The sequence below is a fragment of the Caretta caretta genome, chromosome 18 (genome assembly GCF_965140235.1).
Source record: "Caretta caretta isolate rCarCar2 chromosome 18, rCarCar1.hap1, whole genome shotgun sequence".
NCBI classification, from domain to species: Eukaryota; Metazoa; Chordata; order Testudines; family Cheloniidae; genus Caretta; species Caretta caretta.
The window spans coordinates 15,304-158,404 of record NC_134223.1 but is presented as its reverse complement, the minus strand read 5'-3'; the positions used below and the strand labels follow the sequence as shown (position 1 = coordinate 158,404).

At 49.0% G+C, this 143,101-nt stretch overlaps 1 protein-coding gene and 2 long non-coding RNA genes across 24 annotated transcripts in view; 2 read left to right on the top strand and 1 right to left on the bottom strand.

Annotated features, from left to right (window-relative positions):
- Nucleotides 1-2,649: 2,649 nt before the first annotated feature.
- Nucleotides 2,650-15,166, bottom strand: LOC125624217 (uncharacterized). Its single transcript, XR_007353245.2, has 4 exons — nucleotides 15,110-15,166; nucleotides 12,010-12,152; nucleotides 3,834-3,947; nucleotides 2,650-3,135 (listed from the first exon to the last, which is right to left on the bottom strand). It is a non-coding gene; the product is annotated as an uncharacterized LOC125624217 (long non-coding RNA).
- Nucleotides 15,167-24,782: 9,616 nt separating this feature from the next.
- Nucleotides 24,783-105,519, top strand: HP1BP3 (heterochromatin protein 1 binding protein 3). Of its 22 annotated transcripts, none has more exons than XM_048824622.2 (16): nucleotides 24,937-25,229; nucleotides 26,337-26,415; nucleotides 35,769-35,875; nucleotides 36,462-36,541; nucleotides 44,976-45,174; nucleotides 45,665-45,746; nucleotides 66,760-66,907; nucleotides 70,277-70,436; nucleotides 73,851-73,994; nucleotides 75,038-75,118; nucleotides 89,528-89,682; nucleotides 90,370-90,460; nucleotides 91,274-91,433; nucleotides 99,705-99,816; nucleotides 102,154-102,288; nucleotides 104,324-105,519. In XM_048824622.2, the coding sequence occupies exons 5-16, from the start codon at nucleotides 45,079-45,081 to the stop codon at nucleotides 104,607-104,609; spliced, it is 1,650 nt and encodes a 549-aa protein (XP_048680579.1). In that variant the 5' UTR covers nucleotides 24,937-25,229; nucleotides 26,337-26,415; nucleotides 35,769-35,875; nucleotides 36,462-36,541; nucleotides 44,976-45,078; the 3' UTR covers nucleotides 104,610-105,519. The 22 variants fall into 22 exon arrangements, with proteins under 22 accessions (XP_048680591.1, XP_048680587.1, XP_048680594.1 ...); XM_048824621.2 differs by having other exon boundaries at nucleotides 45,662-45,746; XM_048824620.2 differs by having other exon boundaries at nucleotides 24,938-25,229; nucleotides 45,665-45,764.
- A 30,739-nt stretch (nucleotides 105,520-136,258) lies between these two features.
- The window catches only part of LOC142069553 (uncharacterized), an 8,576-nt gene continuing 1,733 nt past the window's right edge, over nucleotides 136,259-143,101 (top strand). Inside the window, exon 1 of the long non-coding RNA XR_012665435.1 lies at nucleotides 136,259-136,374. This is a non-coding gene — a long non-coding RNA (uncharacterized LOC142069553). The remainder of the gene's footprint in view (nucleotides 136,375-143,101) is intronic.

Below are 143,101 nucleotides of genomic sequence, written 5' to 3'. Positions count from 1 at the left end.
TAACTAGTATATAACTGAATGTTAAAAAGTACTACACTAACCTTGTCAAAGTGGGTGAGTATGTTTAGGGCTTTCTACAGAGGGAAATTGACTACTATTCCTTTGTGGACACTATTCCAGAATAAAGGTAGCAATTATTGTGGAATAAAGTGATTTTTATTCCGGAATAGAGTATCCCTACTGAGAGCTTTTCTGGAATAGTAATGGTGGAATAGTTTCTTCTGCAATAGCTATTACAGTCCATTTCTCCTGTAGACAAGCCTGGAGTGATACATTATTGTTTACTCTGTTTGCTTATTCCTTGCCTTGCAGATTTTAGCATTTGCAATGGGTCTCTGTAGTGTGTTGGCAGTTATCCCTCCCAGTCTGGCTCAGCGGGAGGCCACTCTGCTTCACTAGTCACAGCAATCAAAGTTAAGCAGCAAGAGAATTAGCAAATCAACAGTCTCTGGCCCTGGCCCTTGTGGCGGGGCAGAGTAATAAGCAGTTTAAAGGCTCTAGCTGGCCGGGCAGGACAGAGCAATAAGCAGTCTAATGGCTCTGGCCTTCTGGCATGGCAGAGCAATAAGCCATTTTAAGGCTCTGGCTCTCAGGTAAGGCAGAACAATAAGCAAACACAGGCCGTCCAGCCTAAGGTAGGGAGGTTGCCATCCCCTGGGGTGGGGCTGGCAGCAGCGGGTAGGGGGACCCAGGCCCAACCTGTTCCTCTGGTCCCTGTCCAGGGCCCTGACAGTAGCGGAGGGTTCCACCACTGGGTCAGTAGGGATCCCACCAAAACACACTGGCTCATGGTCTGACAGCAAAACCTGACTAAAGTCTGGTTCTTCTTAGAGTGCTTGCTCATGTTGCTTCCATTCTAGATGTGTGCATGCCCATTTGCACTGGTGTCAAAAGTTTTTGCCTGAGTGGTATCCATAGGACTGGCTCTGGTGCCCTTTGGAGTCCCATGTTCACACGCCAGTATATGAGGTGCTGCCAGCCCTACACCCTCTTAGTTTCTTTTTACCCATGACGGTTGGTCTGAGCACCTTCCTCTTGCTTTGCAACTGTGATAGCAGTTCTATTTGCCTACTGGCTATTTCTCTTTGTATATAGTTGATAGTGTTAGATGTTAGGTTAGAGTCCCAACAGGGACTTTGCCCTGGGTCAGGGCATGCCCCATTCCTCAAGCTTCAAACCCTGCTCAGCTTGTAGTAAGCCTATGCTGGTTAGTGACCCTCACAGCAGTTGCTCAGTGTCTGTGGGAGTTGCACGTGAAAGAAAAGTGAAGACACTGGAATAATTTCAGGCCAAGGACCCAGAAGGAAAGGGACATTCCCCTAAGAGCCCTTCTCATGCAGGGCCCTTCACACCTCCCATGGCGTCGGAGCTGTCCTGCTCCGACTCAGCCCCAAGCACGTCTGCATCGTTGTGGATTACCCCTCTTGCACCGAGCTCTTCTCGATGCCATTTCCCCCTCACTGGTGCCAGCAAAGTATCAGAATTGGGGTAGTCCCCCAATGTTGAGTAAAGAGGGGAAAAGAGTGGCTTGCAAAGGATCATGTTTGAGCCATCTGCCCACCCCGGAACATCAAGGGGAGGTCTCACCATCAAGACTGTTTAGCCCTCTTAGGCATCCACCTCTGACTGCATGGAGTGGTAGGGGACCCCGGCACCTAACAGTGCCTTCAGCATCCCAGGTCAGCCAGTCTGCTAGGCACCTTATGGCCCTACCACCTCTGCTTGTGCCACGGCCAACGGGAGAGACCATGAAGGCTCTCGCACCCAGTGGCAAGTCAGCCAGAGATCCGCCAGTAGTGGTGGAGCGTCGCGGGTCCCCGGGGGAGACACTTAGATCCATCCATTGCAGCCGCAGTCTCTGGCTAGGCGATCCAGGTCTCTGGCACCATGTTCATGGCCCCACCGTGGTCCCCAGGAGCTGATTCCTCTGGGGATTTGGGATGGGAATTTAGCCCCTCCCCATGTGAACAGCAGTCGCCGTGGATGCCAGATGCTACTGCGGAGCCCTCCACAAGTGCCTGGGCTCCCGATGATGCTAGTGCTGTACTCGCACTATTCATTTGCAGCTGCTTCAGAGAAATGACTGACAATGCTGGCACCAGGTTCAGACACTGGTGCGGGCTCCATAGTGGGGGCCGAGGAACAAGCACTGACACCACAGGGAACCTCCCCAGTAGGCGAGTCTGACCCAGTCCCTCCCACTGTGGTGCCTTCATTGTCCTAATCTCTGGATGAAGCTGGGGGGTCATCTCATTCTGCCCCTCCTGATGACTTTAGAGCACATCAGGATCTATTAAAGAGAGTGGCTGCTAACTTGGGCCTGCAGGCGGAGGAGCTTGCAGAGCCCAGGGACACATTATTTAATGTTTCGGCCAGAGCAGCCCTGGGTAAAGCGGCACTTTCAGTGCATGAGAGGGTCTTGAAAATAGCCAAGGTCCTTTGGCAAACCCCATCTTCCATACCGCCGACATCCAAAAGGGCAGAAAGGCAATATTTTGTCCCTACCAAGGGTTTTGAATATACACCTACCCTAATCTATACACCTACCCACCCGCCCTGGATCATTAGTAGTGTCCACAGCTAATGAAAGGAACAGGCAGAGTCAGGCAAGTGCCACGCCTAAAAATAAGGATGAAACGAAACAGGATCTGTTCAGAAGAAAAGTTTATTTGACAGCCAGTCTCCAACTGCAGGTGTCAAACCACCAGGCCCTCTTGCGCAGATATAATTTTAATTTGTGGGACTCCCTTAATAAATTTAAGGTCTCCTTCCCTCAGGACCTCGGTTCTGAGTTCGTGGCTAGCTAGGAGGAGGGCAAGGTGGTGTCAAGGGGCTCCCTCCAGATGGCTTGGGATGCAGCGGACATAGCAGCCAGGGTCATAGCCTCTGCGGTGGTCATGAGGTGCAGTTCATGGCTGCAGTCCTTGAAGTTCTCTCAAGAGATGCAACTGTCCATCCAGGACCTCCTGTTTGAGGAAAATGCTCTCTTCTCAGAGCAGACCGATGTAAGTTGCATGGACTAAAGGACAGATGGGCCATGCTACACTTGCTAGGCCTTTACACCCGGCAAGCTGCTAGGAAGCAGTTCTGGCTGCCCCTGCTGCCCAGGTCCTGGGGACTATCATGGCAGAGTGCCTATAGAAATAAGAATCAGGGCAGAGGTTTTAAACACCATCACGCTGCCTCCTCCCCCTCTCCATTTCAGTTGGGCCCTGCACGACATCAAGGGGGGCCTTGGCAGCCATTTTGAGGGTGTGCTCCAGGACAGCGCCCCAGTCAAACTGTTGGATCCATCCCCCCGTTTGTTCTCAAACCATTTATGTCCCTTCCTAGTTGTATCAAACCACTGGGTGCTGAACACTGTAGCACTGGGCAATACCCTGCAGTTCTCCAGCATCCCCCCCCTTTCCTGTCCTTCTTCAGGGACCCTTCTCTCGAGCAATTCCTCGTGCAGGAGGTGGGAACCCTCTTGCGCCGGGGGGGGGGGGGGGCGAGTGGTAGAGGAGGTCCCTCAAGACATGAGGGTTCTATTCTTGATATTTCCTAATCCCAAAGGCAAAAGGGGGCCTAAGAACCATTCTTGACCTGTGTCACCTCAACAAATATCTTAAGAAACTGAAATTTTGCATGGTGTCTCTAGCCACCATCATTCTCTATTTAGATCCAGGACACTGGTACATCACCCTCGACTTTCATATTTCCATTTTCCAGAGCACAGACGTTGTCTCCGCTTTGTGGTGGGCCAGCACCATTTCCAATTCATGGTGTTACCCTTTGGCTTCTCATCTGCCCCGAGAGTATTCACAAACTGCATGGCACCTGTGGCCACTTACCTGAGGCATTGAGGTGTACAGATTTATCCATATCTTGATGCCTGGCTCATCAGAGGAAGGTCTTAAGCCCAGGTGCAAAGCAGCCTCAATCTGGTGCACTCCACCTGTCATAATCTGCGTTATTAATAAATGAAAATAAATCAACTCTGACCCCTGGGCAGCATATAGAGTTCATAGGAGTAATACTCTACTCTACGCAGGCCAGAGTCTTTCTCCCAAAGGCCCATTTCCAATCTATGTCCTACCTGATCTCTCACGTGAGGGCCTACCCTCTTACTACCAACTGCATGTGCCTCAAGTTATTAGGCCACATAGCAGCTTGTACTCATGTGGTACAGCACATACGGCTTCATCTCAGATCCCTGCAAACATGCCTGACATCGGTCTACATCCCCAACAGACATGATCTGGACCGGGTAGTCACGGTATCAGATCACATCCGGTCATCCCTGGAGTGGTGGTCGGAATGATGGGAGTTCCCTTCGCAGCCTCGTCCCCATCAGTGAATCTGGTCTCCATCTCTTTGGATCTGGGTTCTGGAGCTCGACAATCTCAGCACGTAGGGTCTCTGGTCACAAGATGATCGCGCTCGCCACATAAATGTCAGAGACTTCAGAGCAATGTGCTTGGCATGCCAGGCATTCCTGCCTCACCTGAGAGGCAAGGTGGTCCAAATCCTGATGGACCATACTGCCGCAATATTTTATATCAGCAAGCAAGGTGGATCCCACTTGTCAGCCCTTTGCCAATAAGCTCTTTGGTTGTGGGACTTTTGTGTGTAGCATGCCATTCATCTCGTAGCCTTGCACCTTCCAAGGGCTAGGACTGTGTTAGCAGATTGCCTCAGAAGGACCTTCTCATCTTGCCACAAGTGGTTGCTCCATCCAGAAGTAGTCAGCATGATCTTCCAGAGGGGTGGGACTCCACAGGTGGACTTATTTGCATCCAGGCAAAACAGGAAGTGCCATGTTTTCTGCTCGATTCACAGGATTGATGGAGGCTCCCTGTTCGATACCTTCTTGTTCCAATGGTCAGGAGCTCTGCTGTAGGCCTTTATGCCAGTACCATTAATTCACAGTGTCCTCATGAAGATCAAGCAGGACAAGGCGAAGGTGATCCTGATAGCTCCGGCTTGGCCTCGCCAGCACTGGTTTGGCGTGCTGCTGGAGCTCTCAGTAGTGGCTCCACTACAGCTAATGCTCTGGCCAGACTTGCCTTCCCAGAACCACGGCCAGCTACTGAACCTGAATCTAGCAGGTCTGCACCTGATGGCTTGGTTGCTGAATGGTTGAATGTGGAAGAGCAGGCATGCTCGGCCTGCGTTCAACAGATCCTGATGGTTAGCAGAAAGCCCTCCACCAGGGTGACCTACCTAGCCAGGTGGAAGTTGTTCGCATGTTGGACCTCGGACCAAAATCTTCAGCCCAAACAGGCCTCATTCCAGTTGATTACTGCATTACCTTTCAGAGTAACAGCCGTGTTAGTCTGCATTCGCAAAAAGAAAACGAGTACTTGTGGCACCTTAGAGACTAACCAATTTATTTGAGCATAAGCTTTCGTGAGCTACAGCTCACTTCATCAGATGAAGTGAGCTGTAGCTCACGAAAGCTTATGCTCAAATAAATTGGTTAGTCTCTAAGGTGCCACAAGTACTGCATTACCTTCTGCACCTCAAGCTTCAGGGCCTGTCTCTTTTGACAAACTACGCTTGGCAGCTATTTCAGCCTTCCACCCTTCAGTTCAGGGCAGATCAGTCTTTGCTCATAACATGACAGTCTGGTTTCTAAAAGGTCTGGAGCGGCTCTATCCTCAAGTCCTTGACCCTGTCCCACCTTGCAACCTGAACCTCATGCTGTCCAGGCTCACAGGTCCCCTCTTTGAGCCGTTAGCTTCTTGCTCCCTTCTGCTGCTCTCGTGGAAGGTCTCCTTTCTGGTGGCGATAACATTAGTGCATAGGATCTCTGAAATTAGAGCACTAACCTTGGAGCCGCCCTACACAGTGTTCTATGTGGACAAGATTCAACAGCGGCCACATCTGGCTTTTCTGCCCAAGGTAGTTTTGCAGTTTCACGCTAACCAGGACATATTCTTACCGGTCTTCTTTCCAAAACCCCATTAAGTCAGACTAGGAGCATAGACTATACTCTCTGGATGTCAGGAGAGTGCTAGCCTTTTTATATTGAAAGGACTAAGCCGTACCATAAGTAGATGCAGTTCTTTGTCGTGGTGGTGGACAGAATGAATGGCCTTCCTGTGCCTGCTCAGAGAATCCGTGGATCACCACCAGCATCAGGTTTTGCTATGAACAGGCAAAGGTGCCACCACCGGTGATTGTAATTGCCCATTCAACCAAAGCGCAAGCCTCGTCAGCAGCCTTCCTGGCCCAGGTGCCAATTCAAGATATCTGCAGGGCTTCTACCTGGTCATTCATCCATCCATATGTTCATATCCATTACGTGATCACCATGCAGGCCCCGGACGATGCTGGCTTCGGTAAAGCAATATTGCAAACCGCACAACCGTGAACTCTGAGCCCATCTCCAGGGATACTGCTTGTGAGTCACCTAGAATGGAATCAACATGAACGAGCACTTGAAGAATAAAAAATGTGTTGCTCATGTCCATTCCCTTACCCCTTCTCCTACCCCTCGGTGGGATTTACCAGCAAGAAGGAACTTAGAGGACATAGGGCCGGTTGCACCTCATATATTGGCATGTGAGCACAGAGGTCCCGAGGGTGCCAGAGCTGGCTCTATGGCTAAAAAAATTCCAGTAACAGTGAACATGGGCGCGCACACAGCTAGAATGGAATGGACATCTCAAAGAACAATAGTTACAAAAGGTAGGTAAGTGTTTTTGTTTTCCCCTGAGCTACTTCCTACCACAGTCTGGTTGGGCTTGGTAGTCAAAGATTCCTCTATCTCGCAGGGGTACTCAGAAGCCAGCAATCCTAACAGCTCCTCAGGATACTTGTCCGATGGCAGTCCCAGCAGCTCCTCAGGGTCCTCCTCCAGGGGAAGGGATTGACGTCACTCAGTCCCTGGGCCAGAGGCCAGTGGCAAGGCAGAGGTGACTGACTCCTCTGGCTCTGCCCCACATGAGCTAGAGGCCCCGCCTCTTATACTTCCTGTCCTGCCTCTCAGCTTACGGCATGAGGGGTGGGCTTGGCCTGACTATGCCCCCCAAAGGGCAGAGAGTGGTCCCTCTCTGGCTCAGAGGGAGGTCATTCCACCTCACTAGTCTCACTGCCATCACAATGAATTCATGAGGTTCCACTAGACTGAGTTTAAGCCAGCCACACCATTGGCTTGGATGGTGGTAGCATGTGTATTTTCAACAGTGTGTTCTTATGGAGTGGGAGGTTGAAGGACAAACTGCTGAATTACAGTTGTGTTATCTTACTTGGCAGAGTTTCACCTTTCAGAGATGGCTTCCTTGTTTACCTTTGTTGGCACCATCACATGCTGGCAATAATGCACTCTACAGGCTGTCACGCTGCCCAGACTCCCAGTGAGACAATCCAAGCTAATTCCAATAGAGGTAGCCCTAGGGCAGCCACCTCCGGACTAGATGTGTAGCAAAACCTCCCAGGCATGATTATTCAGGGAAGAGGAAGGAAAAAGTGTGACAGCCCTGCTATCCCTGTGTTAAACAATTGAAGATACCCAGTGTCAGCCTCCCAACTGCCATCCTGTCATTATGTGAAACACTCCCCTTGGTTTGGTCCTCTGTGTTCATGCTTCTCAGCACTGCTTCCTACTCATACAAAGCAGCAGCAATTGTGCACGAGGCACAGAGTTTTCAACTCCTCCTGTCCTCCGTCATCTGTGATTGATACCAGTCATGTCCAGATCAAATTGTGATATCACAAAGAGTTATGAGGGCAAGCTCAGAGCAAATCACTTATGCAGTAGTTCGTCATTGGGAGCTGCTGAAATCTCCCTTCAAACTATGCACCTGCTGAACTCTTGTGCTGTCTCGGCTGATCCCTGGTATACCTCCTAATCCACAAATAATAAACTCTTCCCATTATGCTTTTCCTCTGTAGATCTCAAAGCACTCTGCAAAGGGGGATCTGCTTTCTTCCTCTTTCTGCCCAAGCTCCCAAAGGAAGAGCTTCTGCCAGATCATATCCTTTTGCAAGGACTGTTAAAGGCATCTTTCTTGGGGGAAGATTTCCATGCAGATTTCCATCACAAGATCCTTCTTCTGCTCCCAGACTGATCCTACCTTTAAGAAATCCTACTGAATCTCAGGTTTCAGAGTAGCAGCCGGATTAGTCTGTATCTGCAAAAAGAACAGGAGGACTTGTGGCACCTTAGAGACTAACCAATTTATTTGAGCATAAGCTTTCGTGAGCTACAGCTCACTTAATCGGATGCATTCAGTGGAAAATACAGTGGGGAGATTTATATACACACAGAACATGAAACAATGGGTGTTACCATACACACTGTAAGGAGCCAACCCCGCCGCCAACTGTTCCAGTGGGAAGGTCACCGAAATCAACCATAAAGGTTAGGGCAGTTCTGGGTATTCCACATCAAATTCTTTCCTGCACCTTGGCCTATAGGCTTCCAGCTGACAGCCTGGTTGTCAGGAACAGACCAAGTCTTGGAGGTAAAAATTGAAAGTTAGCTGACCACAAAGATCATCCTTTTTGTTTTCACACACCACTCAGAGAGCAGGGCTGGGGATTTTATTCTGGTACTTCCTAGTCGACAAACGAACATGGGGCTTTCATCTAAACCTAGACCTTTGCATCCTCAACATGCAGATCTGCTGCAGAAAGTTCTGGATGGAAGCCACACCATCCAAATCCATCCTTGAGGCTACCTCATGGGAAATCTTGCCTCTGTGGACCTGAAGAATGTGTATGATCATGTCCCCATCCTCCCAGCCCACTAGCAACAGCTGCACTTTGCTCGGGCCAACTTACACTTCTTCTACCTCTGCTAAGGCCTACCCTTATTCTCCTCATAGCTAATTTACATCAGCAGGGTATTTACATTAACCTCTCGCTGATTCAAGCCTCTTCAGCCAAGCCTAGATCCACTCTAGGGACAATAGCCTATTGGACTGTTGGTTCTACATCAACTGAGAGAAGCCATTTCCTTTCCTCCCAGATTGTTATACATTTAGGCATGAGGATGAGGATAGAATCTCGTCAGCCTGGTCCTTCCTCTTAGCGGACAGAAACTAGTGTCTTCCAAGATCACATTCTCTTCCATAACTTGGTCAGACACATTCTGAAGCTGCTGAGTTGCTTTGCAGCCTGTCTGGACCTGGACTCACGGGCTGGTTTTCACTTGCACATCTTACACCACCTTCTGCTTCAGAGGTAGTACTCTGCGCTCCATGGAGGATCTCCTTCCTATCTCTATTGTGGCAGTACTTCCCCCTCCACAATGATGTAGGCCTGAGCATCTCTCGACCATATTAGCATGATCACAGTTGCTACACTGGTAGGTTGGGGCCATGTTTGAGTGGGTTGCCCTCCCACTCTCTTTGTCACCAAACTTGAATGTCAGCGCTCCGGAGCTCCTCTGGGTGCTTCTTCCAGTGATGGTCCCTATCTGTATTCCACCTGTGGGTGTACACCATGCACCAAAGGCCAGAATTTTTTAGTACGTGTGATGGGGTCCCCAGGATGCAACCTGTACTGAGGGATTGCTGAGCTCGCCAAACCCACCAACCTTGGCTGCCTTTCATGCTATGATGCTAATGTCAAGCTACAAGCCTCTGACAGGCATAGCACTTACACAGCCATCCACAGACACACCCAACTCTGTTACTGAATGAGCTCTGAGCCACTCATGAACCAACATTAGAGAGGGTCCAGCCAATACCCCCAGAACCTCCGTCTTGCACCCCAGAACTGTACCATCTTGCACTGGTCAGAAGCCTGGCCAGTGTAAGCTCATTTCCTAGTTCACCACTTCTTCATAGGAAAGTGGACATGCAACAGCCTTTGTAACCTGAGCTGAGATTTCCCAAGCACTTTAGACAAACTCACTGGTAAGGATATAACATTAAAATAAGTTTATTAACAACAGAAAGATTGATTTTAAGTGATTATAAGTGGTAAGCCTAAAGGTCAGAGATAAGAAGATGATAAAAAAAAATAAAAAGTAAACACGCATTCTCAATTCTAAACTATTAGTCTAAGCAAGAGTTGAATTGACCGATGGTACAAGCAAGTTACAGTTCCTCAATACACAGACTGGATCTTTTGCCCGCCTGGGACCAAACTCCATCAGTTCAAAGCCCTTTTCTTCCAGGCCTGCTTCTGGAGGTGAGGGGGAAGAGAGGCCAAGTGATGATGTCACTGCCTCTTGTTTTATACCTTCTTCCAGCTGCTTGAAAGATCCTTGCTGTGATGTGGGGGTCAATCAGTCCCCACTGATCAGTCTCCATTACATATGTGCCTTCTTTGAGAAGTCTCTGGGATAGTGGATTGTGTGTTGATGAGCCATTAACGATCATCTGGCCAGTGATGGCTACTCCTTTATTGTAACAGAACGTCTGATTGTGGGTGATCCCAACCTCAGAACATAGTTTTGTAACACATAAAGCAATACTTCATATATAATGATAGTACATACAATCCAACAGGATGTTACTGTTCAACACATCAAGACTTTTTAAATGATACTTCACAAGGCACACTTTGCACAAAACATACCATAATCATATGACAGTGGTGAATATGGGGATTCAAGGATGCTACTTTGAGGTACATAGTGTCACAGTAAGCAGTGTCCTTTGGTCCGCACTTTCATAGTTGATCTCCTCATGCTCTCAACCAAAGGTATAAAGGGCAGTGTGGACCAATGCCTCTCCAGTTCCTTCTCTTCCCCATGTGGCCTGAGTCAGAATCCTGTGTCCACTTAGATCTCCCTCTACTTTAATACGTGTAAATATAATTTGTAAAATTTTTTACTACTTTCAGTAATTTAGACTGTGGGTTTTTTTTAATATTAATATAGCTAGATTAGTTTGCCTCACCCCAGAGAGCTTCCCCCTGTGGAGAGGTACTAGTCCAAGAGTCCCTGGGTTCAAGAACTGTCTCCTACCCCAGTTCCCTCTCCGTCAGTAACAAACACCAGCGCCGCCTTTATTGCCTTGGGGAGGCTCACATCACCACCAAGTGCAGTATATGCCACTCCTTTCCTCCCCGAACTCATGAGGGACAAGAACTCTGCCTGTAGAAGCACCTCATGGAGCAGGCTATGAGGCCCCATTCAGTTCCAGGCCAAGGAGACCCCCCTGTACAGCAGTTTCAGACTGCAAGCAGCGCCTCTCCAAGCATGAGCTCTAGAACAGAGGGTAAGACACTTAAGCCTACAAAACCCTCTCACAAGAGTAGGGGATATGATCATAGGCATATGGACATGTCCCTGTCCAGATCTGCCTCTAAGAAAAGGGATCTTTCCCCACCTCAGTCCAAGTTGGGTGAGTCCTTGCACATGGGTCCAAAAGAGTTAGGTCCACACAAACCTTCCATTCAAGAAGTCAAAGCACGAAGGAAGAAGGATCTGATGGTACCAATTCAGGCTCCATTCCACAAGCCAAAAGACTGGCACTTGCAGTTCCCATATGGGAGCTCCATTCTGAACCACCAGTTGATGGTTGTTACATACTCCTTGTGGAATCCTCTGCATACTATACCATCAGACACCCTGGATCCACCAGTCTCCACCAGTAACTCCTCAGTAACTCAGGAAGGACCAAACGCTTTACCCTGCCAGAGGATATTTTCACTCTGTATTATCCACAGTCTCCTCTTTTGCCAGGCCTGGCTCTCCTTAGAGACATCCTTACACCCAAAGAAACCACCTTGAGAGGAAGAGAATGCTCTCCTACTGCATCGACAACTGAGAACATCCTCACACTGGTACTGACAGCGCTGCCACTAGAGCAGGAACCTATTATTTCATGGAGAGAATCAGATGATCCAGACGTACTTACCCCTTGAGGGAAACAAGCCCAGACAGAACCACAGGAGGCAGTGGAACTGTCCACCTCCTTCAGAATATGGTTACCCAGTGGACCATTGGTACCCTATGTCTTGGGGCCCTCTCCCACCAGCCAATCCTTCTTACTGGGCCCCATCAGATTGTACAGCAGACATCCCAGATCCGTACAAGAAGCACCTCTCCCAGTCAATACCAACCAGATTCATTGGCGTTTGAGGAGGAAGTAGTTGACCTTGACACAGTTCCACTGGTTCTGACAGCTGTATCATCCTCTTCACCAGATGAGGTGGTTGCTCCATCATCCCCCTCCCCAGCCGATGACCACAAGCAGTACCAGGAGCTATTACAGAAGGCAGCAACCGAGTGTCAGTTACAGAACACACAACACGGTTTATTGGACATCCTCCAGCCCTCTGGCTCTTCTAGGGTAGCTCTTATAGTCAATCATTTTGGAACCTGCCAGATCTGTGTGGTATACCCCCTGCCTTTTGTGCCCCTCCCTCAAAGAGAACTGAAAAACTATATTTTGTGCCAGCTAAAGGGACAGAGTTTTTGGGGCTGGTTTTGTTCATTTGGGGCCGGTTTTGTTCAATATCTTCATAAATGATCTGGAGGATGGTGTGGTTTGCACTCTCAGCAAATTTGCGGATGATACTAAACTGGGAGGAGTGGTAGATATGCTGGAGGGCAGGGACAGGATACAGAGGGACCTAGACAAATTGGAGGATTGGGCCAAAAGAAATCTGATGAGGTTCAATAAGGATAAGTGCAGGGTCCTGCACTTAGGACGGAAGAACCCAATGCACCGCCACAGACTAGGGACCGAATGGCTAGGCAGCAGTTCTGCGGAAAAGGACCTAGGGGTGACAGTGGACGAGAAGCTGGATATGAGTCAGCAGTGTGCCCTTGTTGCCAAGAAGGCCAATGGCATTTTGGGATGTATAAGTAGGGGCATAGCGAGCAGATCGAGGGACGTGATCGTCCCCCTCTATTTGACATTGGTGAGGCCTCATCTGGAGTACTGTGTCCAGTTTTGGGCCCCACACTTCAAGAAGGATGTGGATAAATTGGAAAGAGTCCAGCGAAGGGCAACAAAAATGATTAGGGGTCTGGAACACATGACCTATGAGGAGAGGCTGAGGGAGCTGGGATTGTTTAGCCTGCAGAAGAGAAGAATGAGGGGGGATTTGATAGCTGCTTTCAACTACCTGAGAGGTGGTTCCAGAGAGGATGGTCCTAGACTATTCTCAGTGGTAGAAGAGGACAGGACAAGGAGTAATGGTCTCAAGTTGCAGTGGGGGAGGTTTAGGTTGGATATTAGGAAAAACTTTTTCACTAGGAGGGTGGTGAAACACTGGAATGCGCTGCCTAGGGAGGTGGTGGAATCTCCTTCCTTAGAAGTTTTTAAGGTCAGGCTTGACAAAGCCCTGGCTGGGATGATTTAATTGGGGATTGGTCCTGCTTTTGAGCAGGGGGTTGGACTAGATGACCTCGTGAGGTCCCTTCCAACCCTGATATTCTATGATTCTATGAGTTTTTATTCACTCATCCATTGCCCAATTCTTGAGTGGTGCAAGCAGTTTCAGAAAGGTCCAGGACACAGCATCTTAAGACTACTCCCACAGACATGGGTGCTAGACACCTCAACCTTTCGGGGAGGAAAATATTTTCATTGGCTAGTCTCCAATTCAGACTTGCTAACTACCGGACACTGTTAGCAAAATAAGATTCCCTGAATTTTTCTAAATTTTTACACTTTAAAGACAAACTTCCTCAGGAAGACAGGGCCCAGTTCCAACTCCTCATTGATGAAGGCAGGATGGTGGCCAAGACATCACTCCAAGAAACAGTAGAGACAGTGGAGCCTTCACCACGCTGGTAATCATGAGGCATGAGTCATGGTTGCAATCTTCTGGACCACCCTGGAGAACCCTGAATACCATCAAGGACCTTCTCTTTGATGAGTCTAACCTTTTTCAAGAAAAGACCGATGAGTCTCTACGCTCCCTTAAAGACTCTAGGACAGCCTTCTTCCCCCTGGACATTTACACCCCTGCCCTGAAGAGGAGACATCATAAGCAAATCTATAGACCCAGGCCTCCCACTCAGGCATTCTATCATCAGCACCCTGTGAACCCCAACCGCCTCTGCAAAAGCCTAAGGGTTCAAAAACCCAGATATGTGACTTCTTCTACCTCTCAGATCAATGTCTGGCCTCACCCACGGTCCGAGGCATCCTTCTGATGGTATGCTTGAGGACTGCATACCGATATTGATGCCATACCTTACTGCCCCCCCAAAAACCCTTTGGTGGCTGCCTTACTCACTTTGCCATAACTGGAGGACAGTAACAACAGACAAGTGAGTACTAGACATCATGCACCAAGGCTACACCATTGAATTTCTTACCTCCCTGCCCCAAACCCCCTTCCCAGGCCCTTTCCAGTGACCAATCTCACACAAAGATTCTTCATCTAGAGATAAGTTCTCTACTCCAGAAAGGAGCCAGAGAACTGATGTCCCCTCAGCACTAAGGGAAAGGGTTCTACTCCCCATATTTCTTAGTCCCCAAAAAATCCTGTGTATGGAGAACAAGTCTCGACCAAAGCCAACTAAACGTATTTACCCAAAAATTAAAATTCCACATGGTCACGTTGGCACTAAAAATTCCCTTTCTGGAAAAGTGCATATGGTTCTCAGCTCTCAATAGGAAAGACACTTTCATCTACAATCACCCATCCCACAGAAATTTCCTAATTGGGCAAGACCACTTCCAATTCAGAGCCCTTCCATTCAGACTAGCTATGGCACCTTGGGTCATCACAAAAGTCCTTTCAGTGGTGGTAGCTTGATGAGAAGAAACAGCTTTATTGTCTTTCTATATCTTGATAACTAGCAGATCCAGCAGGGAAGTCCAACTGGCAACTCAATTCCTAGTCTGTCTTCTGTCTTCCCTGGGAATTTGTCTTAACCACAAAAAGTCCACTTGGACTACCATGAGGTCCATAGATTTCATAGGAGTGACTTTGGACTCAACCACAGCAAGAATCTATCTTCCCACTGACAGATTCCACACCGTGGACAATCTGATAAAACGGGTCAACCTCAGACATGAGACTACAGTCAGGAGCTGTCTTTTCCTCCTTGTTTGCATGGCCTCATGCACCCATGTCTCACCATTCTCCAGGTTTCAGCTCCACTGCCTACAAACCTGGCTTCAGTCCATCTACTCACCAAACAAAAAGATACCATTGATACCAAAGTAACAATTCCAGCACAGGGTATGGTTTCTCTCACCTGGTGGACAAATCTGGAGAAAGTTTTGTGGGAGTTCTTTTCCTCACACCTACACCTGAGAAGACAAAAATCACAGGTGCATCTTTCTTAGGGTGAGGAGCCCATATGTAGCACAAGTATACGTAGCAGGGTAGCCCTGGTAGCACAGGTAGTAGGGGCAGGGCTCAGCGGTGCTAAATACATATCCACCAGTTTCGGGGGGATTGTACTTGGTACTGCCACTGGTACTGCCTATGCTACTGTGACTACACTGCTATTTATACTAGCCCTAGCTCCATGAGCGGTATGGACACACATGAGTAGAGGAATCACATCCTTGCTTGTAGTGTAGACATAACAGTCTAATGTTCCATTGGCTACTGAGTGTCTAACAAATGAAATTCAAGGTCTTACTGTTAGTATTAGAAGCCTGAAATGAAGATCCAATCTACTCAAGGGACAAACATCCCATTATGGTGGTAGAGATTGGCAGGGTTGGAGCATCTGATGGTTCTACCATGTAATCTCAAAGGACACGAGCCCATGACGCAATTTAATCTAATCTATCATTTATAAAATTGGCATCAGTTTTGTATTTAAACACTAAACAAAATTATGACAACATGTGGGAGTCCAGAATAGGGGGTACTTTTTCTCTGTTCCCCAGATTATGGGCATATGTAAATTATATGCTCAGGGAGAGTGAGAAACTGTGACACAGAGGCACAGATGCACAAGGATGTTTAAAGAAAAGGAGTACTTGTGGCACCTTAGAGACTAACCAATTTATTTGAGCATAAGCTGTAGCTCACGAAAGCTTATGCTCAAATAAATTGGTTAGTCTCTAAAGTGCCACAAGTACTCCTTTTCTTTTTGCGAATACAGACTAACACGGCTGTTACTCTGAAACCTGTCAAGGATGTTTAGGCACTTAATTCCCATTGATTTCTATGGAATTTAGGAGTCTTAAATACTGAGAGCCACTAGAGGACCTGGGCGTCCGCCTGGTCCTGACTTCCGTCCCTCCCTTTCTTCCCAATGCCGCCTTGTTACCCGTCCTCTCCACCCTGGGGAAACCCATCTCTGTCATCAGCTCTCTCCCGTTGGGCTGCGAAGACCCCACCCTCCGTCACGTCCTCTCGTTCCACCGGCAAGTGCAGCTTCAACTGTCACCGCCGGCGTGTGACGGAGAGGCGCTTGAGGGGTCCTTCCTGGTCCCCTACCAGGGGGCCCATTACCGGGTGCATTATTCAACGGGGAGGCCTGGTGCTACCTCTGCCGGGTGATGGGGCACGTCTGGTGGAACCGCACCTTGGCCCAGCAAGGAGGGGCACCTGGGACCCCCGAGCCCCGGCGGGGCACCGGCCCTGTCATCACCGGCGCCCCTAGCTGCCCAGCTCCCGAAGCCACCCCTCCTCCTTCCCAGTCTACCACTGCTCCCGCTTGGGCCCAAGGGGCACCTCCCCCACTATGCCCAGATGAGCGGGAGAGCCACACCCCCGCTGCTTGCAATCTGGCGGGGCCTGTGGAGGAGGGTGCGGCAGGGACACCGCCGGACATGGGAGAGGGCCCGCCCCAGGGGGAATCCTCCCTCCCTCATGCTGCCCCACCGTTGCCCCCCGTGAGTCCCTGAGCCATCGCCTCTGCCCCCTGACACGATCCCTGCTAGACAGCCCCCGGATGATGCCATGGAGGGCTGGGCCCTAGTCCAGGGGAAGCGAGGCAAGCGGAAGGCTCGAGCTCCGCTCCTCGCATCTGATGCGGAGGCCCCCTAGAAGACCAGGAAGGGGGGCACCTATGCCGAGCCTTCCGCTTTGCCCACGGGTGTATTCCATCCACCAGTGCCGGCTGGGGAAGACGTGGCAGCACCAGAAGACAGTATCTCCCCTCCACGGGAGTCCCTCCCCTCCGAGGCCCCCGAGGGAGCCCCTTCTGCCCTGGTACCATCTGAAGCCTCTATAAGCTCCGAGGCGACTGTCACGTTCGGTGCCAGCAGGGAGAACCCAAGGATGGCAGAAAATCATCTCCCCTCCATATACGAGGAGATCGAGGCCCTGGGTCTGACCCTGGTCACCCAGGGGTAGGACAACCCTTTGCCAGTGGGCCTCGATCTGGGCGACCTCACTCCAGCCCCCCTTTTCCCATGCTCCCTCCCCCTAACCGTTGCTTCCGCTCCCACCTCCGAGGAGCCCCTGGACTCAACCCGGCCCCAGAAGGCACCCCGCTGATGACCACCGAGCCTGTTCAGGCGACAGCCTGTGCCACGCGGCCAGGACCCGAGCCACAAGGGGCACCCCTCGTTGGTGTGGAGCAATCGACTTCCTTCCCGGGTGGGGACCCTATAGAAGATAGTCCAACTCCTGATGCTGTGGCTGCCAAACCCACCATAGAGCCTGCGCCCGGCATTGCTGAGAGCCCCCTCTCCACCGCCTCAACCCTTGAGCCTGATCAGGAGGTGCTACCATCCAGCTGCTTGGCTCCCTAAGCCCAGAATCTCGCCCCTGCCCCTGCCCCTGATTCCAGCCCTCCCCTTGTTACTGACCCTGTCCCTATCCCATCCACCTCCTGCAATATTATTGCCGCCCCTGGGGCTGTCTCCTTCCCTTTTCCAGCAGATGACCTCCCAGGGAGCGGCATTTGTGTTTCCCTGTCCCGACCCACTAGGGGCTCCTATTGTCCCTCCGCCGCCCCCTATTGCCCCAGGATTCGAGGTGGGCCTAGTGGTGCCAGCCCATCAGGCGCCCCGTCGGGGGTCTGCACCCTGTCTGCCCTTCTCGGTGGGCCACGGGGCTGTACCAAGAGCCCCATCAGGGAATAACCAGGAGACCGTCACCCCACCCCCCCCATGCGCTGTGAGAGGAGTTGTGGGAGTTTTTAGAAGACGTCCGTGGCTCCCGCAACAAGGTACAGCTTGCTCTCCAGCGATGGAGGCACTTTCATCAAATCCTCCGAGCTGCGAGGGCCCCCATGGGGAAGGGTAAAAGGACCGGGAAGCAGGCCGCCACGGCCTACCAGCGGGTCCGCCTCTTCCGTGACTCCTTACTCACCTACAGGGTAGATCATGGACTGTTGCGCGGCCCGTCGGGAGCCGCGAGCGTCCCTGCCGGCGAGAATCCACCCCAGTCCTCCTCATGGCACCTCTTACAATCGCAACATTGAACACCCAGGGCTGTAGGATGGGTCTCCGCAGGTCCCAGGTGCTCTCCTTCCTTCGGGATGGGGGGTATTCTGTGGTTTTCCTGCAGGAGACCCATACAGATCCGACTGCCGAAGACAGCTGGCGGCTGGATTAGGGGTACAGGGTCTACTTTAGCCATCTCACAGTTCGTACGGCTGGAGTGGCGACCCTGTTCTCCCCCGACCTACAGCCCGAGGTGCTGGGGGCCGCCAACGCTGTGCCGGGCCGCCTGCTGCACCTCCGGGTCTGTATGGAAGGACTCGTGGTCAACCTCATTAACGTCTATGCCCCGACATCAAGCCCAGAGCGGCTGCCATTCTATCAGCAGGCATCTGCCTTCCTCAGCACCTTAGATCCTCATGAGTGCCTGGTCCTGGGAGGGGACTTTAACATCACCCTCGAGGAGTGGGACCGCTCGGGGACCAAGCTGAGCCCGGCCGCAGCAGACGTCCTCTGGGAGATAGTCGAACACCACTCCCTGGTGGACGTCTGGTGTGACCACCACCCGGATGACATTTCCATGTTCACCTTTGTCCGGGTGGAGGACCATCAGTCGTGCCACTCCCAGTTGGACCGTATTTATTTATCACGCTTCCATCTTTCACGAGCCCACTCCTCCAGCATCCGGCCGGCCCCATTTTCTGACCATCATTTAGCCACCGTGACGGCCTCCCTCTGCACGGAAAGGCCGGGGCCGGCCTATTGGCATTTCAACAACAGCTTGTTGGAGGAGAAGGGCTTCATGACGTCCTTCTGGGAGGTCTGGCTGGCCTGGCGAGGGCAGCGGCGTGCCTTTCCCTCGGTGCGGCAGTGGTGGGACCTGGGGAAGGTGCGCGCCCGGCTCTTCTGCCGTGACTACACCCAGGGCGCCAACAGCAGTTGCGATAGAGCAGTTGGAACGGGAGGTCTTAGAGCTGGAGAGGCGTCCAGCCGCCAGCCCCGAGGATCCGCCCCTCTGCGGAGCGTGCTGGGAGAAGTGGGAGGAGCTCCGAGCCCTCGAGGATCATCGGGCCTGGGGTGACTTTGTTTGATCCTGCATCCGTCTCCTTCGATCCTGCATCCGTCACTTCTTCTAAGCCCTGGAGAAAAGGAGGGGGGCCAAGAAACACGTCACCTGCCTTCTGGCAGAAAACGGCACCCCCCTCACGGATCCGGTGGAGATGTGCGGGAGGGCGAGAGCCTTCTACGCAAGCCTTTTCTCCCCAGATCCGACCGATCCTAACGCTTGCAGAGTGCTCTGGGAGGAGCTCCCTACAGTCAGCGTGGGCAACCGAGACCGGCTAGAGCTGCCTCTCACTCTGGCCGAGTTCTCGGAAGCCCTCCGTTGCATGCCCACCAATAAATCTCCGGGTACGGATGGGCTGACCGTGGAGTTCTACCGTGTGTTCTGGGACGTCCTCGGTCCAGACCTAGTCACCGTCTGGGCCGAGTCTTTGCAGAGCGGGGTCCTCCCTCTTTCGTGCAGATGAGCCGTGCTTGCCTTATTGCCGAAGAAGGGGGACCTCTGCAATTTACGAAATTGGCGTCCTGTCTCACTCCTCAGCATGGACTACCAAGTCGTGGCAAAAGCAATCTCGCTGCGGCTAGGGTCTGTGTTGGCGGACGTGGTCCACCCAGACCAGACCTACACCGTCTCGGGCCGCAGAATCTTTGACAACCTATATCTGGTCTGGGACCTTTTGGAACTCGGGTGTAGGGATGGTCTGTCATTTGCCCTCCTGTCTTTGGATCAGGAGAAGGCATTCAACAGGGTGGATCACGGGTATCTCCTGAACACTCTGCAAGCGTTTGGCTTCGGACCCCAGTTTGTGGGTTTTCTCCGGGCGCTGTACGCCTCCGCAGAGTGTCTGGTCATGCTCAACTGGACCCTGACCGAACCAGTCAGCTTCAGGCGAGGAGTACGGCGGTGTGCCCCCTCTTGGGCCAGCTGTACACTCTGGCGATCGAGCCCTTCCTCTGTCTCCTCCGAAGGAGGTTGACAGGGTTGGTGCTGCGGGAGCTGGAGCTGCGGCTGGTCCTGTCGGCGTACGCTGATGACGTGCTCCTCGTGGTCCAGGACCCAGGCGACTTGGCGCGGGTGGAGGCTTGCCAGGCCATCAATTCAGCAGCCTCCTCCCCCTGGGTCAACTGGGTCAAGAGCTCTGACCTGGTGGTCGGGGACGGCTGGCAGGCGAGCTCCCTCCCACCCGCGCTTCAGGCAATCCGGTGGAAGCGCGGGTCCACTGCTCTATCTCAGCGTTTACCTTTCTGCCACGCATCCCTCTCCGCCGGAGAACTGGCAAAATTTAGAATGCGGGGTGATAGAGTAGCTCCGGAAATGGACAGGACTACTCCGGTGCCTCTCCCTTCAAGGGAAAGCGCTGGTGCTTAATCAACTAGTCCTGTCCATGCTCTGGTACCGGCTCAACACCCTGGTCCCGGCCCCGGGTTTCCTGGCCAACCTCCGGACATTGATTCTGAAGTTCTTTTGGTCAGGACTGCACTGGGTCCTTGCAGGGGTTCTCCATCTACCCCTGGAGGAGGGAGGGCAGGGCCTGAAATGTCTGCACACTCAGATCCATGTCTTCCGCCTCCAGGCTCTGCAGAGGCTCCTTTATGGGTGCAGGTAGTCCGGCGTGGAGCATTCTGGCACACGCCTTCTTGCGCCACTTCCGAGGGCTCCGATACGACTGGCAGCTTCTTTATCTCCATCCGAGAGGTGTTCCGCGAGACCTCTCCGGGCTGCCGGTCTTCTGCCAAGACCTCCTCCGGACCTGGAAACTGTTTTCAAGGACCAGGTCCGGGGCAGCCACCGAGGGGACAGATCTCCTCGCAGAGCCCCTGCTACACAACCCCCAGCTCCACATGCAGGTGGCGGAGTCCCGCTCGGTGCGCCAGAGGTTGGTCCTGGCAGAAGTCACAAGAGTCAGAGACCTCCTGGACTACGACTGGGGAGACTGGCTGGATCCCCTGACGCTCGCTCAGCGCATGGGGTTCTCCAGACCTCGTACTCCCCGGCACGTACTTCAAGAGGTGAAGGCAGCTTTGCCATCCGCTGCTCGGGTTTATCTCGACCGGGTCCTGCACGAGGGCGCGCCCCGCCCACCCTCTACCGCAGGCATGCCGGATCTTTTAATTGGACCCCTGCCCCGTGGACCCAACTGACCCCCTCAGCCCTTCACCGTGAGCTGGCTGCACGAGATGCAGCCGGTCTGCTTCCAAACCGCCCCAAGGAAACATCTATACACGTTCGTGCTCCACACCCTTCACACCCTCACCCTCGTGTCCTGCCCCGATACAAAATGGCGGGACCTCCTGCCACCTTTGGAGGGTGAGGAGCCCCGGTGGGCCAGCCTATATTCCACCTTGGTCCTGCCGCGGATATCAGTTGACGGCTCCTTCACGTAGCCGTGAGCATGGGCGTATTCTTGGCACGGTTCACCTCCATCCCAGACACCTGCCCCTTTTGCGGCGTGAGGGAAATCCTGGCACACATATATCTGGAGTGTGCCAGGCTGCAGCCCCTATTCCGGCTCCTCACCAATATTTTATTACGTTTTTGGTTGCACTTTTCCCCTCACCTTCTTATTTATACACTCCCTATCCGTGGCTCCACAAAGTCACGGGATCTCCTGGTCAACCTCCTCCTGGCCCTAGCTAAAATGGCCAGCTATAAAACCAGAGTGAGGAGGTTGGCCGATGGAGTCTCCTGTGACTATGGGGCCTATTTCAGATCCTCGGTCCATTCACGTATCTGGGCAAAGTCCCTCTGGGCAACATCCACTGATGCCTTTGAGGAGCAGTGGGCGCTGTCTGGGGTTCTCTGCTCGGTGTCCCCGTTCGGTTCCCTTCGTTTGACCCTTTGACCGCACTCCTGTCCCTGTTATTTCATTAGTTGTCCCCCGGATTTATTTGGTATCCAGGTCCTGTGGATCCCCCTCTTAGGCTGGGGGGGCGAATCCTTTAGCAGTGGATGGGTTTTGCCCGCCCACTTCCTGTATCCCAATAGGATTACTCTCCTATAGACATCTGGCCTGACCCTGTCACATTACTTATTCTTAAGACATTAGGGCTCTCAATCAGTTCCCTGCAGGTCCATCTTCCAGCAATCAGCACCTTTCATTTGCGGACCATACTAACTTCACTCATCCCACAATGGCTAGATTCCTGAAGGGACTTATTCAAACTCTTCCACCAATGGTAAAACAAACACCACAATGGGACCTCAACCTTATTCTTTTGGTTCTCACCAAACGTACCTTCAAATCATTAGCCACCTGTTCTACGTCCCATCTCTTGATGAAAGTTGCCTTCCTAGCAGCCATAACATCAGCCAGGAGGGTGAGAGAGCTGGGAGCACTCATGGCAGAGCCGCCATATGCCATCTTTCATAAAGAGAAGGTCTCTCTTTGCCCCTCTCTCCCCCTTGGAAATTCATCCCTAAAGTAACTTTGGAGATTCAAATGAGTTAACCCATCCACTTACTGGTATTTTTTCCAAAACCGCATGCCTTTGATGAGGAGAGAGGGCTCCATTCTCTAGACGTTTACAGAGAACAAAAGCAATTAGAAAAACACAACCTTTTTATTTCCATAGCAGAGTGATCAAGGGGTCAAGCTCTATTTGTGTAGAGACTCTCTAAGTGGATCTCAAGTTGCATCATCCTTTGTTACCAACTAGCTCATATTCCCCCCCTCCCCAATGGGGTGAGATCCCATTCCACCAGCTCTCTGCAGCATCTCTGCAAGATGCACCTTTTCTAGGCATGTCATAAATGTAAAGGGAAGGGTAAACCCCTTTAAAATCCCTCCTGGCCAGAGGAAAAATCCTCTCACCTGTAAAAGGTTAAGAAGCTAAAGGTAACCTTGCTGGCACCTGACCAAAATGACCAATGAGGAGAAAAGATACTTTCAAAAGCTGGGAGGAGGGAGAGAAACAAAGGGTCTGTGTCTGTGGGTATGCTGCTTTGCCGGGGATAGAACAGGAATGGAGTCTTAGAACTTTTAGTAAGTAATCTAGCTAGGTATGCGTTAGATTATGATTTCTTTAAATGGCTGAGAAAAGAATTGTGCTGAATAGAATGACTATTTCTGTCTGTGTGTCTTTTTTGTAACTTAAGGTTTTGCCTAGAGGGATTCTCTATGTTTTGAATCTAATTACCCTGTAAGGTACCTACCATCCTGATTTTACAGGGGTGATTCCTTTACTCCCATTTACTTCTATTTCTATTAAAAGTCTTCCTGTAAGAAAACTGAATGCTTTTTCATTGTTCTCAGATCCAAGGGTTTGGGTCTGTGGTCACCTATGCAAATTGGTGAGGATTTTTACCAAACCTTTCCCAGGAAGTGGGGTGCAAGGGTTGGGAGGATTTTGGGGGGGAAAGACGTGTCCAAACTATGTTTCCCAGTAAACCCAGTTAGAGTTTGGTGGTGGCAGTGGTTATTCCAAGGACAAAAGATAAAATTAATTTGTACCTTGGGGAAGTTTTAACCTAAGCTCGTAAAAGTAAGCTTAGGAGGTTTTCATGCAAGTCCCCACATCTGTACCCTAGAGTTCAGAGTGGGGGAGGAACCTTGACAAGGCACATGTAGGATGGTGATCTGGAGCTCCATATATACCACAAGACATTATGTATTGGTCCAGACTTCTACTGCAGATGCAGCTGTGGGGAAAGCAGTACTATAACAAGCCATACTGTGACACTATTTTTTTAGTAGTTTACATTTACCACAGTACTATACTTGCCTTTTTTGGTCTCTGCTGCTGCTTGATTGCTTACTTCCAGTTCCAAATTAGGTGTGTGGTTGACTGATCAGTTTGTAACTCTGAGGTGCTAATGTACACACTATTAGTGGCTATTCTCATTTCTTTGCCTCAGCATAGAAGTTACATGTGTTTCCTCTATCAGCTGGACTTAATTCTTCCTCCTCATGGCTTTCAGTTTATGTCACCTGTGATATGGGGGGGGGAAAGAAATGTTACCCCCACTTTCTAAAGCGGTAAATTAGAGGTGTTTCAAGCCTAGTAAATGCCCAATCAGTGCATGTTACACTACTTAGCTATTTGTCCCAGTTTTTGGGCTGGGAGAGTCATTCAGCATGAATCTGGAATTGCTCCACTCCACTCTAGATTGACACAGAGGTGAGAACAAGGTCCTGCAATGTGCCTTACAGCAGTTTATGACCAGTGTGCTGCTCTGGAGCCTGCTCGCTTTTCTGCCTGGTTTCAGGGCAACTGATCCCTCCCCCCCCGCCCCGTTCTGCCCCTTAAACTCTCTCTGCAAGTTGGACAGGGCCGTTTCCAGGCCACCAAGCACAGGGCTGCTGTGATGCGGGTAAGCATGGGCCTGGCTGTCATTCGACTCCAAAGTTAACCCGAGGTACTTGCTGAGCCTCGCCTCCTGCCTCTTCCCGCGCTGTGGGAGGCTGGGGCCTCTCCGCCTCGTTCCTTGGGCTCGGCTGCCCCCGCCCGAGCAGCAGCCGAGGGCTGCCTCGGTCACTGTCTCTTTAAAAACGGCTGCAAGGAGCGCGTGCTACAGGAGGTGTGTCCCCTCTCGGGAGCGCGCGCGGGCGACGGCTGGGCAGGATTGCGCAGCTCGTGAGCGCGGCCGAAGTGTCAGGCCCCGCCAGCAGCACTGAGGTAACTGAGGCAGGGGGCGCGGCCGGCCGGCCGCCTTCCGGCCGCCACTGGGGACCCCCCCGCCCCGCACCTTCGCCTTACCCCGCGCGCTCCCGCTTCTGTTTTGTAGTGGGGGGCTGCACTGCGCTCTGATTCCCGCCTAGTTCTGCGCCTGCGCCTGGCGCGGGAGCGCTGATTGGCCCTCAACTCGGGGCCCTCCTGACTGAAGGGCCGTGCTGGCGTTCGAGAGGTGTTCGGGGGCTGCGATTGGCTGCGAGGCGGCTGTGTCCGCCCCCCTCCCCTGTCTTCCCCGGTTTCTCCGCCGCCGCCATTAGAGGGGCTGCTTTGTGTCTCTTGAGTCTGCCGGTGAGTAACCCCCCCTCCCTGCGGAGGGGTAGGGTCCCGGGGTGGAGCCGAGGAAGGCCGCTGTTGGTGGAAGGGCTGCACGACCCCTCACCGACTGCGTGGGGGGGAGGGGCGGGGCAGGTAGCGGCCCCGATTCCTCGCGCCGCTGGCCCCGATTCCTCGCGCCGCTGGCCCCGTGTCCGGAGTGGCTAGGCGGGCGGCCAGGCTAGGCGGGACCGAGGACAGGAGGGGGTGGACCTGGAGCTGAGCAGGCTCCATCTTCAGACGGCGTAGGGCGTCCTGGCTCGGGCAGCAGCGTTCAGCTGTCACCGGGGGCGCCCGGCCTTCCGCACCCCGGGGGCGCCGGGCATTGGAGGAGGGTGTGGATAGCGACTGGAGCGCCCTGCTCCCGCCCGAGCTGCGCGGGGCCATCCGAGACCGCACCAAGTAACACGCTTTACAGTAGAGTAGCCTGCAGTGCCCGCTAGAGCTGTGGCAGCGGTGAGAAGATGTGGTAGTCTTTTGGCTTGGCATGGCATGGAGGGCCGTTGCTACCTACATATCCAGCAGTGCTGAGGGATTTGATGTGGCTCTAAGGCTGGGCTGGACTGAGAGGGGCAGCCATGCACTCGGAAAATGAGAGAGCCCCATTCCGCTCCTCGGGATAAACTCCCTTATCGAGCAGCATTATTTCTGGTCTTGTCTTGGTTCAGTCACACCCAGAGACAAGCACAAAAGCAGCAGAGTTGAGTGAAACGAGATGTAGAGTGGAGGTTCAACTGAATGCCACCGACACTGCCGTTTGTAACCCCTCACTATCTCATCAGTAGCATTTACGTGTTGGGAGGCATAAAAGACTGAACCTTATGGTATCCAGTATTTGAGAGCTGTTTGAGAGGAAGTGATACATGACACCACTTGCTTGATAGCAGTTTTGTTGATGCTAGACACTAAAAATCATGGACTCAGTAAAGACACTGGATTTATGGCTCACTACAACAAACTGTAACCTACCAGCCCTCCTTTGTCCTGCAATTACAGAGATGTTAACTGCCCACTTCACCTTGAGCAGCCTCTCGAAACATGTATCAACTCGTTAAACTGAATGCTATTCCACTTTCTCTTTAGCTGACTCTCTGAGTACCTTTCCCAGACCTGAAGAAGAGTTCTGTGTAAGCTTGAAAGCTTGTGTCCCTCACTAGTAGAGGTTGGTCCAATAATATTTCATCCACTTTGTCTCTCTAAGACTGATGCTATCCGATGTTGCTGACAGATCTAACAAAATCAGCAATGACTCCGTGAAAGTGTAATCGCTTGGGGTAGCACAACCACCAGAAATATCAGTAGCTTCTCTGTCATAAGTCCTGAATAGAACTGATGAGGGCTTAGGAAGTTTCTTAACACCAGCTGCTTTAACACCATTTTCACCACAATCTTTTCCAATAAAAGGAGGTTTTAAATCAGATGGTAGGTGTCTTGATTGCCACTGTAGAGATGGTTTCTTGAGCAGTGGCCCAAATCTGCACCTGGGTGGCAGGGGTCATCTAGTGCATTGTGTTTCCAAAAGAAAAGCCTTCATCCATGTCAGAATGTGTTTAGAGACTGTTAGGAGCTATGATTCAAATCCTAGAATACAAGGCACCATTTGTCTGTGTTTTGGGAAAAAAGCTTTTCTTTGGTGAGGTTTCAAAATCTAAGCCTTTATCTTCTCTCCTCTCCCACCTAAAATGTAGTGGATGGAGGCTGTAAATTCTATAGCCAGAAAAAACTGGACTGTTCCAAAGTGGAAGCATTCTGGATTTATTAGCCTGTCCACCCCTCTGGACTGTGTTCCTGGATGAAATCTTGTGTATGCTATTGTAGAAAAGAGAACAGAATAGTGAACGCATTCTTAGCTAGTGCAAATGGGCATAGCTCCATTTAAATTAACAGAGCAATTCCAGTTTACATCAGCTGGGAATCTATTGACTGTTCTTGGCCTTCTCCACAGCTGCAGCTTGGGAACACCAAACTCTGTCACAGTTGACCCTGCTCAGAACAAATTTTCTATGTGATAACTGCCCATTGGCGACAAATCTATAAATCATGGAGACCAGCTTATCGTATAGTGAGGGAGGTGATGTTTAGATAAATGTGATGCTTGTGGTTGGGTATTATCTCTGCTCTGTGACTCTCAGCTCACCTATATCAGCATTTCACGTGCAAGTTTGTGTATTCAGGCATCTGACTGAGCTGCTAAAATTCGCTCCAGGTTAACAAGCATGTGAGTTATCGGTCATAGCAGACTTCTTAAACATACTCAATTTGTGACACTCTAGGTAGGCATCTAGTGTTTCAGTTATTTTTACTAAAAATAACTATTTTCATCATTGTTTTCCCAACAAAAAAAATCTGTTGGCAAGCAGATATATTTACTGTATGGAAAAAGATACTTAAATATTGATGATTTATATATAGGGCCCTACCAATTTCCTGGCCACGAAAAAAACGTCATGGACCATGAAATCTGGTCTTTTGTGTGTTTTTTACCCTATACAATGCAGGTGTCATGAAGGAGACTAGCGTTTCTCAAATTGGGGGTCTTCAGAGCGGGGTGGCTAGGGAGTGACGGCTGAGCTCTGTGGGCAGCAGCACAGAAGTAAGGGTGGCACTACCATATCATGCCATCCTTACTTCCTCAGCTGCCCAGCTCTGAAGGCAGCGCCACTGCCAGCAGCAGTGAAGAACTAAGGGTAGCAGTACTGCAACCCCCCCACAATAACTTTGCGACACCCCCCAACCCTCCCCAACTCCTTTTTGAGTCAGGACCCCTAGGATTACAACACATGAAATTTCGGCTTTAAATAGCTGAAATCATGAAATTTACAATTTTAAAAATCCTATAACTGTGAAATTCACCAAAATGGACTGTGAATTTGGTAGCAATTGGATAGCACCATAGTGATACTGTTATTCCCTAACATCTAGGGTTTAACAATCTCTTGCTCCCCAAGTTTTCCCTGTGTATGCAGGGAACCATGACTCTGAGTTGCAGTTGGGTATTGTCATCACAGCACCTATCTGATCTGTTTAACTTCAGATGTTACTCACTAATGAACTGTAAAGGGAGATCCATTCATAGAATCATAGAATATCAGGGTTGGAAGGGACCCCTGAAGGTCATCTAGTCCAACCCCCTGCTCGAAGCAGGACCAATTCCCAGTTAAATCATCCCAGCCAGGGCTTTGTCAAGCCCGACCTTAAAAACCTCTAAGGAAGGAGATTCTACCACCTCCCTAGGTAACGCATTCCAGTGTTTCACCACCCTCTTAGTGAAAAAGTTTTTCCTAATATCCAACCTAAACCTCCCCCACTGCAACTTGAGACCATTACTCCTCGTTCTGTCATCTGCTACCATTGAGAACAGTCTAGAGCCATCCTCTTTGGAACCCCCTTTCAGGTAGTTGAAAGCAGCTATCAAATCCCCCCCTCATTCTTCTCTTCTGCAGGCTAAACAATCCCAGCTCCCTCAGCCTCTCCTCATAAGTCATGTGTTCTAGACCCCTAATCATTTTTGTTGCCCTTCGCTGGACTCTCTCCAACTTATCCACATCCTTCTTGTAGTGTGGGGCCCAAAACTGGACACAGTACTCCAGATGAGGCCTCACCAATGTTGAATAGAGGGGAACGATCACGTCCCTCGATCTGCTCGCTATGCCCCTACTTATACATCCCAAAATGCCATTGGCCTTCTTGGCAACAAGGGCACACTGCTGACTCATATCCAGCTTCTCGTCCACTGTCACCCCTAGGTCCTTTTCCGCAGAACTGCTGCCTAGCCATTCGGTCCCTAGTCTGTAGCGGTGCATTGGATTCTTCCATCCTAAGTGCAGGACCCTGCACTTATCCTTATTGAACCTCATCAGATTTCTTTTGGCCCAATCCTCCAATTTGTCTAGGTCCTTCTGTATCCTATCCCTCCCCTCCAGCGTATCTACCACTCCTCCCAGTTTAGTATCATCCGCAAATTTGCTGAGAGTGCAATCCACACCATCCTCCAGATCATTTATGAAGATATTGAACAAAACCGGCCCCAGGACCGACCCTTGGGGCACTCCACTTGATACCGGCTGCCAACTAGACATGGAGCCATTGATCACTAGCCATTGAGCCCGACAATCTAGCCAGCTTTCTACCCACCTTATAGTGCATTCATCCAGCCCATACTTCCTTAACTTGCTGACAAGAATACTGTGGGAGACCGTGTCAAAAGCTTTGCTAAAGTCAAGAAACAATACATCCACTGCATTCCCTTCATCCACAGAACCAGTAATCTCGTCATAAAAGGCGATTAGATTAGTCAGGCATGACCTTCCCTTGGTGAATCCATGCTGGCTGTTCCTGATCACTTTCCTCTCATGCAAGTGCTTCAGGATAGAAGGTGGGTAGAAAGCTGGCTAGATTGTCGGGCTCAACGGGTAGTGATCAATGGCTCCATGTCTAGTTGGCAGCCGGTATCAAGTGGAGTGCCCCAAGGGTCGGTCCTGGGGCCGGTTTTGTTCAATATCTTCATAAATGATCTGGAGGATGGTGTGGATTGCACTCTCAGCAAATTTGCGGATGATACTAAACTGGGAGGAGTGGTAGATATGCTGGAGGGGAGGGATAGGATACAGAAGGACCTAGACAAATTGGAGGATTGGGCCAAAAGAAATCTGATGAGGTTCAATAAGGATAAGTGCAGGGTCCTGCACTTAGGACGGAAGAACCCAATGCACCGCTACAGACTAGGGACCGAATGGCTAGGCAGCAGTTCTGCGGAAAAGGACCTAGGGGTGACAGTGGACGAGAAGCTGGATATGAGTCAGCAGTGTGCCCTTGTTGCCAAGAAGGCCAATGGCATTTTGGGATGTATAAGTAGGGGCATAGCGAGCAGATCGAGGGACGTGATCGTTCCCCTCTATTCAACATTGGTGAGGCCTCATCTGGAGTACTGTGTCCAGTTTTGGGCCCCACACTTCAAGAAGGATGTGGATAAATGGGAGAGAGTCCAGCAAAGGGCAACAAAAATGATTAGGGGTCTGGAACACATGAGTTATGAGGAGAGGCTGAGGGAGCTGGGATTGTTTAGCCTGCAGAAGAGAAGAATGAGGGGGGATTTGATAGCTGCTTTCAACTACCTGAAAGGGGGTTCCAAAGAGGATGGCTCTAGACTGTTCTCAATGGTATCAGATGACAGAACGAGGAGTAATGGTCTCAAGCTGCAGTGGGGGAGGTTTAGATTGGATATTAGGAAAAACTTTTTCACTAAGAGGGTGGTGAAACACTGGAATGCGTTACCTAGGGAGGTGGTAGAATCTCCTTCCTTAAAAAGAAAAGGAGTACTTGTGGCACCTTAGAGACTAACCAATTTATTTGAGCATGAGCTTTCGTGAGCCACAGCTTCCTTAGAGGTTTTTAAGGTCAGGCTTGACAAAGCCCTGGCTGGGATGATTTAACTGGGAATTGGTCCTGCTTTGAGCAGGGGGTTGGACTAGATGACCTTCTGGGGTCCCTTCCAACCCTTATATTCTATGATTCTATGATTGATTCCTTGAGGACCTGCTCCATGATTTTTCCAGGGACTGAGGTGAGGCTGACTGGCCTGTAGTTCCCAGGATCCTCCTTCTTCCCTTTTTTAAAGATTGGCACTACATTAGCCTTTTTCCAGTCATCCGGGACTTCCCCAGAACATTCAGTTCTCTTCTACCAGAAGGATGGCTATTACAAGATATGGTCCAAGGGTATTGGTGAATAAAGTGGAAGGTCTCAGTAAATCAAGAATGCATAAGACATAAAACTCTTTTCCAACCGCACATTCTGTCTTTCCATGGAAAGAACCCAGTGAGAGTACACTGTAAATGTATACTCTGGCTTTTACAGTTTCTTGTAATTATTCTTAACAGTTATTCCTAAGTATAAAGAAAAAGAGTACTTGTGGCACCTTAGAGACTAACCGATGAAGTGAGCTGTAGCTCACGAAAGCTTATTCTCAAATAAATTGGTTAGTCTCTAAGGTGCCACAATTACTCCTTTTCTTTTTGCGAATACAGACTAACACGGCTGCTACTCTGATTCTTAAGTATGTAACCACTGACTGCAACTCAGGAAAATGCACAGTTAGTTTGTTTTGTTTTTTTTCCCACAATTTAGACAAAGGTGGGAGCTGCTTCAGTCTTTAGGGTGTCATTTTTTTCACATTTTCCTTTTTGATTAAAACTATAACATTTGGGTCTGTTGCTGATGTCTTTTATTGTCTGTTTACAAGTGACCTAAGATGTCCTCTTATAACCTTTTGAGAGAGAGAATATAAGTAAAAAAGAGTTTCTTTACATAAAAAATGAGCGGTTAGCGGATTATGTCCAGAACACACACTTTTTTAATATTAAAAAAACCCTCTAAAAATGTTATGCAGTTAGCATGAATTTAAACAGTCATATTTATCACTTGTAAACCTCTCTCCCTGATGCATAATATTAGTGATATAAACCTCCCTTCAAGTGTCAGGTTAGCGGTATATCAAAATTTTGAGTGACATCTGAATTTCAGTATCCATATTTTGCCCATAACTTCTCTAAGTGTTTTCCATAATGAATTTTCTGTTATAATAGCTTTAAGCTTCCAACCCAAACCTACAGTAAACTTCAAGTTGACACGCTGACTTTTGAACTTGGGATATTGTGCCCTCCAAAAGTCTTCTGCAGTAGCAGAAATGAGGAATCTAGGCTGTGAACCATAGCTAAAACTGTTTGAAAACAGTTTCCTAACAGGTTTCAGAGTAACAGCCGTGTTAGTCTGCATTCGCAAAAAGAAAAGGAGTACTTGTGGCACCTTAGAGACTAACCAATTTATTTGAGCATAAGCTTTCGTGAGCTACAGCTCGCTTCATCGGATGCATACTAACATGGGTTGTAGGTATCATGGTTTTGTGCTCCAATGCAGAGGACAAAAAATAACAATGCTGTTGTTTTTAAACAGCCATGCACGCAGAAACTTCTGCTCTATGCTAATCTTTTAGAGTTCTAGCACAGTTCCTCAGCATGGTTATAATATTACCTGTAACAGAACTGTATATAATGTACTGTATAAGCATGTTTGGAAATTATTTTAGTCATTGGCATTCCCTAGCATGGAAAGGGCCAAAAAGGTTAAATGCTGCAGTACCTGGCTCTGGTCATCAAATTAGAAATAATGGGTAACACCAGTTAGGTTCTGACGAGTTATCTTCTCGTCCTATAGAAGTGATCTGTAGAGCCCCACAAATCTGCGGATATCGACTTTGTATTCATGGAGATCTGTACCACAGATGCAGATATCTGTGGACCATGTTTGTGGATCAGATGTGGATACAAAATTTGTATCCATGCAGGGCTCTGTTGCTGAGCTGCTTCTATAGACTTCAGAAGATTAGAGGGTGAACGGAAAGAGAGAGACTGGAGTTTATGGTGGTTGGGGGGGGGAGTTAACACTGAGAGAGCTATCTTGGACTCAGTGATCCAGGGAGGTCCTTTCTAGTCCTATGTTCTTATGATGTAAAAGCTTAGTAGAGACAAGGCGTGGATAGTTTTTTAGCTTCATAAAGCTAGTTGAGGTTATCTGTGCCTTGTCTCCACTGTGACCTTACATTGAGAGAGCTTCCATGAGTTATTGATCTCCATGTCCACAAACAGCTTTTTTGCAGGAAGATGTGTAATCACAAATGTAGCATTTAACCTTTATGTCCTGATTTTAGTTATTACTGCTGTTAATGCTATTGGGAGTCAGATGTCCAATTCTGTAGTATTTTTGTATCCTCCTTCAAGTGCTTGCTCATGTCAATTCCATTCTAGGTGTGTGCGTGCGCTCAAGTGTGGCCGTCGGAGATTTTTGCCTGAGCAGTACCCGTAGGGCCAGCTGTGGCGCCCTCTGGAGTGCCGAGCTCATGCCGTGGTATGTCAGGCACCACTGGCCCTACGCCCTCTCAGTTCCTTCTTACTGACCACGGTGGTCAGTTGGAGCACCCCTCTTGCTTGGCAAGAGCTAGTGGTTGTCTATCATTTTGAACTTTGGGCCTTAAGGCTGTTGTATATAGTTCACTTTGTTGGCCTTAAGTAGTTAGGGTTCCAGTGGGATTTTGCCCCAGGAGGGGCATGCCCCGGTTTCCCGGGTTCAAGCCCTGCTCAGACTGCAGCAGGCCTATGCCTGTGAGTGACCCCCACAGCTGCTGCCTTAAGTGCCTAGGGGAGTCACGCATTCAGGAGCAGTGCCAGATCTGCAAAAACTTTTGGCCCTGCACCCAGAAGGAACAGGACATCCACCTCAGGGCTCTCCTGATAGAGTCCACCCTCCGGCTTCCAAGCTGTCCAAGCAGGTCACACCAAGTGCTTCAGCCTCCATGCATAGCACACTACCAGCAGCCAAATCCTGGCCCCATTCGCCATCGCTGGTGTTGAAAAAGAAAGCCAGGAAGCGCTCCCCGTCATCGAGCAAGAAGGCCCAGGCATCATCTACCAAGAGACCCGGGCCTGCCCACCAGACTGCCCTGGAGCCACGTGATTGTGCCACCCTGCCTGGGGCACCCAGCACCCTGAAAGGTCCACCACTGACTCTTGGGAGCAGTTTGGGACCTGCATGCCTGCCTACACCTTTTTCAGCCCAGGTTCCCACGGTGCAGAGAGAACACAGGTCTCCACCAGCTCCCATGATGACCCTGGCTAAGGCTCCCTAAGAGGGTAAGCCTGCCGTTAAGACCCTTCAGGGAAGAGGGGACCAACGTCAGTCGCCAGATAGAAGGCATCTGTCTTCTCTGCCACGTCAGGAATCATGGAGCAGGTCCCAATCACGTCGCCTAGGCAAGCTTCCAGATTCCCATGGTGCTACTCTCCGCTCCCCTTACTATTCCCAGCACCGCTTGCTGAATCAACGGTCGTCCTCTAGGCGTCGGTGCCAATCACCAGCATGGTGGGAACATTTCCCATTCCAGTATCGGTCCCCCCAGCACCGGCACCACTCTCCACGCTACAGTTACCATTCAGTTATGCCTGAGCAGCGGTCACCGGTAGCTATGACCAGCAAACAAACTCAGGCGTTGACAGCTCCTCCCTGGTCGCCAGATGGTGGCTCCTCTGGTATGGAGGTCCAGTTCAGCCCGTCGCCACGGTCTCGTCAACCTGGCTGGGCACCGGAGCCCGCTCCTTCATCGGCAGCACCACAATGGGCAGCATGGCCAATGGCAAGCACAGTGGCTGTATTGGAGCGTGTGGGGTGTACCGATCGTGGCGATGCCTCCTTCATAGCACTCCTTGGTGGCCGTGATGGGGCAGCAGCCCTACCGGCACCGGACCCGGTACTGGAAGTCTGTTCTGAAGTTGGGGCAGAGGAACCTGTGCCCACCCCAAGGCCTCTTTCTCCGACGGTGATCAAGACCCCAGCATCCCCACCGGTCTTCCTTGTTGTGCCCAGATGAGGTGGTCGCGGGACCTAGAGCTAGCCCAGTGGATGATTTTCAGTAGCAGCAAGCCCTTCTCCGGTGTGGCCAAGAACTGGGGCTTGAGGTACAAGAGGTGGTAGAGCAGGAGGACACCCTCTTCAATGTTCTCTTGGCTTCTACGCCCACCCACGTCACCCTGCCTGTGCGTGAGGGGGTCCTCAAGATATTCAAGGCTTTGTGGCAGATCCCCATCTCCATCTCATCCACCTCGAAACAGACAGAGAAAAAATACTTTGTGCTGGCCAAAGATTTCAAATACTTCTATACCCACCCATCCCTGGCTTGGTAGTTGTATCTGTGGCCGACGAAAAGGACAAGTGGGTCCCCACCTCCTCGAGTCCCAAAAATAATTTATTCTACCGCCAGCCTATCATTTTGTGTGGCGAATCATCAGGCCCTGCTGACGATTTTAATCTGTGGGACGGTCTCAAAAAGTTTCAGGAATCCCTCCCTCAGGAATTGGCCCAAGAGTTTGGCACGCTGGTGGAGGAGGGCATGGCAGCGGCCAGGTGCTCCCTGCAAATGGCATGGGAAGCGGCAGATTTGGCGACATTGGTAGTGGTCATGCAACATAGTTCTTGGCTCCAGAGTTCAGGCCTCTCTCAGGAGATGCAGGCCGCTATCTAGGACCTCCCCTTTGATGGACTTGGTCTGGTTTTGGATCAAATGAACACCAGGCTGCACAGGTTGAAGGACACCAGAGCTACCCTTTGCTCGTTGGGTATGCACACGCCTCAATCATCCAGGAAGCTCTTCAGACCTCTGCAACCGCCAAGATACTGGCAGCCTCGTCTCTCCCTATGAGGAGAAGGGACGCTAGTTTTGGTCATCGTTGCCCTTCGTCTTCCTGGTCGCCAGCCCAGCCTGGGGCAGCCAAACACCCAGGGGCTGGTGGTGCCTGATATACCGTGGCATGAGTGTGGCACTCCAGAGGGCACCTCAGCTGGCCCTCCGGGTGCCACACACATGGGCACCCACACACTTAGAATGGAATGGACATGAGCAACACATCTTGAAGAACAACACTTACGAAAGGCAGGTAACTTTTTTTTTTTTCCTTCTTTCTCTTTCAGAATCTATACAACACATCCATCCACTCCTCCAAAAAAAGCCTGTGATGTTGTATAACTTAGGGATTAGTACTTAAAAAAATTTACTGGGACTGGAAGAATTTATATAGGTAAGACCAAAGAATTTCTAGCCTGGCAGGTTGTGAGTTATTAGATCTTCAATATTGGACCTGTTTCAGAGTAGCAGCTGTGTTAGTCTGTATCCGCAAAAAGAAAAGGAGGACTTGGCACCTTTTCCTCCTTTTCCTATTGGACCATTATTCTTTTTTAATTGAAACAGGAACTGCTTATGATGTGTGCAGTAACATGGGCTTGAATAGCCTGTAACAGATTTCTGGGAGGGGGGACCTCCAAGGGAGTTACAGATACAGTCTAAGAAATCAGGAGCTACTTAACTAGAAAGTCTCCTTAACTAGGACACCTCCCAGGAAACCTGTGCCATTCACTATCCTTATGCTTTAAAGTCTGTTGCTTAGTTGGGACAAAAGTTGCTTTATGGAGATGACTGTGGTGGAGGCGCCCATGATGAAGTGGTGCTTAACCAGCTGTTAAAACTAACTCAGAATTTCACTCCTATTTAATATAGAAACTACCAAATAAAGACTTGAAAGAACACACAAAGATAAAACACAGTGAATAAACTTGCGTTCTTCCTCTTTATTTAGTAAGGTATTTTAGTCTCCTAATTTTTTTTAGGCTGACTTGAATGGCTTTATTCTACTGGACCAACTTCCTTATCAGGACAACAGGCTGTGCACCAGGTTCTCCAATTAAAGGTGAGCTGCAAAACAAAAATGAAAGTGGAGTGAAGATCAGTAATGAGTACTGTGCCTCCCAGAACCTAGTTAGGAAGGCCTGTTCAGCAAAGAAGTGACTTTTAACTGTTCCCTTTATGGAATTTTATTATTATTATTTTTTTTTATACTAAAGGTATCACAGGATGCAGCATTCTGTGATGTGGCAGATATCCTGGGTTGCAGTCAGAAGTTGCATTTTGTGACTCTTCAGTGAACCAGGCAATGCCTAGAGGATTTCAGAGGGGCAGTCGTCTGTAGAAAACTAGTTAAAACTTCTTTCTGTGCTAGTTTCAAATTACTTCGTGGGTAGCATGTAGCATATTTCTGGGCTTAATTCAAATTTTCGCTTTTGCTTTGCTGCTCATCTTGTTTGGAACTCTTGAGAGATTTAAGATAGCTAACATTCAATAACCAAATATTGGGAAATGATTTTAGTAAAATTAGGTGACATCCATGGCTTGAAATCAATTCATTATGATTATCTTGCTTTTTAATGCTTCAGTTCTGATCATAAGCGCGGACTTCCTCCCTACCCGGGAGGTGCTCAACCCCACCTCTTCCCCAATCTCTTTCCTCTCTCTCCCTCCCTCCCTCCCAGCATCACCTTCATGCTGCAGAACAGCTGATCATTGTGGGAGGGAGGGGGATGAGTTGATCATCAGGGCCACTGGCTGGCAAGAGGTGCTGCGGGTGAGGGGGAGAGCTTTGCTGCAGGGGGGTGCTAAGCACCCGCTAATTTTTTTCCATGGGTGCTCCAGCGCCTATGGTTCTGATATTTTTAAACAGGCGATACCTCTTGAACTGCTTTTTAGAGATTGGTATTCTTTATATCCTCTAAAGCAGGGCTTCTAATCTTCAGATGTTATAAAACACTAGTGTCTTGCTTTATTGGTTTGAGTCCCAGAACCACTATGAAGATAGAGTGAAAGATATACTGATTAGTGAAGACTTCTACAGTCACTGGTATTGTATGTTACATGATTGTAAGTAGATGTGCCTTTCTTGGCAGGAAAAGACTGAATGCCAAGCCCCCCCACCCCACCCTGCAGATTTTTTTTTTCTGTTGCACATTTGTTTGCAGTATAACTTAGCCTGTGTGCTTAAAACTGCTTTTTAAAGTATTTCTTTATGGTATCAAGAGATCTCTAAGCCTGCATTGTTGCTAGCACAACCCTGAAAAGAATTAACTTGTGCTGTAGAATCTGCTGAGGGAAGGTAAATGATACTTAACTCATCCATGTTGCCCTATTCAGTTGTTATTTGGACTCTTGTCTGAGGCAAACTGCTACCCAGGGCAGTTGCAATTGCACATATACACTAACAGTACTTTTACTGGTAGCAAGGATTCTGTTATCCCTGTTTGAGACTGGTTATCCTTTTACACTCCTTACCTTATTATTTTTTCATGCCTTTCTTTTCTCTTCCTCTGCCTCCCTGCAAAATCCACAAGGGCCTGATTCACAGCAGCTATCCTCAGTGGAACTTTGTTTATGGATGTTAAGGGTGGCCCTGGCTGTGGGTTTGAATAGTTTTGGGTGTAGAGGGGAAGCAAGGTGGCTCTAGACAGATTGGCTGGCTGACTAGAAATAAGACTAATGGCAAAGTGGTTGTGATTGTCTTGCCCAAAATTGTCTTCAGAATTGTCTTGCCCAAAAAATTATGTACAATAACTGAGCTTTCTCCCTTCCTTGCCGCTTCTATCTGTCATCTTGCTCACCTTTATTGGCTATCAGTTTGGAGTCACTGCTTGGAACTGAAAGTCTCTTACGTGATTGATCAGTCCTTAAAGTCCTCTAATAATGCGTGCTACGTTTTCACCAGTGAAAGGTACTGTTAAACCTGGTTTGGTGAGCTTCTCATTAGGGTTTATGTAAGAAGAGCATCCTCCACATACGTTTACCCCCTCCTTTCTTTTCTAGCAGAGATGAAAATGTTTTAGTAAGGGGAGACTGGAGATATGGAGAGACTTTACTTAAGGACAGTGAAAAGACTTGCAAACATCTTAGGTTCAAGAGGAATGGAATAAGGGGGCATGATAGATACGTAAAATAAATGGAATAGAAGTAAATTGAGTACTGTTCTACACTTATAAAACAAGCGGATATCAATGACATTGAAAGGCAAGATGTTTTTAAGATATACAAAGAGATTTTTATACAATGCATAATTAACCTGTGGAACTTCGGATTCGAAACAGCTATAGGTTTATGGATGAGAACATCCACAACTAAGATACATTTTTTTATTTTTATATGTATATAAAACACACATGCGCACAGGATACAAACCCTCATGTTGCATTCAGGACATAAGCAGACAACTAACTGACAGAAGTTAGACAGGAACGTCTCTGTAGGTAAAGTTTTCCACAACTTCACTGTGGCTTCTTGCACCTTTCGCTGAACGATCTGGTACTGATCACTCTGAGAGAGGATACTGGACTACATGGGCCACTGGGCTGAGCCATGTGTCATCTCTTATGGATAACCTAAGTGAATAGTAGTTCTGTGTGTGTAAAATTATATGTATTTCCAATGCAATTTTTAGAAATCTATCTTTTAATATCTGTTCTGTTGAATCATACTGGTATGCCTAGGAGGGATCTTAGATTTTCCTGGTAGTTAATTAGACTAACAAAAATTACCTTGTAACCATTTTGAATGGTGACCTGTGTTTCTTGTCCTAACCTACATCACTGGTTTGTTCTATTCGACGTTGGTGAGGCCTCATCTGGAGTACTGTGTCCAGTTTTGGGCCCCACACTACAGGAAGGATGCGGAGAAATTGGAAAGAGTCCAGCGGAGGGCAACAAAAATGATTAGGGGACTGGAGCACATGACTTATGAGGAGAGGCTGAGGGAACTGGGATTGTTTAGTCTGCGGAAGAGAAGAATAAGGGGGGATTTGATAGCTGCTTTCAACTACCTGAAAGGGGGTTCCAAAGAGGATGGATCTAGACTGTTCTCACTGGTAGCAGATGACAGAACGAGGAGTAATGGTCTCAAGTTGCAGTGGGGGAGGTTTAGGTTGGATATTAGGAAAAACTTTTTCACTAGGAGGGTGGTGAAACACTGGAATGCGTTACCTAGGGAGGTGGTGGAATCTCCTTCCTTAGATATTTTTAAGGTCAGGCTTGACAAAGCCCTGGCTGGGATGATGTAATTGGGGATTGGTCCTGCTTTGAGCAGGGGGTTGGACTAGATGACCTCCTGAAGTCCCTTCCAACCCTGATATTCTATGAATATTAGGGTGGAGACAGCAAAGAAACAATCTACCGCCTTAACTAAAGCCTCAGTCCCCAGAAAAATCATGGAGCATGTCCTCAAGGAATCAATTCTGAAGCACTTAGACGAGAGGAAAGTGATCAGGAACAGTCAGCATGGATTCACCAAGGGCAAGTCATGCCTGACTAATCTAATTGTCTTCTATGATGAGATAACTGGCTCTGTGGATGAAGGGAAAGCAGTGGACATGTTGTTCCTCGACTTTAGCAAAGCTTTTGACACAGTCTCCCACAGTATTCTTGTCAGCAAGTTAAAGAAGTATGGGCTGGATGGATGCACTACAAGGTGGGTAGAAAGTTGGCTGGATTGTCCGGCTCAACAGGTAGTGATCAATGGCTCCATGTCTAGTTGGCAGCTGGTATCAAGTGGAGTGCCCCAAGGGTCGGTCCTGGGGCCGGTTTTGTTCAATATCTTCATTAATGATCTGGAGGATGGTGTGGATTGCACCCTCAGCAGGTTTGTGGATGACACTAAACTGGGAGGAGTGGTAGATACGCTGGAGGGTAGGGCTAGGATACGGAGGGACCTAGACAAATTGGAGGATTGGGCTAAAAGAAATCTGATGAGGTTCAACAAGGATAAATGAGTCGTCCTGCACTTTTAGGATGGAAGAATCCAATGCACCGCTACAGACTAGGGACCAAATGGCTAGGCAGCAGTTCTGCAGAAAAGGACCTAGGGGTGACAGTGGATGAGAAGCTGGATATGAGTCAACAGTGTGCCCTTGTTGCCAAGAAGGCCAGTGGCATTTTGGGATGTATAAGTAGGGGCATTGCCAGCAGATCGAGGGACGTGATCGTTCACCTATATTTGACATCGGTGAGGCCTCATCTGGAGTACTGTATCCAGTTTTGGGCCCCACACTACAAGAAGGTTGTGGAGAAATTGGAGAGAATCCAGCAAAGGGCAACAAAAATGATTAGGGGACTGGAGCACATGACTTATGAGGAGAGGCTGAGGGAACTGGGATTGTTTAGTCTACGGAAGAGAAGAATGAGAGGGGATTTGATAGCTGCTTTTAACTACCTGAAAGGTGGATCCAAAGAGGATGGATCTAGACTATTCTCAGTGATAGCAGATGACAGGAAAAGGAATAATGGTCTCAAGTTGCAATGGGGGAGGTTTAGGTTGGATATTAGGAAAAACTTTTTCACTAGGAGGGTGGTGAAACACTGGAATGCGTTACCTAGGGAGGTGGTGGAATCTCCTTCCTTAGTTTTTAAGGTCAGGCTTGACAAAGCCCTGGCCGGGATGATTTAGTTGGGATTGGTCCTGCTTTTGAGCAGGGGGTTGGACTAGATGGCCTCCAGAGGTCCCTTCCAACTCTGTTATTCTGTGATCTGGATTCTTTGATCTTCCTGTTGAGTAATGAATGGTAGCCAAAAGAATGTAGAAATTCTTTGATAGTTTATAGTAATTGGATTAATAATTGAAAGACTCTGAAATAGATTCCAAAATTTCATTAGGTGTTTGTCTCTCTCTCCACATTTGATGGGGTCTCCCATCCCAGATAGAAATTAAATTTAAAGTGCTGGACGTTGGGCAAATGGCTAAGAGATGTTTTGAAATTCCAGGAGAAGAGTGGAATGACACAGAAAAGTTCATTTTCCCCCTCATGTTTGTTTGGTGTTTTGGAATGCAGCACTTTATGAACTTAGTTTTTTACCACTGGGGGGTTTACAAACCTAGTCTACCTCATTCACTTTCATTAATGTACAGACCACAGCACCTTTAAATGATACTTCACTCTTTTTTAAAAAAAAATTGTCCTAAAGAGCATCAAATGAGGTTTACATTGTAGAGGAAGTGGATAAATTGTATTTAACCATCATAAACACCTGCCTTTTGCAGGCTGCCTGCTAAAGAAATGTCTCAGGGTATGTCTCCTGTTGAAATGCTGCCTGCTTGGTTCATCTGGGAATAGTTCCAGTTCTCTTACTGCCTCCCTTTGGTTGACCTAAGGTTGAACTCGAGATACTCTTAGCCTTGCTCAGCCCTAAATCAGCATTACACCCCTTGTATCAGGGCTGAATTTGGTCCACTAAATTCTAAAGGGAAGGTCATTTCTTGTTAATCTTGAACCTAGTTGACTGTATTCCATTTTCAGGAATCATTTCCTAATATTACATGTTCCTCTCACGTCCTCCCTCCCCCCCAACTGCCACCAGTTTTGTCTGTATGAATGTTGCTCATATTGCTTTGTGTATCTGTTACTCCTGAGGGAATACTGCGTATGCGTAGAATTCATGTACCCCATAGATTTCTTTGCTTCCCTGCAGAAAAATGACTTTGACAGGGAAGCTGCAAGAGTCATGTACTACTCCCTAGCAGTGCAGGTACATCATTTCAGGCAGCTGGCAGAGTAAATCACTGCGGGGCTGGGGACACTCCTGCCAGTGACTCCTACCCTCCTGCCTGGGCTGAGGCAGCAGAGGACAGGACTTCCTTTTCCCTGCAAGGAGTGGCTGGGGCTGTGTCAGACCCTCCCCCAGCTGCAGGAAGCTCAGCATCCTCCCCTACTTACTGCCCCCATCACTCCTCAGCTGTGGGTGGAGGGATCACTGTACGGGGAGCTGTCCCCCCCCCCCCCCCCCCCCCATCCACTCAACCCATGTGCATCCAGACCTCCCATACCTAGACACCTCTGCCAAGCCTCAACCAGTACATCCAAACCCTCTAGGCCTCCCCATACCTGAATCCCAACCCACTGAACCTCAACCCTGCCTCTGGACCCCCATCCCTGCACCCCCACTGAGATCCCTGCACTCAAACTCCCACCCTGAGCCCCCACGTCTAGACTCTCCATGCCACTGACCCCCAACTGACTGCACCCAGATCTCTCTGCTGAGCCCCAACCAGCTTCACCTGGAAGCCCCTGCAGAGTCCCATTACCGCTGCACCTGGAAACCTCCCCCCCCCCCCCACACACACACACAATGAACCTCTGTGCATCCAGATCCCACCTGCATCTAGACCACTGAGCTGCCTGCACCCAGATTTTCCCACGCAGAATCCTCTCACCTCATACCTGGATCCCTCCAGACTGAGCCCCTCCACACTTGGATCCTGCCTGGTTGAGCCTGCCTGTCCCACACCTGGCAGAGAGGGGCAGGGCCCCAGGGTGTTTCTGGGGCAGGCCCAGGCCTTGTGTTGTGTCAAGGTCGGGTGCAACCTCACCGCTGAGTCTGTGTCCTGGGTGTGGGAGGGCTGCAGAGTGATCTCGCATCTTCGTGCAGCCAGTGGCCTGTGCTCCCAACTGCCATGCTGGAGCCTCTGCATTTATTTATTGACAAATAAAACTTCCAGAATTTTTAATTTTTTGGTACAGAATACCCTCAGAAGTAACCTGTGTTTGTGTTGAAGACCCAGGTTGAGTTGCTTGGGAATGTGATGGAGGCAGAACTCTGCTCTAGTGAAAGAGAGAATCCTTTTAATTGTCTAGGACAGGAGGGCAAACTACAGCCCACGGGCCGGATCCGGCCCATCTGGGCTTTCAGTCTGGCCCGCAGGATTGCTAGCCCTATGGCACAGTGGGGCTAAGGCAGGCTCCCTGCCTGGCCTGGCCCTGTGCCGCTCCCGGAAGCAGCCAGCACTATGTCCCTGCGGGGGACGGGGGGGGCAGAGGTCTCCATGTGCTGCCTTTGCCTGCAGGCACCACCCTCCGCAGCTCCCATTGACTGGGAACAGGGAACTGCAGTCAATGGGAACTTCGGGGGTAGTACTTACAGGCAAGGGCAGCGCGTGGCAGAGCCACCTGCCCCACTCCATCCCCAGGAGCCACTGCTGGACATGCTGGCCGCTTCTGGGAGCAGCGAGGGGCCACTGCAGGCACACTCCAACCCCCTCCCCCAGCCCTACATTCATGGCCCTGCATACAATTTCCCCCACCCAGATGTGGCCCTCGGGCCAAAAAGTTTTCCCACCCCTGGTCTATGATATTCATTGTTGATTGCATTATGCGGCCTTGAGTGGTAATGAGAAGTTAGTAGAAAAGGGTGAGAGCATAGTCGGGGTGGTACAAAACTCTTGGGCGGGGGAAGTGTCTTTTAAGCAGTTACTGCACCTAGCCTTTTATCCTCTACTCAGGATGTGGAGAAACCTACTTGCTAGCATAAATAGAAAATGGGCAAAGTGCGGCTAGGCTATTTCTCTGGACGTGAAGGGAGGACAGAGGCCTAAGTGTTACTGCTCCTTTAACAGTATATGAGGAAAGTGGAAGTGAGGTTCAGCCCTGGTTTTGTTGATTGTTGGTTTGAGTATTCTTAAAGGAGATGGTGGGGAAGGGAAGGGAATGGAGAATTTAAAACAATTCCCTCTTTTAGTAGTGGGAGGGGAATGAGGCTATCCATAGTACAGAGGGAGAATGGGATCCTGTGATGGAGGGGAATTGATAGTGAATGTGAGATATGAAATGAAGGAGATAATGAGTAAATATAAATCTGGAAAAGATGAAGGGTGTGGGAGAGACTATGGTCACTGGCTCTTAAACTTGAGCTTGGACAGATATTCATTACACTTGAACGTTAGAGGGAATGCTGCTGCCAAGTATTAATTTATAGTGGGTGATAGCCACCAATAAATCAGTGTATATTATCTTCCTAGTAAATTGAGTTGTTTGAAAGCCTGTTTTATTCCTTCTAAATGTTAAGGAGTGTGGCTGAGGAAGGGTATAGCTTGGGTCACTGGTATATTTTTTCCTGTCTAATAGACTTCATTCTTGGGTTAGTAGGTAGGTGGGTAATTTTTTCAAGTCCTGCTCTAGCCCAAGTGAATGGCATCCCTGTTACCTTGAAGCTTTACCTTTTGCCAACTGGTGCTTTAGGCATAGTGTATTGTGGGGATTCTATTTTAGAATGTTTCTTGTTCCTTTGTGGTCTCCTTTTTCCCTTAGAACGTGCATTAACATAACAGACTGCTGCTATGGCTTCCGCCTTTGTCCTAGCTTTGTAGAATAGTTTGTGTGTGTTGATGTTGTGGTATCTTTATTGAACATGAAGTATATACTGTCAGTCATGTTGATATAAACTGTAATTTATTTTTTTTATTTTATTTTTTTAAAATCTTTAGTTTAATAGAAGTGGCTGTTTTTTGTTTTTTGTTAATCATACCAGATCTTTTCTGTACTTTAGGTTGACTCCTCACTGCACTGTGAAAGCCATTAGGAAAAATCTTTGTGGTTAAAACCTGGGGCTCCACAGTGTTACCTGCACTTGGGGCTAGAAATTAATTTAAATGGCGACTGATCTGTCTGAAGCTGAACCCTTACATCATAAGGCGCTTCCATTGTTAACGGGAGCTCAGCTGACCCACACGGACAAGTTAAGTGAGGTAGGGTCTGACCCATTCTCCAAGCTCGCCCTTGGATCAGTCCTTGACTTCCAGCCCTGCTGAGGGTTACTTTATACTCTTCCTCCTCTGCTTGTAGGAAACTTGGTTGAGAGCCTGATTAAAATCCTGTAGGCATGCTCCTCCCCTCCCCTCCTCTCTCCTCCCCTGATTTCCCTGAGATGTGTCCAGTTTGCCAGAATCCTCAAATGCTCTCCTCATTTAACTGAATTGGAATGAAAAGATTCTCTCTAGTAAATTGTAAACTGGAATAAAAAATGTGAAACTATTTTGTCTCCTAATGTGCTTCAGAGAAGCTGGTTTGGGTTTTACCTGTAAGTTTAGAAAGCTGATTGCATCAGATCTTGCCTGTAAAATTTTTCCACACACTTCTTCCAGTAGCTTCTAATACTCTGCTTTAGACCCATTTCAGGAACTTTCTTAGGCTCTTTCTCATATATGCTTGACTTTCTTATTCTGTTTCTTAAAGAAGGTTGAAGACGACACCATGCCGATCCGTCGTGCTGTGAATTCTTCTGCTCGGGAAACTCCTCCCAAAAGCAAACCTGCTGAAGGTGAGGAGGCCAAGCCAGGTAAAATGAAATGATAATTGTATGCTGAGTTACCAGTGTGTACACCAACACAGACTTCAGTTCTGTAACTCCTACATAGATATTAGTACCAAGTTTAGAGCAGTCACTAACAAAGAACTCCTATTCATTTGCCTTTTTTTTTTTTTTTTTGTAGTTTAAAAGTTTTATGTCTTGCAGCTATCATTTGCAATCTGAAACCATACCTCACTTACTTACATGCACCAGTACGAAACCACTGTGACAAAGTTCCTGCTCCACCTTGGTGGGTCTTGCGCTTATTGGTGGATTTGTTCTCCTTGGAGCTTCATGACAGCCCTCAGATTTGCAGTTTTTCTGAACCCACCGTCTAGGTCGACGACTCCTGTGTCTAACCAGGAGGTGGGAGGATTTGGGGGGAACCCGGGCCCGCCCTCTACTCCAGGTTCCAGCCCAGGGCCCTGTGGAATGCAGCTGTCTAGAATGCCTCCTGGAACAGTTCTGCAACAGCTACAACTCCCTGGGCTACTTCCCCATGGCCTCCTCCCAACACCTGCTTTGTCCTCACCATAGGACCTTCCTCCTGGTGTCTGATAATGCTTGTACACCTCAGTCCTCCAACAGGACTCCCCGTTCTCACTCTCAGCTCCTCACACATACGCCACAAACTGAAGTGAGCTCTTTTTTTAAAACCCAGGTGCCCTGATTAGCCTGCCTTAATTGATTCTAGCAGCTTCTTGATTGGCTGCAGGTGTTCTAATCAGCCTGTCTTAATTGTCTCCAGAAGGTTCCTGATTGTTCTGGAACCTTCCCTGCTCCCTTACCCAGGGAAAAGGGACCTAGTTAGCCTGGGGCTAATATATCTGCCTTCTGTTACTCTCCTGGCCTGAGCTTTTCTTACTTTTTGCCCCGTCTCAGCTTCCCACCCAGACCGGGCCAGACGCTTTTCCTTCGTTTTGTTTTTTTTTGCTGTTTTTCTGCTGCTGTTCGAGTGCTGGGGCTAGCTGCCAGCCCCCCCACGCCTGCCCTCGGACGCTGCTACTGCTCCAGCTGAAACCCCCGGAGGGGTGGGGGGAGGACTGCTGACCCGCTCCCTGGAGGAGGATAGTGGAATCCCCCAGACCCAGCCGTTTGCTGTTTTTGTGGACCCGTAATTGGCCGACAGGTTATTTTTTTCTTCTTATCCGCTTGGCATTTCTCGAGTGTTCCACAAAACCCGGGAGAGAAGACAGTCGACAGAGAGAGTGCCCAGGGAAGCTGCGAACCATCGTGGAGGGGGCCGTAAGACTGGGTAACTTTTGAACTGTACTCTCGTTTGGGGGGAGTTTGTGTCTTAACTGCATTTGTAGGGGCGCAGGGTGGTGGCACGGAGCTGCCCCCTGATCCATCATTGCCCCCCCCCCCCCCCCCCAACACTACTACAACCGTCATGGCCCCCCCGCCGTCCGTCCCTGATGGCAACTTGCCATATGCTTCTGGATTCAGCTGCTTCCCTGATCTCACCGTCCGGACCAGAAATGACAGCCAACCAAACGAGACTCTTTAGACAAATGCGCGTGGGTCCACGTCCCCCTCCCCCCCCCACCCCGAACTGTCCACCCCACAGTTTGCCCCTACTACCTGACCCCAACTCCTGTTTCCTCCCCCTGTCCAGTCTGACCCATTTGCCCCCCACCCCACCCCCCCGCCTGCAGCCCAACAGGGGGAAGTGGTTAATCTGCTTCCCCCTCCCCCTCCCCCTCTTCCTTCTGATGTCGTCCTGTCTCTCCCTGCTCACGATGGCGGGGAATGAGAGGGGTGAGGTCCCTCTAACAACCTCAGCTGCCCCTCCCCCACCTACCCCCCTGCCCAACCCCCAAGCTTCCCCCCCCCCCCAACCACTGCTGCCAAAACACCTGCCACCGCCCCCGCTGGAGCATTGGCAGCAGGAGGCACCGGGGTGACTACTGCCGCTGATATGCCCACTGCCCCCCCAGATTCTAGGAAAGCCCCCCCCCCCAGTTAGCCAGAAAGGCCAGGGTGTGAAGAAGGGAAAGGGCCCCCGCTACAACCACCAGGCCCTCCATGGCAGGGGCTGCCCCCACCACTGTGGCCTCGTCATCGACTATGGCGTCCCTCCCCGCTGTTCCCTCCACCAGCTCTGCGAGCGTCCCTCCCCTGGCCCCCAGGGCATATGCCTGGGTGGTGGCAGCCCCGCCCCCCACCTGCCACCTCATCATCTCGCCCACCCACCGCCTCCGCTACCATCAATACCGGCCGGGGCCCCTTTCCCACCATGACCAGGAAGCACAGCGTCCGTTGCCTCCTGTGCCCGCCTTGCCCCATGTGGAGACATACGTGCAGGTGTTGGTGAGGGTGGTAGGACCCACGGCTATTGTGGCGGCCTCCAAAATGTACGGGAAGGTCCTCTTTTTCTTAGCATCTGAGGCTGCCACCCAGGAGGCGGTAGAGAAGGGCCTGGGTGTGGGGGGAGTGTTCGTCCCCCTGGAGCCGCTAGAGGACTTGGGTGTCCGCCTAGTCCTGACCTCCGTCCCTCCTTTTCTACCCAGTGCAGCCCTGTTACCTGCTCTCTCCACCCTGGGGAAACCCGTCTCTGTCATCAGCCCTCTCCCATTGGGCTGCAAGGACCCCACCCTCCGTCACGTCCTCTCATTCTGCCGGCAAGTGCAGCTTCTACCGCCACCGGTGGCGCATGACGGGGAGAGGCACTCGAGGGGTCTTTTCTAGTCCCCTACCAGGGAGCCCGCTATCGGGTCTACTACTCCACGGGAGAGGCCCAGTGCTACCTCTGCCGATCAGTGGGGCATGTCCGAAGAGACTGCCCCTTGGCCCGGCGGGGAGGGGCACCCGAGACCCGGCAGGACATCGGCTCCATCGTTGCCAACGCCCCTGGCCGCCCAGCACCTGAAACCACCTTTCCTCCTGCTCGATCCACTGCTGCTCCCGCCCAGGCCCAAGAGACACCTCTCCTACAATGCCCAGACAACAGCAAGGGCGGGGTTCCCTCGCTCAACAATCCGGCAGAGCCTATGGAGGAGGGTGCAGCAAAGATATTACTGGGCATAAGAGAGGGCCTGCCCCAAGGAGAACCCCCCCCCCATGCTGCCTCACCATTACCCCCCTCCCCGAGTCCCTGAATCATTGCCTCTGCCCCGCCCCCGACACAACCCCTGCTAAACAGCCTCCAGACGATGCTATGGAGGGCTGGACCCTAGTCCAGGGGAAGCGAGGCAAGCGGAAGGTTTGAGCTCCACTGCACCCATCCGATGCGGAGGCCCCCCAGAAGACCAGGAAGGGAGGCACTGATACTGAGCCTTCCGCTATGCCGAGTGAGATCCATCCACCAGTGTCTGGGGGTGGGGGACAGGACAAAATAGCATTGGAAGGTAGGATCTCCCCTCCATGGGAGACCCTCCCCTCCGAGACCCCTGAGGAAGCCCCTTCTGCCCGAATATCACCCGAACCCCCCACGAACCCCAAAGCGACCATCATAGTGGGTGCCAGAGGGGAGCCCCCCGGGATGGCAGAAGATGACCTCTTCTCCATGTATGAGGAGATCGAGGCCCTAGGCTTGACCCCAGTCACCCAGGGAAAGGATCGCCTTCTGCCAGCTGGCCTTGATCTGGACAACCTCACCCCAGTCCCCCTTTGCCCATGCTCCCTCTCCCTAACCACCTTCCCAGGTGGGCACCCTACAGAAGGTAATCCACCACCTGTTGCTGTGGCTGCCAAATCCACCATGGAGCCTGCGCCTAGCATCACTGGGAGCCCCCTCCCCACCCCCTTAACCCTCAAATCTGTTCGGGAGGCGCCACCTCTTAGCTGCTTGCCTCCCGAAGCCCAGAGCCTCGCCTCTGCCCCCACCCCCACCCCTGTCCCTGCCCAATCCACCTCCTCTTGCAATGCTATTGCCGCCCTTGGGGTTATTTCTTTCCCTTTTTTTGCGGATCCCCCCCAAGGGGCAGCCTTTGCATTTTCCTGCCGCAACCCATTAGGAGCTGCAATTTTTCCTCCGCCGTCTCCTTCTACCCCAAGGCTTGAGATGGACCTAATAACTTTAGCCTGTCAGACACCCTGTCGGTGGTCTGCACCCTGCCTGCCCGCCTCAGTGGACCACGAGGCTGCACCAAGAGCCCCACCAGGGAATAACCAGGATATCGCACCCCCTCCCCCCCCCCCATGAGCTGCAAAAAGCGTTAAGGGAGTTTTTAGAAGACATCCGTGGCTCCCGCAACAGGGTACAGCTAGCTCTCCAGCTATGGGGGGACTTTGATCAAATCCTCCAGGCCACAAGGGCCCTTATAAAGGAGGGTAGAGGGAAAGGAAGGCACGGTGCCGCTGTCTACGGGTGGGCCACAACTTCCGTGATGATTTACTCACTTACGGGATGGGTCACGGATTGTTGCGCGACCCGCCGGGGGGCCGCAAACACCCCCGCCAACAAGGAACCCCCACCCCCCAGCCCTCCGCATGACGCCTCTCATTATTGCAACTTTGAACACAAGGGGCTGTAGGATGGCTCTCCGCAGGTCCCAGGTGCTCTCTTACCTTCAGGAAGGGGGTACTCGGTGGTTTTCCAGCAGGAGACCCATACGGATCCGACCGCCGAGGACAGCTGGCAGCTGGAGCGGGCGGATGGGGTCTACTTTAGCCACTTCACGATTCGACAAGCTGGAGTGGTGACCCTGTTCTCCCCCAACCTATGGCCCGAGATGCTAGGGGTCACTGAGGCTGTGCCAGGCCACCTGCTGCATTTCCGAGTCCGTATGGAGGGGCTCGTGGTCAACCTCATTAACATCTATGCCCCGACAATGAGCCGAAGCGGCCGTAATTCTATCAGCGGGTGTCTGACTTCCTCAGCACCCTAGATTCTCACGAGTGCCTAGTCCTGGGAGGGGACTTTAACACCACCCTCAAGGAGCAGGACCGCTCAGGGGCCGAGCTGAGCCCGGCCGCCACGAACGTTCTCCGAGAAATAGTCGAACATCACTCCCTAGTGGACGTCTGGCGTGACCACCACCCAGATGACACTTCCACGTTCACCTTTGTCCGGGTGGAGGCCCATCGGTCACACCACTCTCGGTTGGACCATATTTATTTATCCCGTTTCCGTCTTTCACAAGCCCACTCCTCCAACATTCGGCCGGACCCATTTTCCGACCATCATCTAGCCACCATAACAGCCTCCCTCCGTGCAGAGAGGCCGGGGCTGGCCTATTGGCATTTTAACAGCCTGTTGAAGGATGAGGACTTCGTGATGTCCTTCCGGGAGTTTTGGCTGGCCTGGCGAGAGCAGCAACGTGCCTTTCCCTCGGCGCGGCGATGGTGGGATCTAGGGAAGGTGCGCGCCAAGCTCTTCTGCCGTGACTACACCCAGGGCACCAGCCGATGGAGAAATGCAGCGATAGAGCAGTTGGAACGGGAGGTCTTAGAGATGGCGAGGCGTCTGGCCGCTAGCCCCGAGGACCCGTTCCTCTGCGGAGCGTGCCGGGAGAAGCGGGAGGAGCTCCGGGCCCTCGAGGACCATCGCGCCCAAGGTGCCTTTGTTCAATCTCGCATCCACCTCCTTTGGGAGATAGATTGCGGCTCCCGTTTCTTCTACGCCCTGGAGAAAACGAGGGGGGGCCAAGAAACACGTCACCTGCCTTCTAGCAGAAGAAGGCACCCCCCTCACGGATCCGGTGGAGATGGGTGGGAGGGCCCGTGACTTCTACACAAGCCTTTTCTCCCCGGATCCGACCGATCCTGGAGCTTGCAGGGTGCTCTGGGAGGAACTCTCCACGGTCAGCGTGGGAGACCGAGATCGACTAGAGCTGCCTCTCACCCTGGCCGAGTTCTCGGAAGCCCTCTGTCACATGCCCACCAATAAATCTCTGGGCATGGACAGGCTGACCGTGGAGTTGTACTGCGCGTTCTGGGACATCCTTGGCCCAGACCTAGCCACTGTCTGGGCCGAGTCTTTGCAGGGCGGGGTCCTCCCTCTTTCGTGCAGGCGAGCGGTTGCTGACGAAGGGGGACCTCCGTGATTTACGAAATTGGCTTCCCATCTTAGCACGGACTACAAAATTGTAGCGAAAGCAATCTCGCTGTGGCTAGGGTCCGTGATCCACCCACACCAGACCTATACTATCCTAGGCCGCAGCATTTTTGACAACCTATTTCTAGTCAGAGACCTTTTGGAACTCGGGCGTAGAGACTGTCTGTCTGTCTTTCGCCCTCCTGTCTCTTGATCAGGAGAAGGCTTTCGATAGAGTGGACCATGGGTACCTCCTGGGCACTCTGCAGGCGTTTGGATTCGGACCTCAGTTTGTGAGTTTTCTCCGAGTGCTGTACGCTTCCGCGGAGTGTCTGGTTAGGCTCAACTGGACCCTGACCGAACCGGTCAGATTCGGGTGAGGAGTACGGCAGGGGTGCCCCCTCTCGGGCCAGCTGTACGCTATGGCAATCGAGCTCTTCCTCTGTCTCCTCCGAAAGAGGTTGACAGGGTTGGTGCTGCGGGAGCCGGAGCTGCGGCTGGTCCTGTCGGCGTACGCCAATGATGTGCTCCTCGTGGTCCAGGACCCGGGCGACTTGGCACGGGTGGAGGCTTGCCAGGCCATCTATTCGGCAGCCTCCTCCACCCAAGTCAATGGGGCCAAGAGCTCTGGCTTGGCGGTGCGGGACTGGCGGCGGGTGAGCTCCCTCCCACCTGCGCTTCAGACCATCCGGTGGAGCGTGGGTCCACTGCTCTACCTAGGCGTTTACCTTTCTGCCACACACCCTTCTCCGCCGGAGAAGTGGCAAAATTTAGAATGCGGGGTGATAGAGCGGCTCCGGAAATGGACGAGGCTACTCCGATGTCTCTCCCTCCGAGGGAGAGCACTGGTGCTTAATCAGCTAGTCCTGTCCATCCTCTGCTACTGGCTCAACACCCTGGTCCCGGCCCCAGGTTTCCTGACCAACCTCCGGTCATCGATTCTGGCGTTCTTTTGGTCAGGAATGCACTGGGCCCCTGCAGGGGTTCTCCATCTACCCCTGGAGGAGGGAGGGCAGGGCCTGAAATGTCTGCACACTCAGGTCCATGTCTTCCGCCTCCAGGCCCTGCAGAGGCTCCTTTATAGTGCTCCACGTCGAACTACGGGCATACTAGCGCCCGCCTTCCTGTGCCGCTTCCAAGGACTCCGATACGACCGGCAGCTCTTCTATCTCTGTCCAAGAGGTTTTCCGTGAGACCTCTCTGGGCTGCCAGTCTTCTACCAGGACCTCCTCCAGACCTGGAAAATGTTTTCAACGACCAGGTCCGTGGCGGCCACTGTGGGAGCAGATCTCCTCGCGGAGCCCCTGCTACACAACCCCCAGCTTCGTCTGCGGGTGGTGGAGTCCCGCTCAGTGCGCCAGAGTTTGGTCCTGGCGGAAGTCACGAGAGTCAGAGACCTCCTGGACTATGACCGGGGAGACTGGCTGGATCCCCTGACGCTCACTCGGCGCATGGGGCTCTCCAGGCCTCGTACCCTCCGGCGCGTACTTCAGGAGGTGAAGGCCACCTTGACGCCCGCTGCTCAGGCTTATCTCACCCGAGCCCTGCATGAGGGCGCACCCTGCCCACCCTCTACCCCAGGCCCTTTAAATTGGGCCTCTACCCCGCAGATCCCAACAAATCCCTCACCCTCTCACTGCGAGCCGGCTGCATGAACTGCAGCCGGTCAGCTTCCAAATCGCGCCACGGAAACATCTATACACGCTCACGCTTCACACCCTTCACGCCCACACCCTGGTGTCGTGCCCGGATACAAAGTGGTGGGACCTCCTGCCACCTTTGGAGGGTGAGCAGCCCCGCTGGGCCAGCATGTATTCCACCTTGGTCCCGAGGCCCGTCGGGGACATTAGTTGGCGGCTCCTTCATGGAGCTGTGAACACGGCCGTGTTTTTGACGCGGTTCACCCCTATCCCGGATACTTGCCCTTTTTGTAACGTGAGGGAAACCCTGGCACGCGTATGTTTAGATTGTGCCAGGCTGCAGCCCCTTTTCCGGCTCCTCACGAATATTTTATTATACTTTTGGCTACACTTTTCTCCTCACATTTTTATCTACACACTTCCCATCCGTGGCCCCACAAAGTCGCGGGATCTCCTGGTTAACCTCCTCCTAGCCCTAGCTAAAACAGCCATCTATAAAACCAGAGAGGGGAGGCTGGCCAATGAAGCGGCCTGCGACTGTAGGGCCGTTTTCCGATCCTCAGTACATTCTCGTATCCGGGAGGAGTTCCTCTGGGCGGCCTCCACCAACTCCCTTGACGCCTTTGAGGAGCAGTGGGCGCTGTCTGAGGTTCTCTGCTCGGTGACCCCGTCCGGTTCCCTCCGTCTGACCGTTTCATTGAGGGGAAGAGCGAGAGGCCCCAGCCGTTGCTGCTGTGGATACCATCATTACTGTCACCTAGGAGGGGTCCTATCACACGTGGGTGTACGTCTGCCCACCCCGCAGCCGTGCCCATCTTGTCGGGCACTCTCAGAAGAGGAATAATCGGTGACACTGGGTGTGGCACTAGGTAACTCGAGGGGGTGGAAGACCATGAGTGTTGAGGAAGCCCCCCCCCCCCCCTCTAGGCCACCAGGTAACTCAGGAGGGTGGAAGCGAGTGTCGAGGAAGCCCCCCGCTCTGGGCCCAGGCTAGCCTGAACACTTCTCCCTCCTGAAGGCTGCTGTGTTATACCTTGCGTTTGCTTTTGTTTTGTTGCATAGTTTTGCTTTATCCTTTTTGGTGATCTTTGTAAGTGTTACACAAATAAAATTTTTTTCTGCTTCAAAAAAAAAAAAATTACTCTCCTATAGCCATGTGGTCTGACCCTGTCACATATCTCTTCCTCATCACCCTCCCCCCCACCACCACTCAACACTGCGGGGTTGGGCAACTTGGCAGTGTACTCGTGACAAGCCATCTGCATTGCCATGGTGGCTTCCAGCCCGGTGGTGTATGGTGAATTGGAAAAGTTGTAGGGACAGGAACCATCTGGTCACCCTTGCGTTCTTCTCTTTATTTCGCTGCATCCACTGGAGGGGTGCATGTTCGGTCACAAGGGTAAACCGTTGTCCCAGAAGGTAATAATGTAGTGTTTCCATGGCCCATTTCACATCTAGGCACTCTCTTTCAACCACGGCATACTTCTGCTCTCTCAGGATTTCCTGCTGCAGTAGAGGATTGGGTGTTCTTCATCTCCGACCAGCTGCAATAGGACAGCTTCCAATCCTACTTCAGATGCCTCTGTTTGTAAAATGAATTCTTTGTTGAAGTCTGGGGCTATAAGCATGGGGTTACTGCAGAGGGCTGTCTGTAAATCCATTAATGCTTTCTCTGTGGCATCTGTCCACTTCACCATGTCTGGACCCCGGGCTTTTATCAGGTCCGTCAGGGGACTCGCTCTGGTAGCAAAATCGGGAATAAATCGTCGGTAGTACACCACTACACCTAGGAATGCCCAGACTTGCTTTTTCCAATTTGGCCGGGGCCAATTTTGGATAGCCTCTAGTTTGTTTAGTTGGGGCTTGACCATGCCCCTTCCTCCAATGTAGCTAAGGTATTTAGCCTCGGCTAGCCCTATAGGACACTTGGCTGGGTTGGCTGTGAGGCCAGCCTGTCTTAGCGTGTCCAGAACCGCTTCCACTTTTCCTAAGTGGGTATCCCAGTCGGGGGTGTGAATAATCACATCATCCAGGTATGCCACTGCATAACTGGTATGGGGCCGTAGGAGCTTGTCCATAAGACGCTGGAAGGTGGCAGGTGCCCATGCAGTCCAAAAGGAAGAACAGTATATTGAAACAGACCCTCTGGTGTAGAGAATGCAGTCTGTTCTTTCGCATCTTTGGCAAGGGGAATCTGCCAGTATCCCTTTGTTAAATCAAGGGTGGTCAAAAATCAGGCATTGCCGAGGCGGTCAACTAACTCATCGATATGGGGTATGCATCAAATTTGGATCTCATTCAGCCGGCGAAAGTCATTACAAAACCTAGGCGTACCATCGAGTTTGGGCACCAACACAGTCGGGCTTGATCGCGGACTATGGGACTCTTCGATGACTCCCAGTTCCAACATCCTTTTTACCTCTGCCTTGATCACCTCCCTTTTTTTTTTTCTTTTTCCTTCCTTCCAAAAGCCCTCCTCCTTCCGCTGCGCTGTGGACACCAGATCCCACTTCCAACACCAGTTGTGACAAAGTTCTTGCTCTACCTTGGTGGGTCTTGCACTTATTGGTGGATTTGCTCGCCTTGGAGCTTCATAGCAGCCCTCAGATTGGCCATTTTTCTGAACCCACAGTCCAGGTCGACGACTCCTGTGTCTGACCAGGAGTTGGGAGGATTTGGGGGGAACCCGGGCTCGCCCTCTACTCCAGGTTCCAGCTCAGGGCCCTGTGGAATGCAGCTGTCTAGAGTGCCTCCTGGAACAGCTCTGTGACAGTTACAACTCCCTGGGCTACTTCCCCATGGCCTCCTCCCAACAACTTCTTTATCCTCACTATGGGACCTTCCTCCTGGTGTCTGATAATGCTTGTACACTTCAGTCCTCCAACAGTCCGCATTCTCACTCTCCGCTCCTAGTGCCTCTTGCTCCCAGCTCCTCACACGCACACCACAAACTGAAATGAGCTCCTTTTTAAAACCCAGGTGCCCTGATAAGCCTGCCTTAATAGATTTTGACACTGTCTCCCACAGTATTCTTGCCAGCAAGTTAAAGAAGTATGGGCTGGATGAATGGACTATAAGGTGGATAGAAAGCTGGCTAGATTATCGGGCTCAATGGGTAGTGATCAATGGCTCCATGTCTAGCTGGCAGCCGGTATCAAGAGGAGTGCCCCAAGGGTCAGTCCTGGGGCCGGTTTTGCTCAATATCTTCATAAATGATCTGGAGGATTGGTGTGGATTGCACCCTCAGCAAGTTTGCAGATGACACTAAACTGGGAGGAGAGGTAGATACGCTGGAGGGTAGGGATAGGATACAGAGGGACCTAGACAAATTGGAGGATTGGGCCAAAAAAAATCTGATGAGGTTCAACAAGGTCAAGTGCAGAGTCCTGCACTTAGGACGGAAGAATCCAATGCACTGCTACAGACTAGAGACCGAATGGCTCGGCAGCAGTTCTGCAGAAAAGGACCTGGGGTTACAGTGGACGAGAAGCTGGATATGAGTCAACAGTGTGCCCTTGTTGCCAAGAAGGCCAATGGCATTTTGGGATGTATAAGTAGGGGCATTGCCAGCAGATCGAGGGACGTGATCGTTCCCCTCTATTCAACACTGGTGAGGCCTCATCTGGAGTACTGTGTCCAGTTTTGGGCCCCATACTACAAGAACGATGTGGAAAAATTGGAAAGAGTCCAGCGGAGGGCAACAAAAATGATTAGGGAACTGGAACATATGACTTATGAGGAGAGGCTGAGGGAACTGGGGATGTTTAGTCTACGGAAGAGAAGAATGAGGGGGGATTTGATAGCTGCTTTCAACTACCTGAAAGGGGGTTCCAAAGAGGATGGCTCTAGACTGTTCTTAGTGGTAGCAGATGACAGAACAAGGAGTAATGGTCTCAAGTTGCAGTGTGGGAGATTTAGGTTGGATATTAAGAAAAAGTTTTTCACTAGGAGGGTGGTGAAACACTGGAATGCGTTACCTAGGGAGGTGGTGGAATCTCCTTCCTTAGAAGTTTTTAAGGTCAGGCTTGACAAAGCCCTGACTGGGATGATTTAATTGGGGATCGGTCCTGCTTTGAGCAGGGGGTTGGACTAGATGACCTTCTGGGGTCCCTTCCAACCCTGATATTCTATGATTCTAGCAGCTTCTTGATTGGCTGCAGGTGTTCTAATCAGCCTGTCTTAATTGTCTCCAGAAGGTTCCTGATTGTTCTGGAACCATCCCTGTTACCTTACCCAGGGAAAAGGGACCTACTGACCCTGGGGCTAATATATCTGCCTTCTATTACTCTCCTATAGCCATCTGGCTCAACCCTGTCACACCACATACAAACTAAATGTGTTTTATAATTAGTATAGACTTGTGGCTTTACTGCATTGAATGAACGTATAACCAATAAGCATGATCTGTTATGATTGCCTGTTGGTTGTTCAGGGTGAAAGTAGAGATATGTGGCTTTCATTGGTGAAAGGAAGGCATTTTGAGATTGAGAAGGGGAACTGATGAACTGTGTGTAGACAGGGTGCTGAATGACTTAACTGGACATTCTTCTTCGAGTAGTGTCCCTATGGGTGCTCCACTTCAGGTGTCTGTGTGCCCCTGCACCTCTAATCGGAGATTTTTGGCAGCAGTGTCCTGTTGATCCCGTGCGTGTGCTCTCCCTCCCTCGTGGTCTCCCTAAAAGTACTCAGGCAAGTGTTTTTATTTTGTTTTATTTTATTTTATTCCTTTGGTTTAAAAAGAAAAGAGAAAATTCCTCCCTATAGAGAAAACACTTCAGTCTGCAGGGGACTCTGGTGGGTGTTGACCCCGAAGCCTTCACTTCAAAAGGGGTCAAGTGGTGAAGAGGAGAAGAGAGAGAAGTCACCAGCAGACTCCCCCTGGAAAGGCTTCTCCGAGCAACTAGCCAGCCTGAGGGGTGTTCCCCAGTGCGGCCACCTCGTAGGACAATACCAGCAGACGAACCTCCTGCTGTGAGCTCTGCCCTGGTCTGAGCTCTGCTCTCCCACTGACAAGGGACTTCTGTAAGCTTTGTGCTGCTCTGAGCTCTACTCTGGGCAACTACTGCACTGGTTACCATACCATCTCTAAAAGAGCAACACAGAAGCCCTGAGGCAAGGGTACCGTCCCCTAAGGAGAGGGGACAGTTACCGTACCATCCCTAAAAGAGCAGCATAGAGAAACCCTTTGGTACCAGATGCAACAAAACTCCCATCTAGGAAGTGTTTTGCACCTTCCCAACCATTGATACCGACTACAGACACTCCTCTGGAGTTCCGGATGAGCCCATGGTAACACAGGTACTCTGATACTCTGGAGACCTGTGGCCTCAGTACCCAGGGAGAGACAATTACCATGCCGTCTCTAAAAAAGTGGCACCAACAAACTTTTTGTACTGGGCAAAACTCTCATTTAGGGAGTGCTCTGCCCAACTATCAATACTGACAATGTACCACGGACCCTTCTCTGTGGTACCAAATGAACCCATGGTACTGCGTGAGCTCTGGTACCCTGGAGACCTGATGATTGGGGAAGAACCACAATCCCCATTACTTGGTACCAGGATCCCACTATCTAGCACATCCCGGCACCCAGAATCGCTCTTAGAACTGGGCTGTATACTGCCAATACCCTGGTCAGCGGCACCCTTAACCACTGACTAATCTGACACTGGCCAGGAGGAGGTCATTCCCTGGCCCCTCAAAGTGGCCCACCACCACACTACAAGGGTCATCCCCAATTCCATCACGCCCATGCCTGCCTTCCTGCCTCTCCCTCCCAAGGCCATATTGTAACTCTTCAGGCATATACACACATGGTGCGACCGTCTCCGGTGTCCCTCAGGGAGAGTCCACCTGATGGTTTGCTACAGCCTGGCACCTGAGCCAGGGCAGGAGAGAGCTTTTTCAGAACAGGAAGGAAGGGGGGAACCCACACCTGAAGAGGTAGCTTCCTCTTCAGCACACTTCTCCTCATCTCTCCCAGATGAGACTGTGCTGTCCACCCTTCATCACTAGGTGAAGATTTAAGAACTTTCTGGATCTTACCAAGAAGGTGGCAGACGAGCTGCAGATTCCCTTACAGGAGGTGGCAGATACACATCACAAGTTGGTGGAAATTCTGCACACTACCTTCTCATCTAGAACTGTCCTCCCATTAATGAGCTGATTCTAGATCCTACCAAAATCATCTGGCAGAGCCAGCCTCCATCGCACCAACCAGCAACAGAGTGTAAATAAAAACAACCCTACATCTCTATCCAAAGAGGCAGACTTAGTTTTCAACATCTGCAACCCAACTGCATCATAGTGGATGTGGTTAATGCATGAAGCAAGCAACATAATGCCAAGTCAACTCCATATGATCAGGTTTCACAAGATGGCGTGTTCATCAACAACATTACTGTTTAGAGTCATAAATTACCAAACTGTCATGGCCAAAACAATTTTGTTAATCTTGGGTAACCTAGGATGTTTCTGAAACATTACTGGAAACACAAAAAGAACAGGTTTTAGAGTAGCAGCCGTGTTAGTCTGTATTCGCAAAAAGAAAAGGAGTACTTGTGGCACCTTAGAGACTAACCAATTTATTTGAGCATAAGCTTTCGTGAGCTACAGCTCACTTCATCGGATCCAGTGAGCTCACGAAAGCTTATGCTCAAATAAATTGGTGAGTCTCTAAGGTGCCACAATTACTCCTTTTCTTTTTACAAACAGAATAGATTCAAAAAAAGAAAAGGAGTACTTGTGGCACCTTAGAGACTAACCAATTTATTTGAGCATGAGCTTTCGTGAGCTACAGTTCACTTCATCGGATGCATACCGTGGAAACTGCAGCAGACTTTATATATACACAGAGAATATGAAACAATACCTCCTCCCACCCCACTGTCCTGCTGGTAATAGCTTATCTGAATAGATTCAGACCATTCTTAGAGAAGGTCAGTTGATAGCCAGACTGGTCCTAGAGACACCACTGGATGTAGCTGTTACAGCTGCCCGCCCAGTCTCCATGACAGTGGTACTGAGGTGGGTTGTGGGGTTTTTTTTGTTTTGTTTTTTGTTCGCTACACCTCTCTAGATTGCCCAAAGAGCTACAGACTTCCAATATGAAGGGCCAAACTCTTTGCGGAGAAGACAGATTTTCTCTCCACATCCTGAAGGATTCTCAGACTGCACTACGCTCCTTAGGAATCTACACTGTGAACAGAAGAGAAGATATACCTCTCAACCACACCACAGATCACAATCTTCTCAATATTCACCATCTCTGTGCTGTTATGAGCCACAGTGTAAGAGGCTCAGGGCTCAAAAATGAGAACAGTCTGCACCCCAGTCCATGATTTCTCAAACTGCCTCTTATAAGCACTTTGAGGAGCTGGTCAGGGGCCTGAACAATGATACCTTACAGCATCAGCTGCCATCTATATACCTGTCATGCCACTCAGAAGTCACCTTACCTTACTTCACAGTAGATAGGACCAGCTCTAGAGCAAAGAGATTAAGTTCGGGGCTAGAAATCACAGGGTGCCTACTTCCATATCTCAATACAACCATCGTACAGGAGATTTCCTACTGCTTACCTTTGGGGCAGGATCATTATAGGTACAGACTGCTCCACACAGGGTAGTCTCCAAGGTTCACTTCATTGTAGTGGCATACTGACCCTGGTACAGTGACTGGACTTTATCAGCATCAACCTGATGCAGTACAAGCGAGAACGCTCCTCTCACTAGCCACTTTCACCACCCTGGGACCCATGTCTCCCTAATATGCTGTGGAGCTCACCTACACAACAGCAAGGTTCAAGACAAATGGCCTTCCACAGAAATGACTTTCCATATCACTCTTTTGGGGCTCGGGACTGTCAGGAGTGCCTGTGCACAAACTCTGCCTTTCATCATAAAACAACACACAAAGGTTATGATGGACTTAATGTGACCTGTATGTTTTGTATAAACTGCCAAGGAGCTGCCAGATATCCCTCCCTTTGCAAGACAGCATTTAAACTTTGGAACTGATACACCCCTCACAATGTGCTCCTCTCAGCTGTCTGTCTATGAGGGATACAGAAGGGGATAACCAACAGTCTCAGTTGGAATTTTCTCATGACAATGAGTGTATATTGAATTCACAGGTGCTGCAAGATATAGCCACCCTTCGGGGAAACATTCACTGACAGTTGCCCTCGTCTTCCCAGCGGACAGGGCCCACTTGTATGTCTTTCCCCAGTTTCCTACCCTATCGAAGATTCTGTTGAAAATGCAACGAGTTATTGTGATTGCCCCTCTTGACTATGACAAGTCTGGCTCCCTTACCTGACACAGATGGCAATATGCCCTCCTGTTCCTCTGACGTCAGCCTGTTCCTCACCCGGTCTCTGAAAACAATGGGCTGACCCTTCACCCCAACCCATGGGTCCTCCACCTCCAGGCTTGGATCTTTCTTTGTTCCAAGGCTTAGAAGCAGAATGCTCTGATAAGCTGAAACACATGTTGCAATACAACCACAAGTTGACCACTCCACATAGCCATCTACAAAACGGAAACGACTCCAAGTTTGTACCATTCCAAATGGACAGACCCAACCTCCTCTTTCCTCCCTCTTATTTTGCACTACATTTTAAACTCTCACTCAGCTCCCTTAAGGTACGTCTCAAGGTGAAAATGGCTTCCCACTTGGAGTTTGCTCAACCACTAATGCGTAGACTCTTTAAGGGCATTGGGACTCTCTTCCCCCATGTGACACCACCCTCTCCAGCCTGGGACTTTAATCTACTTCTCAGGGCTTGGATTAGACCTCCCTCCGAGTCCAGGGCAACTTGTTCTCTCTTTATACCTGTCCATGATGACAGCATTTCTAATTGCCATCACCTCAGCTAGGCACATACGAGAAATAGTCGCCCTGATGGCACACCCATCATTCACAGCCTTTGTCTTTTCAAAAATAAATAAAATAAAAAAAAACTCTAAGGCCATATCCCAAGTTTCTCCCTACTTTTTCTGCATTTTCCATGTGAATCAACAGATCCATCTCCCTGTTTTTTCCCAAAACCACATTTGTGACAACTGGGAGACAATTGTGCATATGCTAGATATTAGAAGGACATTAGCATTCTACTTGGACAGGACTAAGGACTTAAGGAAATCCCCTAAATTCTTCCTTTCATCCGCTGAAAGATCCAAAAGCTCTGTGATATCTCGTCAAAGACTATCCAAATGGGTCTCTAGTTGCATTAATCACTTAGCAAGGATGCAACTTGCTTCCATCCATACGCACTCCATGAGATCAGTTCCTACCTCAATCACATTCCATAGGGATACCCCTTTCTCCCCAATCTATAGAGCAATGATTGGGGCCTCTGTCCATACTTTCGCAGAACATTATGCAATCACTGAAGATTTGGCCGCTGACACCATCTTCAACTCCACAGTACTCTCTGTAGTAAAAGACTCCGCTCTGAAGTCCCAGGCTCCAGTGGTGGGTACTGCTCCAGAGTCACCTAAAGTGGAGCACCCATAGGGACACTACTCGAAGAAGAAGAAGAGGAGTTACTCACCTTGTGCAGTAACTATGGTTCTTCGAGATGTGTGTCCCTGTGGGTGCTCCACAACCCGCCTTCCTCCCCTCTACTTTGGAGTTCTCTATAGGGCTCTGTGGTAGAGAAGGAAGTGAGGGGGGTTCGCCTGTGCAGTGCTAAATAGCCTCAAGGCAGACCACGAAGGAGGGAGAGCACATGTGCGGGCTCAGCGGGACACTGCTACCAAAAATTTCCGATGAGAGATGCATGGGCACACAGACACCTAAAGTGGAGCACCCATAGGGACACACATCTTGAAGAACCATCGTTACTGCACAAGGTGAGTAACTTCCTCTTTGTCTGCTTTTTTCTGTTGATGGTCTGTGCAGTTTAGCAAGGTGTAACACGTTGTACTCTGGGGACCCACGTCACTCCCGGACCACGGCATCCTCTTCAGGGCACGGCCCTCCAGCTGTGCCCCAACTCCGTTGTCTCCCTGCCTCTGGGGGGAACCAGCAGTCCTTCGCCTAGCCTCTCATTGCAATGGCGAACTGCAGCCCCTAGTCCAGCCTCTCGCTCAGGGACAAACTGCAGTCCTTTGGCTGACCACCTCCTTCAGCAGCCAGTGGGGCAAAAGAGGGGGTGGGGGCAAGGCCTGCCCACTACTCTGGCCCCCAATGCAGGGACCCTATAGCTGGCAGCCGCTCACTGCCTCTCCTTCCCCTCTGTCGCTACCTGCTTTACCTGGGCCACTTCCCCATAGTCCCAGCACCTACTTGGCCCCTGTATCAAGGCCTCCGTCTGGGAGCCAGCCAGGCTGGAGCTGCGCTTACACCCCTGACCCTGCCCAGCACTGCTCTGTCTCAGGCACTTCTCTCTCTGCAGGCAGCCAGCCCTTCTCCCTCAGTCTCCAGGGAGAGACTAAGTTACTCTCTGCCCTGCAGCCCTTCTTATAGGGCCCAGCCTGGCCCTGATTAGCTGCTTCTAAGCCTTCCTCTGGTTGGCTGGGTTCTGCACAGCCACTCAAGGGCTGCTATTAACCCTTGGTTAGCCAGTGAGGGGCAGCTGCCCCATCACACAACCTCTTTGTAAGATTGATTTACGTTGCATCTCTGATCATACCACCTCTGCTGAATTTCTTGGCAATGTTATTCTTGGATATCATATTCAATTAATCCCACTGATTCCTTTTACCCTCTTTCTTATGGCAGAAAGGAAATTAAAGCAAAAATAGTTGTTAATGCAGCATTAGAATTGATATTTTTAATTCACAAAATTTAAAAGAAAAATATGCCCAGCAGAAAGTCACTTGAGCACACTTCTTAAAGGGAGAGGGAAGATGGCTTTCCATAGCACATAGAGTAACTAGAGTAGGTTAGGGGCTTTCCATCAACGAATGGACAGTTGAAATAATGGATTAATTTCACCCTCAGCAAATTCGCAGATGCCACTAAACTGGGGGAGAGTTAGATATGCTGGAGAGTAGGGATAGGGTCCAGAGTGACCTAGACAAGTTGGAGGATTGGGCCAAAAGAAATCTGATGAGGTTCAACAAGGACAAGTGTAGAGTTCTGTACTTCAGAAGGAAGAATCCCATGCACCGCTACAGGCTGGGAACCGGCTGGCTAAGCAGCAGTTCTGCAGAAAAGGACCTGGGGATTACAGTGGACGAGAAGCTGGATATGAGTCAACAGTGTGCCCTTGTTGCCAAGAAGGCCAATGGCATTTTGGGATGTATTAGTGGGAGCATTGCCAGCAGATGGAGGAAAGTGATTATTCGCCTTTGTTCAGCACTAGTGAGGCCACACCTGGAGTATTGTGTCCAGTTTTGGTCCCCCCCACTACAGAAGGGATGTGGACAAATTGGAGAGAGTCCAGCAGAGGGCAATGAAAATAATTAGGGGTCTGGGGCACATGACTTACAAGGAGAAGCTGAGGGAACTGGGGTTATTTAGTCTGCAGAAGAGAAGAGTGAGGGGGGATTTGATAGCAGCTTTCAATTACCTGAAGAGGGGTACCAAAGAGGATGGAGCTAGGCTGATCTCAGTGGTGGCAGATGACAGAACAAGAAGCAATGGTCTCAAGTTGCAGTGGGAGAGGTCTAGGTTGGATATTAGGAAACACTATTTCACTAGGAGGGTGGTGAAGCACTGGAATGGGTTACCTAGGGAGGTGGTGGAATCTCCATCCTTAGAGGTTTTTAAGGCCCGTCTTAACAAAGCCTTGGCTGATATGGTTTAGTTGGTGTTGGTCCTGCTTTGAGCAGGGGGTTGGACTAGATGACCTCCTGAGGTCTCTTCCAACCCTAATATTCTATATTTAGCTTATGACCCCCCCGATACTCTTTCCGCAGTTCTCTTTGCTGGGCAGTCATTTCCCATTTTGTTTGTGTGCAACTGATTTGTTCCTTCCTAAATGGAGTACTTTGCATATGTCCTTATTGAATTTTATCTTATTTACTTCAGATCATTTCTCCAGTTTGTTCAGATCATTTTGAATTTTAATCCTATCTTCCAAAGCACTTGCAACCCCTCCCAGTTTGGTATTGTGTGCAAACTTTATAAGTGTACTCTCTAAGCCATTATCTAAATCGTTGATGAAGATATTGAGCAGAACCGGACCCAGAACTGATCCCTGCAGGACCCCATTTGTTATACCCTTCCAGCATGACTGTGAACCACTAATAACTACTCTTTGGGAAAGGTTTTCCAACCAGTTTTTCACTCACCTTATAGTAGCTCTATCTAGGTTGCATTTTCCTAGTTTGTTTATGAGAAGGTCATGCAAGATAATATCAAAAGCTTTACTAAAGTCAAGATATCATTAATTTGGAGTTTTATTTGATGGGTTGTCTAGCCTATAAGGCATGCACTCAACTGTTTGCGTTCATTTTCTTAGAATGTTGGTTTCTGACATTGGTTTTCATCCCTATGTGTTAGACAAAGGCAGTTGCCAACACTTCTGTAAACTCTCGGGCCCTGTCTAGAATCATGCATGACTAGTTTAAAAATAAAAAGAAAAGGAGTACTTGTGGCACCTTAGAGACTAACCAATTTATTTGAGCATGAGCTTTCGTGAGCTACAGCTCACTTCATCGGATGCATACCGTGGAAACTGCAGCAGACTTTTCTTTTTGCGAATACAGACTAACACGGCTGTTACTCTGAAACCTAGTTTAAAAATGTTAACATGTTACCTAAATGTTCAGTGCCACTGTTTAGTATAAACAAAGATTGATGTTTTTAAAACATTAGTTGGTCATGATCAGACCTATTCTTGAAAACAAAAGAACTGATGGGTACATTTATATTGATTTCAAGTTTTCCAAAAACTTGTTTTGATGTATCTAAATGTTGTCAAATTTTAACTGACAGTGTCTCTTCAGTATTAAAAGGTGTGCAAGAATGCCAGAGATCATCTCAGTCTAGGCAAAAACTTTTCCACTTCATCTAGTGTTAGCACTGAACAGAAATGATAGTGGCTTCTTCTGTGGCATCTCACTTGAGTGACCACAATGATAGTAAACTTCCATAGTCTAGGAAAAGGAGATGTGCAGGGGGGTTGAAATGAGAAAATTGACTTAATCCAGTTTGAGAATTTTATGTAATGTCTGTTTTGAAGTTTACTCTGGCATTTGACTGCTAATCACGACATACTGAAGAGCTTTAAAAACTTAATAGAACTATTTTTAAAGTTTAATTTAAATGGATAATTTGAGTTTTTCACAGAGATTATCTGGGGAAACGGCTGCTTTTGGGTGTGTTTATAAACTCTCCCTGTGCCTTTTTTTAAAGAATGGAGTTTTGTTTTGGATACAGACTTTTGTATTTCCAATTTTTTCATTAGACGCGGAAGTCAGCTCTGAGGAATCTGCTTCTACTGGAGAGGAGCAAGAAAATGAAACTCCACCTGCTACATCCAGTGAGACAGAGCAGCCAAAAGAACCAGAGAGTGAGAAGGGAGAAGCAAAGTCTTCTGAAGAAACCAAAAAGGAGTAAGACCTATCCTTTCTGAATGCCTGGAATTGGGGTGGGATTGCAGGGGAAGTTAGGAAAAATTCTTCTAAAGGATCTTAGTGACAAAAGACTAAAATTTTCTTGAAAACTAAGGATGGGAGCCAAAATGTCACTGCTGTTTTTGAAGTAAATTAATACAAAATTGAGTATTTTGTTTTGGGGTGGAACACATTCCTTGGGTTCATCCAGTAGCAGATTACATTTCCCAGAAAATTATTTGTGTGGAATTTTTTTCCCCTGCAAACCAGATTTGCCGGAAAATACATGTTTTCTGCAAAACGGTTTGCTAGTCTGAATATATTGAACATATTGTCCATCTTTTTGTTTTCCATTAGTACAGGGAGAGGGATATACTTATGTCACTTGACTGCCGACCTGAAATGACAGGTTTCAGAGTAACAGCCGTGTTAGTCTGTATTCGCAAAAAGAAAAGGAGTACTTGTGGCACCTTAGAGACTAACCAATTTATTTGAGCATGAGCTTTCGTGAGCTACAGCTCACTTCATCAGATGCATACCGTGGAAACTGCAGCAGACTTTATATATACACAGAGAATATGAAACAATACCTCCTCCCACCCCACTGTCCTGCTGGTAATAGCTTATCTAAAGTGATCATCAGGTGGGCCATTTCCAGCACAAATCCAGGTTTTCTCACCCTCCACCCCCCCACACAAATTCACTCTCCTGCTGGTGCTAGCCCATCCAAAGTGACAACTCTTTACATAATCAAGTCGGGCTATTTCCTGCACAAATCCAGGTTTTCTCACATCCCCCCCCACCCCCAAATACACACAAACTCACTCTCCTGCTGGTAATAGCTCATCTAAACTGACAACTCTCCAAGTTTAAATCCAAGTTAAACCAGAACATCTGGGGGTGGGGGGGGTAGGAAAAAACAAGAGGAAACAGGCTACCTTGCATAATGACTTAGCCACTCCCAGTCTCTATTTAAGCCTAAATTAATAGTATCCAATTTGCAAATGAATTCCAATTCAGCAGTTTCTCGCTGGAGTCTGGATTTGAAGTTTTTTTGTTTTAAGATAGCGACCTTCATGTCTGTGATTGCGTGACCAGAGAGATTGAAGTGTTCTCCGACTGGTTTATGAATGTTATAATTCTTGACATCTGATTTGTGTCCATTTATTCTTTTACGTAGAGACTGTCCAGTTTGACCAATGTACATGGCCTGTTTCCTCTTGTTTTTTCCTACCCCCCCCCCCCCCGATGTTCTGGTTTAACTTGGATTTAAACTTGGAGAGTGGTCAGTTTAGATGAGCTATTACCAGCAGGAGAGTGAGTTTGTGTGTATTTGGGGGTGGGGGGGATGTGAGAAAACCTGGATTTGTGCAGGAAATAGCCCGACTTGATTATGTAAAGAGTTGTCACTTTGGATGGGCTAGCACCAGCAGGAGAGTGAATTTGTGTGGGGGGGTGGAGGGTGAGAAAACCTGGATTTGTGCTGGAAATGGCCCACCTGATGATCACTTTAGATAAGCTATTACCAGCAGGACAGTGGGGTGGGAGGAGGTATTGTTTCATATTCTCTGTGTATATATAAAGTCTGCTGCAGTTTCCACGGTATGCATCTGATGAAGTGAGCTGTAGCTCACGAAAGCTCATGCTCAAATAAATTGGTTGACCTGAAATGAGCAATTCATCTTTGAGGTGGTTCTGCATATTCCTGTTTGTGGGATGTACGTACACACAAACTCCTGTCCGTACCCAGAGAATCTACAGCTAGTTGTGAAAAGGAAAGCACTGAAGAGGATGGGAACTGTGTGTACTCTCGGGGCACAGAATGCTTACTTGTGGTCCCAACAGGCACTGCTTTTCTAGAAGATTCCAAAGCTCAGCTGGGCTGTGGGCAAATCCCACAAATGTAAATAAGTAGGAGTAATATTCAGGCAACCTGTCTTTCGTGTCCTAATCACAGAGATTCTGTGTAAGGGGCTCCACTGTTAGCACCTTGTTCTATTACTGAATTCCCAGGATGTGAATTAAGTGTTTTGTTCTACTTGATGCTGTTTCCCAAGAAGAGAAGCCTTGAGGTTGCTCCAAACTGGTGTCCCACCCCCACTTGTGGTTGCAAATAATTCTTCCTGTTCTACCACTTTCCAATGAACTGAAATAAATCCTTGCTGCAATTCAAAATCAGTTTTGCTAGACTGCTAAGTTAGTGATTTAAATGTGCTATACGGTAATATTCCTGTAACCTTCTTATGACAGTTACTTTGCCTCTTCCCTGGTAAGGCAGAGCCCTTACAGAAGTTTAACTGAACAACCCATATGCCATGTTAGTATACTGTAAGGGTGTTATCCAGAGTGCAAAGCTTTCTGCATTGTCTTTTTGACTAACTCTGACTGTCCATCACGGGGGGCTAGGTATAGACTAGGAGCCCTATGACAGTGTAGGTATAGTACTATACTCTGCTGGCAAAGTGCTCCCAGTGTGGACACAGTTTATTCTAATAAAACTGTACTTTTGCTGACATAGTTCATTCTAGGTATCGTGTCTCTTCTCTCTCTCTCTCTCTCTCTCTCTCTCTCACAATCTCCCACTCCAAAAGCTAACCAAGCATCACTGGCAGAAGTGCAGGTTTGCCAATATAACTATCTACATTAGGGACTTTTGCTGGTACAACTGTGTTGGTCACACGTCACACCCCTGCTGACATAGCTATGTCCGCAAAGGTTTGTAGGGTAGACCTGGCCTGGATATGGGTCTCCATTCTGTCTTGGAACCCTGTGTTGTCCAAAGGAGAGTTAAAGTTGTGGTATACTGTGTGAATCCTTTTGGCTGAAGGGACAAGGGCAGATCTCTAGTTCCTTGTGTCCTTGTTGGTCTTGAACACGTCTGTTAGTTATGTAGTAAATGAATTGGTCTTTTGAGGGGTTTTGGATTTATCCTCTGGCACTGAACTACCACAGTCTATGCTTCAAAATTATATTACTTTAAATATAAAGTCCTCAGTGCTGTATCCACTTAGCCTCCTCCTATATTTTTTTAAAAAGCCCTTCCTTTTCAAGACAACCTTTTGAGATTTTTGTTTTGGTTTGTATTTTTTTGGGGGGGGGAGGGAGGGTTGAGTTTTGCCTCTTTGCTCCATGGGCTGCCTTGGTGCAATATCTGTTGTCTTTGTAGTGATAAACACCCATTTTTTCATGATTTGTGTGTATAAAAACAAACATCTTCTGTATTTTCCACAGTATGCATCCGATGAAGGGAGCTGTAGCTCACGAAAGCTTATGCTCAAATAAATTGATTAGTCTCTAGGGTGCCACAAGTACTCCTTTTCTTTTTGTTGTCTTACTGTCACTGTTTTTTTTTTCCCCTCTCCCCTAAAGTGAGAAGGATCAGTCTAAAGAAAAGGAGAAGAAAGTGAAAAAGACCATTCCCTCATGGGCAACCCTTTCTGCTAGCCAACTAGCTAGAGCACAGAAGCAAACACAGATGGCTGCTTCCTCACGCCCAAAGATGGATGCTATCTTAACTGAGGCCATCAAGGCAAGTGGAAGACTTCATTCCCTTTGTTTGTAGGTCAGATATAAAATATATTATGAATCTGAGGATTCTTAGGCTTCACAGTGGTATCCTCAGTTTCTTTTCTTGGGACTAATATATATTTAATTCTGACTGTGGGTAAGCAAAATCACTTTCAGCATGTGTTAAGGCATGGAGAAGTCGGTCCTCAGATACTACAAGGAGTATGTTATAAGTGCATAGATAAGGCAAGAGATCGTGTATCTGTATTAACATAACCGTGCTGCTGCGATGGTGGGGCAGGGAAAAATAATCCTAATAGGAGGTCCAGAAATCCTGCCGTGGTGATGTGCCCTTGTGTTCAGGTCAGCTTTCTGTATAGACATGAATAATACTGTACTTTTAAAAGAAACTTCCTTTTGTAGTATAGTCGTGCAATTAGCTATAATACATTGTATACTGTTGGACTTCGGTGACAGAAATTCCATGTGGTCAGATGTCGGGGGTGGGTGTGTGTGTGTGTCTGTGCGCATGTTCGTTCTCTCTCTCTCTTCTTCTCCCCCCCCGCCCCCATCCCAGCTCTGCGGAGATAGCAGAATTTGATTGAGCTGCCCATTAAATCCACAGACTCGGTTTTCAGCAAAGGAACTTGGTCAGGTTTATTGCCGATGAACGGTGCTAATGCCCTGGCTCAATGGTACACTAACACATGTGCTCGTGACAATGTACTGGCTCAGTGAATGGCTGGACTTTCCATTCTCCCCTTGGCCAGACAAAGACACTCCCTCTGAGATACATCTTTATACACAGATACAAACAAGTTCCTTGTTGCCCCCGTGATGTGACTAGTTACTGCCCTCTGACATGCCTAGATACCACCCTGTAATGTAGCTAACCACCACCAATTACCGTGTACCTGTTGGTTCAGTCAGAACATCTCTATCCATCATGCTGTTATACTGACCTTATCTTCAAGATGGGTTAGCATATTCCTGTTATCTTTTGAGGAATGTGTTGGTGTCGAGGTGTTCTGGTACCACCCTTCTGGAATGTGTTTGCATGCATGGCCTGTGCCTAGCACCACTTAGGAATGTGTGTTTCTGCAATATCAGCCCTGTTCTTGCCAATATCCACCTGACTTTGCTTTATATCCGCAAAGCTTTGACCACTATTTAGCTCAGGCCTCATACTAGGTCTCTGATACGAGGGCTTATGTTTCAGGTCCTCTTCCTACTACATTCTTGACTCCTGGCACTTGAATTTTATTTCTCAGTCAGTGATGTAACTGAGGGGGGCTCTTGACAAACTTTTCTCTGTCTAGATTTTGTACCTCTTCGTGCTTAACACATTAGAAACTGTTGCATTGACTTTGGTTGACTGCTGACATCAGTTAACCAGTCTGCTGTGCTTCTGCTTCTAGCTGTGTTCTTCCGGATTTATTTTGATTGGCACAGCAGTTTGCTATGTGTCTCTTTCAAAGCTTTTTCAAAGCTCAAAATGGATTGAAATACTGCAAATTAAGTCCAAAAATGGCAGTGGTCTTAAGTCTACTGCATCCCCACTTCTGGCTGTGGCCCAAGATGCTTTTTGTAGCAGTAACAGTGCCACCTTCCCCTTAGAACTCACTCAATGCACACTCCCTTCACAGGGAGTCTGGGCTCCACCAGCCTTGGTTGCAAAAGACTCTACCTCTCCCGCCACTGCAGTCTTCCGAAGTTTCGTCCAAATCCATTGGAGGAAGAGAGAAGAAATGCTCTAAACTCTAGGTTGCTATAAATCCTAGATTGCTGGCTGTTATTTAGAAGAGGCAGGTAATGGTGTAGATTCTAAGGCTCATAACTCTGCTCTGTGTGGGTTAAATTCATTCCGTGCTACATGGCTATACATGTGGGCAGTCAGCCTAAATCTATCTAGACCTGCAAATTGACTTTATACCCAGAGTTTCATCAAGTTAAACCCTTGGAACTACCGATTAATTGATTTTAAAATAAGATTTATTTTTTTTTTAAGTAATTGATTTAGGATAACAACTGGGCTACAAAACAAGCAGAATTATAGTATTGTTATAATCTTAAGAGCTCTTATACTTAAGAATATTTTAAAGTAACACTTGGTATCCTAAACATGAATCTCTGAAAGAAGCAACTTTAAAATATGAATTTGTAGCTTAGTTTCTGTTTTTAGCCTGCTAGTTTCACTCTCAAAATTCAAGGCAAAAAATTGGGAGTGGAAATTTGGCAATTACCGTATATACTTGTTCATAAGCCGAAATTGTTTTAGTAAAAAAGGGAAGCACCAGAGAAGGGAGTTGGCTTATCAACGGGTATAGAGAGGGAGAGATGGGACGCAGCCCCTCTCCCCAACAGAGGGAGCAAGGAGAGGCAGCAGAGCCAGAATGGAAAAGGCGGGGCCAGAGTCTCTCCGCTGCTCTTCCCCCCAGCCTCCGAAGCAGCCGTAGCTCCGGGGCTGGCAGGCTGCAGCCATGTTGCTCGGCCCCACCCTGCAGAGCAGGCTGCGGCCACACCGCCCGGCCCAGCCTGCTGGAACATGCTGTGGCCGTGCCACCCGGTCTGGCCTGCCAGAGCAGGCTGCGACCGCGCTGCCCAGCCATTCAGAGCAGCTCCAGCCAGGCCAGATGCATCCTCCCCAGATAAGATGGGATGGGATGGGGAGAGTGTGGGGGTCCCGGGCTAGGAGTGGAGTCATGTGGGGGGTGGTCACGGGTTACTCCCCTGACCCCCAGCTTCTCTTCCGCCCCCCTCCCCCGCCCCCCGAAAAAAATGTCCCCACTAGTTACTGTCCCGACCTGTCAGGGTAAGCAGCTGGCGCGCCAGGACGCTTTGTTTACGTAGGTTTGCCTCTGTCTGCCGACTCTCAAGGTAAACAAACCATCTTGACCCACCAGCAGCTTATCCTGATGGCCGGGGAGCCAAAGTTTGCTGATCCTGAATTATAGGGTCGGCTTATGAATGGGTCATAAAAATTTTCTATTTTTACTTATCCATCTGGGGGGGAGGGGGTCGGCTTATAAACGAACCAGCTTATGATCAAGTATATGTATGGTACTTCAGTAACCAATGATTAACTCGGTCTGACGTTGGTGGAACATATTAACAGTTGTGCAGTTGTTGCTTTGCTGTAAGGAGTGATTATCTCTGTTACAACATAAATTGCTACTTTGTAACACAGGACAGGAGAGTGTTCCACCTGTTTACCACACTATTTTCATGTTTGCTGTTCAGTCAATCTGTAAGGGTAGAAAGATATGGTATCGTTAGTGCTATTCTTTGCTTCTGAAACCAATGTGGGACCAAGGCTAGCCCTGGCATGTTGGGCCACTGTGCTGTCATATATGCAACAGTTAATCTCTACCCCTCTGGTCCCATAGAGAGGTAGGTCTATTGCTCTTGGTTTGCTAACTTGTTGGTTCTGTTTCAGGCATGCTTTCAAAAGAGTGGTGCATCCGTGGTTGCCATACGTAAATACATTATACACAAGTACCCTTCCCTGGAACTTGAGAGGAGAGGCTATCTTCTAAAGCAAGCACTGAAAAGGGAACTGGAGAGGGGAGTCATCAGACAGGTAAGAGCCACTCTGACCAGCACTGCAGAGGTGGGTGAAAATACCCATATTAACCTAATAGTGAGGCACTCAATAGTCATGTCATTTGGGTGATCATCTTCTCCCTCTTGAAGGTTACTATACCTTTGTCTCTGCTTCTTTGATCATTGACAGGATGTCAGCATTGTTCTAGGAACCACATACTTTGTAAGTTTCTGTGCAAGACACAAGTGTTTGTATTTTGATGGTGAACTGTGGTTTATGGCATTGCAACAACTCATGTCTTCACCGTATGTTTAGCTACCTCACCTTTTTGCATCAGCATGTCTAATTTAAAAGTATGTTTTGTCCTGGCAACATCAGATTTCCAGCATCACAGAATCATCTGCTCAAGGCAAACAGATTATGCCAGTGGCTCTCAAACTTTTTTACTGGTGACCCCTTTCACACAGCAAGCCTCTGACTGCGACTCCCCACCCCTTATAAGTTAAAAACACCTTTAAATATATTTAACACCGTTATAAATGCTGGCAGCAAAATGGGGTTTGGGGTGAAGGTTGACAGCTCGTGACTCCCACATGTAATAACCTCGCGACCCCCTGAGGGGTCCCAATCCCCCATTTGAGAACCCCTGGATTATGCTATTATAATTGCCTTTTGTTACCAACTAGCTCCTTAATCTTACAGAAAGGTCAGTCCTTCTTGTTTAAAATCACCATAGCTCTCTGTGGCTAAGATAGAGGGCTCCAATCTAAGACCATGTCTACACTGCGCTTTCATCGGTAAAACTTTTGTCTGGGGGGGGAATCCCTGACTGACAAAAGTTTTACTGATGAAAAGCGCCGGTGTGGACAGACACTCTCCTACCGACAAAGCTACCACCCCTCATTGGGGGTGATTTTGTTTTGTTTGCAGAAGAGCTCTCCTGTGTCGCTGTAAGGTGCACAATCGAGAGGTAGTCTAAATCTTTGGCACAATATACTACAGCCTTTCTCAACTGGTCATTATTGAAAGTTAATTTATTGCTTACTGGGGACTGAAATGGAAATTATTCTTTAAAATAGGTGAAAGGAAAAGGAGCCTCTGGGAGTTTTGTGGTGGTCTCTAATGCAGGGAAAACTGTTCCGAAATCCAGAGACAGAAAGGTAAGATATATCAGTTTTAATAATAAATATTGTCTCAAAGGCCTTTGAGGTGCCCAGCAGAATACAAGAAAAAACATATTATACAAAATGCAGTATGGCCCAAAACCAGGTACCCAACAGCTGCTCCTTCCCCTTCTTTCCCAAATATATTCAGTAAAACATGTTTTATTATAGGAAAAAATTAGCTGTGAGAAATCATTTAGTTGGTCTGTCTAGTTCTTAATGAGACAAGGTGGATGACATAATATCTCTTATTAGATCAACTTCTGTTGATGGAAGGTACAAGTTCTCGGGCGTCGTAGAGCTCTTCTTCAGCTCCAGAAAAATTAATCAGTGTCACAGCTAAATACCAAGTGGGGCAGATTGTTAAGCATAAGGGAAATCATTTAAAATGATTTTAGCAATAGTACCTCTACAGTCATAGGAAAAGAGGGTTAGTGGGTTACAAATTGTTGTAATTAGCCATAAAACCAGTGTCTTTGTGTCCATAATTTTTTTAGTGTCTAACAGAGTTATGAATTTATGTTCCCAGGGCCTTCTTTTGAAGGTGGAGTGCAAGTTTCCTTTGAGGATGAGGACTGAAAAGTCAGATATGGATATTTGCAAAAAAAGTTCACCCACAAATGGGTAGTGTTTTGGTTTTTTGTTTTTTTTTTTTTCCCCTTGAGAGCTCATTCGAGAACGTAGTGGTTGTCTCTCTTCACCCACATAGTTCTAGTAGGGGCAGTTGGATGCACTGGCTGAGGTACATCACACATTATGCAAGGCACATTTAGGATACATGGATCTTGAAAGGTGTGTTTGGGGGGGTGTTGATGTCTGCAGTTTTGTATTTGTTGTGATGGCAGAGTCTGGTGCTACTTCGACTTGGTGTGACCTGGTCTGATGATGAGCTTGGTGAGTCTGGGAGGCTATTTAAAGGTCGCAAAAGGGAGGTTGGGGGGTTTTTGGTCCATGTTGAAGCAAGTTTCCTCGGTATTTGGGTACCCTGTTCCATGATGCTTTCGACTTCTCTGGTGTAGTGTCTGTTGAAGGTGTTTTAAAGTGGTTTAGAGTGTGTTTCCTGGACTTTCTCCTCAGAGAATATTCTATGGTATCTGAGTCCTGGCTGTAGATAGCAGATTTCTTGGTGTGTCTGAGGTGGTTACTGGATCTGTGGAGGTAAGTGTGTAGTGATCTGTGGCTTTCTTGTGTATGGTTGGCTGTAGGCTTCCATTACTGAAGCTGATCGTGGTGTCCAGGAAGTTGATGCTGGTGTGGGAGTGTTCTAAAGAGAGTTTGATGTGTGGGTGGCAGTGTTGAAGTTGTGGTGGAAATCTGTTGAGGGAGTTTAGGTTGTCTGTCCAGAGGATGAAAATATAATTGATGAATCTCAGGTATAGCATAGATTTTGTGGTGCATTTGTTGAGAAATTCTTCCTCAAGGTGGCCCAGGAAGAAATTAGCATATTGAGGAGCTGTCATAGTACCCATGGCTGTTCCCATGGTTTGGACAGAGTGTTAAATGTAAAATTGTTATGGATAAGGATAAAATGGATGAGATTGTTAAAGTTTTTGGTGTGGCTATGTAAGTGTTGTCTATTGTCTTATAGATATTGGAGGGAGGCAATGATACCATCATGATGAGGGATGTTGATGTATAGGGATATGACATCTGGTGGCAAGGACAGTATTCTGAGGGAGGTAGTTAATGTTAGATTTTCTGGAGTAAGTCAATTATGTCCTTTAGGAAACTGGCCCTTTCTGTAATGAGTGGCTTGAGCATGGGTTTCTGAGAATCTTCATATTCCTTCAGTAAGAGTGCTGTGGGAAGATATGATGGGTCTTTCTGGGTTCCCTTGTTTATGTATCTTGGGATGTATGTATAAGATCACTGGGTTATGTTTGTGGGGGATGAGGTTGTAGAGTTTTTCTTGGAGCTGTTTGTGGAAGGATTTGATGATCTCCTTTAATTCCTGGACTGGACCCAGTGTGTGAATTGTAATACAGGGTGGTCTTTGAATTCTCTATAGAAGGTGGTGTTGGAGAGTTGTTGGCTGGTCTTATAGTCATCACAGTTGTTAGTGGACAGATGTCTACCTAAAATCACCACAGAGAGGCTGAAGAGTGAATGGCTATGAGAATTGGGCTTCTCTCCTTACTCCTAGAGGTGGATCCCTCCCAAGGCAGTGTGAGGGAACCTTGCTTCTTTGGGATAAATGGAGGATTTTCAGTCTCCGGGGCTGACAGATTGGACCTCTTACATCAGCAGTGAGGAAGAAAGGGAATACAAATGTCTTAATTCTCCTGAGAGGAGACCAGAGATGCGATGTGATGTATATTGTATCATGTCCAAAAATCAGGTATGGTTCTTGAGCTTAGATGCCCTTGCTAAAAGTAGCTTTCCCTCTCCCTACTTCCTGTGGTAATGGCTGTGCAGCATTTATGCTTTAGCTGCCAACTAAGTGATATCCAATCCACAAAAATGGGATATCCATTGATGTCCCAGACTTGAGTCCTGATGTTTTAAAGGTGGTGTTGGACTGAGTATTTGAACATATTGGAGCTTACTTCCTGGCTACAAAACAAACCGAGAGGTCTAGAAAGGATAATGATGGTGATATGTGTGGGTACTTAAGGTGTGAGAAGGAACCTACTGTAGAATTGTTTCTTTTTTAAAATAAAGCTGTGTTGCTGCATTAAAGACTACTGCAGCTGATCCGTACTAATGTGTCACTTCATGTCCTTACAAAGCATTGAAGCAAATCAGTATTCCTCGTTGCTGTTTGCTTTCTTCATGTAGGCAGCAGCAGTTAATAATCTAACTAAAAACAAGTAGCTAGCAACCTGGCCTGTTGTGAAAACTGTCTGGATGTGCAGTTTCCACACTTGAATAACTATTCACAAATCTACTGCATTTTCTGCATTTTCTTCCCTTTTGATTCTTCACTGGGATATTTTTGTGTAAAGAGCAGAGCTCCCCTTTCTAATCATCCATCTCCTACCACTGTGGAACGGATAGGGAAACCAATGTGAAGGCTTGATTTAAAAGGAACACCGACTTAAAAATCACACTCCTGTCTTTTTTGTTTCTACAGTTTAATAGAACGGATGCAGAATGCATGGGGGAACCTTTCCTTTTCAGTTTTGCTTTTGTGCATTTGCTGATAGTGTAAAGTCGGATTCACATAAACAAATAAAAAACTTTTACACAGCAATTGGGAATGGGCGAAGAGACATTAAAACGATAAAAAGGAAGATGTGACTAAACCCACGTGTGGTCAAGGGCATTCAGGGCACGCGTATTAACTCCATTATTTAAGGCTGGGATTGTAAGTGCCCAGCTCCATTAGGCTCCTTTGAAAATCCCAGACGAATTGACTTGATGTCATGTAGACAATACCCCTTTAACTTGTTGATGCAACATTACGTTTGAAAAGCTGCCTTATTGTAACTTTGTTTTATTAAATATGTAGTCAGGTTCTTCTTCAGGTGCTGATCCCTATGGGTATTCATTGTGGGTGTGCATGCTCTTTGTGCACTGGGTACTGGAAATTCTTCAATACCAGTGTCCGTTGGTCCATGCTTGCACTCTGCACCTCTTTGTGCTCCCAACCAAGGACATAAGGGGTGGTGCAGATCAACAGCCTCTCCAGTTCCTTTTCTACAACTTGTGGTCTGGGATGGAACCCTCCTATGTCCGATTCTGCTCCTCAGTGCTCTGCTTTGTCAAACCTGTAAATATTGTAAATAATTGTTCAAAGTTGTAAATAGCTTGAGTTTTAGTGCTAAAATTAGTTATGTGGGGATTGTGGGGATTCCCTCAGCTCCCCCACCATTTTGTATACCTTTTATGCTCAAAGTTCCAGGCTTCAAGCCTTGCCTGGCTAGCCCCCAGGTCTTCTTACTGAGCAACCCACATGAGAGCTGCCTGTATTACCTCGGGGAAACACACATCCCTGCAAAGTGTGGCATCTGCCATGCTTCTCCCTGTGTACTAGGCAATCCCACTAATTCAAGTGCTGGAGCTCTCCATGAGGCTCTGTTCGGAACCTGGGCCCTCCTACTCCCCAACTACCTATTCAGAGCCTCCGGGCAACACCCTTCCTGTGTCTCATCCCAACAGATGGAAATCTTCAAGAAATGGACTATGAAGCAGGAGCATGAGGAAGGCAAGGGCCAACAACCCCACAAAAAGAGGGACAGATCTCCCCATAAATTCTCTAAAAACGGGTCTCCTTTGTCTCTTCGTCCTGTCAGACTCTGTGCTCCAGAACAGGTGCACCTGGAGCTACAGGAAGATTACATTGACTGTATCGGGAGCTTCCAGGGCACTGAAACCTTGCAGTGAAAGAACAGTAACAACTCGTGCACTGCATAAAAACAGAAGGGATCATTCTCCCTCTGCACTGGTGGTACTGGCCCTGCATACGTCCTCCACTTCCAAGGTGAGATGGACAGTTCAGGCCAAGCCCAAGACACTTTGCAGACTGGACCTCAATATGACCTCCTCTAGGACCTAGCTATCTATACAGATCTGGAATCCAGAGTCCTTCTCAGATCCAATCCTGTTATAGGATGTCCTGACTCAGTCAGGCCAGCATTGCCAGTAGCTTGCCCCAGCTGTGAATTGGAAGCTCCAGTGCAGTCACGTACTCTGCATCTACTCCTGTTCCTGATAGGCCAGGGTAGGATCCTGTGGTACCTTTGGCTCTAGTGTTGGAGCATGATAAGAACATAAGAATGGCCATACTGGGTCAGACCAATGGTCCGTCTAGCCCAGTATCCTGTCTCACAATAGTGGCCAGTGCCAGATGATTCAGAGGGAATTAATAAAACAGAGCATTTATCAAGTGGTCCATCTCCTGTCATCCAGTCCCAGCTTCTAGCAGTCAGAGGTTTAGGGACATCCAGAGAATGGGGTTTTCCCTGACCATCATGGCTAATAGTCATTGATGGTCCTTGTTAGGAGACTGTGAAATAAAAAGGGTAAAGACCAAACAATAATAATCTTGCTTCTGGCCTTGCTTTTAGTTTAAACAGGCTGAATAAGCGAGCAAAAGAATGTAAGTGAAAGCACAAGGCTGCATTCCCCTCCTTCTCTTATATCCCCACCCCAAGCTGGTAGCCTTGCCTTTCAGTAACAAGAGAAGATAAGGGGCTAATCAGTTGCTATGGTAACCAAGCAGCTGGAGGAGTGGGAAGGTGTAAGGAGGAGACACATAAAGTGACCACAGCCAAAAGTAACCTTGCTCCTTACCCCTCCCATCAGGTACATAAGAGGTGGGCTCATTCTCATTGAGTGGGCTCATTGCCGCCAGACACGAGACACCCCCACCCCCACCCCCAGAATGGAACACGACCATATATTGGAAGGGGTGGTACCAGGGAAGGGGCACTACAAGTATAATTAAGTTTGCCAAGGGGGGAAGCAAATTCCATTCCCCCTTTACACTCTCCCTTAATCCGTATGGTTGGAATTCGTTCTCATTCCTTTTCCCCCTTCATTAAATCACGGGGGGGTATTCGGTGAGTGGTTACACCTCTGTTCTGGATTATTAAACATCATCCCATTCACATCCACAGGTACTATTTACCTTTCCACGTTGGATTGTTGTTGATTTCTCTCCATTCCACCGTTCCACCATCCTTTGCATTTTGTTTCTGTAAAGCAAATAACATTGTTTCCTGTTTCTCATCTTCTGTGTGCTTTTACCTCTTTATTTTTGTACAGTGAACCAACTCCTGTCCCCCATTTTCTGTTGCCAGTAATAGCAAATTGGGCCCTAATTGGTTAAGGACCCGTTAAGGGCCCTTCCATTTAGGAGCTTGGAATGGATGCGTTTCCTGGAATCATAGAATCATAGAAGATCAGGGTTAGAAGAGAACTAAGGAGATCAACTAGTCCAACCCCCTGCTCAAAGCAGGACCAGCCCTGTCTAAATCATCCCAGCCAGGGTTTTGTCAAGCTGGGAATCTGGTACATCACTCAATCACCCACTGCAGTATATTGTGTTCTCCTGGTAGATTATACCATATTTTGACTTTTGCTGCTCCTTGCTCTTTTTGCCAGGCCACTGCCTGCTGAGGTCAATTAGGGTTAAAACCCATTCTTGTGTTAATCCATGTGTAGAAACCTCTCCAGGTACTGGAGAAAGCAAATTTTCCCACCGTTACACTGGCCTTCCCATAAGAGCTTCATGGTGGGGAGAATCCTGTACCTTTTGATTCTTTGGGCCCTTATTCTCATTAGAACAAAGGGTAACAATTGTGACCAATTTTTCCCTCCTTTTTCTACCCCCCTTCTCAATTCACTTTTAATAGTGCAGTTCATGCGTTCCACCTGTCCCACAGCTTGCGGGTGATAAGCAATATGGAATTGGCGGATGTGATTGCAGAGCCATTGGCCATTATCTTTGAAAACTCATGGCGATCAGGGGAAGTCCTGGAAGACTGGAAAAAGGCTAATGTAGTGCCAATCTTTAAAAAAGGGAAGGAGGAGGATCCTGGGAACTACAGGCCAGTCAGCCTCACCTCAGTCCCCGGAAAAATCATGGAGCAGGTCCTCAAGGAATCAATTCTGAAGCACTTAGACGAGAGGAAAGTGATCAGGAACAGTCAGCATGGATTCACCAAGGGCAAATCATGCCTGACTAATCTAATTGCCTTCTATGATGAGATAACTGGTTCTGTGGATGAAGGGAAAGCAGTGGACGTGTTATTCCTTGACTTTAGCAAAGCTTTTGACACGGTCTCCCACATATTCTTGTCAGCAAGTTAAAGAAGTATGGGCTGGATGGATGCACTACAAGGTGGGTAGGAAGTTGACTAGATTGTCGGGCTCAACGGGTAGTGATCAATGGCTCCATGTCTAGTTGGCAGCCGGTATCTAGCGGAGTGCCCCAAGGGTCGGTCCTGGGGCTGGTTTTGTTCAATATCTTCATTAATGATCTGGAGGATGGTGTGGATTGCACCCTCAGCAAGTTTGCGGATTACACTAAACTGGGAGGAGTGGTAGATACGGTGGCAGGTAGGGATAGGATACAGAGGGACCTAGACAAATTGGAGGATTGGGCCAAAAGAAATCTGATGAGGTTCAACAAGGACAAGTGCAGAGTCCTGCACTTTTAGGACAGAAGAATCAAACGCAGCGCTACAGACTAGGGACTGAATGCCTAGGCAGCAGTTCTGCAGAGAAGGACCTAGAGGTGACAGTGGATGAGAAGCTGGATATGAGTCAACAGTGTGCCCTTGTTGCCAAGAAGGCCAATGGCATTTTGGGGTGTATAGGTAGGGGCATTGCCAGCAGATCAAGGGACGTGATCGTTCACCTCTATTTGACATTGGTGAGGCCTCATCTGGAGTACTGTGTCCAGTTTTGGGCTCCACACTACAAGAAGGATGTGGAGAAATTGGAGAGAGTCCAGCGAAGGGCAACAAAAATGATTAGGAGTCTGGAACACATGACCTATGAGGAGAGGCTGAGGGAACTGGGATTGTTTAGTCTACGGAAGAGAAGAATGAGAGGGGATTTGATAGCTGCTTTTAACTACCTGAAAGGTGGATCCAAAGAGGATGGATCTAGACTATTCTCAGTGATAGCAGATGACAGGACAAGGAGTAATGGTCTCAAGTTGCAGTGGGGGAGATTTAGGTTGGATATTAGGAAAAACTTTTTCACTAGGAGGGTGGTGAAACACTGGAATGTGTTACCTAGGGAGGTGGTGGAATCCCCTTCCTTAGAAGTTTTTAAGGTCAGGCTTAACAAAGCCCTGGCTGGGATGATTTAGTTGGGGATTGGTCCTGTTCTGGGCAGGGGGTTGGACTAGATGACCTCCAGAGGTCCCTTCCAACTCTGATATTCTATGATTCTATGAACAGCTATATGATTCCGGTGAGTGCTGTGAGCTTCCCAATCAGATGGGATCGGAAAGCGGCTCCTTGGTCAGAGTCTATTATTTTTGGAACCCCCCGCGAACGAGTAAATACCTTATTGACCAACTTTTTAGCTGTCACCTTGGCAGTTTGGTATCCCATGGGGAACGTCTCCATCCACTTGCTAAAAGCATCTAACGCCACCAGCATAATAAATTGATTCCCCCTCCTCCTCCCCCCCATAATTTAATGGTAGGGGTCCTACATAATCCATCTGTATCCTTTCCCAAGGTCCCCATGGGACTTGTCTCATTAAGCTCCCCTCCAACCATCCTGTGAACCCTCTCCCTCCCCCAAGGAATTGTCCAGCATGGCTAGCATCCCACATCATCGCACTCCACTCCACGGCCTTAGCTGCCTCCAGAAAGTATTTTGATGCGATACATGAGGGATCTGCCAGTCTCTGTGCCGCTCACTATCACCACTTTTGGTGGCTGCCTGGCCCATTCTCTCCCAGTTCTTTCACATTATCACAGGGGACAAGTGCATCCTGGATGCTATCAAACAGCTACACACTAGAGTTGCTCTCTTCCAGTCCCTTTTCAGGGACCTGTCTCATTAGAGGATTCTCAAAATAGAGCCCATACCATCCCCTCATGTAGGGAAGGTGTTTTACTCAAGGTACTTCCTCACCCCTAAAAGAGGGGGGCCTGGAGGCCAATGCTGGACCTCAGGCAGTTGAATATCTTCATACAACACTCAAAGTTTAGGATGATCACCCTGGCCTCTGATACCCTCCCTCAACTCAGGCGACTGGTTTATGGCCCTCGATTTGAAAGAGGCATACTTTCATTTGGACATTTCCCACTTTTCTCTCCCCGCCCCCCTGGACCTCCTGAAGGTTCCTGCATTTCATGGTGGGCCCAGACCACTTTCAGTACAGAAAGTGGCCTTTTGATGGCCCTTAAGGTCTTTACAAAAGTGCTTGTAGTGATAGCCAAGGCAGACCAACATTTTCCTACCTGGATGGTCATGTCAGAAAATGTAAACAGCAGCCCCTGCTGCACTTCAACTCTTTCATTGCTGGGATTCCAGTGAAATTTAGACAAGTCCACTTTAACACCCACGCAATTCATAGAATTAATCGGGGTGGATCTGCAGCAACAGCCTATTTGCCTCAAGACTGATTCCTTGCCATGAGGGATCTCATTGTCCAGCTTTGTCTCAGTCCTCAGACTAGAGTATGATCCTGCTTGGTCCTATTAGCTGCCCGCTGCCATGTGGCTTATGTCACCCTGTTTGCACGGCTGCACCTGCAGTGTCTCCAAACATGGTTAAGGATACTCTGTGTCCCAGTCAGGTACTCACTGGACAAAGTTTCTCTTCTATGGAATGTGCTGATGTCACTGACCTGGTGGGAGAGCAGAGACATGGTTTATGTGGGAGTCCCCTTTGTTCCCGTGCCACTTACAAAGAGCACATCTCTATGACCAGACCTCCCACAAATCCTTGTCCCCGAAAGAATCCAGGCTGCATATCAATCTACTTGAGCTTCAGCCAATTCACAAAGCCTGCAAGATGTTTCTATCCATTATCCAGTCTCCACAAATCCAGGTCAGGTCAGACAATATAAACACAGTCTAACAGATAAACAGGGAAAAGCAAGATCCACCCCACTCTGCAGAGAGGCAATCCAACTTTGGAATTGGTGCCTCAGGCCACCAGATCACCCTCTCAGCAGTACACATTCCAGCGATAATCTGCTCCCTAGCAGAGAGCCTCTACAGACATTTCTATGTGGATCACGAGTAGGAACTTCTACCTGTTGATAGTGTAGCACATTTTTCAGCAATGGGAAGGTCCTATCTTAGGATCTCTTCTCAACCCAACGGAACAAGAAGTGCCTTGTTCCCTTTTTCTCCCAGTTTCTCATACTGTTCCCAGGCTGCCCAGGACCTCAACTCCAGAGGGGATGCCTTCCTGGTACAGTGATCAGACCCATTGATGTATGCCTTCACTCCATCCCCCTGGTAGCTCATGTACTTGGGGAAAATCAAGCTTGTTGGAGTGACAGTGATCCTGACAGCCCCCTAGTGACTGAGGCAGTTCTGGTTCACCACCATCCTAAAGCTAGCTGCCCATCCATGTGTCCACCTACAACCATTCCTGGGCGTGATAGCCCAGAACATGGGCAGGGCAAACCACACCAACCCAGCTTCCCTGCATCTGGCAGCGTGGTTTCTGAATGGACAACAAGCATAGAGAGGGCATGCTCTCAGAATGTTCTACCCATCCTAAACAACAGCAGCACGAGACCCTCTCAGTGGAATAGCATTTACACTTAAGTGGATACGATTCTCCCTTTGGTTCTGGAGTACCACTTACATTCTGAGGCATCGGGAATACCCCTCATACTGGAATATCTTCTCTCACTGAAGAAGTCAGGCTTGTCTGTCTACTCCCTACGTGTGGTAGCTGTCCCGCCCTCCCAGTTACAAAACCTGTCCCTGCCAGGGCTCTGAAGCTTGTCCTTTCTGCTCTTATGAGACCACCATTTGAACCCTTGATCTTCTGCTGACTCCTCTGTCTCTCTTTGAAAAGTTGCCTCCTTGACAGTAATTACCTTGGCTAGAAGGGAAGAGAAGGTTGCGGCCCTTATGGCACACCTATGCCCAAATAAATTTGGTAGCCTTTAAGGTGCCACAAGGACTCCTCGTTGTTTTTGCTGATACAGACTAACACGGCTACCACTCTGAAACCTGCTACATTATACAGTTTTTCAAAAAGACAAAGTTCTTCTTCGAGTGCTTGCTCATGTTCATTCCACTGTAGGTGTGTGTGCTTGCCATGTACATCAGTGCCAGAAGTTTTTCCCTCAGTAGTATCCGTAGGCGTCAAGGGTATTTACGAAGTGCATGGCAGTAGTCTCAGGGCATCCAGAGCTACCCGTACCTTGACAACTGGCTCATCAAGGGCCACTCCAGGCACCAGGTCCAACACAGTTTCATAACACTGCAAGCCACCTGTCAAGAACTGGGCCTGTTGATAAATGAACATAATTGAACATTGGTACCGCTGCAGAGGATAGAGTTTATCGCTATCTAATGCCTTCCTCCTTTCGTGGTCAGGCGACCTGATATATGCCATCCCACTGATCAAAAAGCCCTCTTGAAGATCAAGAGGGACAAGGCATGAATCACTATGATCACCCTGGCTTGGCCACGCCAGCATTGGTTCAGCATGCTCATAAACACTTCCTGGCTGCTCAGACCTGCTCTCTCAGAATCACTGACAATTACTGCACCCACACCTCACCTTTCTCCACCTCACTGCATGGTTGCTGAGTGACTGAATCCCAAGAAGCAAGCCTGCTCTAGTCAGGAGTAGCAGGTCCTCTTGGAAAGCAGAAAACCCTCTACCAGGGCGACATACCTGGCAAAGTGGAAGCGCTTCTCCTAGTGGGTGTTGGAATGGAATATCTCTCTACAATCCATCCTAGATTATCTGCTTCACTTAAAGCACCAGGGCCTGCCTTGTTCATCGATGAAGGTATGCTTCGTGGCCATACCAGCCTTCCACCCTCATGTCCAGGGTAGATCAGTATTCTCACATGAGGAGATCAGGTTCCTGAAAGGCCTGTTCGGGACCCAATTCCCCAGTGGGATCTCAACCCAGTCCTCTGTAGACTCACTGGCTCTCCCTTTGAACCTCTGGCTTCCTGCTCCTTTTCACACTTGTCATGGAAGGTTGTGTTCCTTATAGCTATTACTTCCACCAAGTGAGTCTCCAAGTTTAAAGCCCTTGTGTCAGAACCCCGTACACAGTGTTCTACAAGGACAAGGTCCAACTGCATCCCCATCCAGTCTTCCTTCGAGTGGTGTCGCAATTCTATGTCAACCAGGATATCTTCCTCCCGGTATTCTGTTCAAAGCCTTACACATCCAACGAGAGTCATCAGCACACCCTAGATGTCAGACATGCCTTGACTTTCTACCTGGAGCGCACCAAGCACTTCTGCAGATCTACTCAACTCCTCATCACGGTGGCTGACAGGATGAAGGGCCTCCTGGTATCTTCTCAGAGGATTTTGGCCTGGATCACCACGTGCATCCATATTTGCTACGAGATAGCACAGGCTGTGCCTCCACCGATAGTGATGGCTCATTCCACAAGGGCTCAAGTGTCATCAGCCGCCTTCCTGGCGCATGTCCCTATCCAGAACATCTGCAGAGTCAGGACGTGACTATCACTACACCCTTTAACAGTGCACTATGCCATCACCCAGCAGGCCAGAGATGACGCTGGCTTTGGCAGAGCAGTGTTGCAATTGGCACGTCCATGAACTCCTGCCCATCTCCAGAGGTACTGCTTGGGAGTCCCCTACAATGGAATGGACGTGAGCAAGCACTCGAAGAAAAAAAACTGGTTACTATCGTTTCATAACTGTTGTTCTTAGAGATGGTGGTCATGTCCATTACATGACCCACCCTCCTTCATCTCTGTTAGACTTCCGGCAAGAAGGAACTGAAGGTGGGGGAAGCTGGCAACGCCTCTTATACTGGTGCATACACATGCCACTCCAGAGGGTGCCAGACCGGTCCCCTACAGATACTACTGAGGGGAAAACTTCTAGCACCGGTGCATATGGCGAGCACACACACCTAGAATGGGATGTACATGAACAACATCTCTCAGAACAACAGTTACAAAAGGTTAGTAACCATTTTTTCTTTGCAACTACATCCAAAATTCGTTCCTGGAGTTTCACCTTCAACTCCACTGATTACCTTCTGGCATTTTACCCTGAGTCTCACCACAGCATGGAAGAGACAAGGCTCCCCTCTCTAGGCATGCACAGAGATCTAGCCTTCTACCTGCACACAACACCCTTTTGAAAGTCTTCAAGACTGTTGTTGTTGCAGAAAAAAATAAGTCAAAAGCTCTCTTCCCAAAGGCTTTTTTAGTGGATTTTCTCCTGTTTCACCCTTTTATGTTATGATCTTATGAACACCCCTTCATCTCAAACTGTTAGGGCCCACTTGATGAAAGCCCAAGCAGCATCAGCAGCTTCCATACAAGGAATCCCTCTGAGCTGTACAGAGCAGCTCCTTAGAGTTCTGTACACACCTGCACCATGCGTGCTGATTCATGCTTCAGCTTGAGGATGCCTCATATGGCTCAGTGGTCCTCCACTCTGTGATACAGCATACTTCCTTGCTCTGCACCTTCTTCCTTAATGAGAACCTCTTGCGAGTCACCCACAGTGAATACCCATAGGGACCAGCACTCAAAGAAGAAAGGAAAGTTAAGTGCCTTATAGTAACTCGAGTCATTTGAGATGTATGGTCCCTGTGGGTATTCTCAACCCGCTCTCCTTCCCTTCTGTTCAGTCCCTCATGGGATTCACATTAGATCAGGAACCAGAGAGGTAGATGAACTGTGCCACCCCTTATGCCCTCAGTTTGAGGCACAGGTGCTGGCATGGACCAATGGACACTGCTATTAAAGAATTTCCAGTCCCGGGTGCACATTGCACGTACACGCCCACAGTGAATACCCATAGAGCAGTGGTCACCACCAGTCAATCTTGGAGACTCTCTCCCAGTTGATCGCAATCTGGTGGTGCATCAGGGCTGCTTCTAAGGCAGGCTCCCTTCCTGCCTCTGCCCCACGCCACTCCCTGAAGCGGCCAGCAGCCCAACATGCCTCCATGGCCCTGGGGGAAGGGGAGGGACAGGGGGCTCCGCGCTGCTCCTGCCTGCATGCACAGCCCCCGCAGCTCCCATTGGTCACAGTTCCTCAATGGCCAATGGGAGCTGTGGGGGCGGTCCCTGCAGAGAGGGACAGTGTGCGAAGCAGGGGTGTGTTGGCCCATTCCAGGAGCGGCGTGGGGCCAGGACCACCTGAGGTAAGTGCCACCCCCTTCAATGGGCAGGTTCTGAATGGCTCTGCAGCATTAAGACCAAGAGGAGCGTAAGTACAGCAGGACCAGCATTTCTCTTCCACCACCCAACCTGCAGCCTCCCAGAGCCAGCCCCCCATGTCTCCTCCTGCACCCCAAACCCCTGCCCCAGCCCTGAGCCCCCTCCCAGAGCCAGCACCCCATACCCCCTGCCTGCACCCCAACACTCTGCCCTAGCCCAGAGTCCCCTCCTGCACCCAAACTCCTTCCCAGAGCTTGCACCTCTCCCGCCTTCCTTCACTCCTGCCCCAGGCTCAGCCCGCACTCCTTCCTGAACCGCACCCCACTGCCCCAGCCCACTGAAAGTGAGTGAGGGTGGGGGATAGCGAGCGACTGGGGGGTGGGGGGGATGACGTGAGTGGGGTGGGGCTTTGGGGAATGGGCGTAGTAGATCCTCTGTTCTTAAATTCAAAAAGTGATCTTGGGCGTATAAATGTTGGAAACCACTGCCATAGAGATTACACATCTTGCAGAACTCCAGTTACTATAAGTAACCTTTCTTTCAACAGCTCTTCCTATATGTGTATAGCTGAGAATACATGGAGCCCTAGTCCTTGTTCTGACTTCAGATATATTTTGTAAAATGTATTTCAGAGAAGTACCTCCACATCCACTCCAGAGCAGCAAGTCAAGCTGGAAGACATCCTTCCGCTGGCATTCACCCGCCTTTGTGAACCTAAGGAAGCTTCATACAGCCTGATCAAAAAATATGTGTCTCAGTATTACCCCAAACTCAAGGTGGATGTAAGGTAGGTGTAGGTGGTACATATTGGTAACAGGTGTCTCTGTCACTGTTTTGAAACACTAATTTCTGTAGATTTGCCCTCTTCTGCTCCTTTAAGGAGACTGTAGATGACATTTTTAGCTCGGCATTGTAATACCCTCCTAGAAGCTGAGAATAAAATGCTTTTTCCTGTGACTTTTTTTTCTTTCTGTAACCCATATGAAACTTCTGATACCTAAGGTAGCATTGTTCATATTGCACATCCACCAGTAACCTAAATGGAATCCCTTTAGTTGTTGGGATATGAATATTTACAGGTTTCCTCTTGGCATCCACTTCCTTTTTTATGCTGTAAAGGGCACACAGCCTGCCAGCTAGTTCACCCATGTGGATGGTTTAAAAAAGTGATGTTATGTACGATCTTTTAATTGGTAAATGTAAAGAGCCTTCTGTCCACTGACTGATTGGTGGGTAAGTCACCCACCTTGTCCTGTCTACAAATTTGCTTTACAATTAAGTCAAACTTTTAAATTGAAACATGAAGCTTGATCTTTTCTGGATAAACTGTAGAACAAGAAGACAATGTCAGTTCACTTTTAAATAATATCCATTACTCCTTGCTCATGTCACTTGCTGATAGTTACTCTCATGCCCTGGGTAAAGTGTCATCTCTCCACCTCCCCTTTAAAGCTCTATTGCCTGTCTTTTTCAGACCTCAGCTGTTGAAGAATGCCCTGCAGAGAGCAGTAGAGAAGGGCCAATTAGAGCAGATCACAGGCAAAGGAGCTTCTGGAACATTCCAGGTCAGAGGCCAGAGTTAGTCTTACTTCACCTTCTGTTGTTGTTTATACCATACATAATCCTTCTATTTTCTCCCCCTCTGATTTTATTGGGCTACAACCTTCTCTAGCAGCCTATCAAATAGGATTCACATGCAACAGTTCTCAGATTGTGGAATATTAGGATTCTTAGATTGGTCTACACTTTTGGAGCGGGACACCCAGCTATTCTTGCTGAGATCTATAGCCTGTTTATTGTCAGTAGTGCTCCACATGCTGCTTCATCTCTGACTCACTAGAGTGATGAGGCAGGATGGTGGGGTAAGTGTTTGGTTTGGTTTTTTTAACATTCTGTCAGTGTAACTATAAATACTTTTGCTAGGTGTGTGTGAGTCCCACCTATGGCAGAGACGTATGGAAGTCTAAAGCCAATGGCTGTCTGGTCTGTGAGATGGAGGAAGGTCATGGCATGTTAATTAACCGGTGGTGTTACTTTCTTCAGCTCAATATAAATCATAGGACTGGAAGGGACTTCGAGAAGTCATCAAGTCCTGAATGCAGGGGACTGGACAGTACTAAGTATATTAAAAATATATCCACTGTGTATCTTGGAGATGGGACAGTGGCTCCAATCAAAGGCATTTCTGGTCAATTGACTAAAAGACCTGTCTTCTCCTTGTGGGGTGGGAAGGAGGTATTCCCTGTGCAACGTTTTAATGTAAAACATATCTCTGCTAATGCAGGAGACCTGACTCACCTGATGCAGAAGAGTCTTGTCCTGAGCTGGTTTCGGAGAATTTTGTCTTGATTGGTTTTCTCTTCCTCCTTGGAAAATAGCTGAAAAAATCAGGGGAGAAGCCCCTACTTGGTGGGAGTCTGATGGAAGATGCCATCCTGTCTGCTATTGCTGCCATGAATGAACCGAAGACTTGCTCCACCACAGCTCTGAAGAAGTATGTTCTGGAGAACCACCCAGGGACCAACTCCAACTTCCAGGGTATGACTCCAAATCTACATAGCTGTCAGTTTCACAGAGTCTAAGCGGGGAGTCCCAAAAGCCACAGAATTCTCTATATTCCCTGTTAAAAATGTACTGTTTGATTTGCCAGGGGCCAGGCAGCTGCTTAGCACTATCCTTTGTGAAAGAAGCACACTACAGAGATTCCCAGGATTTTAAAGTCCCATTATTTCAGTTGAGTCCCAAGGCTTATAGCCACCTGGTCCCTCTCTGAACCATAATGGATTTTTGTGTCATCTTGCTCTAAAGCCCTCAGCCCCGGAGTCGGTGCCTATACAAGGAGCCACATATTAACTTCTCAAGAGCTGCTTGTGGCTCCGGAGCCATAGGTTGGCCACCCCGGTCTAGATAGTACCATTCTTATTTGTCTTAAGACAGTTGAATTGATTTGTTTTTTTTTGTTACGTCTGGAAAAATTCTAGGAGACTGTAGCTCGAAAAAAAATAAATGCAGTTCCAGATTTACTTCCTATCCTGAGATGTTGCACAATCCTAACCAATGAAGCACCCATGCACCACCTTGACCAGTTTGCTTGTTTGTGCTGCCTCCACTTCTCCATATTTTATAATCTTAAGACAGATAACTGCTTGGGGCAGAGACTGTGTTAGTTGTATTTGAAAGAGGCGTAGCACATCTTGGTTGCCAGAAAAGAAAAAAAAAATCTTTCTGTGGGATATTATAATTTGATTGTGACTTGTAAACCATTCTTTATTAAGAGTAGTGGTGATGTCTTAGGGACTCAAAGGTAGATTTTTTTTTTCCTAACTGTTCACTTGCAAAGGAACTACAGTATGTGGTGTTGATCTGAGCACTTCTGGACACTGTGATTGTTTGACCTGTGCTGGTAGTCATATGAGGCAGATGTCAACTCACTGTAATGTCCCCCTACTGCCAGACTCAGAAGCAAATCTCCAGACACATTAGCATTTTTGGTTCTTTGTTTCCAAATTTTTGTGTTGCTTGGTGCCTTCCTGTAATGCTTACATGAGACAGAGCCAGAGATAGCACAGCCAATCTTGCACTCCCCATCTGCATCAGCATAATCAAATTTTTGATTTAGGGCTCTCTGATCCATAAAGGGGCCTAGCAATGAGGGCAAAAGGGGATTGGCTGAGGCTAGTGTTCTTGTCATTCAGAGATCATGATGTCAGGTTCTTTTTCCAGTAGTGTCCTATGGGTGTTCCACTGTAGGTATGTATGACGTTAGCGATATGAACTGTGACCATATAGATTATTGTTGCAACCAGGGTCCTATGGTTGCATCAGGTCTTGTACAGAGGAGGTCAAGTGGGGTGTCTATGGAAAGGTTGTAGTTTGCTGGTTATGATTATGCTGTCTGTATGTGTGTAGCATTTTTGTATTTGAAGTTTTGAATATTGGCTATGTACTTGTATCTCAATGTGTTTGATTCTAAGTAGCCTCAGTGAAGCATTTGGTCAGCTTCTTGAGAAAGGACTATTCTCAGTAAGTGCCCAATCAATAAACACTTAACTGACAATGAACTTTGGGAGACACCAATCCACATCTGAGCTTTCTTGGGGATGTTCAAACTAACATATAAACAATGGCGTCAGCCTGCAAAAAGCTGAATCATTCATGAACATGTGACTTGCCCAGGTGCCTACAAACTCCATCTTGTTGCTGTGATTTTGCACAGGAGAATAAAGGGGTTTCCTCCCACAAAAGAGAGAATATAAAAGGCCCTGGAAACCCCTCCATTTTGTCTTCAGCTGGCTTAAGAGATGGCCTCTCCACCCCCAAGAGATGCCTGAAAGAAACTGGAACAAAGGACAGTAACTACGGGGGTGGGAGTGATTGCTGGACCCAGACTGGGAAGGAGTCCAGTCTGTGAAAGAAGCTTATTGGAACATCTCTAAGGGTGAGATTTACCTGTATGCAGTTTCTTAATGTATTAGGTTTAGAGTTGTGTGTTTTGTTTAATTTTGCTTGGTAACTTACTTTGTTCTGTCTGTTATTACTTACAACCACTTAAGTCCTACTTTTTATATTTAATAAAAGCACTTTTGCTTATAAATTAACCCAGAGTAAGCTGTGCATATCTCTCTATCAGTGTTATAAAGGGCAGACAATTTATGCGTTTACCCTGTATAAGCTGTATACAGAGTAAAACGGATTCATTTGGGGTTTGGATCCCATTGGGAGCTGGGTGTCTGGGTGCTAGAGACAGGAGCACTTCTTAAGCTGTTTTCAGTTAAGTCTGCAGCTTTGGGGGAATGTGGTTCAGAACTGGGTCTGTGTTTGCAGCGTGTCTGGCTCAACAAGACAGGGTTCTGAAGTCCCAAGCTGGCAGGGAAAACGGGCTCAGAGGTAGTCTCAGCACATCAGGTGACAGTCCCAAGGGGGTCTCTGTGACCCAACCTGTTACAGTGGCATAGTCGGCAGGATCTGTGCACAGCTGATTGCTTTGAGATAGTGGTAGTGATTTTAAGTGAGTTTTGGGTGTGGTGGTTGGAGAACAGACAAAGTGGTTACTGGTTTGTTGTTTTCTGTTTATTTCGGATGAGGGAAACAAGCACAAGAAAGCAGGAAAATGACTACCAGTGAGGCAGCTACAAAACTAGAGCTGGCCAGACTGGAAGCAAAAGAGAAGGCAAAGGACCGTGAGTTTCAAATGAAGCTCAAAGAAGCAGAGGTAGCCAGGGAGGAAGCTGCTTACAAAAGAGCCATGAAAACCCAGAGGCTAACCCTGGAGTTAAGACAGAGAAATACAAGCTCAGATTGAGACTCAGAAGCATGAACTGTCTGTAATGGAGTGGCAGAGACAGAACCCTTCAGCAGCTGGCTCCGCTTCCCCAAAAATCCACAAATGGGAACGGTTATGTCCGCAGTATAATGGAATTCAGTGATATTGCCTAATATTTCATCACCTTTGAGAGACACTGCACCCTCCATGCAATGCTTGAAGGTCAAAAAATGACTTACTTCAGTTGCAAAATTGAGGTGAGAGCACTGGACATATTCAATAAGATGCCTATTGATGATTCTTCAGACTATGGTAAATTTTAAGGAACTGATTTTAAAACCGTTTCAGATTACACCTGAAACCTACAGGGTTAAATTCAGGAGTCTTAAGAGGGGATCTGGATTGAGTAATGTGGTTTATGTAAATGAAATGAGAGAGTTGTTAGACAAGTGGGTGAGGGGAAAAGACATTACAAGCTTTGAAGGAATGTGTGATTTGGTTACTCAGGAACAATTCCTGAGATGGATTAGGGTTAGGGTTAGACTCTGTCTAACCCCCTACCATGGTACACAAAGGACTTGGGAAATGCTGTAGACACTAAACAAGCTAAATTGTGTGAACCGAGCCTGTCCACCATAGATTTCCTGTTAATCTTGTGTCTTTTGCTATTTCGTATATGGGTCAAGACAAAGGAGTTAATACTAATGGTAAACCCTTTAAAGATGTGTGACATACCTGATTTGTGGAAAAAACTTTTGTACATGCTAGGGATGGTGACAAAACAGTATCACAAGCATGTTGCTTTTCAGCTTATACCTGTAAACAGGCTGGAAGCTTGGCACAGCAGCAAAAGCATAACTGGTCTACACTGCTGTGTAGAAGGAGAAACTGAGGCACACTGCCTCATGGCATTGGTGGCTGAAAGCCAAGGCACCTACACTTTAATAGATATTGCTATCTGCATTCTGTTTGCAATACTGTACCCCAACATGTTTTCAGGCACCCAGAGAGAATATAAAAGGCCCTGGAAACCCCTCCATTTTGTCTTCAGCTGGCTTAAGAGATGGTGTCTCCACCCCCAAGAGATGCCTGAAAGAAATTGGAACAAAGGACAGTAACTATGGGGGCGTGAGTGATTGGTGGACCCAGACTAGGAAGGAATCCAGTCTGTGAAAGAAGCTTCTTCTTCGACTGCTTGCTCATGTGTATTCCACAGTAGGCATGCATGCTCGCCACGTGCACCGGTGCCGGAAGTTTTTCCCTTAGCAGTACCCATAGGGGGAGTGCTGCTGCAACCCCTGGAGTAGCGCCTCTATAGTGCGCTATAAGGGGAGCTGAATGCTTCCCCCACCCTCAGTTCCTTCTTGCCGCCAGTGAGGGTGCGTCAGAACTACGTGCTCCAGCTTCGCTTCGCTGCAGCTCATCCCAGAACTCGTTCGTTTTGTGTGTGTGTGTGTGTGTGTGTGTGTTCAACAAGTTTCGGTTCAGTTAGTTAACGTTCAGGCCGGGGCATGCCCCGTGCCCCAGGGTTTAAATCATGCGATTCTTGCAGGCATTCAATGCCCAGAAGTGACCCGCACACCGACTGTCTCCGCTGCCTGGGTCAATTCCACATTAGTGACCACTGTAAAATCTGCAGATCCTTCAAACCTAGAAGCAAAAACAAAAGAGTCATTAGACTTCGGGCCCTTCTCATGGAGTCGGCACTGGACCCAACGCTGGTGCGCCGAGCGGATTCGACACCGAGCACCTCGTCTTTGGTGCGCAGTGATCCCCTGGCACCTTCAGGTGGCCGGCACCGCTCCACGTCTAAGAAACAGAGAAAGGCCCCATCTTCTCAGCGGTGTCGAGAGAAAGCAAGGGGCGAGGCTAGACCCGAGTGAGGCAGCCCCAGTTCCCCCCTGGGCTCCAGAGCTCCGACTCATGTCGAGCGGAACAGCCCGGTTGTGTCAACTCAGGCCCCTCCGGATGTCGGGATGCCTTCGCCGCCGGAGGCGCTACAGACGGCTCAAGACATTATGACTCTGCAGGTACCCGGGGCATCATCGGCGCCCGGGCCCCGCTCAGGAGGCAAGCCGCCGCTGGCTCCAGGCAGTCGACCCTGACCCGACGCAGATCCCGGTCAGGGGACCGCTCTCAGGCCTGCTCGCCGCTCAGCGTCCTGTCGGGGCACAGTCTCCAGCCTCTGCTTTCGTCACCCACTAGGCTGTCTGGTTGGGTGCCATCGGATAGGAGTTCCAGGCACCGCTCCACGCCGAGCAGAGAGTATCGACGGGACAGGCACAGGCGCCGTGTGCGCTCCCCTTCTCATCAGAGCTACCATAGCCACTCCTGACGTGGGCACCATGGCCATTCACGCTCCAGCTCTCTCTCCTTCCTTTCCCCTACTGTCAAAAGTCCTGCTGAAAATAAAAAGAGATGGAGTGATCAATATGATGTGCTCCCACTTGGCCGAGACAGACCTGGCACCCTTACCTGGCACAGCTTGGGCTGTGCCTGCCGATTCCTCTCCCAGCCACTCCATACCGCCTCTCGCAAAACAGAGGATGTACCCTACATCCCAACCTGGGGATTCTCTGGCTCAAGGCATGGCTCCTACTTGGTTCCAACACCTAGAAAGCTCCTATTCAAAGGAGGTGCAAGATGTATTACACAATAGAAAGTCCTCAATATGATGTACTTACCTGCAAAAGTGGTCTAGGTTTTGGATTTGGTGTACTTCCCAACAAATTTCCCTGACATTCGCAACTCTTCCACATATCTTAGACTATGCATTAACCCTAAAAAGATCAGGGCTCTCCGAGTCCACCCAGCAGCTATAGCAGCCTTCCACCAACCAGTAGAGGGATATTCGCTGCTGTTGCCTCTAATTACTTCCTCAATTTCTTACTCCCATGTGGGTCCTAAACCTGGTATTGAAAAGACTGACTAGGCTTCCCTTCATACCCAGGACCACCTGTTTGCTTGCGTACCTCTCAGTGAAAACAGTCTTCCTGATAGTGATTACCTTGGTTAGGAGAAATAGCAGCTGTGATGGCAGATCCATCTTACACTGTATTGTTTTGGGAGAAGGTTACACTCAGACTGCACCTGAAATTCATTGCTGTGGTAACCTCCCCATTTCACGTGAATCTGTTGATTCATCTTCCAACCTTTTACCCCAAGCCTCACCAGAACAACAGGGAGACTATACAACACACTCAAGAGCCCTAGCCTTCTACCTGGACAGGACGAAGATTTTCAGGAAGCCCCCCTAGATTTTTTTTTTCTCCATTGACTCAGCAATATCAGCCCAAAGACTTTCCAAGTGGATCTCGAACTGCAGCAGACAATGATATCAAGTTCACAGTATAACCCCTCTAGATGGTACTAGTACACACTTCACAAGGTCAATCTTCATCTCTTTTTCTTCAAGAATGTCCCTATCTCAGATCTGTAGAACAGCAACATGAGCGTCAGTCCACGCTTTCAGAGAACATTATGCAATCGCTGGGGACTCCGCCCCCAATGTCATCTTCGACTCCACAGTACTGTCATCTGTAACTGATCTTGCTCTGAAGTCTCAGCCCTCCCGTCGGGATACTGCTTGGGAGTCACCTACCGTAGAGTACCCATAGGGACACTACTAGAAGAAGAAATAGTAGTTACTCACCTTGTGCAGTAACAGTGGTTCTTTGACATGTGTCCCCTTATGGGTGCTCCACAACCCACCCTACTCCCCTTTACTTGGAGTTCTTGTCAATGACTCTGCCATAGAGAAGGAACTGAGAGGGTTAGCCCCTACACACTGACTAGCCTCGTGGTAGGTCACAAGGGAGATCAGCATATGTGCGGGCCTAATAGACACTTCTACTGAAGTTCTCCAATCTGCAGCACATGGACGCAAGCACACCTACAATGGAATACTCATCGGGACGCACATCTGCACATTGCACATGGTGAGTAACTGTCTTTTGACCTATGACTCAGCTTGAATCTCTGGTGTAGGAAGAATATCCAGGCTAGTCTAATACATATTTAGCACTGGCATTATTTGGTTTTAGAGCATTGCTATAGGAAATTGCAACTCTGGTTGTTAAAGGCATACATAATTCAACCTATCCCCAGTGCCTGAGAACATTGATCATTGCTTGGAGATATGACATCTATTTACCGCTGGTCGTATGTGGAAACGTTTCAGCATGCCATCTGTTAATTTACATCCCCTCCACTAGATAGAAATATCTGTAATGATCTCAGTCTCTTTCTGGACTATCTAGAGTGGGAGACCTGAGGAGATGTAGAAGCAGACAGGGCGTTATGTTAGGAGTTCTGTGCTCTGCCATGGTTGTCATTTTATGCCTTGCATTTCTTTTGCTGCCCAGGTTTAAAAATAGCCTTATGATGCATATTCTAAAACTTGGTGTTTTTTCTTTAAATAAGTTTTTTTTTGTGTGGTGTTTTTTTGGGGGGGGGGGGGTTGGACTCTTGTGCATCTAATATGGGCAAAGGTAATAGTTTAATGGAAATGAGCCATTCAGTTAATAAAGCAAGCTCTTTAAGTGCTATTTTTAATTAAAACTTTATTCACTGGGAATGGCTGAGGGCTGATAAAACAATGGCTTAGTCCCAGATGATTTTGTTACAGTGAAATGTTCTCCCTTTAAAAGTCCCACTTCAGCAATATTGTGGAAGCTGGCTGGAGTGAGTACCTTTCCATTTATTATGCTTAATAAATCAAGTAATTTAAACAGTATATTCCTTTTGATTCTGTTTTTTCTTTCCCTTCTCCACCTGAGTCTCTTCTGAATCTGGTAGATGAAAAGGCTCTTTCCTGTCTCTCAGTGGTTTGGAGAGAAGTTAACTTATGTAAATGTTCCATCCTAATTGAAACTGAAAACTGTCTCATGACAAACTGTTGAACCAGCAGTGTTCATCTCCTATCTGCCAGAGAGGCAAGTTCCCTTCAATGCACACAAGTACCAAGGAAAAGACTGGAGCAAAAACATGTCTTATTTTTTTTCTTCTGGTACTTGACCCCTCAAATCTTGCCCTAGCAATTCACTGTAACAAGGTGGAGCTAAGAAGGTGCCAGATCACAATTAAGGACCTGAAAACAAAAGGGAGGAAAGGATGGGAAATGAAGTGTTCAAACTAAGGCAAAAATACTTCAAAGAACAATTGGAACAGAACAGAGACAAAAGGTCAGTGTAACTAAAATGAATTATGTTGTATTAGAAACATTTATAAAAGAACTGTCTCTGGTCTTAATATTTCCACCAAGAAGTCTTGACTGTTTAAATCTTTCCAAAAGGCGATTAAACTAACATTTGTTAACAATTCAGGCCCAACACGTGAATCTACCTAAATATTATCTGTGGGGAGGATTGCACTGTAAGTTCTACATACAGTACAAATGTAGTAAACCTCTTCTAAAGCCACTCTTTAGCTGGGTCCTACACAGAAGCTGACTGCATCAGAAAGGGGAAGGGGACTGTATAGAACAGTGAGGTCAGGGCTTGTGGCTGGATAAAGGTACTGACGCACCCTTACTTCACTTCCTGCAGTACATCTACTGAAGAGAACCCTGCAGAAATGTGAGAAGAATGGCTGGATGGAGCAGATCTCTGGGAAGGGTTTCAGTGGCACCTTCCAGCTCTGCTTCCCTTATTACCCCAGGTAAAGAGCCCTCCGTTGACAGGTGGTCATGCACAGCATTTCACAAACCATTAGTCCAGCCATGTTTAACGTGTTGATGTTCACAGGACCAATATTTTTGCCTTGGAAGATTTTTTTTTTTTTTTAATAGGGTTTAACAACCGTGATTATGCCCAACATTGTATAACCCGTATCATTCTAGGTTCTGATGATAACAAATCTGATTAAACATTACGATGGCTTTACCAACCAAGAAACTCTTCAGGAAAATAACTTCCAACTTATCTGTATGTGTGTCTATATATGTTCCATTCTATGCATCCGATGAAGTGGGCTGTAGCCCACGAAAGCTTATGCTTTAATAAATTTGTTAGTCTCTAAGGTGCCACAAGTACTCCTGTTCTTTTATTAATCTTCAAGTCCATCATGGCTTCAGCACAGCTGCCTGGGATCATAGAAGATTAGAATCCTAGAATATCAGGGTTGGAAGGGACCTCAGGAGGTCATCTAGTCCAACCCCCTGCTCAAAGCAGAAATAATCCCCAACTAAATCATCCCATCAAGGGCTTTGTCAAGCCTGACCTTAAAAACCTCTAAGGAAGGAGATTCCACCACCTCCCTAGGTAACCCTTTCCAGTGCATCACTCCTAGTGAAAATGTTTTTCCTAATATCCAACCTAAACCTCCCCCACTGCAACTTGAGACCATTACTCCTTGTTCTGTCATCTGGTACGACTGAGAACAGTCTAGCTCCATCCTCTTTGGAACCCCCTTTCAGGTAGTTGAAAGCAGCTATCGAATCATAGAATATCAGAGTTGGCTTGGACCTCAGGAGGTCATCTAGTCCAACCCCCTGCTTAAAGCAGGACCAATCCCCAATTTTTGCCCCAGATCCTTAAATGGCCCCCTCAAGGATTGAACTCACAACCCTGGGTTTAACAGGCCAATGCTCAAACCACTGAGCTATCCCTCCCGCAAGCGTTGCTCTGCACTGCTCCTGGGAGACTGCTTAAGAAAACCCCTCTAATTACCAACCTGCCCTGGCCTCGTGTAGCTTAGCAGAACTGATACGATGTCCCCTCATTCTTCTCTTCTGCAGACTAAACAATCCCAGTTTCCTCAGTCTCTCCTCATAAGTCATGTGCTCCAGCCCCCTAATCATTTTTGTAGCCCTCTGCTGGACTTTAGAACTTTTTCACATCCTTCTTGTAGTGTGGGGCCCAAAACTGGACACAGTACTCCAGATGAGGCTTCACCAATGCCAAATAGAGGGGAATACTCACTTCCCTCGATCTGCCGGCAGTGCTCCTACTAATGCAGCCTAATATGCCATTAGCCTTCTTGGCAACAAGGGCACACTGTTGACTTATATCCAGCTTCTCGTCCACTGAAGTTCCCAGGTCCTTTTCTGCAGAACTGCCACTTAGCCAGTCAGTTCCCAGCCTGTAGCAGTGCATGGGATTCTTCCTTCTGAAGTGCAGAACTCTGCACTTGTCCGTGTTGAACCTCATCAGCATATCTACCTCTCCCCCCAGCTTAGTGTCATCCGCGAACTTGCTGAGTGTGCAATCCATCCCATCATCCAGATCATTAATGAAGATGTTGTACAAAACCAGCCCCAGGAACAACCCCTGGGGCACTTCACTTGATACTGGCTGCCAGCTAGACATCCAGCTGTTGATCATTACCTGTTGAGCCCAACGATCTAGCCAGCTTTCTATCCACCTTATAGTCCATTCATCCAATCCATACTACTTTAACTTGCTGGCAAGAAGACTGTATCAAAAGCTTTGCTAAAGTCAAGGTAAATCATGTCCACCGCTTTCCCCGTATTCATAGTGCAAATTATCTCCTCATAGAAGACAATCAGGTTGGTCAGGAATGACTTGCCCTTGGCGAATCCATGTTGACTGTTCCTGATCACCTTCCTCTCCTCCAAGTGCTTCAAAATGAATTCCTTTAGGACCTGCTCCATGATCAGTGAGAACCTGGACTTAAACTGCCATCCCCCTGCTATGTCTGCAATGGGAGGAAGCAATGTGTAAGAGAGCTTGAGGCAGGACTGCTTAGGGGAGAGATGGGGCTGTGGCATGTCCATTAATTTGCAGCCAGCTTGACTTCATCCACCTTGGCCCTTCCGTAGCAGCACTTCATTGATTTCTACATATTTAGCCGCATGCATGGAAATCAGCATCATGTGTAAGTCCACAGTGTGTGGAAGCTCAAACTAGCTAGGTTTTACTTTAACAAAATGGGCAACTAGTCCTGGCAATGCAGGGTCAATCAGTGGCTCCCTTTCAGCCATCTGACACTGAACTTTGTATTCTTTGACATGAGTTAACAAGATTACTTTTGTAGCCCAGGTGTGCTGTTCCCAGAGAAGCAGCAGCAGGAGGAGGATTCTGAGGAATCTGAGGAGGAGGAAGAGGAGGCAGAAGAGGAGTCTGAGGAGGAAGAAGAGTCAGAGGAGGAAGAACCACCTCCAAAGAAAAGGTATAGAGCTGAAAATTAATGGGCTTGTAAGCCTGCATGGCCGTACCTACTGGTCCATCTTTGAGGGAGGCCATGCCTCCTCACTGTCACATACCTGTAAAGTTGATCTCAAAAACAGGGAATTAGCTTGCATCTAGTATTCAGGCCCTCAGGCTGGGCAGAGCGATAAGGCTGAGCCCTGGACCCTCAGTCAGGGCAGGGCAGCAAAGCAGTCTAGGGCTCAGTGCACGGTAGACCAACACAGGCCTCTTGGCCTACGGTGGGGAGGCTTCCACCCCAGGGGTAGGGTGGCATGGGATGTGGGCCCAACTGACTCCACCACATCCCAGCCTAGGGCCCTAACAGTGGCAGAGTGGTCCGCCCGCAACACGCTGACCTAGGATCAGGCCAGCACTTAACCAGATGGTCGTCTAGTTCCCCGGGCTACTTCCTACATCCCTGGGGTTTGGTATCTCTGTAATGTGGGGATCCTTTGTCTCCTTGGGGAGCTCTGGCCAGTCATCAGGTGGCAGCCCCAGCAGCTCCTTGGTGTCTCGGTTGGCCGGTGGCCCTGGGAACTCTGGCCAGTTCTCAGGCGGCAGCCCCCACAGCTACTCAGCATCTTGGTCAGCTAGCAGCCCAGGGAGATCTGGCCAGTCCTCAGCACGGTGGGGTTCCTCTAAAGGTTCCAGCAGCAGGCAGGATGCATCTGTCTCCCTTGGCGTCTCCAGCCCAACTGAGCTGCAGGGCCTGCCTTTTGTACTTCCTCTTCCTGTCCTGCCTGGGGCAGGCTTGGCCTTCCTGGTTCTGCACACCAGCGGGCATGTTGTGGTCCTCCCTGTCCTTCCCTCTGAGGGAAGCCACACCTCCTCATTACAGGGCTTCTCCGGTATGACATACTAAAAAGTATGACTGACTTGCAGTTACAGACTTCATGGGAATCATGGCTCTTCAGCAGCAGGCTCCAGCAAAACGTCATAGTGCAGGGACGACTCAAACATTGGATCGTCCATGAAAGAACTGAGGTCATGATTAACCAGAGTTTGGGGCAATTGATTGGAACTTTATCATGGCTGTGGTAAAGTTCTTTAGGACTAGGGCTACTTGCTGAGAATTGGTTAGTCACCATTAGTACTAAATATATGCTACAGAAGACTCTAGTGAGGCTGTGGGTTGGTGTGCCAACATTTCACCTTTGGAGGCTAGAGGTCAAATTCTATAGTGTTCAATCTCTGGCAGTGGATAATTATCCACAGATAGTCATTACTGCTGCAGAGAGGCCCAGGACTGGAATAGCAGGGGATGATAAAGGTATTTGCAAGGTGGTGTATAGTTTTTTTTGTGGTTGGAGGCTATGGGCACTGTCGGGATTAGGACTCTATCATGGTAGGTGCTGTACACACGTGGTCAGTGTGCACCTTGCCAGACTCTAGTGATAGTCTTTTACTCAATTTCATAAAAGCTGAGATGGGCCTGTTCTTATTCTTTGTACCATATTTAGTGTCCATTTCCTTTTTCCATTTAGCTTCTCATGTTTCTTCTGTGCTTTAGGAAAGGTTGTGGTCTCACTTTAAAAGCTGGGGACGTTTTAATGATATCTGATAAATACAGGATAAGTTTACTTTTCTCTCTTCTGGCTGGTGTATTTACTGTTCTAAAGCCAAATGAAACTGTTCTTACTTCAAATGTACATTTACGCTGAGTGGCTATATTAGTAACAAACCCAACACAAAGGAAAGCTCTAAGATGCTTGGGTTGCATGACTCAGACTCCTGAATGACAGGCACTATTCATAGGGTTATATGCTAACAAAGGAGATACAAAGTTAGATCATCATGGGGACTGTTAAGAGCTTTACATTGTGATCTTGCTTAAAAGATTTTCTTGCTCTTGGGAGTCTGGCTACTCAAATTGAGGTGGATCATTGCAAGCTGGGTCCTCCATGTTAAAGATGAAGGAGGCTGAAATCTGCTCCATTTTATATCCATTAACCCGTGGGCTCTAGGCAAGTTTTGGTGCCTTAGTACTAAATTCTCTTGTCCTTTCTTCCTGACAGGATGCAGATGCGATCTCCCCCAAAATCCCGGAGCAGGGCCCCCCCAGTGAAACGAAGAGAATCCAAACCCAAGCCAAGAAAGGCCCCTGCAGCCCGCCGGGGGAAAGCAAAGCCCGCACCCAAGGTCAAAACCCCTGCCAAAAAAGCCAGACCAGCAGCCCCATCAATCAAGAGGCCCTCTGGTAGCAGCTCTTCCAAGAAACCAGCAGCGAGCGGGAGGAGAGAAGCGAAATCCCCTACCAAGGGCAAATCCACCATGAGGAAGTCTCTCCGGGCAAAAAAGTAAACTTTTCCAATGTGTCAGGGAATCCCATGGTCAAATCTACAATCTTGTTTTATAACGTCAACGTGCATTTGTATTTTAGTTCTAATGCTTAAACACTTCTTAATTTTTTTTTTTTTTCTTGAATGATGGGGAAAAGCTGAAAACTAAGTCAAACCAACCCGAGTTAGATCTAGATGCCCTGTGCCTGCCCTCCTCCTGGAACAAGTCGTCTTTAGTTTTTGCAATAATTTTAGGGCTTTTCTAGAGTGTGTAATCTGTACATTTTATGGTGTTTGTTTTGGGTTTTTGCTTTCAGAACTTGTTCAAAAAAGAGTTTTATATCTTTACACAGCAGGAACAGGATCAGTGGGGAAATGTAACTCTGAAGTGAAAAGACAAAACTGCAGGAGTTTTCTCCTTAGATTTCCTGCATGGTAACTAACACAAAGGGTTCCTAATGCTTCTGTGGAGAAGCAAAATATATACAATGCTCGCACTGAATTCTGAAGGTGCTTCTCTCTGCATGGCCATTGTAGTGATTTGCTAAGGAGATGTTTTGTTTGGCCGCTTCAGACCAACAGGTTCCCCTTGAAAATGAGTCTGATCTCAGAGTGAATGCAAAACATTCTGACCCATCTGATGTCAAAGGGGTCCCAGAATGGGCAATCTCCTGAGATTCAGTTAGCCAGGTTGTCGTGATTTGAGTAAGCGATTCCACACATCCTCCATCTGTTACCTAATACCAAAATATATACAAGTCATCTTTAATCCAATTTTGAAATCTTTTTTAAAAGATGAAGAACCTGAGTTTTCACTTCTTGTTTGCGCTTTTTAAAAAAAAAAAAAAAAAGTGAGAGTTCTTTAACTCCTAGTGTAGAGTTGTTAAGTGATGAACATGCAGTTTGCTAAAATAAAATGAAACTAGATTCCAGCCCTGTTTTGTGTGCTGCTTCCTCTCCGAAGTTTTCTCAGATTCTTTAGGTGAGATCTAGAAGGAGAGTGGGATTACCATAGAGATCAATGTAGAGGCCCATTTTATTTAACATTTTGTTAAAGGGATACCATCAGCTCGAAATCTGGTCCTTGTTAATGAGTTTTGGATATCCTCCCCGCCCCCGCTTCCCAACTCCCCTATCAAACTCTGTAATTTTACACTCACTCTTTAAAACTCTTCTCCCCCTCCTTCTCTGTGAAGACCATTGTGAACTGGGGAAATTGGTATAGTCAGTTTCCCCTGTATAGTCAGTATTGAGTGAAATGAACTCCCGCAGGAACTAAGGACCATCACAAAACCTCATCACCTTCCACTCCAAATGCATGGTGCATTTTCTTCCATCCGCCTTCTCTAACATAAACTCAGAACATACACAGCCATGTACATTTGAAAAACCAAAACTCTTGCCAAAACACTGCACGTGCAATCCTCTCCTAGAATGAGGATGAGAATATGAATGAACCTCATGTGACACATAATGATAGATAGGAAAGTGCTTGAGTGTATGATGGTGTTGTGTGGTATAAAACCTGAGAACAATACAAAATAAACTGAAAAAAGTGGTATTTTCCTCCATTCCTTTACAAGTAACCAAAGATAACTACAAGCAACAAGAGTGGATTTAAAAAATAGACAAAAGTGACTTACATTGTTGGCGCCCCTTTAATTGTCCGAAAGAGGCTATAAACAGCAGCTAATGAAATTCAGATGATACTAGACTGGGAGAAGTTGAAAGTATCTGTGAAAACCAAAACAGTCTACAGGTGCATAGAACAATTTAAATCATGGTTAGTAAATTACAAAGTGAGGGGGGAAAGTAGAAACTACTGTATCTGGGGACAAACCCCAAAAGGCAGAAACTCAGTGGGAGGGAGAAACTAGAGAAGCTTAATGCTAAGAGAACAGCCTTTTAGAGGTGTGTGCATTCCTTGAAAGGGAGCTGGAGGTTTTGAGAGAGGTGAAGGAACTCTTCTTTTCAAGCAGATATTCACACCTGTGTTATTGCTTGAAGTAGTTACTCAGACTCTGTGCCTGCATTACGCTCTTGATGTGGGGGAGCCTACCCACTGTCAGTACTGCTTCTGCAGGAAAGGGGGACAAAAGGAAAGTACTGTCAATCCCACTGCCTCCTCCCAACCAGTTGCTGGGCTGCAGTCTCCCTTGGCTTTCTCTGTGGGATGGTACAACTTGACCACTAGCAAAGTTTTGATATCCTTGCTCTCGCCCATATATGTTGCAGACACTGAACTGTGCCATCACTAAGCAAATCTAGTAGAAGTCTGCTGATAATGGAGATCACCTCTGTTTACACACTGATTATTTGTAATGATCCTTGCCAGGAAAGGAAAGATGCAAAACGGCATGTGTCTGATGTATTTCATTTCAAATTTTACCTACTGCCGACTTAACCTTTTGAGCTGTGTCTCAAGGAGATGGCAAAGTGATGTTAATGACACTCAATTAGAACATAATATGGGATACCTGTAAAATAGCACAGTGCAGTTGGCCTTTACTTTCCATCACCGCATCAGTATAAAAAATGAAAACTCTCTAAAACTCAGATCATGTTCGTGTAGGTTTTAATGGGACAGGAATGTTATTCCATCTGTGGGGCTGCAGACAAAAAATCTTGCTGCTCCGAGGAATAACTTCCTCACAATAACTTCCCCACATTAACAGCCCTGCAGGTAACTAATATAAGATCCATATACACCAACATAGCTGAATAGAGAGAGAGAGGGTGAAGAATGCAGCCTGCCACAGGTAGGTGTGTCAAAGGTTGCTGCTGCTCAGAGAATAGTGTTGGGCATGCTAGCCTTAAAAACAGCCTGAGTCAAACTAAGGCCATTTCAGTCTATAGTGTTCAGAAGTATGTGTAATATGCTGGTGCCAGGGATTTGAACTCTTACAACAATGCTATAGAATATTTTGCTGTGGGGCTCCTGCAGTCTCTCCTATTGAAGTAGTGCCACTTTAATTAAACAATAGAATATCTGGCTATTAATTGGGCTAGAGAGAGCATTAAGATGACTCGCTACCCTAGTGGTTAAGGCACTCAGATGGGAGGTGGCAAATCCCTGTTCAAATCCCTTCTCCCAGTCTCGTGGGGGAGGACTTGAATGGAGGGTCTCCCACATCCTGGGGTGAGTACCCTGGCCACTAGGCTAAAGACTGTAAGGGAACTTCTCTGCCCTTGGCAGTTTAGTGTGAACTCACCTGAGGACCTGATCTTGTAGGTGTGCTCAGAGGCTGCCTTCCAGATCTGTCTTCTTGGGCAGCCGGATGCCTGTCTCTCCCAGTTTGTGAATCACTCTGGGGCTTAGCTGGACACCTAGCTCTTTCTACCTCGAGGGAGGTAGCCCTGAGGAAAAAACAGGTGCTAAGTGAGTTTAGGGACCTACAGGATTTGGCACCAGTAGAGTGGGTATTTTGTGGATTGCAACAGTCCCTAAAAAGGGGACTTAGGTGCTTATATACCTTCATGGATCCCACCTTCCAAACTCCTGGGAAAAGCATGGAGCAAGCCTTACACTCAGCCACAAGTTCATTCGCTCCTCTGACAATTTGCCAAAAACAGAAAATGGGACTTAGCTAAAATTTTCCATCCATGGATGGTTAAAATATGCATATTCTACTGCACTGTAGTAGAAAACAGAATTTGAGTCGCTGATATTGAATACATCCTCTAAATAACTGACTCCAAAGCTGCTATTTTGTTGGTATTTGCATAGGCTCTTCACTTGGCTAGGCAGTCTTTCCAGAACACATCAGTGCTAGCTTTTGCTGATAGATGCTAAAGTGAAAAGTTCAGGTTTGTTTTGTGAGAGCATATGGGCATTTGTGATTTCCATTTCTGGTATGTTATTTTTATCTTGGGTGAGATGCACTGTGTTTTATGTGCTATGGAACTTCTGGGGTTGTTTGTAAAGTTACAGTCTTCTGTCTCAAAACACAGACTCCTAGGATTTTCATGCCATTTCTGTGTATCTTCCCAGATGCCTTTCCCGTAGCAGTTTTCCTGAACATTAACTTCCAGCTTCCACTAGCTGCAGATCCAGAAGCACAGTGATAAGTTCTTCTTCAAGTGCTTGTTCACATCCATACCACATTAGGTGTGCGCACGTTGTGTGCATGAGCATCGGAAACTTTTTCCCTTAGCGGCTCGCTTCGGGCTGGCGGGGCCCCGTGTGGCGCCACTGCACTGTGCATATATACCCCTGCCGCCCGACCCCTCCAGTTCCTCCTTACCGTCCGTGGCGGTGTTGGAACAACCTCTCTTTCTTGGATGTGAGCAGGCCCTTAGCCTTTCTCATAGATAACTGTTATCAGTTAGCATATTTCCTCATCCCCAAGGCTAAAGGGGGACTTCGTCCCATTTTAGACCTGCGCGGGCTCAACAAGTTCCTGGTCAAGGACCAGTTCCGCATGATCTCTCTGGACACCATCATCCCTTCCCTAGATCCGGGAGACTGATACACTGCCCTCAACATGAAGGAAGCGTTTGTTTATATCACCATCCACCCAGCACATTGGCTGTTCCTGCACTTCACCGTGGGCCAAGATCATTTGCGGTTCTCCTGTTCAGTCTAGCCGCGGCCCCACGAAATGCATGGTGGTGGTGGCGGCCTTCTTACGGAGGCAGAGGGTCCGGGTTTACCCGTACGTCAACGACTGGCTCCTGGCTGGTCGATCCGAAGCAGAAGTGCGGGGCCACATGGAGGTGGCCCTGAGATTGTTCCGCGAGCTGGGGCTCCTGGTCAACGTCCCCAAGTCCACTCTCATGCCCACACAGAAAGTGGAATTCATAGGGGCGCTCCTGGACGCGGTGCAGGCCAGGGCAAGCCTTCCAGTATCCTGATTCCGGGCTATCCAGCAAGCGGTGGTCTCCCTGCGCCAGTTTCCAACTACAATGGCCAGATGCTGCCTGCAATTGCTGGGCCACATGGCAACATGCACACACGTGGTCAGGCATGCCAGACTGAGACTCAGGACTCTGCAGGCATGGCTCGCTTGGGTGTACCACACAGGCAGGGACCCCCTTGACTTGGTAGTGACAGCCCCAAGGGACGTGCTGGACTCCCTGCTGTGGTGGCAGTCCCAGCCTGTGGTTTGCGAAGGCATCCCCTTTGCCGCCCCACAACCAGACCTGATGCTGGTGACGGACGTGTCAGACCACGGATGCGGGGCTCACCTCGGGGACCTCAGGACTCAGGGCTTGTGGTCGGGAGCAGAGTGGTTGCTCCATATCAATGTGAAGGAGCTCAGGGCCTGCAAGACTTTTCACGCCACTCTGGTCACAGCGTGACAGTTCTGATAGACAACACTACAGCCATGTTCTATATAAACAAGCACGGCGGTACCCGTTCCTTGCCTCTCTGTCACGAGGCTCTCCTCCTTTAGGACTTTTGTACAGCCCACGCCATTCACCTCGCGGCGTCGTATCTCCCGGGGGTGCGAAACAAGCTGGCAGACTACCTCAGCAGGTCGTATCACATGCACGAGTAGACGCTCAGAGCGGATGTCGTGCTTTCGCTCTTCCGCAGGTGGGGGTTTCCCCAGGTAGACCTGTTTGCCACTAGGGCTAACTCCTAGTGCCCTCAGTTCTGCTCGTTTCAGGGCCACAGCCCGGGCTCAGTCGCAGATGCGTTTGCGATCCCGTGGGGAGGGGGCTTGATGTATGCTTTTCCCCTGCTGCCCTTGATACACAAGGTCCTCCTCAAGGAACGCAAGGACAGGGCGGCAGTGGTCCTCATTGCCCCGGCGTGGCCCCGCCAGCACTGATACACAACACTCCTAGAGCTGTCAGTGGAGGCCCGGTAGTCCTGCCCCTACACTGGGACCTCATCACACAGGACGGCGGGTGGCTTCTCCACCCTGACCTGCAATCACTACACCTGACGGCGTGGAAGCTCTGTGACTAAATGCCTTGGAGAGCCGGTGCTCCCTTCCTGTACAGCAGATTCTGCTTGGCAGTAGGAAGCCCTCCAGCAATGTGGCCAAGTGGAAAAGGTTCTCGTGTGGGTGTGAGCCCCAACAGGTGCGGCCATGCTAGGCCCCGGTGCAAGCCATCCTCGAGTACCTCCTGCACCTCAAACAGCAGGGGCTGGCCCCGTCCTCACTCAGAGTGCATCTGGTGGCCATCTCCGCCTTCCAGCCGGGGTTTTTGGTGGGCTCGGTGTTTTCCCACCCAGTGGTGGGACAGTTCCTTAAAGGATTGGAGAGGATGTTTCCATACTCAGGCCCTCCCCAGTCCCTCCTTGGAACCTTAACTTGGTCCTCCCTAAGCTCATGGGACCCCCGTTTGAGCCCCTCGCTACCTGCTCCCTCCTCCACTTTTCCTGGAAGGTGGCATTGCTAGTGGCCATTACCTTGGCCAAAAGGGTGTCTGAGCTGAGGGCTCTCACCTCTGAGCTACCGTATACAGTGTTTCACAAGGATAAGGTGCAGTTTCGACCGCACCCCAAGTTCCTCCCTAAAGTGGTCTCGCAATTCCATTTGGGCCAAGACATTTGTCTGCCGGTGTTTTTTCCAAAACCCCATACGGACCCAAGTCACCGCAACCTACACACCCTGGATGTCCGTCGAGCACCTGTGTTCTATTTGGAGCACACCAAGCCCTTTTGTAAATCAGCGCAGCTGTTCGTGGATGTAGCCGAGAGAATGAAAGTGGAATGAGTGGCTCTCGTCTTGGATTACAAGCTGCATCCGGGCATGCTATGAGCTCGCAGGTGTTCCGGCCCTGGCAGTCACGGCCCACTCGACCAGGGTGCAAGCAACTTCCACGGCTTTCCTGACACAGGTCCCAATCCAGGAGATCTGCAAAGCAGCCACCTGGTCCTTGGTGCACACCTTGAAGACCCACTATGTGGTCAACCAGCAAGCCAGAAAGGACGCAGCAGTTGGCAGAGCGGTCCTCCAATCAGTTGTTCTGTGACTCCTACCCTCCTCCAGAGGTAAGCTTGTGATTCACCTATTGTGGAATGGACGTGAACAAGCACTCAAAGATGAAAGAACGGTTACTTACCTTCTCATAACTGTTGTTCTTCGATATGTGGTGTTCATGTCCATTCCACCACCCACCCTCCTACCCCTCTGTCGGAGTCACCAGCAAGAAGAAACTGGAGGGGGTCGGGCCGGCAGGGGTATATATGCACAGCGCAGTGGCGCCACTCAGGGGCCCCACCCGCCCAACAGGAGCCGCTAAGGGGAAAAGTTTCCAACGCTCGTGCACGCAACACGTGCACACCTAATGTGGAATGGACGTGAACTACACATCTCAAAGAACAACAGTTACGAGAAGGTAAGTAATCATTCTTTTTGAATCATGCTGGAATTTCATTATTATGAAGATTGAGTGTGACTTTGCAACATGTCCAGATCTCTTGCCTTACAAAATGTCTCGTTGCCACAAATATGCTGTCTCCAAGCTTATTGCTTAAGAACCGTCTGTTGTCTCTGCCTTGATTACACACTCGTAACCTGAATCTGTTGCATAAATCTTCCAATGGTATGTCACCTTTCTTAACTCTGGATCCAAATGACCTTTTATTTCATCATCTTACATGAGGATTTGCTTTCATTGCCACTGCCAGAAAACTCAGTAATGGTGACAGCCCAAGATTTTCCTGTTCTACTTTAGTTCACTGTTTCTGGCAAACTGAATAACAAAGTTATGGCCCCATTTGGTCTGTGAGAGCCAGACTTCCTTGTAAAGTTTCATTTGGCTAATGCTTTGAGTGCAGTGTTACTAAGGGGTTAGTCTTTCCAAACAGTGGATGTAAAATTTAGTCTGGGAAGTGGCATGCACTTAGATAATAGCTGTGCAACTATTTACTGTAGTAGGAGGAGAGCCTGAGACATAATCCCTTGTATCAGAGGCCTGCTATGAGGCAGGACCTGCTCACAGAATCTGGCAAGAACAGGGTTGATATTGCAGAAATACACATTCCTAAGAAGTGCTAGTCACAGAGTACTCACGCAAACACATCCCGATATCAAGGCTGGTACAAAAACATTGCCCAAGGATAACAGGAACACACTGAACCCTCCCTAAGGTCAGGATGGCAGTATGTAACGGAGATGTTTTGACTGAACCAATATATACAAAATGATGGGTACTAACTAGCGACGTTGGGGGGCAGTAGTACTAACTTGTTGGTATTACGGTATAAAGATGTATCGCAGAGGGAGTATCTTTGTCCAGCCGAGGTGGGAATGGAAAGTCCCACCATTCGCTGAGCTGTGTCCATTATCACGGGCATACATGTCGTTGTCGTCGTCGTCGTCGAGTCATTGCTTATGTGTATTCCACAATAGGTGTGCGCGCTTGGTGCCAGAAGTTTTTCCCCTAGCAGTACCTGTAGGGGGGGAGCATGCCCCCGCAACCCCTGGAGGGGCGCCTGCCTGGTGCGGTATAAGGGGAGCTGCATGCTCCCCCCACCCTCAGTACCTTCTTGCCATCAATGAAGGTGCGTCGGAACTGCTCTGCTCCAGCTTTGCTGTAGCTTGTCCCCAGAACTGTTTGTTCGTTCAGTGTTAGTACCTGTTGTTAGTTAGCTGTTTAGTTAGTTTAGTCAGTGAGCCCAGGCCAGGACATGCCCCGCACCCCGGGGTTTAAGTTGTGTGGCTCTTGTAGGCATTCTATGCCAAGAAGTGACCCACACGCAGACTGTTTGCGCTGTTTGGGAGAAACCCATATCAGTGAAAGGTGCAAGATTTGCAAGTCGTTTAAGCCTTGGACTAAAAGCGAAAGGGACATTAGGCTCCGGGCCATCCTGATGAAGTCGGCACTGACCCCGACTCTAGCATGCCACTCCAAACCGGTACCCGGCACCATGGCATTGGTATGCAGTGATCCTCCGGTGCCATCCACCAGTTGGCACCACTCCCCATCCACGGGGCACACCAAGAGGGCCAGGAAGACTCCCTCTTCGCAGCAGCACCGAGGGAAGCCTCAGACAGAGGCTAGGCCCATGTCGAGCAGTCCTCAATCCCCACTGGGCCCCAGGCCTCTCCGGATGTCCAGATGCCATCCACGCCTGAAGCCCTCCAGGCGGCCCAGGACGTTATGTACATGCCGGTGCCTGGAGCACCGCCGATGTTGGCCCCATGCTCCAGAGGCAAGCTGCCTCTGGGATCTCCACAGTCGCCTCTGGCCTGGTTCCAGTCTCAGTTGAGGGAACGTTCCCAATGCTGTTCACCGCCTAGCAACTGCTCGGGGCAGAGTTCATGTGGATCGCCCTTTACACCAACCAGAATGTCTGGCTGGGTACCATCCAGCTGGAACTCTCAGCACCACTTGTCCTCAAGGAGCGAATATTGACAGGACCGCTGCGGGCATCGCCAACGGTCCTCATCTCGGAGAGGGTACTGCAGTCGGTCACAGCATGGTCAGCAACGCCATTCCCGCTTGGACTCCTGCTCCAAGTCTACACCAAGACATCGCAGCTCTGGGCATCACGGGTCCGCCTATCAAGGCCATTCGTGGAGCAGCTGTTACCTTTGGTACCGGTCCTCCACATTGAGATCGTGGTCCCGTGGCTTTCGTAGATCCCAGCACTGCCGCTGCTTCTGGTCCAGAGACAGCAGCAGATCTTACGCCAGTCCGGTCTCCATTCGTAGCCGTAACTTCAATGGGGCAGGCCAGCCAACCCAAACAGCTGGTCCCGCTGGTGCCACAGCGGGTGCAGTGGCACTGAGCAGCGTGGCCGGCCCAATGGTACCAGTGGGCACTGTGGCCTCCGGCACAGCCCCCAGTAGGAGCTCGCTTGGTGGCCGGAACTTTGGAAGCACCGTCAGCCTCCCTCTCCAGACCCCCAAGAAAGGAGTTGGTGGGACGTACGTCCTTGGTGCCATGGCTGGAGTCCGACCAGGTGGTGGACCCTCTGGTGCCGGCCGACACCCAGAGCACTGCACTGGCCTCCTCACCCCGCCTGGAGGAGGCGATTGCAGCCCCGTCCCCCTCTGCCCTGCAGGAGGACTTCAGGGCCCACCAAGAACTCCTAAAGAGGGTGGCAGTAAACCTCCACCTCCAAGCAGAGGAGATGGAGGAGCCATCAGACTCCCTGTTTAATGTGTTGTCCCCATCAGCACTGGGTAGGGTGGCATTGCCTGTCCATGAAGGGTGGCTAAGATTTCAAATTCCCTGTGGCAAACACCGGCCTCATTGGCCCCCATCTCTAAAACGGTGGAACACAAGTACTTTGTACCCACTAAAGGGCATGAGTACCTGTATACCCACCCAGCGCCCAAGTCCCTGGTGGTAGAGTCCATCAACCACAGGGAACGGCAAGGTCAGCCAGACCTGACCCCAAAGAACAAAGACTCTCGGAGACTGGACTCTTTTGAAAGGAAAATTTATTCATCTTCGAGCTTCCAGTTACGAGTGGCAAACCATCAGGCTCTCCTGGGCCAGAACTAATTCAATCTGTGGGGCTCCCTGCCCAAGTTTGAGGACTCCCTCCAAGAGCATGATAGGAAGGAGTTCAAAGTGCTAGCAGAGGAAGGGGCAGCAGCCTCTAGGGCGTTCCTGCAGGCAGCCTCTGATGCTGCAGACACGGACCCACAATCAATAGCCTCCGCAGGGTATCCATGAGACAGGAATCATGGCTCCTGCTCTCTGGGCTGTCCAGCGAGGCGCAGTCTTCCACGTAGGATCTCCCATTTGACGGGAAAGCTCTATTTGCAGAGGAAACAGATATAAGGCTGCATGGCATGAAAGACTCCCGCACAACCCTCCAGACTCTGGGGCTCTATGTCCCGGCTTTGGCAAACCCTAAGTTCAAGCCACAGCAGACTCCCGCCCAGGCCGCTCTCCCGAAGTATGAGGCCGCCCATAAGAAGCAGCAGGACTATAAGAGACACCCTCAGAGGCAGTCTTGGCCTCCCCCCCCCCCCCCGGCTGGATCCTCCAAGGGCAAGCAGGCAGGGAAAAGGCTTTTTTGACAGGATGCTCGGGGGCATCCCGCCAGTCCTCACCAGGGATCCACCTCCAATAAAGCTACCTTTCTCCAACCGCTTGTGTGCTTTCCTCCCGGAATGGTCACGGCTAACCTCGGATCAATGGGTCCTCAACACCAGCTCCTGAGGTTACACCCTCCAGTTTACTTCCTCCCTGCCTTACCACCCCTCACCCCCGTCCCTCTTGAAGGACTCCTCCCACAAAGCTCTGCTCAAGCAGGAGGTGGAGCGGCTCCTAGGACTAGGAGCGCAAGAGGGGGTGCCCAAGGAGTTCATGTGCAAGGGGTATTACTCCCATTATTTCCTTATCCCAAAGGCCAAAGGGGGGCTCAGGCCCATCCTGGACCTGTGAGGTCTGAACCAGTCCATGGTGAAACTCAATTCCGCGTAGTCTCCCTGGCCTCCATCATCTCCTCCCTGGATCCTGGGGACTGATACACTGTCCTCTATCTACAGGACGCGTATTTCCACATATTCAAGGGGCATAGGTGCTTCCTCTGTTTCGTGCTGGGACAGAATCATTACCAATTCACAGTCCTCCCGTTTCATCTGTCCACTGCCCCCAGGGTGTTTACAAAATGCATGTCGGTGGTAGTGGCCTACCTCAGATGGTGGGGGGGTCCAGATATTTCCCTATCTGGATGATTGGCTTGTCAAGGGCACCTCCTGGTCGCAGGTGAGGGATCACATGGAGCTCCTCCTGTTGGTAAACAACACCAAGTCCACGTTAGTCCCGGTCCAACACATAGAGTTTTTCAGGGTGCTCCTAAACGCAGTGTGTGCCAGGACCTCTCTCCCACCAGGCAGATTACAGACCCTGAAAGGTCTCAGCGACTCGGTCACAAGGTTCTTGGTGACAACAGCCAGGGTTTGCCTGCAACTTTTGGGTCACATGTCAGCATGCGCATATGTGGTTTATCTTGCCAGACTCAGGATGAAGCTCCTCCAGCTCCAGTTGGCCTCAAAGTTCTCCCAGGCCACGGACAGGATGGACAAGGTCGTCCCCGTGCCACGCTCTGTGATCACCTCCCTACAGTGGTGGTTCACCCCAAACAACATGCTTCAAGGGTCCCCTTCAGGGACAGGGCCCCATTATTGGAGCTGGTGTCCGATGCATCAGACCTGGGTTGGAGGGCCCATGTGGGGAACTTTCAGACCCAAGGCCTGTGGTCAGCTCAAGACCTGACCCTACATATAAACATCAAGGAGCTCAGGGCAGTGCGGCTGGTGTGCATGGCCTTCGGCTCACACCTGGAGGGTAAGGTAGTCAGGGTCCTCATGGACAACACGGCCTCGATGCTCTATATCAACAGGCAAGGTGGGACCCCATCCTCTGCCCTCTGCCACGAAGCCCTCAGGCTGTGGGACTTCTGACATCCCATGACATCCACCTGAAGGCCTTCCACCTACCAGGTGCCTGGAATGAGAGGGTGGATCACTTGAGCAGGGACTTTTTCTCACAACATGAGTGGTCCCTCCACCCGGAAGTGGCCCACCAGCTCTTATGAAGGTGGGGAACTCCCCAAGTGCACCTATTCGTGACTTGGCAGAACTGGCGATGCCCCTGGTTCTGCTCCGGGGGGGCCTGGGGAGGCGCACTATCTCCATTGCCTTTCTCCTGTCCTGGTCAGGCCGGCTTCTCTACTCCTTTCCCCCATTCCCTGTAATCAGCAGGGGCCTAGAGAGGATAAAGACGGACAAGGCCCTGGGTTCTCCTGGGCGTGGCCCAAGCAGTATTGATAAAGGACCCTCAGGGCCTGGTGGTAGCTCCGCCGTGGCCATTGCCACTTTAGGCATTTCAGCTGCCACCTGAGCTAAGGGTCACTGAGCTGCGGCCTCTGCTCTACCATGTATTGGTTGATAGAGATGCTGTATCGAAGGCATGCCCTTTCAAAATTTTCTAAGAAGGCCTCAATATCATCGCCTGCCTCATAGGTGGGGAACTTTCTGGAATGGCAAGTGGTACCTGGAGAAGGATTGCTAGGGTTTGTTGGTATATTCTGCTGAGCCTTTACCTTCTCCATCTCCAGTTCATGCTTCCTCTCTTTTTCCTTCTCCTCCTCCACATGCTTCCTTGCCTCCATTTCCCTCCTGTGGGCAGCCTCCTGTACCTCCTCCTCCAGCCGCATGAGTTCTTTTTATTTTTCCACAGCCTGAAATTTGGCTAATTCCAGCTTTTGTTGAGCCATGGATTCTGTCATCCTAACCTCTCTGTTTTTAACTAACTTTACACTCGAGGTTTAGAAATAAACAAACAAAACTTGGCTGTAAAATTTTGCTGTTCTGGAATAGAATACCTATTCTCTGATAGTGATTGTCAGCCTACAAAAAAAGACAATTCCCTTTGTCTCTGCTCTGTTCCACAAATCAAAGCAAAAAACCTCCAACTACTTGGAAACCTGCTTACCAGTAGCCCTCCCCGCCCCCCAAAAAATTCCTTTTTAAACCTGTGCACCTTGTAAAAAAAAAAAATCAAAATCCTAAAAAAAAACCCCTACCACTTTTGTCTCCAGGCAAATGGATAGAACTTATTTACTTTTAGGGGGAAAAGAATAACTCCAGTTTGCGAAGACTGTGAATTTCCATGCAGGAGATTAAATACTCTGCTTTGAGGCAAAGAAAACCTGCAATTCACAAAGATAATCCCGTTTTGTCTCTGCTCTGTTCCCAAAGCAGAGAAAAAACTAGCTGCTTTCAGTTGGACCTCCTTTCTAGCAGCCCCAAAGGAAAAAAAATATTTCCTTTTTTAAAATATTTTTTTCTGGTTCAAAAAATCTCAAATTGATCTCAAAAGGATTTCAGGTTAATCCCACCACTCTGCCACCATGTCAAGGTTCCTTCCCCACTCTGAACTCTAGGGTACCAATGTGGGGACCTGCATGAAAACCTCCTAAGCTTACTTTTACTAGCTTAGGTTAAAACTTCCCCAAGGTACAAATTAATTTTACCCTTTGCCCTTGGAATTTCCACTGCCACCACCAAACTTTAACTGCGTTTACTGGGAACGTAGTTTGGACACGTCTTTCCCCCAAAATCCTCCCAACCCTTGCACCCCACTTCCTGGGGAAGGTTTGGTAAAAATCCTCACCAATTTGCATAGGTGACCACAGACCCAAACCCTTGGATCTTAGAGCAATGAAAAAGCATTCAGTTTTCTTACATGAAGACTTTTAATAGAAGTAAAGGAATCACCTCTCTAAAATCAGGATGGTAGGTACCTTACAGAGTAATTAGATTCAAAACATAGAGAATCCCTCCAGGCAAAACCTTAAGTTACAAAAAAGACACACAGACAGGAATAGTCATTCTATTCAGCACAGTTCTTTTCTCAGCCTTTTAAAGAAATCATAATCTAACACATACCTAGCTAGATTACTTACTAAAAGTTCTAAGACTCCATTCCTGTTCTGTCCCTGGCAAAAGCAGCATACAGACAGACACAGACCCTTTGTTTTTCTCCCTCCTTCCAGCTTTTGAAAGTCTCTTGTCTCCTCATTGGTCATTTTGGTCTGGTGCCAGTGAGATTACCTTTAGCTTCTTAACCCTTTACAGGTGAGAGGATTTTTCCTCTGGCCAGGAGGGATTTTAAAGGGGTTTTACCCTTCCCTTTATTTTTATGACATCCCCTATTTGGGTAGTGACTGCTGGTGTCTAAGTGAGGCAAGGGTCTTTGATTTCCTCTTCTCGCCCCGCACTCCCACATCTGAAGTAGTGCCCACTGTTGGCTAGTTGAGGCACTGCCTGATATGTGTATCTACTAATTGGAGCTGTGACCTCCCCGTGGTGGCCTGGTGTGGCAGTGCCCTCTTGGTATCTCCCTCCCACAACAGACAGACACACACCATTGTGGTAATAGCCACTTCAGGCAGTGACCTGTTTATCATTCCCCCACCACCACCATTGTAGCAGTGACTCCTGGTGGCCACGTGAGGCAGTGCCCTGCATGTGTCCCCCCAGCCAGTGCTGCAGTGACCCCTGGTGCCCAGTTTGAGAACAGGTTTTGTGTACCTCATGTGTAGCCTGCGTGTACCTCACGTCTTGGGGCAGTAAAGTGTGGTAGCCAGCTAAAACAGGGCACAGTCTGGTGGCCACGTGGGGCAGTGGCCTGTGTGTACCATCTCCACTGGCGCCGTGACCACTGGTGTCTTGGTACTAAGATGCAGCCACATCTGGGTTACACAGTGGGGCTGTATATAGGCCAATGGGGATAGGCCCCCACTGTTCTAGGAAGTAGACAAGGTCTAAGATACCAGAGCAACTGCTGCTGCTATTTCAACAGGAAGAGAAGGAGGAGGCTGCAGGATGGTGAAGGAGAGAAAATTAACACTGCAGGAGCAGGAGACGGTAAAGGCCAGGAGAATCCAGAAGCCAAGTCACCAGAGAGGCACAGGGAACCTCTCTACAACCTCCCCCAAACTCTCATTTGAAGAGGGGTGTGGACTGTGGAATATGTAGCTTTCTCCCAAAAAACATAAAGAAATAGCTTTGAGCTCTGATGCGCTAGGTAAGGTCAGTTCTTTGATGGGGTTAGTGAGGGGTTCAATGCCATTTAACTAATCCACTTTCAAGTCACACCTTCTACTAATCAAAATTCATTTTGCTGAGTGTCCCCCTGTTGGCAAGCCCTGAATTCTCTGCGCTGACCCGTCCCTTCAAGGCCCTGGGTTTGTGGTACAGGAAGGGTTTGATCACTTCTTATAGTGGGGGAGCTGAAAGCCGGCTAGCTGGACACCTGTGTGTTCACAAGCAATGTGAAAAAGCACAATTCCTGCTCACACTACTCAGGGGCAGCACAGCTTCGGGGTTCTCAAGGATCACACAATAATGCTAGCTTCAGAGGCGTGCGCACGGGGTGGGCCCAGGCACACCCGAATCAGGGTCGCCTCAAGCGCAAAAAAAAAAGGGGGGTGGCCGGACTGCTGGAGATGGGGGGTGGGGGAGTCTGGGGTAGGGGCACCCCGGCCCATCCACTCTTCTCCGCCCCCGCTCTCCCCTGCGGTGGAGAAGTTTGGTGGGGCTGCGCCCCGGGCTCAGTCCTGCTGCTCCGAGGCTGCCGGCAGCCAAGCTCTCGCCTCGCCCCACAGCTCGCTGCAGACTCACCCCACCTCCACCCCCTGCCCCCGGTCTGCAGTGTGCCGGGTAGAGAGAGGGGGACGTGGAGAAGAGGCGGGGACAGGGCCTTGAGGTAGGGGGTGGAATCGGGGTATACCCCCTCCTGTGAACTGCTCAGGGCAGGGGCCTAGGAGCACCCGCACAACTCCAGTGCACCTCCCCAGCCCTGACCCCTGCAGCCCTCTCCCACACACGCAGCCCTCTGCCCTGACTCCTGCACGCCCCAGCCCTGACTCCTGCACTCCCTCACACACCCTGCCCTGACTCCTGAACCCCCCTCACACACACCCAGTCCCCAGTTCAGACTCCTGCACCCCCCACACATCCCCACCCCCACCCTGAGCACCAAACTGGAGCTCTTGCACCCTCCCCCCCACATACCAACCTGCACCCCTGGCACCGAATGGGAGCTGCCCCAGGTAAGCGCTCCACACCCCCAACCTCCTGCCCCAACCCTGAGCCCCCTCCCTCATTCTACCTCCTGTTCAGACCCTGCACCCCAACCCCCAACCTTTTCCTTCAGGGGATGGGGCTGTAGGGATTGGAGCAAGGCAGGTGGGGGCAGTGTGGTGGGGAGGGCACTGCAGCCATTGGGGGAGGAGGCACCTGGAGGGAGCTGGGTCCGTAGGGAGGGGGGTAAAGGGGTGCGGAGGTTGTAGCAAGTGTGGGCCAGGGGTTCCTTTGGTCAGTAGCGGGGACTGGGGGTGCGTGTGAGACTTGTGCCATCCCCACTGAGAAGCTGACAGGAGGGGACATCTAGGAGAGGTAGGGAGGCAGAGCAGCTGCCCCAGGGGAGGTAGCAGAGAGTTTGGGTGGGGTGGGGGAGCAGCCTGGAGGTGAGGTTGGCTCTGGTGCAAACTAGTGTGTTGAGAGGAAGAGAATGCACGTTTAAACACTGATTTAAATTACACAAGTGCCACTTCATCCTGCAGCCAGCCCTAGGGGCCACATTGACAAGAAAAGGATTTACAAGTAGGAAAGTGAGATTGAAACGACAAAGGTTAGCAGGGGGATGCTGAGCGTAAGACCTGAAATGTATCCGTGTGGTTCCCAGGATCAAATCTCAAGAAATGCTCTTACAGTCGACAACCAAAGCGCACCCAGCTGAAGCTCTGGGCAGCCCTTCACAAGCTGTTCTAAAAAATACTTCAACAGAAACTCTAGACTGGAGCCTGCCCCCTGATCAGAGCAGGAGCCCCAACACACCTCTGCTCATTGACGTCCCCCCTCCCCCCAGCCCTCGCAGGACAATTTAACTGTCACAGCAGCAGCCGCGTTGAGTTTGCTATGGCCATAAGTTCAACTAAAGCAAAAATGTGTTTGGGAATCACGGGACTGGATGATAACGGCCTAGTGGTATTAAAATCCCTGGCTGGTTTAATGCCTTTGACCCCTCTCAAAAGAAGCTGCTCACAGGGTAAGAGGCTCCTGTGACACTTGAAAACATGCAGCAGTTCTACTGCTGGAAGGGCAGGGGCAGAGGAGAAGCCCAGCAATCTGCCCCAGGATTTGGCATTTCCTCAGGATTATGGGACCTTCACTGAACACTGTTAGACGCATTAATTGATTTTATTGGGGGAGGGGGGGACTGTTAGATGGTCATTTACAATTTTTCTCTTTATAGACTTAAACAACCAAATAAAATATTGTAAACTGCAGAATTCTGTAGCTCTGGTCCCTGTTGCTGCTGCCCCATTCTGTAGCCCTTGGTCCCATTTTACTCCTTTCTTGCTGTCTCCATTGGATTGGTCTGTAGGATGAGCTCATGGGCAATACGGAGCCAACTGGGCTTGCCTGAAGAACAAGTGGAGCTCTACAAGGTATCTGCAACACTAGCTCCCCTCCCAGGGACTACAGCTGGCCAGGACAGCCCATTAACTGCATTAGAGGCTTGCTCCTCCTGCGTATTTCCTCTCCAGGTAGCTTTTCTTGCTAGCAGGGTACCAAAGTCATGCAATGAGTGACATCTGGTCTGTGCTGCCTCTGCCCTCATCAATCTGCCACAATGCTGTCAGTGCAATATTGTAACTGCTCAAGCTGTGGCCACTGTGAAATTGCTATGACTGCTTGGGCAGACAGAGCAAAAATCCATTGGAGAACTGCTCATCTAGGCACTTCTTCAATTCAGGTAATTATGGATCTAAATCCCCATGACTGCTCTGAAAGTCTCAGCCTCCGTATTGCCACAACGTGATTTTATCATGGGTCTCATGGTATTTGGGGTTTCCAAGAGCCCAGCTCCTGGCGTGCAAGGGCTAGATGAGAACTTTGGCTTTCATTTAAGAAAAATGAAGTTAAGTTTCTAGCCCTAGTGGATGCAGAGAATTGAAAATGTGACCTCATTCCACCCGAAAGGCACAGGAATCAAACGGCAAAGAGTGCCCCTTACATGAAGGGGGACCCTGGGGAAGAGCAGACCCCCAGCCCAGCATTAAAACACAAGACTATATCTATAGAAGGCTCAGTGGGGTGAGGTGAATCAACTTTCTGGTCTGGACAGGTTCTCATAACATGCTCTGTAGCTTTCCTGCCTTTTGTCTCTTCTCACACAGCCCAGTTCTCTTCACCCCAAGCCCCATTTCTGCTGGGTGGAGTGATAGTGATCCTTGCTCTTCTCCCCTCATTCCCTCCACCGATCCCCAATGTCTCCCCTCACTCCCCGGAGTGTTTCTAGGGCCTATCAGATCAAACCCCAGGAGTTTGGCTTTGACACCCAAACAAACCCAGGACTTTGGCATCCAAAATCTGGAGGCCTGTTTGTGATGGGGTGTACCTGGCCCCTTGTGGCCTCCTCCTGGTGGCCCTGCAGTCCTACTCCCTGCCCCAGGAAGGAGCAGCAGAGGGGGCTCCTCTAGGCTTGCCTAGAGAAGCCTCATGGAAGCAGCCAGTCAGAGCCCAGCAGCCTCCTATAAAAAGGAGCTGCAGGACCTCAGCTGCTCAGTTCCTTGCTGGGGGTGGAGGAGCAAAGAAGGGTGCTCAGCTCTGGCCAAAAGGCATTTGATAGGCTGCATGAGCTAAACTGGGGAGTGAGAGGAACTGAAACCGTTACGAGGTAGAGATGGGGAGAGGCCCAGGGAATGTAGCAGGAATTAATTAAAGGAAGCAGTAGGCTGTGAGGTCAGCAACATACATGGGGCACCAGGAGTGGGGGAAAGATTGCAGTACCACACCCAACTACTAGCAGGCACTCAAGAGACAAATACCACTCTTTTCCACTGTGGGTAAGTGCTGAAATAATCATTGGGCCAGAGAACGTGAAGGACTCTCTAGTCCAGTGGTCAGGGCATCCACCTGGGAGGAGACCCTGGGTCTAGTCTGCCTGCTCCAATCACTCTTTCATTATTTATCCACAGGAGAACAGCTTCAACAGGAGAAACGGAGGGAGCCTCAGATCAGAATAACCCAGTGGTTAGAGCACCTCCTGAGACATGGGAGACTCCTGTTCAAATCCTCTCTTTCCCTCTGGCAGACAGGAAAGAACTGAATCTGGGTCTCCCAGGTCCCAGCTGAGTGCTCTGAGCACAGAGCTAAACAGTGTGAAGTGGGGATCACACCATCCTGCAGAGTTGTTGCAAGTTTGTTACCTCGCTTCTGTTCATAGTTCTGGTCATAGTAAAGGGTTTATCTAGACACTGAGCTACTCATCACTAATGCTACATCGACACTAGAAGATGCTCTAAGCTCCTCCCATCAGCTTAATTGCCCCACTCGCCGTGAGAGGCGTAGCTCTGTCAGCGGGAGAAGCTCTCCTGCCGACATAGCGCTCTCCTCAACAGCGCTTTGATCGGGATCACTTATGTCGCTCAGGGGGGTGGATTATTCACCCCCCCTGAGCACCGTAAGTTATACCTAAGTCAGTTCTAGTGTAGACAAGGTCTGAGGGTATGTCTACACTACGGAATAAGGTCAAATTTATAGAAGTCGGTTTTTTAGAAATCGGTTTTATAAATTCGAGTGTGTGTGTCCCCACAGAAAATGCTCTAAGTGCATTAAGTGCATTAACTCGGCGGAGCGCTTCCACAGTACCGAGGCAAGCGTCGACTTCCGGAGCGTTGCACTGTGGGTAGCTATCCCACAGTTCCCGCAGTCTCCGTTGCCCATTGGAATTCTGGGTTGAGATCCCAATGCCTGATGGGGCTAAAACATTGTCGCGGGTGGTTCTGGGTACATATCGTCAGCCCCCCGTTCCCTCCCTCCCCCCGTGAAAGCAAGGGCAGACAATCATTTCGCGCCTTTTTTCCTGAGTTACCTGTGCAGACGCCATACCATGGCAAGCATGGAGCCCGCTCAGGTAACCGTCACCCTATGTCTCCTGGGTGCTGGCAGACGCGGTACGGCATTGCTACACAGTAGCAGCAACCCCTTGCCTTGTGGCAGCAGACGGTACAGTACGACTGGTAGCCGTCATCGTCATGTCTGAGGTGCTCCTGGTCGCCTCTGTGAGGTCGATCAGGAGCGCCTGGGCAGACATGGGCACAGGGACTAAATTTGGAGTGACTTGACCAGGTCATTCTCTTTAGTCCTGCAGTCAGTCCTATTGAACCGTCTTATGGTGAGCGGGCAGGCGATACGGACTGCTAGCAGTCGTACTGTACCATCTTCTGCCGAGCAGCCATGAGATGTGGATGGCATGCAGTCCTTCTGCACCGTCTGCTGCCAGCCAAAGATGTAAAAGATAGATGGAGTGGGTCAAAACAAGAAATAGACCAGATTTGTTTTGTACTCATTTGCTTCCCCCCCTCCCCTGTCTAGGGGACTCATTCTTCTAGATCACACTGCAGTCACTTACAGAGAAGGTGCAGCGAGGTAAATCTAGCCATGTATCAATCAGAGGCCAGGCTAACCTTCTTGCTCCAATAAGGACAATAACTTAGGTGCACCATTTCTTATTGGAACCCTCCGTGAAGTCCTGCCTGAAATACTCCTTGATGTAAAGCCACCCCCTTTGTTGATTTTAGCTCCCTGAAGCCAACCCTGTAAGCGCCCCTCCCAGCGTCAGAGCAATGGCAAACAATCGGGCATCTGAGAGTGCTGTCCAGAGCAGTCACAATGGAGCACTCTGATGGGGCTAAAACATTGTCGCGGGTGGTTCTGGGTACGTGTCGTCAGGCCCCCGTTCCCTCCCTCCCTCTGTGAAAGCAAGGGCAGACAATCATTTCGCGCCTTTTTTCCTGAGTTACCTGTGCAGACGCCATACCACAGCAAGCATGGAGCCCGCTCAGGTAACCGTCACCCTATGTCTCCTGGGTGCTGGCAGACGCGGTACGGCTTTGCTGCACAGTAGCAGCAACCCCTTGCCTTCTGGCAGCAGACGGTGTAATACGATTGGTAGTCGTCCTCATCGTGTCCGAGGTGCTCCTGGCCGCGTCGGCTGGGAGCGCCTGGGCAGACATGGGTGCAGGGACTAAATTTGGAGTGACTTGACCAGGTCATTCTCTTTAGTCCTGCAGTCAGTCCTATTGAACCGTCTTATGGTGAGCGGGCAGGCGATACGGACTGCTAGCAGTCGTACTGTACCATCTTCTGCCAGGCAGGCAAGAGATGAGGATTGCTAGCAGTCGTATTGCACCATCTTCTGCCAGGCAGGCAAGAGATGGGGATGGCTAGCAGTCGTACTGTACCATCTTCTGCCGAGCAGCCATGAGATGTGGATGGCATGCAGTCCTTCTGCACCGTCTGCTGCCAGCCAAAGATGTAAAAGATAGATGGAGTGGGTCAAAACAAGAAATAGACCAGATTTGTTTTGTACTCATTTGCCTCCTCCCCTGTCTAGGGGACTCATTCCTCTAGGTCACACTGCAATCACTCACAGAGAAGGTGCAGCGAGGTAAATCTAGCCATGTATCAATCAGAGGCCAGGCTAACCTCCTTGTTCCAATAAGAACGATAACTTAGGTGCACCATTTCTTATTGGAACCCTCCGTGCAGTCCTGCCTGAAATACTCCTTGATGTACAGGCACCCCCTTTGTTGATTTTAGCTCCCTGAAGCCAACCCTGTAAGCCGTGTCGTCAGTCGCCCCTCCCTCCGTCAGAGCAACGGCAGACAATCGTTCCGCGCCTTTTTTCTGTGCGGACGCCATACCACGGCAAGCATGGAGCCCGCTCAGCTCACTTTGGCAATTAGGAGCACATTAACCACCACACGCATTATTCAGCAGTATATGCAGCACCAGAACATGGCAACGCGATACCGGGCGAGGAGGCGACGTCAGCGCGGTCCCGTGAGTGATCAGGACATGGACACAGATTTCTCTGAAAGCATGGGCCCTGACAATGCATGCATCATGGTGCTAATGGGGCAGGTTCATGCTGTGGAACGCCGATTCTGGGCTCGGGAAACAAGCACAGACTGGTGGGACCGCATAGTGTTGCAGGTCTGGGACGATTCCCAGTGGCTACGAAACTTTCGCATGCGTAAGGGCACTTTCATGGAACTTTGTGACTTGCTTTCCCCTGCCCTGAAGCGCATGAATACCAAGATGAGAGCAGCCCTCACAGTTGAGAAGCGAGTGGCGATAGCCCTGTGGAAGCTTGCAATGCCAGACAGCTACCGGTCAGTTGGGAATCAATTTGGAGTGGGCAAATCTACTGTGGGGGCTGCTGTGATGCAAGTAGCCCACGCAATCAAAGATCTGCTGATATCAAGGGTAGTGACCCTGGGAAATGTGCAGGTCATAGTGGATGGCTTTGCTGCAATGGGATTCCCTAACTGTGGTGGGGCTATAGATGGAACCCATATCCCTATCTTGGCACCGGAGCACCAAGCCGCCGAGTACATAAACCGCAAGGGGTACTTTTCGATAGTGCTGCAAGCTCTGGTGGATCACAAGGGACATTTCACCAACATCAACGTGGGATGGCCGGGAAAGGTGCATGATGCTCGCATCTTCAGGAACTCTGGTCTGTTTCAAAAGCTGCAGGAAGGGACTTTATTCCCAGACCAGAAAATAACTGTTGGGGATGTTGAAATGCCTATATGTATCCTTGGGGACCCAGCCTACCCCTTAATGCCATGGCTCATGAAGCCGTACACAGGCAGCCTGGACAGTGGTCAGGAGCTGTTCAACTACAGGCTGAGCAAGTGCAGAATGGTGGTAGAATGTGCATTTGGACGTTTAAAGGCGCGCTGGCGCAGTTTACTGACTCGCTTAGACCTCAGCGAAACCAATATTCCCACTGTTATTACTGCTTGCTGTGTGCTCCACAATATCTGTGAGAGTAAGGGGGAGACGTTTATGGCGGGGTGGGAGGTTGAGGCAAATCGCCTGGCTGCTGGTTACGCGCAGCCAGACACCAGGGCGGCTAGAAGAGGACAGGAGGGCGCGGTACGCATCAGAGAAGCTTTGAAAACCAGTTTCATGACTGGCCAGGCTACGGTGTGAAAGTTCTGTTTGTTTCTCCTTGATGAACCCCCCCACCCCTTGGTTCACTCTACTTCCCTGTAAGCTAACCACCCTCCCCTCCTCCCTTTAATCATTGCTTGCAGAGCCAATAAAGTCATTGCTGCTTCACAGTCATGCATTCGTTATTCATTCATCACACAAATAGGGGGATGACTACCAAGGTATCCCAGGAGGGGTGGTGGAGGAGGGAAGGAAAATGCCACACAGCACTTTAAGCACAGCACTTTAAAAGTTTACAACTTTAAAATTTATTGAATGACAGCCTTCTTTTTTTTGGGCAATCCTCTGTGGTGGAGTGGCTGGTTGGCCGGAGGCCCCCCCACCGCGTTCTTGGGCGTCTGGGTGTGGAGGCTATGGAACTTGGGGAGGAGGGCGGTTGGTTACAGAGGGGCTGCAGTGGCAGTCTGTGCTCCAGCTGCCTTTGCTGCAGCTCAACCATACACTGGAGCATACTGGTTTGGTCCTGCAGCAGCCTCAGCATTGAATCCTGCCTCCTCTCATCACGCTGCCGCCACCTTTGAGCTTCAGCCCTGTCTTCAGCCCACCACTTACTCTCTTCAGCCCGCCACTTACTCTCTTCAGCCCTCCACCTCTCCTCCCGGTCATTTTGTGCTTTCCTGCACTCTGACATTATTTGCCTCCACGCATTCGTCTGTGCTCTGTCAGTGTGGGAGGACAGCATGAGCTCGGAGAACATTTCATCACGAGTGCGTTTTTTTTTCTTTCTAAGCTTCACTAGCCTCTGGGAAGGAGAAGATCCTGTGATCATTGAAACACATGCAGCTGGTGGAGAAAAAAAAAGGGACAGCGGTATTTAAAAAGACACATTTTATAAAACAGTCGCTACACTCTTTCAGGGTAAACCTTGCTGTTAACATTACATACATAGCACATGTGCTTTCGTTACAAGGTCGCATTTTGCCTCCTCCCACCGCGTGAACGGATTTTGGTTGAATGCCAGCAAACATACACTGCAATGCTTTGTTCTACAGTGATTCCCCAGTACGTGTTGCTGGCCTGGAGTGGTAAAGTGTCCTACCATGAAGGACGAAATAAGGCTGCCCTCCCCAGAAACCTTTTGCAAAGGCAGAACCGCAAATGCCAGGGCAAAGTAATCCTTTCACATGCTTGCTTTTAAACCATGTATAGCATTTTAAAAGGTACACTCACCAGAGGTCCCTTCTCCGCCTGCTGAGTCCAGGAGGCAGCCTTGGGTGGGTTCGGGGGGTACTGGCTCCAGGTCTAGGGTGAGAAACAGTTCCTGGCTGTCGGGAAAACCGGTTTCTCCGCTTGCTTGCTGTGAGCTATCTACAACCTCCTCCTCATCATCTTCTTCGTCCCCAAAACCTACTTCTGTATTGCCTCCATCTCCATTGAAGGAGTCAAACAACACGGCTGGGGTAGTGGTGGCTGAACCCCCTAAAATGGCATGCAGCTCATCATAGAAGCGGCATGTTTGGGGCTCTGACCCAGAGCGGCTGTTCGCCTCTCTGGTTTTCTGGTAGGCTTGCCTCAGCTCCTTCAGTTTCACGCGGCACTGCTTTGGGTCCCTGTTATGGCCTCTGTCCTTCATGCCCTGGGAGATTTTCAGAAAGGTTTTGGCATTTCGAAAACTGGAACGGAGTTCTGATAGCACGGATTCCTCTCCCCAAACAGCGATCAGATCCCGTACCTCTCGTTCAGTCCATGCTGGAGCTCTTTTGCGATTCTGGGACTCCATCATGGTCACCTGTGCTGATGAGCTCTGCATGGTCACCTGCAGCTTGCCACGCTGGCCAAACAGGAAATGAGATTCAAAAGTTCGCGGTTCTTTTCCTGTCTACCTGGCCAGTACATCTGAGTTGAGAGCGCTGTCCAGAGCGGTCAGAATGGAGCACTCTGGGATAGCTCCCGGAGGCCAATACCATCGAATTGTGTCCACAGTACCCCAAATTCGAGCCGGCAACGTCGATTTAAGCGCTAATCCACTTGTCAGGGGTGGAGTAAGGAAATCGATTTTAAGAGCCCTTTAAGTCGAAATAAAGGGCTTCATTGTGTGGACGGGTGCAGGTTTAAATCGATTTAACGCTGCTAAATTCGACCTAAAGTCCTAGTGTAGACCAGGGCTAAGATACCAGAGCAACTGCTGCTGCTATTTCAACAGGACGAGAAGAAGGAGGTTGCAGGATGGTGAAGGAGAGAAAATCAACACTGCAGGAGAAGGTAAAGACCAGGAGAATCCAGAAGCCAAGTCACCAGAGAGGCACAGGGAACCTCTCTGCAACCTCCCCAAAACTCTCATTTGAAGAGGGGTGTGGACTGTGGAATATGTAGCTTTCTCCCAAAAAACATAAAGAAATAGCTTTGAGCTCTGATGCGCTATGTAAGGTCAGTTCTTTGATGGGGTTAGTGAGGGGTTCAATGCCATTTAACTAATCCACTTTCAAGTCACACCTTCTACTAATCAAAATTAATTTTGCTGAGCGTCCCCCTGTTGGCAAGCCCTGAATTCTCTGCGCTGACCCGTCCCTTCAAGGCCCTGGGTTTGTGGTACAGGAAGGGCTTGATCACTTTTTATAGTGGGGGAGCTGAAAGCCGGCTAGCTGGACCCCCGTGTGTTCACAAGCAATGAGAAAAAGCACAATTCCTGCTCACACTACTCAGGGGCAGCAGCTCCAGGGTTCTCAAGGATCACACAATAATGCTAGCTTCAGAGGCGTGCACATGGGATGGGCCCAGGCACACCCGAATCAGGGTCGCCCCAAGCACAAAAAAAAAAATCAGGGTCGCCCCGGCCCAGCCACTCTTCTCTGCCCCCCACTCTCTCCTGCGGGGGAGAAGCTAGGTGGGTCTGCGCCCCGGGCTCAGTCCTGCTGCTCCGAGGCTACCGGCAGCCAAGTTCCCACCTCGCCCCACAGCTCGCTGCAGACTCGCCCCACCTCCGCCCCCTGCTCCCAGTCCGCGGTGTGCCAGGCAGAGAGAGGGGGACGTGGAGAAGAGGCGGGGACAGGGCCTTGAGGAAGGGGGTGGAATCGGGGTATACCCCCTCCAGCCCCCTCCTGTGAACCGCTCAGGGCAGGGGCCTGGGAGCACCCCCACGACTTCAGCGCACCTGCCCAGCCCTGACCCTTGCAGCCCTCTCCCACACACACAGCCCTCTGCCTTGACTCCTGCATGCCCTAGCCCTGACTCCTGCACCCCCCTCACACACCCTGCCCTGACTCCTGCACCCCCCCCACCCCCAGTCCTGACACCTGCACCTCCCACACATCCCCACCCCCACCCTGAGCACCAAACTGGAGCTCTTGCACCCTCCCTCCCCACATACCAACCTGCACCCCTGGCACCGAATGGGAGCTGCCCCAGGTAAGCGCTCCACACCCCCAACCTCCTGCCCCAACCCTGAGCCCCCTCCCTCATTCTACCTCCTGTTCAGACCCTGCATCCTAACCCCCAGCCTTCTCCTTCACACCCAGCCCTGTGCTCAGTGCGCCCCACCCTCAGCTCAGTGCAGAGCGAGACGAAGAGAATAGGCTAGAACCAGGGCTAAGGTATGTAACCACCCTATGTGGGCAGGAGTGGGGGGGATCCTGTTTACCCCCTTTCCAGCCCTGCTGTGCTTCCAGTTTACCCCCGGCCCCTCTCTTGCTCCAAGCATCAACCCTAGCTCCTGCCCCACTGTGCTTTTGCCCTCAGCCCCTGCCTCGCTCCAGTCAACAGGGACTAGTCTTCCCCTCATCCCCCACTGTGCTCATCTTGCCCCTGTCCCCTGCCTCACTCCAGCTGGGGACCAATCCTTCCCCCCGCCCCCATGCCCAACTTTGAGGGTGGATAAAAATCAATGACTTTTTTTAAAAAATCAAATAATCTGATTTTTTTAATTTAAATTGGATTTTTGAGGAAAAAATATCTAAAGATTGTTTTAATTAAGGTACATCAGAGATGCTTAGTTTTGCAGTTCGCAAATTGTGGATTTGTGTCTCCAGAGGTAACGTGCTTGTTAACATCAAAAATGTTTTAAATAAATAAATAATACAGAGAGGTGAGAAGTAACAGACCTCAACTCTATTGTCCCTCTGCAAATTTGTGGACACAGGGTCAACCCCTTACCTCTCTTTAAAAGTGAAAAGTTTCAAAAAGTTCAATGAATAGAAGATTGTTGGGGGCAGAATAGATCTGGACAAGGAAAAGAAGTCTGGAGATAAACGTGAGAAGTGAGAGACATATGCTTTTTGTTAAACTATTATGTTTGCTGTTGAGGAAAAATATCCAGAATACTTCACATTGTTGTTTTAGTTAAATAAAGCAATTTAAATATCTGTCTGGGGATGGTCTCTTCCTAATACAGCCTGGCAAGAAAATCCTCCAAATATTAATGATTAACCTGTTGAATTGGAGAGAGTTCACCTCCCAATAACTTCATAAATCTCTGCGTCAGTTACCTTTGGTAAATGAAATAACCAAACACTCATTCGTTTTGTGACATGGCTGTAAAACTCATCTGAAAAGTTTTCAAAATAAATCACGGTTTAAAAATGTATAGTGTTTCCCTTCTAAAAGTGAAACCTACATCAAACTCTGAGTTGTGAAGAATATGTATTAAGGTTATAACAACCAACAAGAATGCACTTTTATGTAGAAAACCATGATTAAATGGAGTCTTCCTGACGAGTGATTTAAATCAAATCCACCCGGCCCGCTGTGCTCTGGCCCTGGCCTCTTCATTCCCCAGGGGGGCCCACAAATATGTTTGGTGCCAGGCCCACAGAAAGTCAATCCTGCCCTGTTCCTAGAATGAACCCTCATTGAGTGGGGCGATCCCCAGGGAGCAGCTCCAACCTCCAGAGTGTCTGGCCAGTGACAGGACATGAGCACGGCAAGGGAGGGGGGTGGCAGTGACATCACACAGGCCTTTTGCAGGAGCTCAGCCGATTGGTCAAAGGTGGTGGGGAGGTGGTGACCTCACAGACAGATGCTGACATCAGCCAGGCAAGATGGGGAGGGGCCAGGGAAGTCTCCTTCTCGAAGTCTCTCCGTGAGGACTGAGAGGGGATCAGGGGTCACGTCCGTGAGCGCCAGGAGGAACCTCTGTCGACTTTTCTCCTTTCCGTTCATTGATTTGACGAGAAAACAGATGTCCCTGTTGAGAAGGTAAGAGCCTGCTCAGGGCTGAAACCTCTTCAGTTGGATCCGTCTGGTGACAGTTGAATTCTAGGCGTGGAAAACACAAGCTTAAGGAGGCAGAATTTTATTCCGCACCTAGAATTTTGTCCCTTAGAATCACTGGGAACATGAGGGTTTGTCCGTTTTATTTCACCTTTTCCTCCATCCCTCCCTCCTTTCTCTTCTTCTCTTGCATCTTTTGTCCTTTCTCCTCTTCCCCTCCCAACACCAGGAGGCGTGTGTGTGTGTGTGTGTGTGTGTGTGTGACGGGAGAGTGCTCTGCAGCTCATGTCGTGGGAGGTCCGCCCAAAAATGTGGGGCTGAAATAGTGCTCGGGCAGTGATCCCCACAAGTGACCTGGGCCATCCTTTGGGCTCTCTGGTAAGAACTCTCAGCCTCCAGTCCTCAGCCTCTACCTTGATTGGCTGAGCAGGGGGTTATTGACAGGGAGGAGACTCGGGTCCTTGTTGTTCTCTTTTAAGACCAAGTAAGTTAGTAAGTCACAACCAGTCATATGGTTGACGAATTATGCTGCTTCTCTGCATTAATTGTCTCTGAGCAGTTCATGATTCTCTTGAACATTCCAGTTCTCCTCAAATACTTGCTGAATAATTCCTGTGCACTCTTGTTGGTCTGGAACTCATTTGAGAGCACTTTATTCAGGTCATTTAGTGTATGAAATTGAAGATCCGATGGTTAGTTTGAAAATCAGGGCTCTTGGGTCCTATTCCCAACTCTGCCACTGACTGGCTGTATGACCTAAGACAAGTCAATTCTCCTTTCTCAGTCTTAACTTCTCCCTCTTCCAAGTAGGGATAATAACGGTCCACTCCTACCTACCTCACGGTGGGTGGAGGATGCGGATCCATTGGAGAGTGTCACTAGGAGTAGTGCATAATATGAGGTGTCTTATCACGTTTACTCAGATCAAATTATGACATAATAGAATAGGTGAAATAGTCTATTTTATTTGTATTTTCTTATCTAATTTTTGAGATCTTAGTATCTCCTCTTTGTGTGCGGTGAGACAATTTAACACACTGTGACAAAGAGGAGATGCTTTTGTTTGACAACAAAATCTTTTTTGCAAAGAACTCTCATCCCACTTGTTATGATTTCCAGGAACAAACTGCTTTAGTCTGAATGGGATTTTCTGACAGAAACGGTTTCAATGAAATTTCCCACCATCTCGATTCCTGGGCTCTATCCCTGCCTCTTGGGGATTTGTTGTCCGTTAGGAGTCAGGACTGGTGGCTTCTCTTTCTGGCTCTGCCACCCCCTTGCTGTGTCGGCCCTTGGATAGGTCACTTCCCTTCTCTGTCCCTCCAGCTCCTCCCCATCTGTTCAATGAGAACAGGGACAATTCTCCAACTCTGGGCAGTCGTGATCCTGAGTGAGATAAAGGGCGTTAAAGACCTCTAGGAAGGAGAAGGGGGAGTTTCACGGTGTTTAGCACCAAGGAATTCTAAAGTTTGCTAAAATGTCTAGTCTGTGGAAACAAGAAATGGTCAGGGCCAAATTTTTTAACCACTGCCTTTTTAAAGGCCCATTCAGGGATGTGCGTCCCTGACTTTTAGGTACCTGGGGTTCTTTGCCAGCAGGAGAGAAGAGGTTCCTGCCTCTAGTTTTGTGGCCTTAACAAACCAGGTGCTGTGCCCCAGTTCTCGTCTGAGATCCCTGAAAAAGAACATCTTCCCGTCCAGTAACAAGACAGGACCTATTTTTAAAAGGGGAACAAAGCGAACCCTGGGACCCCGCCCTGGAGCCAGAGCTGGAGACCCACCTCCTTCATGCTGCCCTTCATGACATGTTCACCCTGAGCATGGAGAAGGACCCCACCCAAGTCCAGGTAGATCATGCTAAAGTCATGGCTTGAAGAGCTAGTTGTCATCCTGCCACGAATCCTTGCTAATTGCCTGCAGTGGGATGTGAATGAGAGAGGCCAGGATATGTGTTTGGGGGTCTCACCACTGCTTCCCACAGACCCCTCTTCCTATCCTGTGGCAGGTGTGGCCCCAGTCTCCCTAACTCTGACCCATGACTCTCCCTTGCTTTGCAGGATCTGCATAGGGTCTTGCTAGACATCCTGAATGCCATGCTGGGTAATCTGCTGGCAGAGTCCCCAGGCACCAACAGGCTCCACTACATCTTGGAGGTGAGTGTGATGAGAGGGGTGGGAGCAATTTTACCTTAACTCTTAGATCCATTTTCCAGTCTGTCCTCCTAGCTGGGCCCGCAGTAGGCCATACTTGGTCAGGGCAGTTAGTGCAATGCAGTGTCAGGCCCTTCCTCCTGGAAGGACAGAGGAAGGAGCTGGGACTTCAAGCCAGAGGTCTGCCTGGTTCTGTTCAGCACTAACCACAGGGCCCCTGGCTGGCTTGGGGAGCGAGAGTCTGAACCCCTCCTGTGAGATCCAGAAGACGGTCCTCAGAGAAGAGTCACAGGCTCGTTCCTAGAGAAACAGGAGGACCCCCACAGAATCAGCCCTTGTCTCCGAGGGGCCCTGAGAGCGCCCTGTCTCTTTCCTGGTAAGCTGTTCAGGAATCAGGAGTTCAGGGAGGATGGGAACAGCCCCAACACTGAGCATTGTCCCAATCTAGAGAGACAGTGACAAGTTGTGACCTGCAGGATACAACCACCCCACACACAATGTCTCAGCCCCCTGGGGATGGGGAGGGGCTCATTAGCACAACACATGCACCTACCCATTGATCCTGAGCTGCCTCCTTTCCCCACAGCACATTAACTACTGGATCGTGTCCAGGGTGTCGCATGAGAGAGCCAGGGCCATTAGGAGCAGCATGGCCCTGCTCAGATCCACCATCACCCTCCCTGCGTTCGACGTAAGTGGCCACTGACCCAGGTTCCTGGCTCCAGGCGTAGGTGGGCTGGAGCAGCTATGGGGAGTCAGGCAGCGGCACAGAGCGCTGCAGCGGCACAGGAGCTAGCGAACAGAGCTGTAGACAGGGGGGTTTGAGGGGGAGTTTGGCTTGTGTTTTGCTGTGGGCGGTGGGTTTTGGTGGGGTTTGTGTTTTCCAGGTTAACAGGACTTTGGTGGGAAGGGTATGACAGATACAGAGGCAGCAGTGGGAGTGACCCATGTAGCGGAAGACACAAGGAAGATGACTGGATGTGGAAGCTGCGGTATGTCCATGATCCTGGAGGGGGCACCTGGTAAGAGTTTTGTCTGTATGAAGTGCCATCTGATAGAGCTGATGGAGGAAAAGATCTGAGGTTTGGAGATGCAGGTGGAAAGTCTGGTAGAGTTTAGGAAGGGGTTTGAGCAGATTATAGAGCAAAGACATGAGGTGTCTGAAGGGAAAAGCTCAGACTTGCAGATGGAAGCAGGACTGGGGAATTCTGAGGGAAGACTGGGTGAGGAAAGTGGTCAGTGGAAGCATGTGACTAAAAGAACCAGGCAGAGGAAAAGACGGGCTAGTGAAGGAGAAATAGAGCTTAAGAATAGGTATGCAGAGTTGGAAAATGAAGAAGGGGCTCAGCAGGTAGTCACTGAAGGTGGAAGGGAAAGGAAGAAGAGAAGAGCGGCTAGTCCTATAGGAAAAGGGGAAGAGTTAATGGAGATTACACCAAATAAGAGCCCCAGGAGGATACAGGATGGGTTAAAGAGGATTACAAGGGAGAATAGGAATGGAAAGAACTTGCAGCCAGAGGGAACAGGAGATAGACTGGAGAATAGCACCGTCACTAGGAAAAGACAGGTCTATGTGATTGGGGACTCTTTACTGAGAAGAATAGATAGGCCTGTAGCCAGAGCTGATCCGGAGAATAGGAGGGTGTGCTGTCTTCCAGGTGCTAAGATACAGGATGTAGACTTGAGGTTGAAAAGGATTCTAAAGGGAGTGGGAAAGAATCCCCTAATTATCCTTCATGTGGGAACAAATGATACGGCTAGATTCTCGCTGGAAAGTATTAAAGGAGACTATGCTAGGCTGGGGAAGACGCTTAAGGAAATTGAGGCTCAGGTGATCTTTAGTGGGATTCTGCCTGTTCCTGGAGAAGGGCAACAAAGGTGTGACAAGATTATGACTATCAACAGATGTCTTAGGCAGTGGTGCTATAAGGAGGGCTTTGGGATGTATGGCCACTGGGAGGCATTCATGGATAGAGGACAGTTCTCTCGGGATTCAGAGTAACAGCCGTGTTAGTCTGTATTCGCAAAAAGAAAAGGAGTACTTGTGGCACCTTAGAGACTAACCAATTTATTTGAGCATAAGCTTTCGTGAGCTACAGCTCACTTCATCGGATGCATACTGTAGAAAGTGTAGAAGATCTTTTTATACACACAAAGCATGAAAAAATACCTCCCCCACCCCACTCTCCTGCTGGTAATAGCTTATCTAAAGTGATCACTCTCCTTACAATGTGAATGATAATCAAGGTGGGCCATTTCCAGCACAAATCCAGGGTTTAACAAGAACGTCTGGGGGGGCAGGTAGGAAAAAATAAGGGGAAATAGGTTATCTTGTACAATGACTTAGCCACTCCCAGTCTCTATTCAAGCCTAAGTTAATTGTATCCAATTTGCAAATGAATTTCAATTCAACAGTTTCTCGCTGGAGTCTGGTTTTGAAGTTTTTTTTGTTGTAGTATAGCAACTTTCATGTCTGTAATCACATGACCAGAGAGATTGAAGTGTTCTCCGACTGGTTTATAAATGTTATAATTCTTAATTATAACTTGTGTCCATTTATTCTTTTACGTAGAGACTGTCCAGTTTGACCAATGTACATGGCAGAGGGGCATTGCTGGCACATGATGGCATATATCACATTGGTAGATGTGCAGGTGAATGAGCCTCTGATAGTGTGGCTGATGTTATTAGGCCCTGTGATGGTGTCCCCTGAATAGATATGTGGGCACAGTTGGCAATGGGCTTTGTTGCAAGGATAAGTTCCTGGGTTAGTGGTTCTGTTGTGTGGTATGTGGTTGCTGGTGAGTATTTGCTTCAGGTTGGGGGGCTGTCTGTAGGCAAGGACTGGCCTGTCTCCCAAGATTTGTGAGAGTGTTGGGTCATCCTTCAGGATAGGTTGTAGATCCTTAATAATGCTTTGGAGGGGTTTTAGTTGGGGGCTGAAGGTGACGGCTAGTGGCGTTCTGTTATTTTCTTTGTTAGGCCTGTCCTGTAGTAAGTGACTTCTGGGAACTCTTCTGGCTCTATCAATCTGTTTCTTCACTTCCGCAGGTGGGTATTGTAGTTGTAAGAATGCTTGATAAAGATCTTGTAGGTGTTTGTCTCTGTCTGAGGGGTTGGAGCAAATGCGGTTGTATCGCAGAGCTTGGCTGTAGACGGTGGATCGTGTGGTGTGGTCAGGGTGAAAGCTGGAGGCATGTAGGTAGGAATAGCGGTTAGTAGGTTTCCGGTATAGGGAGGTGTTTATGTGACCATCGTTTATTAGCACTGTAGTGTCCAGGAAGTGGATCTCTTGTGTGGACTGGACCAGGCTGAGGTTGATGGTGGGATGGAAATTGTTGAAATCATGGTGGAATTCCTCAAGGACTTCTTTTCCATGGGTCCAGATGGTGAAGATGTCATCAATATAGTGCAAGTAGAGTAGGGGCATTAGGGGACGAGAGCTGAGGAAGCGTTGTTCTAAGTCAGCCATAAAAATGTTGGCATACTGTGGGGCCATGCAGGTACCCATAGCAGTGCCACTGATTTGAAGGTATACATTGTCCCCAAATGTAAAATAGTTATGGGTAAGGACAAAGTCGCAAAGTTCAGCCACCAGGTTAGCCGTGACATTATCGGGGATAGTGTTCTTGACGGCTTGTAGTCCATCTTTGTGTGGAATGTTGGTGTAGAGGGCTTCTACATCCATAGTGGCCAGGATGGTGTTATCAGGAAGATCACCGATGGATTGTAGTTTCCTCAGGAAGTCAGAGGTGTCTCGAAGGTAGCTGGGAGTGCTGGTAGCATAGGGCCTGAGGAGGGAGTCTACATAGCGAGACAATCCTGCTGTCAGGGTGCCAATCCCTGAGATGATGGGGTGCCCAGGATTTCCAGGTTTATGGATCTTGGGTAGTAGATAGAATATCCCAGGTCGGGGTTCCAGGGGTGTGTCTGTGCGGATTTGATCTTGTGCTTTTTCAGGGAGTTTCTTGAGCAAATGCTGTAGTTTCTTTTGGTAACTCTCAGTGGGATCAGAGGGTAATGGCTTGTAGAAAGTGGTGTTGGAGAGCTGCCGAGCAGCCTCTTGTTCATATTCCGACCAATTCACGATGACAACAGCACCCCCTTTGTCAGCCTTTTTGATTATGATGTCAGAGTTGTTTCTGAGGCTGTGGATGGCATTGTGTTCCGCACGGCTGAGGTTATGGGGCAAGTGATGCTGCTTTTCCACAATTTCAGCCCATGCACGTCGGCGGAAGCACTCTGTGTAGAAGTCCAGTCTGCTGTTTCGACCTTCAGGAGGAGTCCACCCAGAATCCTTCTCTTTGTAGTGTTGGTAGGGAGGTCTGTGTAGATTAGTATGTTGTTCAGAGGTATGTTGGAAATATTCCTTGAGTCGGAGACATCAAAAATAGGAGTCTAGGTCACCACAGAACTGTATCATGTTCGTGGGAGTGGAGGGGCAGAAGGAGAGGCCCCGAGATAGGACAGCTGCTTCTGCTGGGCTAAGAGTATAGTTGGATAGGTTAACAATATTGCTGGGTGGGTTGAGGGAACCGTTGCTATGGCCCCTTGTGGCATGTAGTAGTTTAGAAAGTTTAGTGTCCTTTTTCTTTTGTAGAGAAGCAAAGTGTGTGTTTTAAATGGCTTGTCTAGTTTTAGTAAAGTCCAGCCATGAGGAAGTTTGTGTGGAAGGTTGGTTTTTTATGAGAGTATCCATTTTTGAGAGCTCATTCTTAATCTTTCCCTGTTTGCTATAGAGGATGTTGATCAGGTGGTTCCGCAGTTTCTTTGAGAGCATGTGGTACAAGCTGTCAACATAGTCTGTGTGGTATGTAGATTGTAATGGATTTTTTACCTTCAGTCCTTTTGGTACGATGTCCATCTGTTTGCATTTGTCTGTATCTGTACAAGTTTTTTCATGCAGTTGGTAGATTTCCACTCCATACGGCTAAATGCAGTGCCTTGCATAATGACAGGTTTCAGAGTAACAGCCGTGTTAGTCTGTATTCGCAAAAAGAAAAGGAGTACTTGTGGCACCTTAGAGACTAACCAATTTATTTGAGCATAAGCTTTCGTGAACTACAGCTCACTTCATCGGATGCATACTGTGGAAAGTGTAGAAGATCTTTTTATACACACAAAGCATGAAAAAATACCTCCCCGCACCCCACTCTCCTGCTGGTAATAGCTTATCTAAAGTGATCACTCTCCTTACAATGTGTATGATAATCAAGATGGGCCATTTCCAGCACAAATCCAGGGTTTAACAAAAGCTGACAGGTCACTGGGGCGAGGCGGGTTGCTGGAGAATGGGGTGGTGGGACAATAGGGTGTCTGGAGGGTTCTTTGGGAGGTAGGTGGGGCCTTGGGCAGCCCCCGGTAATAGGGTCTCCTTCTGGTCTCCGCTCCAACTGTGACCAGTTTTCTTCTTCTCTGCCACCTCCACCCATCTGGCTCCAATCTCTCCTGCCTCGATTACAGTTTTTGGATAGAAATAGAAATATCTTTCTATTTCCTCAGGAACACCTCTAAGAATTGTTCCATTTGCATTAGGAAGGGCAAATTTACTGGAGATTCAACACTTGCTCCTGATATCCTGGCATCCCAATGTTTCACAAGGTGATAGGCATGTCGGGTAAATGACACATCTGGTTTCCACCTTAGGGCTCTGAACCTCCGATGAGAATGCTCGGGTGTTATCCCCATTCTGACTCTTGCCTTAGATTTAAACAGTTCATACTTGTTCATGTGTTCTTTAGGCATTTCAGCTGCCACCTGAGCTAAGGGTCACTGAGCTGCGGCCTCAGCTCTACCATGTATTGGTCGGTAGAGATGCTGCACCCAAGGCAGGCCCTTTCAAAGTTTTCTAAGAAGGCCTCCGTATCATCGCCTGCCTTGTAGGTGGGGAAATTTCTGGGATGGCAAGTGGTACCTGGAGAAGGATTGCTAGGGTTTGTTGGTATATTCTGCTGAGCCTTTACCTTCTCCATCTCCAGTTCATGCTTCCTCTCTTTTTCCTTCTCCTCCTCCACATGCTTCCTTGCCTCCATTTCCCTCCTGTGGGCAGCCTCCTGTACTTCCTTCTCCAGGCGCATGAGTGCTATCTGTCTTTCATGTTCCTTTTGTTTTTCCTCAGCCTGAAATCTGGCTAATTCCAGCTTTTGTTGAGCCGTGGAGTCTGTCATCCTAACTTCTCTGTTTTTAACTAACTTTACACCCGAAATTTAGAAATAAACAAACAAAACTTGGCTGTAAAATTTTGCTGTGCTGGAATAGGATACCTATTCTATGATAGTGATTGTCAGCCTACAGAAAAAGACAATTCCCTTTGTCTCTGCTCTGGCCCCAAATCAAAGCAAAAAACCTCCACTACTTGGAAACGTCCTTTCCAGCAGCCCCAAAGGAAAAAAAAAATCCTTTTCAAATCTGTGCTCCTTGTAAAAAAAATCAAAATCCTAAAAAAAAAAACCCTACCACTTTTGTTTCCAGGCAAATGGGTATAGAACACCCCACTATTTACTTTTAGGGGGAAAAAACCTCAGGTTTGTGAAGACTGTGAATTTCCCTGCAGGAGGTTAACTACTCTGCCTCCAGGCAAAGAAAACCTGGAATTCACAAAGATAATCCCCTTTTGTCTCTGCTCTGGCCCCAAAGTAGAGAAAAAACTAGCTGCTTTTTTTGTTTTTCTGTTTTAGCTGTTTTTCTTCTGTTTTTCTGGTTCAAAAAATCTCAAATTGATCTCAAAATGATTTCAGGTTAATCCCACCACTCTACCACCATGTCAAGGTTCCTTCCCCACTCTGAACTCTAGGGTACAGATGTGGGGACCTCCATGAAAACCTCCTAAGCTTACTTTTACCAGGTTAGGTTAAAACTTCCCCAAGGTACAAATTAATTTTACCCTTTGCCCTTGGATTTCCACTGCCACCACCAAACTTTATCTGGGTTCCTGAAAAAAGAGAGTTTGGACACGTCTTTCCCCCCAAAATCCTCCCAACCCTTGCACCCCACTTCCTGGGGAAGGTTTGGTAAAAATCCTCACCAATTTGCATAGGTGACCACAGACTCAAACCCTTGGATCTTAGAACAATGAAAAAGCATTCAGTTTCCTTACAAGAAGACTTTTAATAGAAGTAAAAAGAAAAGAATCACCTCTGTAATATCAGGATGGTGAATACCTTACAGGGTAATTAGATTCAAAACATACAGAATCCCTCTAGGTAAAACCTTAAGTTACAAAAAAGACACACAGACAGGAATATTCATTCTATTCAGCACAGCTATTTTCTCAGCCATTTAAAGAAATCATAATCTAACACATACCTAGCTAGATTACTTACTAAGTTCTAAGATTCCATTCCTGTTCTGTCCCTGGCAAAAGCAGCATACAGACAGACACAGACCCTTTGTTTTTCTCCCTCTTCCCAGCTTTTGAAAGTCTCTTGTCTCCTCATTGGTCATTTTGGTCAGGTGCCAGTGAGATTACCTTTAGCTTCTTAACCCTTTACAGGTGAGAGGATTTTTCCTCTGGCCAGGAGGGATTTTAAAGGGGTTTACTCTTCCCTTTATATTTATGACAAAGACATTTTTGGACTTTTAGTTTAGGATGAGCGCGACCCAGGAAGGAGTGGGCTAAAAGATGGTCATCTGGCTGAAGGGCTGAGTTCCCAGGCAAAAAACTGCCAGAGTGCCCTACCGACTTTTGGCCGGGGTGCTAGCCTAGCAAGAAAGCTGTGGCACCAGGCCTTGCCAGGAAGGGGAACCTAT

What these genes read in the sequence shown, in the direction of transcription:
- HP1BP3 (XM_048824619.2), top strand. Translation starts at nt 45,079, where the DNA reads ATGGCGACTGATCTGTCTGAAGCTGAACCCTTACATCATAAGGCGCTT. An exon ending in ACACGGACAAGTTAAGTGAG is followed by an intron (nt 45,175 to 45,661) that starts GTAGGGTCTGAC and finishes TGTTTCTTAAAG; the next exon opens with AAGGTTGAAGACGACACCAT. An exon ending in GAACCACCTCCAAAGAAAAG is followed by an intron (nt 102,289 to 104,323) that starts GTATAGAGCTGA and finishes TCTTCCTGACAG; the next exon opens with GATGCAGATGCGATCTCCCC.